The 144179-nt window shown below is 37.8% G+C and overlaps 1 protein-coding gene across 10 annotated transcripts; it reads right to left on the bottom strand.

Annotated features, from left to right (window-relative positions):
- Window positions 1-33407: 33407 nt before the first annotated feature.
- Window positions 33408-117074, bottom strand: LOC104603204 (putative homogentisate phytyltransferase 1, chloroplastic). 10 transcript variants are annotated; one of them, XM_088893114.1, is made up of 13 exons: window positions 116667-117074; window positions 115575-115619; window positions 104176-104432; window positions 103925-104008; window positions 103762-103836; window positions 102781-102864; window positions 68041-68130; window positions 43316-43417; window positions 43105-43200; window positions 41818-41889; window positions 41596-41691; window positions 34057-34161; window positions 33408-33691 (listed from the first exon to the last, which is right to left on the bottom strand). In XM_088893114.1, exons 1-13 carry the CDS (start codon window positions 116749-116751, stop codon window positions 33650-33652), a joined length of 1233 nt encoding a protein of 410 aa, XP_088749240.1. In that variant the 5' UTR covers window positions 116752-117074; the 3' UTR covers window positions 33408-33649. The 10 variants fall into 10 exon arrangements, with proteins under 10 accessions (XP_088749240.1, XP_010265487.1, XP_010265485.1 ...); XM_010267185.3 differs by having other exon boundaries at window positions 34046-34161; window positions 116667-117072; XM_010267183.3 differs by having other exon boundaries at window positions 34046-34161; window positions 104176-104453; window positions 116667-116893.
- Window positions 117075-144179: the final 27105 nt, after the last annotated feature.

The following is a 144179-nucleotide window of genomic DNA, read 5'->3' as shown; positions in this document are numbered from 1 at the left end:
ATCTTTTAACATGAACGATGTTCCTTCATTGATTATGGAGGACTTCATTAAATGATGATATGTAAATTGGTTTGGAAAATCATAAGACAAATACTCAACTCAATATATTCTTGAATGATTGAATCATATTGCCTACCCCAATTTCTACTTCATTATTTCTCTCTTTCGACCTTCTATTATAAATATTGCTTTTCCTATTATCCCAACTTCCCTAGTTTGGTTTTCCTTGGTTGCCTCCTTCATTGAAGCTTTCCAATTTTAATGATTTTTCTTAGTCATCTTCCATACTAAATTGTCTCACTTTCTTCATTGCTCCATTCTTTTCCTCTTAATTTTTTTCCTTTTTTTTATTTTCTTTTTCTTTTCTTTAGTTTTCTTTTTTCTCTTTTTCTTTGGCCCTCTAAAGTGCATCCCAGGAATTTAGCTAGTTCACCAAAGAAAATGTATCTATGGAACAACTCAACTAGGTTGATTAGTGGATTATCAGAGATAATAAGGTTACTTGTAAGGTGGCTGAAGATGGCCTCTAGTCCTTTCTTTTATCTATTAGTAGAGTACTAGGTTCTGATAATGCCTACACTCTGTGCTAGCTCAAGGGGGAGTCCTCGATAACACATGCTTAAATGGTCAATGCTACCCCAATTTAGGATATTTGGGTGCTCCTACAAAAAAGATAAAGATTCATGCTTAGGGTTGTTTGAAATTTTCAATGTGGTGGGTAGGGGTGGGCATCAATGCTTTTATTCATTGGATTATCCTCTTTTTTCAACTTTGACTCATTATAAATTCATAATTGCCTTAGGTTTTAATTATTCAACTTTCTTAAAAAATGGAATTATCATCTTCTTCTTCTAAAGGTAACAGTACCCAATATGACTTTTTGTTCAATCATGAATTTTAGGCAAAAGGAGATAGCAGAAAAAAAGATTGAAAAAACTGGTATTTTATTGATGGAAGAGATCAAACCCATGAGATTGACTGCTCTACATACCCCTTTGGAAGGGATTAGGCCAAACATACTTCAAAGTGTCATGGAATGATACATTACTAGGAAATGAATAATAACTATATACACTAACAAAAGGGTGCTCTCGATTAATGTGGAAGTAGGATAAAGAGCACAATGAGATTGACTGCTCTACATACCCCTTTGGAAGGGATTAGGCCAAACATACTTCAAAGTGTCATGGAATGATACATTACTAGGAAATGAATAATGACTATATACACCGACAAAAGGGTGCTCTCCATTAATGTGGAAGTAGGATAAAGAGCACTGTCCCCTACTTCAGAACGCATCTATGTGCAAGAGTTTGGGGAAGAAGATGAGCAATAAAACCTAAGCGGTTTCCTAAAACTACCAATCTTGAAATAAAAAGTAGGGAACCTACATTTGCTGACACATGGCACAATGGGGTTAACCCTACATTTAGGAAAAATGACTCAATAGGGTTTCCAATTTTCAATATTTTCCCTTTAATTCGTATGAAACCTATCATTATCTTCATGCAATTTATAAGCATATGATTGATGCATGCCACTAGGACAATTAATCGTATACTTTACAGCAATGGTGGTCAATTCAATGCGTCAATCACACCCCCACACGTGTAACAACATTAAACAAAACATCAGATCCAAATACATAGACAATATAAACACATGTATACAAAAACTTAACAATTTAGATTGAAAATTGAAACATTCCTACTATAGCATAATTTAATATAGTGACCCAACACTAACTCTTTCACCACATATGCTTATTGACAAAGTACGATTGCTAATAAGCAGGGGACTACCTTACATTGGATAAATCGCAAAATAACTAAATCCATTTAGTGTAGAAACACACTTTACTTATAAATGAGCTTTCATCAATAAGTAGGGAGATAATATAAGTACATGGAGTTAGACCCTATTAGATACTATGATGAAAATAGGCACACTTGCGATGAAAATAGACCCACAATGCACTCACATCATACTCGTAAGCCCTAAGCCTTAAACCATATAAAATAGGAACACATGCAATGAAACACAATGTACTATTGTCTCAACGCAAAAACTAGGCCTAATTTAGAGACATTATTGTTATTTTGTGATTCAACACTTCATCGTGATATTTCTCTGCACTATGATGACATATTACCTAGGCACAATAATGCAACAATGTATGCGCATAGATCAACAATAACACATTACTCGAGTGCAATAGTGTAGTTTTGTAACATACAAAAGAAACTATGACCATGAACCAGTGCATTGACAATTCAATCAAAACAGCCAAGGCATGAAAGGTTTCTAGAAGAATGGTTGTAGCTAAGCTTGTTCTCATGTGCAGACCCCGAGGAGAGACGAGAACCAAAATCTTGGCATCCTCACAGTCACACATGTCAAAACCCTATTCATGGACCTTCTATCCCAAATCTAACTGAATAACAAACTTTTCCACTTTTGGAAAAGTTCCCTTTTCAACTATGTGACTCCTTATTTTGTTAGGAGACTTTCTCTATAAATAGAGGAGGTCCAAAGCCATCTCACCTCAGACTTGCTCAACCCTTATGTAAGCCTTGCTAGATTGAGACCTCAAGCTTCTCTTATAACTTCTTTCCTTTCTCCTCCTTCCTAGGAGCCATCCACTGTCTTTCGAGTAGGCCCCTATTGTTTCCTTATCTCTCCCCCACCTACACACCAATGAAATGGGGAGAGAGGCAATCATTAACTAGAAAACAACTTCAACTATTATCAAGGCATGAGTACCTTCAAATTTTTATCTCAATTTAAGATCTAGAAATCATAACGATTGCTATGAATGAAGGACTTGATGGAATGAGGGAGGTGTATCCAGATGACAAGGAACTTGTTGCGATAAAGATAGATATGTTTGATGAACTATGAAGACTTTCTTTTCTCCCCACTATGCTTGGGATTCAAAGACTTAAGGTTAATCAATAGTGAGCAAAAAGAAATGGATAGATGTTCAATATCAGTTATGGTAAACTTGTTTCAATTGAGCAATTCACAAGTATACCCTTAGTTCAATGGAGCTTTAATGAAACAAGGGGTGATGAAGATAAGGGAAAGGAAGGAAGTAGAAGAAAAAAAGTGAGGGAAGGAGGAAGAGAAGGAGAAGAATAAATAGGAGAGAAAGAGGAGAACGAGAGAGAGAGAGAGAAATCTAGGGGAGAATGGAAGGAAGAGGGGCACCATTGCTAGTTCTCAATCAATGGAAAACAGGGGATGGCAATGAACACTATTTAATTAGTTTGAATGAGAGACTTAAGCCCAATTTATATTAGGGTTTATAGGGGCATTTTGGTAAATTTATGGGGGTATTTCAATCATTTTGGAGATAAATAGGGGTCAAATTGAGATTTCCATTAAAAGGGGAGGAATTTTAGGATAATAAGTGAAGGGTGGAGATAGGCCTAAGGGTGGAAAGAGGTCTCAAGGATTCAGACCAATAAAATTACTTGATATAGAATTTTTCAGTTAAGGGGCACATAGGGGTATTTTTGGGTAAAAGTTGATAGGATGGGGTTTTTGAGTGTTTGGGTCCAATAAAGATTCTAATGGGTCCAATAGTGCTTGAACTAGGGGAATCTAAGGTATGAATAATCCAATCCATGAAAAACCTTAAAACAAAATCTTAGCCTAATGGATGAGCATATAAGAGAATTTTGAGCTAAAATTTAACTGGGAAAGGTTTCTGATCGTCTTGGACAATTTGTCGGGGTTTGATTGATTTAAATGTGTTTAGGTTATGGGAATCTAAGGCACGAGTGTTCTTACTTACAGAAAAGTCCAAAATGAAATCTTTGTCTAATGGAATGGTAGATGAGGGAAATTTGAGCTAAACCTAGATGAGTTGGTAGGGTTTGATTGGTTCAAACATGTTTAGATTAGGAAAATCTGAGGTATAAGCATTCTGACCTACAAGAAAGCACAAAATGGACCCTTTGTCTAATAGGGGCAGATAAGAAAAATCAAAGCTAAAATTTAACTAGGTAAGGTTTCTATGGGTCCTAGATTATTTGGTCAGTTTGATTGGTCCAAATGTATTTGGATTAAGGAAATCTGATGTACGAGTATTTTGACCTATAAGAAAGCTCGTAATAGAGTCTTTATTTAATGAAGGGGTAAATGAGGGAAATTTGAGTTAAAATTTAATTGGGTAGGGTTTTTGAGGATCTTGGACAAGTTGGTAGGGTTTGATTAATTCAAATGTATTTGGATTAAGGTAATTTGAGGTACGGACATTTTGACCTATAAGAAAGTCCATAGTAGAATATATGTTTGATGAATAGGCAAATGAAGGAATTTTTAGCTGAATTTTAACTAGATAGGGTTTCTGATGGTCATGGATGAATTGGAATGGTTTGATTGGTCCAAATATGCTCGAATTAGGGGAATTTGAGGAATGAGCATTTCAACCTACGAAAAAGATTGGAATAGAATCTTTATCTAATGAAGGAATAACGTATGAAAAAGATTGGAATGGTTTGATTGGTTCAACTAATTAGGATCGCCGAAACATAACCTTTGGAGATGAAACTCTATTTGAATTGGTATTTTAAGGTTCTAGGTCATATGGTTATATTTGATTTGATGGTCATGGTACGGGTGGGATCCTATCAGGGCTATTGGATTGGGATCAGCAAGTTCAATGGTAGATCTGGTGACTTCTAGGCTAAGATGTGGTCTCCTTGGGTTTTTTGGTGTTCCAAAGAGATTGGAATAGTCTGATTGAGTGTTTGTGGTTGAGTTGGGGTTCAAGTAAAACACCAAGAAAAAATCATATGCTAACACCGTGTAAATACATTTACCTAGATAAATAACTTACCGCCAAATAAATGAGGCATTAGTGTCATATCACTTCAAAACTTGACATTGTTTTATGTTATGTACAATTACTTTATCATGTTTTATATTTAGATTATTCTAAAACTTGGCTATTTAATCCACAATACATAATCCAAAAATAATGATTTGGTTGGAATCAGTTTGGCTTGGCCTTCAGCCCTTATATCATCATGTTGGATATCGGATACAAGGCCCCTTCTAGCTATAATTAATTTGTCCTTTTTCATGGTCACATAAGACCTTATATTGATTCCATTTTATAGATCTCCATGACATGTATGCATGTGGACATTTCCAATGGGTTTTCAGGACTGGTCCCTCCAAAACTGGCAATACAAGACCTGTGCTTATATACTTATCTCTTCTCAAAAGAAGAGAAGATGATAATTTGTTCTCAAATGGTCAGTGTAATCTTTTAATTTTATATATTTCAGAAATGCCTAATAGGCATGAGGACATGTCGGATATACTTGCTGGTTTTGCCCTCCAATCTCACCTTTTAGACCACACAATTAATGGTCCCATAGCTAATTCCAAGAGAAAACTTCCAAATTTATAAGAGATCTTCGCTGTAATGTTCACAAAAAGATGATTCAATTTGTCAATTTTATCTGTCATGATAATCCAATATTGGTGGCCTCTATTCACTGGTTATTGAATAGTGTATCCCACCAACTGTACAATTGCACGATGAAATCGACCCAAAGACAGTCCATATGAGGTAGGCCTTCTTGTAGTAACGGAAGAGAAACAAAGTACTGTGAATAAGATTTTAGGATCTCTGGTTCTATTCAAAGTATTCTGAACTCTGTTTTCATAGTCATGATGGTGTTCCGGAAGGCTAAATTTTTGCACAATTTATTTAATTTTGTGAAATAGATATGACATATAACAATTCATCCATTGTATCTTTTCACTTGAAATTGTTGATGGGGGATTGAGTTCATTCTCTTCTGATTACAGTAAAACATACAAATAACGATGAGATCAGAATTGACAATAAAAACTACTAAAGGCTCAGTTTGGGAGGAGTATAAATACAAATATATAGAGTGCAAAACCTTGTATTTTGTATCTATTTACATTTTACAAATTTATATTTGTACTCTTTCCAAAAAGAGTGCAAATGCAAATTTATATTTATACTCCTCAAACTCAGTTTGTTTTTCAAACTGAGCTAAGAAACCAGTTTTGGATCGAAACTAAGGAGCCAAAAAGAGGTAAAAATTTATCAATTTTCTCATGTTTAGTGTGGATATATTTTTTGTACATATAGGTACTATTTCAGGCTTTTTTACAGTTTTAATCGCAACTTGTTTAGATTAGTGTGAGTTGATCACTTGATATCCCTTAGTTTGAGGAGGAATGGATTCAAACTAGGAATGCCAAGAGGGAAGGTTCAGGGTGGGACATTCACTCTCCATTGGGGATAAGGAATCCCCGAATTTTCTCCATCCCAATGCAATCAGCTAAAAATATATCCAATTTAGATGTATTTTAGAAATAAGATTATGGGAATTTGGGGTATTGTAGGAGTTGGATTATGGAAATTTGGGAGTATTATAAAAATGGAATTATGGGATACTAGGGTTTTAAGAATTTAGGGGAAACTTATTGGTATTTTATAAATTAATATTAAACCTAGGGATATTTTACTAGCTTACTATTGCGTTCGAGGCGGGTTTAAGGAAACTATATGCAAACCCCATCACAGCCTCATCCCCAGTTTGGGGCAAAAATATTTTCTCCATTCCCATCCCATCACCATTGAAGTTCTTGAAAAACCAACCCCATTTGGGGTGGGGCAACTCGGGCCCCAGTTTTATAGTGAAAATTGCTATCCCTAGTTCAAACTCATGAAAGTGCAGGCTCTCCATGTATGAATGCCCAATAGGTTTTCATGTGTACTCTAAAAGCTGCATCAACCTTTTTATCAAATGTTTATACACTACTAGCGGGGACCTGTGCGATGCACAAGCTTTGTTTAGCGAAAGCTAAACAATAGAAACACATAAAGTGTGTACAATTGTTTTATATTTTAACTTTTTAATATTTAATAGTCATTTATATTTTATATGCTACTTCTAATAATTTTTTATAATACAAAAATAACAATAATTAATTTCAGCTATGGTTGTTCATCAAATTGATGAAAGTGACCAACCCGACCCAACTTGTCCAGAGTTGGTCAATTTTCTACTATCTCCAATTGGCTTTGGATCAACAATTTCCCAACCCAACTAGGTTGGATCAGTTTCAGTTTGTTCATTTGTAAACCAACTAAAACCGAATTGACCTAACCATAAATACGTATTTAATATTTTATATTTTAATATAATTTTTTAATATGGGAAAGTTGGAAATTTCCCATCTTATTTAGTCTAAAATATTTTATATCGAAAATTTATTATTTTAACAATACCACTATAATTTTTACTATGTTTAATGTTGTACATTTAAATCTTTTGTATTGGTTGACCAAACCGAAAATCACTCAAAACTAGTACAACGCGACAACATCAATTTGGTTGGCCATACAACGTACAAATGAACCAAACGAACCTATGAAAACTCCTAATTTTAGCTAAATTAATACTGTAATCTCAAATAAATAACAATAGCTTAACCTCTAATAATTATTGAAAATAATTTTTAATCAAAATAAAATAAAAAACTAATAAAAATACAATAATTACAATAATTACAAGAATACAATAAATATTGAAATTAGTCAATAAATAATCTAATCTCAAATAATAGTTTAATCATTAATAAATATCAATCAATAAATTATAACAAAAGTACATAATTACTAAAAATAAATTTATAACAAACATAATAAATACAAAAAGTACAATAAATTAAATTTAAAAAGTTAAATAACAGTAGTTTAATCTCCATAATTTTCTGTTAAATAAAAACAAAAGTAGTTTTATACAAAATTATTGAAAATATATTTATCGCAAGAAACAATAAATAACAATTAAAAATACAATAAATATGAATTTTAATATATATAAATATAAAAAAAATATTGATTAATTTTGAAAATTATTATTAATAATTATTAATTTTTTAAAGATATTTTCTAGAATTATGAATTGATATAAGTGAATTTAGTTATTTACAATGTTATTTAGTTATTTAAATAATATCACTATCTAAATTATAAATTATAAATTATGTATTTAATTTAATAAACCATAAAATTATAATTTAAACTATTATTACATAATTTCGTTATTTTTTTCGCAAAATATTCAATTGTTATTAATTTGAATATTATAAATCTATTGTAGTTTTTATACTTTTAATAATTTTTTAATTTTATTACACAATTTATTTATTTTAGCTATTTAAAATTTAGTTATGTTAAATATTTCGTTATTTAAAATATTTAGTTATTTAAATATTTATAATATTTTGTTATTTAAATATGTAAAGATTTTTTATATAAATTTTATTTAAAATATTTAATTATGTTAAATTTTTCCTACTTAAATTATATTTAAATATTTATATAATATTAAATATTATGTTATGTAATTATTTATCTATTTGTAATGTTTTTATTTAAGATATTTAGTTACTGAAGTATTTAAAAAATGTTTTATTTTTAATGTTACATTTTTATTATTTGAATAGCTTTTAAATTGAATAATCTATTAAATTATAATTTATATACATAATTTCGTGATGAATTTTTAAAAAAAAAATAAAATTACTAATAATAAGAATATTATTAAATCTATTAAATTATTTTTCTGCTTTTAATAAATATTTTAAAATTAATATGTAATTTCATTATAATATTTAAGTAATTCTTAATTTTTTTAATTTAATCTTTCTTTATCTGTTGGTTGTTAGATATAATTTATCCTATATTGTTTCCTTATTGGTTAATGGGAAATTACATGAAATTAAAAAAATAAAAAATTTAGAGCAAGTAGAGGCATGGTGGCGTGGACAACCTTGCTTTATATTATTATATATATATATAGAATAGATATGGTATCATGAAAGAGACTATAATAATAAGCATCCTCTACCAATTGATGAAACTATGATAGTTCATAGCACAAAATCTAATTATTTGTTCAAATCACTTTCAGTATTTCAAGCCTACATTTTTCATGAGTCCGGATCTCCTACCCACATATCATCACAGCTACACATGGAGAGCATCTCATTTTGGGAGGGCATGGAGCACTTGATCTTGATTTTTCTCTGGGTTTCATAATTTCAGATCAAGATGGTGGTTGGTTGAGATGGGCGTGCTAGATCCAACTCTTTTAGTCTAGTAAATTACAACTTGCTTCAACTATGAAAATCCAAACACTTATTACTTATTCCAAAATTTTCTTTTGAATAAAATAAAAATAGGTCATTTACTAGAAGTTACCTTATAGTTTCATGGATTTATTTAAACCTATCTTATGGTTTTCATTTTACTAAAAGATCCCCTATAGTTTGCAGCATATTTATTAACCTTTCACTAAGAATTGTTTGTTTTGCCATCTGAAAATAGTAACATCATGGAAGCTGAATGGAAAATGTTCAAGGGCATGGGCCCATGATTGCTTATTCCAAAATTACCCTCAACGCCTCTTGGTATTGATAACAAATTTGACTAAAGAGAACCAAATAGAGTGGTTCTCATGTCTTAATAGGGGCAAAAATGATATTTTCATGTTTATTCTCTTTTAATTAAATTTATTCAAATAACATTAGGGTCACAACTGTCATTTTTCACTATAATCTAAAGAAAAGTCAATTAAATAAATTGATTGCAAATTATAGGTATTTTAATAAAAAGCAAACTATGGTGTATGTTTTAGTAAATCCCTGAAACTATAGGGATGTTTTAGGCTTATTAACTCGAAGAAGAAAAATAAAAGGAATATGTAAATAGGTAGTTTATGTAAAATGAAGTTGCACAAGATATTATAGCAGATGTATGGTATAAATGCATCCACAAAATTCATAGGTAATTTGATCACTTAGGCAGGTAGCTTCAACGCTATATCTCTGGCTAGCAAGGAGATCCCTCTTGTGAGCTCTATTTTCACCACTAGCTTAAAATATAGGCTATTGATTTTTGTTTTCTTTTTTGTTGTGGGCGTTGTACTAGTGCAACTTATCTTATATACGTACAGTTTGGTTGAAAAGATATCAATAAAATATTAAAACTTAATGTTAGAAATTAATTTTCTAAAATTTATAAAAGGGTCCTTTATTAAAGCATCCCTTATAGTTTTAGAGATTTACTTAAACCTATCTTATAGTTTCAATTTTATTAAAACACCCCTTATAATTTATAATCTATTTACTTAATCGACCTTTCATTATAAAAACTATTTATTTTACCATTAGAAAATAGTAATATGATTACCTAAACTAAGTGGAAAATGCTCCAGGTCATGGACTGATCGTTGTTTATTCTGAAAGTACCCTTAAACTGAGTGAAAAATGTTCAAGGGTATGGATTTATGGTTGTTTATTCCAAAAGTATCCCTAACACTTTCTTCTGCGTATAGAAATTGATCAAATAGAGAAAAATATAGTGACTGTCCATGTTTTATTAGGGGCAAAAATGGTATTTTGTTTTTGTTTTCTTTTGATTAAAATTATTTGAATGGATGTTAAGATCAAAACCCTAATTTTCCATTTCCTCTAATAGAAAGTCGACTAAATAAATTGATTGCAATAGGGGATATTTTAATAAAACGCAAACTATAAGATAAGTTTTAGTAAATGCTCCTTTATAAAATTTTACTTTAATTATATTAAACAAAAAGAAGCATAAATGCTTCTTGATGATAATTGAATCCTCACATAAAGTTCAAGGCAATAACAACAATGCTATCTCTGGAATTCAACCAATTAAACAATACAACACTATCTCGGTTTCACAATCTGAACCGAAAGAGATGAGTTAGGATCAATCAATGAAGACTTAAATCCTTGCTCTCATTTTATGCGGAGAATGCTTAGAAAACCAGTTCAATATTGAGAATTTGTGGTTAATACAGAAGTACTGGTTATTGAGTTATATTTTTTAAAAATAGTAAGGTAAAAGTTTTTAAAATATGTATACAAGCTGCATACGAAAACCACCATAGAAAACTAAACAACAACAGATCCAGGCCCACAACAAGTCAAACATAGGGTCTAGGCCCAATCAGAAACAAGGAAACCCCAACATATGTTCATTTTTTTACCCTAAAGCCCCATTCATTTTCGGGAAGTTACTTATCCGGATAAATACACTTACCCTGGTAGCACATAAATGAATAAGTGTATTTACCTATGTTTTTTTATTTCCTAGGTAAATAAGATAATCTCTGTTTTAGTCATTATCAAAAGGGGCAATTTTTCCCTATCCAAGTGTTGGCAACTTTCTCTCTACATAGGGAAAATGAATTTCTTGTGGAAGTCACATAAATCTGCAAAAAGAATATAGGTATCTTTATCAATAGAAATCAAAATCCTATGACTAAATTAAAACCCCTCTCAAAATGGCTCCCAAAAGTTATTTCCAGTGGAGGGGCTGCCACTGAAATATTTATTGATGCACGCAAAGAAGGCCTTGGGGGGAGGCTCGGAATGCTCTCTGAGATTTCTTTCCAAAAAACAATTAGCTTAGGCTATGTTTGGTTTGAGGGAAAAAATAGGGAAAGGAAGGGAAAGGTAGGTTTCTTTCCCTACTTTATCCTTTAAATCAAACACAGCCTTATTGTAAGGAGAGAGAAACCATTGCATCATTCTTGATACACCTTTGAATACTCTATAGCTGGGATTTGCAGCATCCAGCCCAATTGAAAGTTTAACCATCTAATGGCAGTGCAAATTGCAACAAAATAATGTGCATGGATTTCAAAATTGGTAAGATAAAAATCACTGTTAAGCTGGAATTTCTTATAGGAGAAACACTGCTTTTTCTAAGGAATCGATTTCTAAAATTTGATCACAATGGTGAAGACTCAAACCACTAGAAAACCAAACCTCATACCAGATGTAAAAGCCTCCAACTATAAAATCAAACCTCAACCCTAGTAGCTGAAAATGGCGCAACCACTAATCGACCAACTGTCTGCAAATTCTATCAACTATTATTGTGAATTGAAACTCGGTTTGGTTGTTCCTCAATCCAAAATAGCATCAAAAGATGGATCCTGACTAGTCATAGTCGTGCAGAAAAGTGGAAGACAACAACCCCAATTCAAATCTAGTAGAATTGTCTAGTCCTTAGAATACTAAATTAGTATCTCAAAAGTCCAATGGAAGTACCATGTCTAGGGTTGGACAATCCCAAAACTTTATTACCTTTAGAGAGTCCTAACGAAAGCAGCAGTCCAATTGGTTTTCTAATCCAACTAAGGCCTCATTTGATTTGCAAGAATAGGGGTCTAGAATAGGATTCAGAATGGGCTATTCCGATTCCAACTGTTTGGTTGGGCAGAATCGGAATTCCATTCCCCTGATCAAATGGCACTCCCCCATTTGAGGGAATGGCCATTCCCTGCCCCTCTCTTGGGAATTAAATTCCATTCCTGCTGATTCCTTTTCCTATTCTCATTCTTATCTGAATCAAATAGACAATGGAAATAGTATGATTCTAAGGATTTTGATTCCAATTCCAACCATGAACCAAACGGACCCTTGATCTAATCATACGAGAGTTTCTAAATTCAGTTAGGATGTTAACTAGTAAAACTAGTCATGTTCTAATCCGATTAGAACCGTTTCTCCTCTAGAGTTTGACCAATCCTAGCCTATTTTCTTTTTCCAATTTGTCTAAAGAGAGGAAACTAGTTATGGCATGGGATCCACATAAAATCAGACCAACCAATAAAGATTCTCACCCTTCATGGAGGAAATGTGGGACCCACCATGGTCAATTTGTTCTTACACTTAAAAGACCACATCATTCTAAACCCATTGGTTCCAACTGAATTATGTCCACCACGTTTGGGCCTAATCATACATTTCAATGTAATCTCTCAACCATTAATATCTAACATTAGGAGTTGGGATAGGATTTGTTCTCCTCATTTTGAAATTCTCAGTATCACACTCTCTCTGCCATGACAGATCCTTGGAAAACAATTTGCAAAAAAGTTCTCAAAAACAAAATAGTTATTAACATAATATTTGTTTTACAAAATCGATTCTGAAACTATTTGAAATCCATTATTGCCAGATTATAGTTTTTGTCAATGAGAGTATGCAAGCAGATATCGAGAAAGTGACTAATCCCATGACATCTCTATAAATACATATTTCTATTAAATTCACACATTCACATTTGTTAACATTCCTACATTATACATTATTTCCATTTAGTAGAGTGTTGTCTATATAAAATACTAGAAAACTTACATTTTCTCTCATTGCTTCTTGTACACACAAGTTTTATTTGGGTTTTCTCTCAAATAAAGTGAATGATCGGGGAATTGCACTCTTTCTGATGGAAACCTAAACGGTTGGCAGTGGATTTCAAATGTGTTTGAAATTTGATTTTGCAAAATATATTTATATAGAGATATACTTATATATATTATGGTTTCAAAATGTTTGCAAAATGTTTTAATTTCCGGGATCCATGAGAGTAGAGAGCGCAATACTATACCTTGCAGCCGAGAGAGAGGTCATCTCTTCTCGGGCAGTGTATGATCATTAAGGGCTGAGAGGTTAAGTGTAAGACCATTAAAGGTAATACCTGATGGGCTAATTTTGCATCTGCCCACAGTCCTTGGGCCCTTCATAAGATGGTTGGACCCAATGACCATTTGGTGTAAATGTTGGGCCCGTTAAGAGCCCATAGTGATACTCAGGGGTTCACTCTATTTAGCAGTGAATTCAGCCAGGCCTTGTAATAGAGACTAGGCTGAACCTATCTGGCTGATGTGTAGATCAATGTTAGGGTCCCACGCGATATAAAGAGAACTAAGCTAGTTAGCATTAAAAGGAAGTGAGCTTGAAAGCTTAATAGGCCTAAAGCCCATTTCGAATTAGGTTAATTATGTTATATAAATAGGGGCGGATTTGGGTTTGGATCAACAGATAAGGATAAGAGGATAACTCTTATCCACTTAAAGAGTCCAGATCCAAAAAAGATTTAGATCAGGGAACTCCTAATTTGATTAGGAATAAGTTGATCTTGAACTGTAGATAAGATAAGGGATTATCCCTATCACTTAAAGAGTCCAGATCCAAATAAAGATTTGGATCAGGAGACTCCTGATCAGATTAGGAGGTTGTCTCTTTTTGTTTATAAATAGAGAGCAGGGTGGATCTGAAAAAGACATGGACATTACAGAAGACAACTCAGTTTGACTGATTTTTGCCTTCAGTTCTTTTTCTCCCTGCTCTTGCCGCTCTACCCTGTTTGATCTCCAATTCTTGGATTTGATCAAGATTTGATCTTGATATTGTTTCTTGCTAGAAGAAACAATTTTGAAGCTGTGCTCACTACCCCATTCGATTCTTGCTAAAGAATGACAAGTTCTTGGTGAAGAACTACCTATTGATCCTACCTCATCCTAAGTTGTGTCATCTTCAGTGGAGGGAGGATTTCGTACACTCTTTGGGCGTGAACACCTGCGCTGGGATGAGCTTTTTGCATGGATTTCGTATCAGGTATATTCCTCCTTATTCCTAGTTTCAGATTTGGTCCGGTTTGGTTACAAGAACGAACCTTGAAAATGCAATTTTTTAAATTGGGAATACGATTCCTGGATGGGAGGGAAGAAATTTTAAAATTTTGCCCAACCTTCCTACAAGGTTCGGCCATCCATATGATGGATCACCCATCCCTTCAGTGGTATCAGAGCCAGGTTCGAGTCTTGAACGAAATTATATCATATCTGGATCTGCGTAAATGGGCAGAAGGCGTTCTACTCGATTTGCACAGTTAGCATTTTTTCTGGAAATTGGCTCCCAGATTATGGGCAGATGATCTAGAATATCAATCTTTATTTTTCTGTTATATTTATAGAATTGTTCTATGAATGTTTCTTGAATTCTTGGGTTGCACGTGTGATGGAGATCGAATCTTTTTGAGGCCATGATTGGCGCACCCTGCTATTTCTTTTCTATTTAATTTGGTATGTAAATAACTTTTTTTTTTATTTTTAGACAAATTGTATAGGAATTCGATGTGTTGTAATAATAGAAAAATTAGGTTCTTCTATTTTATTTCCATCTGGAGATTGCTGGAGTTTGCAACATAGGAGAAGAAGATTTCGTAGAAAGAAGTTCTGCAATCTATAATTTTGTAGATATCGATTCTGCAATCTGCAATTAATTGTTCTTTGCAGGTTTGCAGGATGTCCAAGAAAATCACAATGCAACCCTTTGATTTTGTTTTCTTGATAATTTGATTATCTTGAATTAATTTATTTTTCAAGTCATTATTCTTGAATTAAATCTTGCACTGGGCACCAAAACTTGGGCCGATTTGTACCAGATTTGGTCCAAACTGGTTGGACCAAATTGTTAGTTCGATGGGGTTGGTTTTTCTTACCCAAATTCGATTTAGGCCAGAGGGTTGATGGCCCACTTCAAGTTTTAATTCGGCCCACCTCTATAAAAACCTAGTTTTAATATGATAAAACTGAATCAGCCCTAATTTAGCTACATGGGCCGAACTGCTTTTTGCAGTACAACCCATGTACATGGATAATGTTATATGATAACATTATGGGCTCCATTGGGCTGATACTGATTTAATCTAATTAATTTAGGATTTTACAGATATTTTAATTGATTGGATCAATTTGTTTCATGCATGTGAGGTACGGATGTGTGATGTGCTACGTACATGGGCCATAAGCACTTGGCCCATGCTAATTCGATAGTGGCTCTTTCCCACACCATGGCTAAATGCACATCATTGTCGTGGTGTCTATAAGATCATTGGATGATCTCCCCATTTGATGGGCCCCACATCAGCTTCCTCTCCAAGAAGAACCGTGTGGAACCCTAGCCATTTAGGGCCCATTTAAGTCTGGCTTTGAAAAAGCTAGTGGGAGCCACTTTGGTTTGACCTAAATAAAACTAAGGCGTAATATTCCATTCCCTCCACTAAAATATAAGTGCATGTAATAGGGAGATTCATATAATGAACTCTCTAAAGGCCTTCATCATTAGCATGAAGATAGGTCATATAGTAATGAGGAGATGCACCCTAAAATTGGGCTATCCATTTGCTGTTGGATCTGTTGGATTATTTCATAAGATGATAGGGGCATCATAGACTGATGTGGGAGAGGCCTATCCTAAAATGGAAGACTCTCTCACGGTATCTTGGTGTTCACGAACATGATGGGTAAGCACTTACTGGACAAAAATGTTTAACCTAAAATGGCAATGAACCTTGTCCTGCTCCGGATCATCCGAGTGATAGGGCTTCTGAGGCCCGCAAGAGAGAATATCAAGATCAAGAAGAGAAAAACTCTCTTGCCCAGTGCTACATCATTGCTCCTTAGATAATCAGATACAACGACAATTCGATCAGATTGAAGTGTCTAAGGATATCTTGGATAGTTTAAAGGCAATGTATGAAGAGTAGAATCGTTCTACCCGTCAGAAGGTCCTAAAACAGTTTATGACTGCCCAAATGTCCAAGAAACAGCTAGTTCATTACCATTGTCTTAAGATGATGGGATACATCAATGAACTGGAGGCTCTTCGATCTGGGCTAGATCATGTCACCAAAGTTGATGCCATCCTGAACTCTTTGCCTCTTTCCTTCAATCAGTTCATAATGAATTACAATATGAACAAGCTAAATGTTAGCCTTTAGGAACTCAACAATATGTTGGAGAGGGATGAAGAACTGATAAAGAAGGATGAGCCCATAGCCATACTTATTAAAGTTGGAAAATCGGGTAAGAAGAAGAGGAACGCAAAGAAGAAACCTCAAAAGAAAATTATCAAGCCTAAAAAGCAGAAGAAGAACAAGGCATCAGATGCCTGTCACTTCTACAAACAGACCAGCCACTAGAAGAGGAATTGTCCTCAGTACCTGGAGACCAAGAAACAAGGTAATTTCGAATCCTTTGTCATAGAGACCAATATGTTGGTCACTTCTACTTCCTGGTGTATTGACTCTGGGGCTTCTACTCATGCATGTAATACATTGCAGGGGTTCAGGACAAGCAGAAGACTGAGTGATGGAGAAGTGATTCTTTACTTGAGGACTTCTACAAGTGTTGTATCTACAACCATAGGAACTGTAGAATTATATCTCAAAAAAGGAATTATTACATTAAAACAGTGTCTTTATGTACCCAATTTGAGAAGAAATTTGATTTCTATTTAAAAACTGTGTATGGATGGTTATTCTATTCTTTTTAGTAATGTGATTACTATCAAAAGGAATAACAAATTCCTCACATATGGAGAACTTGAGAATGGTCTCTATGTTCTCCATCCTTCTCTGGAAACAAATATAACCGAAACTACATCAGATAATAACCCCAAGAAAAGAACATGTGATACAGTTAATCCCACGTGCCTGTGGCATTACCGACTTGGCCACATTAACATAGATTGTATCACAAAGTTGATAAATAATGGTCCTTTGGATTTTCTAACTGTAGAAGATCCTTCAACTTGTGAACCTTGCCTTCAAAGTAAGATGATGAAACGACCATTTAACGGTAAGCTTGAAAGATCAACATGCACGCTTGACCTTATATATACTGATATATGTGGTCTAATGAATGTTAGGACACGTAACTAAAACGTTTATTTCATAACATTTACTAATGATCATTCTCAGTATGGTTACGTATGCCTAATGAGACACAAGTCTGAATCTTTTAAAAAGTTCAAAGAGTTCAGGCAAGAGGTCGAGAAACAGTTAGAGAGACACATTAAGGCTCTTCGATCAGATCAAGGAGGCGAATATCTCTCTGATGAATTCAGGGACTACTTAAATGAAAATGGGATAGTATCACAACTAGCTCCTCCTACTACACCACAGTTAAATGGTGTATTAGAAAGGAGGAACCGAACTTTATTGGATATGGTCTAATCACTTCTCGTACACTCGGAATTACCTACATCCTTTCGGGGTTACGCATTAGAGATTGTGACATACGTGCTGAATCGAGTTCCAACCAAATCCGTTCCGAAGACTCCTACGAGCTTTGGACCGGTAAGAAACCAAGTGTAAGACACTTGAAGATTTAGGGTTATTTGACACATGTTAAAAGAACAAGTGCTAACAAACTAGAATCTAAGATCAATCGTTGCCTATTTATAGGTTACCCAAAAGGCTTTGTAGGATATTTATTCTATGAACCAGGAAGCAGAAGGTGTTCTGTAGTCGAAATGCCCATTTCTTGAAGGAAGATTACATCCTAAACAATCATCATCAGAAAGTTATTCTTGATGAAGAGAGCTCAGGGGTAGTGAGAGATGTCCCATAAGCTCTAGTTAATAGCCAACCTAGGAGATCTACCCATGCATCCAGGCCTCCAATTTTTTACGGCTATGACCAAGAAAGTTATTTGGTAGAAGTCACGAATAGTGACGAGGATCTCGTGACTTATACGGAAGGTATGTTGCACATAGATTCCTTGAAGTGGGTAGATGCCATGAGAGTTGAGATGGACTCAATGGAGACCAATGGAGTCTGGACTCTAGTAGATCCGCCCCCTAGGGTAAAAACAATTGGTTGCAAATGGAACTATAAGAGGAAGAAGGGTCCCGATGGTAAGGTTGAAACCTACAAAGCTCATCTTGTGGCAAAATGGTACACTCAGAAAGAGGGAATCGATTATGAGGAAACATTTTCACTCGCGGCCATGCTAAAATCCATTAGGATCCTGCTAGTTGTAGTAGCATACCATGACTATGAGATTTGGCAAATGGATGTCAAAATCGCATTCCTAAATAGAGATCATAGTGAAGATATCTATATGCAGCAACCACAAAGTTTCATAGATGCAGGTCAGGAACACATGGTACGTAAACTCAGCCGATCCATATATGGACTTAAGCAAGCTTTTAGGAGCTAGAACATCCGATTTGACTACTTTCAAACAGTTTGATTTTGAGCAGAATCCAGATGAGCACTGTGTTTACAAGAAGACCAGTGGAGATAAGGTTATGTTCTTGGTTTTGTATGTAGACGACATTCTACTCATTGGGAATGATGTAGGAATGTTGACTACAGTGAAAGTATGGCTTTCACAGCAATTCTTCATGAAATATCTTGGAGAAGCCTCTTATATCTTGGGACTTCAACTATATAGAGATAGATCGAAAAGGATAATAGGATTATCTGAGTTTACTTACATTGACAAGATAGTCAAGAGATATAGTATGGAGAACTCCAAGAAAGGAAATGTTCTTGTCAGGCATGGAGTCACTCTCTCCAAGGGTATGTCTCCCAAGACACTTGAGGAGATTGAAGGCATGAAGGAAGTTCCCTATGCCTCTATCGTAGGGAGCACCCTGTATGCTATGTTGTGCACTCGGCCAAACATTGCTCAGGCCATAAGTGTGGTATGTAGATACCAGTCTAACCCAGGACAAGAGCATTGGACTATTGTGAAAAGCATACTGAAATACCTTTGAAGGACAAAAGAGTTTTGTCTGGTATTCGATGGTAGTTCACTATAGATCTTTGGGTATACTGATGTTGATTTCCTATCAAACCCAGATGATAGAAAGTCTACATCTGGATACATCTTTGCGATGGGGTCTTGCGTAGTTAGCTGGAAAAAGCAACAAACAAGGGTCCACTACAGATTCCACAACTGAGGCCGAGTACATTGCCGCAAGTGAAACTGCCAAGGAAGCCGTATGGATGAAGAAGTTCATTCAGGATTTAGGAGTAGTTCCATCTAGCACATCACCCATTCCATTGTTGTCTGAAAACACTAGAGCCATTACTTAGGCTAACGAGCCATGAGTCCACTCGAAGTCAAAGCACATCGAGAAGAAGTATCACGTACTACGGGAGATAGTTGGAAGAGGGGATGTACTAATTCAGAAGGTAGCATCAGCGGAAAATGTAGCATACCCGTTAACTAAGCCACTAACACAGAAAGTGTTTGAGAAACACGTGGAAAGTATGGGACTCTGGCTTGTACCCAATTGGACCTAAGTGTAAGTGGGAGTTGTTAGACAGTGTATGCCCTTAGCTCCATTCAGCATGATGTACATTACGACATTTATTGTAAATGAATAAAGTACATATTTGATTCATGTTATTGTGGTGTGTTTTTGTATAATACCCTTAAACTTGACACATATGAGACTCGTGTTAGTTTAGAATCTTCACAGCCATTGGATAGATCTGGGGAGATTTATCCTGCCAAGGCTGACACTAATGTACTGCCAAGTTGGTTGGGGTGGCTTATCTCAGCTGCCAGGGTGAGACTTGAGGTACATGAAGTGTGGGTTTTGTTGAAAACCCTAAACTGGACCAAAATTGCAGTATTGCCCTGCACCTTGGAGATAGATGGGCAAAACTGGAATGTTACACTTGACCCCTAGATTCGATTATGATTTTGCACTACTTGTCAGATTTGGCTGTCTTTGATATGTCAATCAGTGAGATCCTTAGAGGGGGTCAAAACTTGGGTATGTTGGGACAATCTGAGAATTCACCTGAGTGGGTGATCATAGTAACAGGATTAGCTCCTTTATCAGACAAAGTGAATGATCGGGGAATTGCACTCTCTTTGATGGCAACCTAAACTACCGGCAGTGGATTTCAAATGTGTTTGAAATTTGGTTTTGCAAAATATATTTATATATAGATATACTTGTATATATTATGGTTTCAAAATATTTGCAAAAGGTTTTAATTCCAGGGATCCATGTGAGTAGAGAGTGCAACACTATACCATGTAGCCGAGAGAGGTTCTCTTTTGTTGGGTAGTGTTTGATCATTAAGGGCTAAGACGTCAAGTGTAAGACCATTGAGGGTTATACTTGATGGGCTAATCTTGCATCTGCCCACAGTCCTTGGGCCTTCATAAGATGGCTGGACCCAATGACCATTTAGTGTAAATGTTGGGCCCATTAAGAAACCATAGTGATGGACTTAGGGGTTCACTGTATTCAGCAGTGAATTCGGCCAGGCCTTGTAACAGAGGCTAGGTTGAACCCATCTGGCTGATGTGTAGATCAATGTTATGGTCCCACGCCATACAAAGAGAGCCAACCTAGCCAGCATTAAAAGGAAGTGAGCTTGAAAGCTTAATGGGCCTAAAGCCCATTTCGAACTAGGTTAATTGTGTTAATTAAATAGGGGCAGATCTGGGTTTGGATCAACGATAAGGATAAGAGGATAACTCTTATCCACTTAAAGAGTCCAGATCTAAAAAGGATTTGGATCAGGGAACTCCTAATTTGATTAGGAATAAGCTGATATTGAACTGCAAATAAGATAAGGGATTATCCTTATCACTTAAAGAATTCAGATCCAAATAAAGATTTGGATCAGGAGACTCGTATTTAGATTAGGTGGTTGTCTCTTTAAGGCTATAAATAGAAAGCAGGGCGGATCTTAAAAAGACACAGACATTACAGAAGACAACTCAATTTGATTGATTTTTGCCTTCAGTTATTTTTCTCCTTGCTCTTGCCGCCCTACCCTGTTCGACCTCCAAATCTTGGATCTGTTTAAGATTTGATCTTGATATTTTTTCTTGCTAGAAGAAACAATTTTGAAGCTGTGTTCACTACCCCATTCGATTCTTGCTAGAAGAAACAAGTTTTTGGTGAAGAACTGCTTGCTGATCTTGCCTCATCCTAAGCTGTGTCATTTTCAGTGGAGGGAGGATTTGGTACACTCTTTGGGCATGAACACCTGCGTTGGGAGGAGCTTTTTGTGTGGATTCCGTATTAGGTATATCCCTTCCTATTTCTAGTTTCAGATTTGGCCGATTTAATTACAATAATGAATCTTGAAAATGCAGTTTTCTAAATTGGGAATACGATTCCCAGATGGGAAGGAAGAAATTTTAAAATTTCGCCCAACCTTCTTGCAGGATTCAGCCATCCACCATTCTTTTATAAAACTATATATTTTATATTATTTTCATATATTTATATTATACATATTTGTATTTTGTATTCCTTCCAAACTGAGCCAAAATGATAAAATCTTGGGAGGACGAACACTTACACTAATTATTTGATGTCGTTGCAAAAAAAAAAAAACATAATAATTATTTGATGGAGTATTAATGCTATATATTTCAAATGTGCCCAAGCATGCAGACATCTCGGACGTACTTCTGAGACCGCTTCTCCCACTTATTATAGTCAAAACAAACAATAATAAATGCAAAGCTCCCGAAGCTAACCTCCAAAAGAAAATTTGGAGTATGAAATCTTCTCATAAAGCATTAATTAACACAAGAAGATGATCAATTCGGTCAGTTCTGTGTGTAATGGTACTCCAACATTAATTGGTTGTCTCAATTCACTGGTTGTGCGTTGCGTCTACTCAACGGTGCCTTTATTCGAATAATTGACCGAAATGCATTGCAGTTGAGAAAAAGATATTTTGAATTAACTGTATTGAGTTGAGAAAAAAAAAAAAAAAACAAAACAAAAAAGTGGCTGAATTGAATTATTTATACATTTCTTTGTCATTTAATGTATAAAATAATATTCTTATTAATAAAATATTTGAAGTATAATAATATATCCCAACATTACCAATACAAAAAATCGCTGTAGACACATAATAGATATTAAAGTTTACAAAAGAAAAAAAAACCCACATGAAACAAGCTTTAAACAGTGGTTTTGACAGAAATTAATAAGGAGAAATAGATATCGTAAAATGGACAAATAGTTTTGGTTAATTAGCTCTAAGTTTAATGCAATTTATGATCATCAGTTTTTCATCATATACGTTAGAGGTCTGCTGGCTGAGTTGAAACAAGAATTTTAACCCCTACAGAAACTTGTTTCATAGTCTAAATTTCAGCCAAAATATAAGAATGGCTATTTTATTTATTTTTGTTTGCATTTTTTTTTTCTTTTTACATCCAGTGATATAATCTCTCACCTGAAGATCTTTAATACAATCTTAATACAATCAGATAGGAGCCCATCTTTTCTTGAAGCTTGGGCTAGCTAGATATTAGTTTACTTATAAACAATTATTTCTATGTAACATGGTCATAAGCATCAAATTCAATTTTGACAAGTTAGATGGTCCCTGAAAACTCCCCAAATCTTATAAGTTTCATGATTTCAATGCTGAGCCATCGGTATTTAATTTAATGCACCCTTATTGGAAGGTAATTGTAAACCACCAAGAATTTCAGCGAAAGATGATTGATTTTGTTTTTGAAAACAAAAACAATTATCACATCACAAAAAATTATTTTCGATTTTTATAGTCAAGTGCAAAGTTTGAATATGTAAGTGGGATAAGCTAGAAAATTGAATCATGCTGTGCATACGGGAATTCAAAAAGAAGTTTAAGTACATGTAGCTTGGTATCGCAAAGATTGTGATAAGAATTCAAGCATAGAGTGATGTCAAGTCGCGATGAGAACTGTAATGGCACAAAACACTGCGACAGAGCATCTGCCATAAATAGCCCACCAGCAATATGATAATATTGAGTCATCATGTATCAAGGTTTTTAAAACCGACCCGAATAACAAACTGGTTAGGGGTCCGGTTCCCGAATCAGACGATCCGACCATTTGATCGAACAATCAGTTCGTTCTAACAAAAACTAAAAAATGGTCAAAACCGTTAAACAGTTCGAACAGTTTAAGTGGTTTAACCATCCGAATTAACGGTTTATTAACTAAATCAATGTTTTTTTAACAAAATCCAATTTTAAGGAAAAACAGAACTAATCACCTAACCAAATCCCAATTTTTCCGATATAACCTCCGATCCAATCCAATTTTAAAAACCATGCCATAAACCGTCTAAATGACCAATGAACGATCTAGGAAGCAAATGCAAGTCACCCGCACGGCTATGAGTTGAATACGTCACCCAACAACCAAAGCTAGGGGAATGAAGCATGTACCTCTTGGGATGAGCTATAAATGATTCACTCCGTCATGACTACCATGTCACCTAGACAGGTCAATACTTCTAAAAAACTTCGTTCTTATCACATGGCCACCGAAAAATCTATAAAGGATTGTAGCCAAAACGTATCATGTGAGAATTCTAAGGGAAGAGGAAATCTTAATCCTAGAAGATTACCACTGGATATGTGGTGAAACTCCAATATGATTTTCCTAATTAAAATCAGAATTTTGATCCTTTTTTTATCGATGAAAGGTCCCTATTTGGATGTTTATCTTTATGGCTTCGAGAACTCCTCTATAAAAGGGAGAGACCTGAGAGCCACACACGAGATTTGTCTCAAGATCCTCAGCCTCTATAAAAGGGGTAAACAGTGTCGGACTTATGTGATATTGGTGTCATTAGATTTAGATTTTTGGACTTTATGTACCTATAATCTCAGATTTCTGATTTGATGTGAAATGAAGTTCAAGATCAAAATTAGGGATCAACAAAAAAATTAAAAAAACAAACCGACCGAAACCAAACCGAAAAATCAGTTAACCGAACTGGTCGGTTCGGTTTCGATTAATCATTTAAAAAAATCGACAGTTAACCAAACCGGCCGATATATATATATATATATATATATGTATATTTTTATATAATATTTCATATATATTATATATTTTTTAAATCTAATAAACACATTTAAAGTTTTAAACTGTCGAACTAACTACTGATAGTCAGACTTTCTGGATGCCAGATTGGCGAACAACCTATTTGACAGTCAGAGTCGTCTAACTCTGACCCCCGCCGTGTACTACCGAACTGTCTCTCTCAAGTCTCGCCTCTCCAAACTCTCTCTCTCTCTCTCTCTCTCTCTCTCTCTCTCTCTCTCTCTCTCTCTCTCTCTCTCTCTCTCAGACTCTCTCTTTGAGCTCTCTCTCTCTTGCCTCTTTGGCGACACCGGAGGCTTGGATGCATGTTATAGAGGCTCTATCTCGGCGACACCGATGAAGTGGCATCCCAGTTCTCTTCGACTGTTTTTCCTTTGTTTTTTTTTTTAATTTTAAGGGCATGAAAAAATCAAAAAATCGAACCGTAGTTAACCGGTTGACCAGTTAATCGATTGCATAGATTCATTTTCGGTTCGGTTAAATGTAAAAACCAAACATACCGGTTCAGTCCAAAAATTTACCCCATGGTTCGGTTAACCGAACTATGACCACCCCTAATCAAAATGACTCCGATCGGATGATCGGAATCAGTTTCGGCTCTTAGGATGAAGGGATAAACGGTGTTGAATTTGGGTGATCTTGGTGTCATTGGATTTGGATTTTTTGACTCTACGCACCTATGGTTTTGAATTTCTGATTTGGTGTGAAATGAGGTTTAGGATCAAAATGATTTCGATCAAATGATCGAAATCGATTCCAACTTCGAATCTTAATAAAGGAGTAAACAATATCGGATTTGAGTTTAGTGCTGTTGAGTTTGATTTTCTTGGCTCTACGTACCTGTGGTCTTAGATTCTTGAAGCCTCTATTTTTTGTAAAATTCCAAAAATACCTAAGTTGACTAAAAACTTAACTAAAACATCAAAATACTGCAAAAAAAACAGAATGACACAAAAATAGTGTATACATGTACGACCATTCTATCGCATACAAAATACGTCCTCACCCTCAACTTGCAAAAACTGAGGACCAAGACCGTCATAACTGTTGTTGCATGAAGTGATATGATCGGTGGACAGAGGACTGAACGCACCCAACCTTGTCCAAATATGCAATTAAGCCGAGCTAGAGAATGATCCACGCAGTCATAAATCAAATCTATTTTTTAGGTGGTAAGTTGGCAATTCAATTATATTTTGCTTAAAAAAGTAAATCCATGATGTCATATAATTAAATAAAAAAATTTTAAAAATAGAAAATGGAATACAAGTGAAAATAATTATGATAAATAAGAAAAATTTTTATTAATGATAGAAATAGAATACAAAATTTACTGCTCACTCAACAATGAAATGACCTTACTATTTGAGTGGTAATTTAGTGGTTCACCATTTAGGTCAAATGCTTCAATCCATGATGCTATATACAGTTTAATGATAAATTTTTAAAAATAAAAAATATAAGGAATAATACAAAATACAATAAATAGAAAAAATTTAGAAACATCTTTAATATTGTATAGATTTATCATATTAAACAAAAACAAGTGTGATAAACAAGAATTGTGTTTATCAATGGTGTAAAAGAAATACAAATTAAAATATAAATTAAACCAATCTAAGAATAAAGTCATTGTCTTGGTGGCAGGTCTGTCCTATCTTCTATATCAAATGCATCAACCCATGATGTCATATTTAAATAATATTTATTTAAAATAATAGCAATAAAAACTACAAAAAAACTATAGTGATTTTGTAGAAAAAATATTTTGACACAGTTAATATTATATATTCACCATGTTAAACAAAAATAAGTGTAAAAAGGTAAGAACTACTTTTACTAATGATGGAAATAGAATACCAAATTTAAACTCAACCCAAAAGTAATAGAAATTTTCTGTCTAGGTGGAGGCAGATGAATAGTTCAACCATCTAAGTCAAATGGGTTAACCCATGATGTCATATTTAAATAATAAAAATTAAAAAAAATGATAAAAATATAATAAGTTATAAAAAAATATAGGCATATCCCTAACATTTTATATTCATCATATTAAAAAATAAACGTGATGTATATAAGCAAAAATTAGGAAAATAGAGAATTAATGTCTATTCCATAACCCCACTAACTAGATCAAATGGTTCAATGGTTTAATTAACTAGGTTATCACTATGTTGTTGATTGAGCCAATGATTTTTTTATCTACAAACAATTCGTGGTCAGAAAACAATTCAACCAGTGCAAGCAATAGTTCAACTACCACCACAAGTTTGAAAACATTGATATAAACTACAAAGTAAGAAGATTTGGAACAAAGTGTTTAGGTTGAAAGGCAATAAAAGGCAATAATTAAATTACTAGTATACAATAATCAAAAAAACAAATTTTACATCAGGTAGGAGAGAGTGCGTTACAGTCAAAAAAAAAAAAAAACTAATACAAAATTTGTATCTGGTTCCGGTTTGCATTACGAAAGGACAAAATCTTGAGAGGATGAACAATTATTTGATGGGGAAATTGTCCTTGAGAAATAAAGTTACAACTGATTGTCTCTGGCTGTTTGTTGTACAAGATGTTTACACATTCATTTACTGTCTAAAGGTCAGAATTAATGCTATATATTTCAAAGATGCCCAAGCATGCAAATTAACATCTCACCGTACTTCTGAGACCGCTTCTCCAAATTAACTTATTATTGTCAAAACAAACAATAAATGCAATGGTCCCGAAGCCAACCTCCAAGAGAAAATTCGAAGTTTGAAATCTTTTCACAAAGCATTAACACAATAAGATGGCTGTCAGTTCCATCTGTAATGATAATCCAACATTGGTGGGTCTCTATTCACTGGTTCTACGTTGCGTCTTCTCAACGGTGCCTTTATTCGAGAAATTGACCGAGAAAATTGCACATGATGAGACTATCTGGTGGAGTTGATGGGAAGGAATTGCCGAGGACTTGGGATCTCTCCAAAACATATTTTAAAATATCTGGTGGAGTTCATTTCTGAATTAATTGAATTGAATTGAAAAAAGGGTCATTTATTAAAATATCTCTTATATGTTTTATTAAAATACCCTTTATAGTTTACAATCAATTTAATTAATCAACCTTCTATTATATTACAGTAGAAAATGATAGTTTTGACTCTAATGTCCAATTGAATAAATTTAATAAAAAAGAAAATAAGAATAAAAATATCATTTTTGTCTCTAGTAAGTCACAAGAAACCATTGTATCTATATTTGGCACTCTATGGTCTTTTTTCTTTTCTGTGTTATGGGTACGTTTGGAATAAACAATCATGGGCCCATGTCCACGAACATTTTTCCTAAGTGATAATGTTACTATTTTTATATGGAAAAATAAACGCCTCTTAATTAAGGTCAACTAAGTAAATAGATTGCAAAGTATAGGAGGTGTTTTAGTAAAATGAAAACCATAAATCAGGTTTAAATAAATCCGTGAAATTTTAGTGGGTGTTCTAATAAATGACCCCATAAAAAAAATAAAAGAAAAAACTGGCTGAATTGAATTATTTATACATTGCTTTGTCATTAGTGGTAAAATAATCTTATTAATAAAATATTTGAAGATACAATAATCCCAACATAGTTTTTCTCTTTTTCGGTAAAAATCCCAATATACCATTGAGTCATAAGGAACTCATAACCCATATAATGACTTATTCACTTGAAAGCAAAGTAATAAGTCATTCAGAATTGCTGGAGCATATACCACACAAAAGTAGTTCCATATATTTCGTGCCTTTCGACTTGAAAAATCGCTGTGGACACTGAAATTGATTCATCTAGAGTTTACAGCCAAACTCATAATAGATATTCAAGTTTACAAAAGAAAAAAAAACTTACATGATCCAAGATTTAAAAAGTAGTTTTGACAGAAATAAGAGGAAATTGATATAGTAAAATATAGACAAATAGTTTTGGTTAATCAGCTCTAAGTTTAACGCAATTTATGATCATCTGTTTTTCATCATATACGTTAGAGGTCTGCTGGCTGAGTTGAAACAAGAATTTTAACCCCTACAGAAATTTGTTTCATAGTCTAAATTTCAGCCAAAATATAAGAAAATCTTGAATGGCTATTTATTTAGTTTTGTTTGCATTTTTTTTTCTTTTTAATACATCCAGTGACATAATCTCTCAGCAGGAGATCTTTAATAGAATCAGATAGGAGATCTTTTCTTGAAGTTTGGGCTAGATATTAGGGTTCGTTTGGTTTGTAATTGGAATTAGAATCGGAATTGAAATTGAAATCCTCCAAAATTGCAAATAATCGCAATGGTTCATTCCCATAGTCTATTTGGTTTAAACAGAAATGGGAATAGAAATTAAAATCAGCAGGAATGGGATCTCATTCCCAAGCGAAAAACAGAGAATGGCTATTCCAACTCCAAATTCAGACTCCTATTCCTGCAAACCAAATGGGGCCTTAGTTTCCTTATAAACAATTATTTCTATATAACATGGTCATAAGTATCAAACTCAAGTTTGACAAGTTAGATGGTCCCTGAAAACACCCCATATCTGTTAAAAGGGTGATGATTTAAATACCGGGCCATCGGTATTTAATATAGGCTGCATTTGTCATTCCTTATTTTAAATAAGGACTTGTCTTTTTTATTTGTTTTAGTTAAAATGCCCCGAGTTTTTAATAACAAAAAGAAAATAAATCCTTAAAATAAAGAATTTTTTAAAGAATGCCAAATGCAACCTTAATGCACCCATATTGGAAGGTAATTATAAACCAGCAAGAATTTCAGCGGCAGATGATTCGATTTGAGTTGGGTTTATTAGACCAATTCATTAATTCATGTGATGTATTTATTATTTAGAGGGTGTTCTGAATATGGTTGATTTTGTTTTTGAAAATAAAAACAATTACCACCTCAGTAAAAATTATTTTTGCTTTTTTATAGCCAAGTAAAATGTTTGAATCTGTAAGTAGGATAGGCTTAAAAACTGAATCATGTGATATTCAATCAGATATATCTTGTGTATATGGGAATTCAAAGATTAAAAGTGTACTAGTTTATGAATTATGAAGCTATTCAAACGTCTGAAAGAAATGTTAAGGAGGTCGGGTCGTTAATCAACAGGTAAAAGGCACTGGACCATGGTTCAACCGGTCTAACTAGAAATGACCATGTGACCTTTGAGTCTGTGACATCATAAATAAATTATTTAATAAAGAAGACATAAAACTCAACAATAGTTTCTCAAGCATAAAAGAAATAAAATAACTAGTGACTGTTTTTTTTGGCAAAATCTTATAACATATTAGATATTTAATGTAGGGCAACAATTTAAAAGAATCACTGAATCAGAATTACAAAGTATTGGAAAGTCGATTTTAAGAGTCATAAATAAATGCTTTTCACATGCATAGATACATTGAGGAGGCTTAAATAAATCCAAAAATACATGCTTTCGACCTGTTCAATGGTTTTTGGTTGTTTTTTATTTTTAATTATTATATTTTTTAATTTTTATTTTTAGAACAGACTATCTGTTCGAACCAGACAATTGAACCATCAACCCAAAACCGGTGACCAGAATGATTTCATTTTCAGATCATTTTTTAAAACCATGTGTACACACAAAATATACACATGTATTTTTGGGCTTTTGACCTATTTTAGTGGATAGACTAGCCTAAGACCTACCCTGACCAAAGTTTAAAATTTTGGTATACCTCAATACAGCGCAAGGGGGGTGTATCAGTATTTTGAACCTTGGACCACATTGTTTTTTTAGTTTTCCGTATTGATGACATATTTTTGAAAAAAAAGAAAAGAAAAAATTGGTTGCTGCAAGGTTCAAAGATACACCCCTTGCACCATACCGGGGTGTATGAAAAATTTAAACCTTGCTTTATGTCAATTTTGAATTACTGGGATGTATAAAGGAAACATTGCAAAATTGTATTTATGAATTAATTATTTTGCATCTTTTTTATTTTTTTCTTGATATAACATTAATAAGAAAAACGTTGATAAAATGGTTTAAAAAAACTAAAACAATAGAAAAGAGATTATTTTCAAGTATGGGTCTGCAACACTTTTACGGGTATTAACTGTAATGTACATTTTCAATATGCATGGATATGGCGGAAAGGCGTTGACATACCACCACGGTTTTAAAAAATGACCCAGAAACGGAATCATTCTGACCACCGGTTTTTGGGTCGACGGTTCGAATGGATGGCCCATTCTGATAAAAATTAAAAAAATAATTAAAAATAAAAATGGCTGGCCAGGGACCGGGTTTGAGGTAAGACGGAACCGGTTGCCTAATGGTTCCCAGGCCGAACGGTCTGACCATCTGGGTTAACGGCGGTTCGAAAACCATGCATACCACACATTAAGGAATCTCTAATAAATCTCATAAATTAATAATTAAGGGTTCAAGTGTTGGACATTTTTGAATGTTGATAAATAAAGTATACGTCTTATGCCATGTTTGGGAGTGCTTATGCTAAAAATAAGTGCTTTATTCGAATAAGCACTTATTTGCATTTGGCACCCAACCTTTTTAAGTGTTTATTTTAAAAAATAAGAATCTATTTCATAGTAGGCATTTGGTAGTCTTTTTCTCTAATAAGCATTTCAAATAAGCACTTGTGACTATTGTCTTTCATTTTCTTTTATGAAAATAAACAATTAATTTTATGGAAATCACTTTTATAAAAGGACTTACGAAAATACTTTTATAAAAGTATTTTTACAAAAGTACTTTTATGAAAGCAATTTAATAAAAGCATTTTTACGAAGGGTTCAACTATGATATGGAAAATATATGATATCCAAAAACAACTGACCAATAAACTTGAATCATAAACATGGTAACGAATCAGGTGTTATTTATCAAAATTCATGGGTGGGTTTTGATTGGTCAAAACTCTTTCCATATCATATATTTTCCGTATCATAGATTTTCCCTTTTACGAAAATGCTTTTACGAAATAACTTTTACAAAAGCACCAAAGACATGTTTCAAATGGACTGGGCTAGGAATTTGAAACTACCCAACACATGCCTCAAAAAATACCCAGTCCAATCAGCCTAAAGTTACCAAAGACATGTTTCATAAATCTCTAGTCCAATCCAACTAAAACTGCTCAATAGATGCATCAAAAAATCCATAGTCCAACACTCCAACTCACCTAAATCTTCTCAAGGATGGCTTAAGAAGGTCCTTGTCCAATCAACCTAAACCCACTTGGGTAGGGAAGTCTGGAAGGCCTGTTGCTGCAGGACTTCGCCTATTGGCATGTCGTGGCCCGTCTAGCCTTGTGCAAGCCAAGGCATTGCTTAGTAACCTAGTGGCTAGTGCGTGCCAAGGGAAACCTTGCCGTATAGAACTAAAGCTTTGCCTAGAGCTCGTACAAGAACTTTGATACGCCATGCAGTTATGCTTGGGCGCTCTGCCATTGGCCTACGGCTGCCTTGCCTTTTAGTGGGAAAGAGTGAACCAATTTCGATTCTTACAATGTGACCAAACCGGCTAAGGCCCCAAGTAACTGTTCAACCGATCCGACTAACCAGTCCCATCCAGTTTCCTAAAACACTAGTTTTAAGATCAGCCTGGACAAGATGATCGAATTGTGAAGACAAGAACTGGTGGCCTTTCCAGGTCTTGATTACATAATGGTTTTCACAATATTTCATGGGCTGAATGGGCCAACTGCCCAGTTAACCATTAAAACCAAGACCAATTGGGCACACCAGTTTTTAGTCCCGTCTGCGTCTTAACCTCCCACTCAAGACCTATAATATGCTTGAAAATCTCTAATCACCCTTCCCACTTAAGAGAGAATCCTAACAAATTAATTTGGAGACAGGTAATAGGGACATGTTGCTTCTTGGGGTATACAAGCAGGACAAGTGGTAGATTCCAAGGTGTATAAGGGTTCTTTAATTAGGAGTGCAAATGGATCGGATCGTGATCCGATCTGATTCTATTTGGTCGAATTCAGATCACCCCTGGTTGGATCTTCGGATCTTCCAATCTGATGTGTTATATATATATTATTTATATTGTAATTTTATAAATTTGTTATATTATTTATTTTTTATAAAAAACATGTATATATATGATGAAAATAATTAAAAAAATAATTGTGTTTTTTGTTTTTCCTTATTTAAATTGGTATATTTTATTTTTCTTTTAATAATTTATTATTTTTTAAAGAAAACAAGTCAAATCAAATCAGATCTAAAGATCCGATAGGATATCGGATCGGATCCAACATGAACAGTGTCAGATCGGATTCGAATATACCCTGATTCGAATGCAATCCGATCTGTTTGCATCCCTATCTTCAATTCATTATCACATTCACATGATTAATGATGTTGTGTGAACCTAACAAATACTTTGTTTCATTCTAAATGGCTAAAACAACCTATTACATGAAATATGGTCTGTCCTTTCTCCCACATATTAAAACACACCTAACTTCCATCCCAAAAAACAAAGAAAGACCGAACCGCTTTTTAAAAGTCAAATGGTGAATTTCTTCAAGCAAACAAATAGGTAATGATTTGCCAAAGTAGTTCTCTATACCCCACTAGCCATGGTAACAAAAAGTATAACTAATGTTCTGCGAAGATGAAGAGGCTAAAAGTATAACGGTGGAATGTTATTTTGCTTTTCCTTGTTTTCTATTTTGTTTAACATTTTATCAATCATAATGATGTAGACTAGCCACGTAGCCTGGTCCAGAGTGCACTGGACCTGGCTAAAAGCCAAGCCGGCCTACATAGTATTCTCCACTCAGGCTGATTGCTGCATCCTGTAATTATGAAAGTCATCTGGTAAGAAATACTTGCTTATCATTAAACCCACTATGTGCTACAAACAAGACTACAACCAACAAGCAAGCAACAAGTGAGAGAGGTTCCTATTGTTATCTCATTGTTGATATAGATATTCAACTTTTCAAAATGCATAATAGATAATAAGAACTCCTAACATCATCTAGAAGGAATTATAACCTCCTGGCAAGAACCATTCGAATCAGTTCATTATTTTCATGCACTTTCTCCATTTCCCCTTCACCTCACCAGTGGAACGAGCAGATACTCTGCATAAAACAGCTGGAAAACAGAAAGCAAAAAGTTATAAGACAGAAAAGGAAGCGACTAGCTTTAAAAACCAGAATAGTGCCATCTTCTGATTGTTGATTACTCCAAGCTAAGCAAACCCCGTTTTATGAAAATTTGATGCAGGAATCTTTTCCTCAACCATCTAAACATGAGAGATGGAATGAATAAATTCCTCCAAATTTGTCCATAATTTGCATGGGGCATCTCCTCTGTGAGACGGGGATAATACCGTATTTATTTATATTTTATATATAGGCTGGGTCTAAAGACGATGAAAATGAGCTATTTAAATAAAATGCAGCTGAACACCATGCTCCTATAATAGCAAATAGAAATACAGCTTACTTTGGGTTTACCTTCCAAATAAACATATAAAAGGACGTTATTGAAACTTTATTCTTAAGATCAAGAGATTTAGCCTGGTTCCACAGAATTAAAGCTAAGATGCCATGGCCCAAAACCTGCAGCAAGACAAAGAAAGGATTACATCATATTTGTCAAATTATTGTTTCAAAGGCTAGAAATTTTAGACACTTCAAAGTCTGCCAAACAGCTTTATTGAGTCTTGAAAAATTCCAGAAAGTTGGTAAGGACTAACTACATGAAATAAATAATTATAGAAACATTTTAAGGACAACCAATGCTGTTTGATTTTTGCCAGACATCTGAGTCTGCTCTACTAATACTTGACCATTCCTATTTGATTTCTCTTGGTTAATTTTATAGGAGATCCTTGTAGAAAGGAGTTGATCTGAAATTGCAGAAAATGAATGAAAATGACTCGTTAGAAATCCACTGGAACAACAGAATCTGTGATCTCCATTCAGAAACATATAATGCGATTAGATAGCCATCTAATCCTATTGGAGGCTGAAATGACAGAATCTTCTGCACCAATAGAAAGGCATAGTTTTCAAGGTGTCAAGGCGAGGCTAGGTGACAGGGGAGCGCCTTGTCGCCTAGGTGACTGGATTTTTTTAAGTAAAAAACATATATCCTAGGGTAGTTTTCTAGGTTCCATAATCATATTTCCTTAACAATTATCTATAATTTTTAAAGGTATAAACTTCATGTTTTAAGTATAAAAAGAAACATATTTCAATACCCTGATTTTCTCTAAACTAGATACATTTCTGTTCTCCATAGACCAGGAGGAATTGTGTGGGACTTTAACTTCAACAGCCTTGCCTAGAGTGACTTCTGATCATTGTCGTATCAGTATTTAGAGGGAAGTCCTGTCTGGAGGTCCTTATCTTTCCAATTTGAAAATATGTAGTTTGAGGATCCCTTCTTTAAAGAGAGGGTAAAGATCTAGTGGGGAGAACCGGGGGAAGAAAGAAAATTGGGAGATTCTGTTTGAAACTAAAGAATTTAAAGGAGAAAAATGAAGGCTTGGAACATTGAGTACTTTGGAAGAATTGAACAAATCAAAGAATCAATGACTTGTGGAACCACTGTGAATAATGGTCAACCATTCACAATCAAGGATGAATTAAAGGAGTTTTAATTTAATTCAGTGGAGTTTGACATCATTTGCCACTGCTTAATAGTATTTAACCTAAAAGTCGACACATATTGGAAGTCTCAAGAGGTATTATGTTTAGCTCTCATGTTACTATTTAATAATAAGGGATAGAGTTTGTACACTTGTATTTCTCATTAATAGAATTCTAACTAAAGTTCTAGGTTTTTAAACACCTTTCAGCTTATTATATTCCAATGGTGACTTCTTTATTATACCCTTACAAGTGTTTGGATGTACATGCTTTGTTCATTTTCTTGGTCCCCTCAAGTTGAAATTTGATCTGAAGGCTATGAATTGCATCTTCTTAGGATATGCACAAAATCAAAAGGGATATTGTTGTTATAACATTGTTACCAAGACGAAGAATGTTTCCATGGAAGTCACTTTCTTTGAGTCTACTCATTATTTTAGGGGGAGAAGGGGAGAGAATGGTTTTGAGTGTCATGATGAACCTCTTCCTATTCCTGTTCCCAAGAGCATTTTGTGTTTCTAAGAGTAATGCCCTACTCAGGATTCTAGGGAGGTTTCTAAAACTTCACAGAGTTTGGAAAAGCAACTACAGGTATGCCAGAGAAGGGAAGAAGTTATGTCACCACCCATCTCATCATAGCCACTCCTGATTACCTCTAAGAATGACTATCCAGGTGCTGATACTGCTCCCTTATCTGATCTTGCTCTCATTATAGCACTTTGAAAGGGAAAAAGCATGTGTATTGTTCCACTAATCATAATATCTCATCTCACTTCTCATATAGTTGTTTATCTCCTGCATATGTTTCCATTTTGGCATCTATTTCTTCAATTTATATTCCCAGATTTGTGACAAAAGCTATGGCTTTTATTTCTTCAATTTATATTCCAAGGTTTTCACAGCTTAAGGACTTCCTAGAAGCTGAATTTGACATTAAAGATCCAGGGGAATCAGACATTTTCTTGGAATAAAGACAACATGGTATCTATATTTCATAAAAAAAGTATATTATGGATCTTCTCAAAGAGACTGGAAAGCCAGAGGTTAAGCCTGTTCGTATCTCTATTGTATCTGAGGCTGGTGGTTAAGCTACCCTACCTCTGCATGACTAAGCTTGATATTGCTTATGTTGTCAGCTACAAAGAGGATTCTTGCATATCTGAAAGAATCTTGGAAAGGGGATACTATATTCATAGCATTCTGCTATAAGCGTTAAGGTCTTTACAGATGCAAACTGGGCTGGTTCTCTAGATGACAGCAGATCAACATCAGGATACCATGCCTTTGTATGACGTAACCTGGTGACCTAGAAGAGTAAGAAGCCAACTGTTGATGCTTTGATGCACATTTTAGTGCATAAGACAAGTATAAAGCTATGGGCCATGGGGTTTTCAAAGGCTATGTGGCTGTGTTCTGTACCTAATGAGTTACAGATAGTCGGATACATATATAGAGACCTTTTCTCCTATATTCTAACAAAAAGCAGCAATTACGCATAAAACATAGAAGTGGATCAACATATCATGAGAGAGAAGGTTCCTGGTGGTGATGCATGTTTTCTATTTGTGAAGACAGACCAACAGCTGGCAAATATATTTACAGAAATGATTCCAAAGTCCACTCTATTCAACACTTGGAAAGTTGGGAATGATTGGCATCCGTCCATAGCTTGAGGGGGATTTTTGAAATATAGGCCTTGTCCTATTGATTTCTTATTTGGGTTGATTCGTAATGGCATGTTGGGCCACATATATTATTTGCTTTTGTCTTTATTGTGCTGTCCCGTCACCTACTAAGAAATCAATAGGATTGAAAACTTTAAATAGAGTGGGGCAGCAGTAAAGCCCGATGAGTGATCTTCTTTCTAAATGCTTCTCTTCACTTTTTCCCCGTTAATCGTCTCTTGGTACAGACCAGTTTTTCTTTATTTATTTTCATAAATATTCTAGATTTAATGCTGGTTCAATCTACAAGTCACCATATCATCCACGTCCATGATAAAAATGGTCAAAAAAGCACCACTCCTTTTCAGGAAAAGAGTGTGATCCGACTGACTAAATATATCCAAATCTCTAAAGGACACATGAATTTGTCAAACCAAGCCCTAGGTGACTACTTCAGTCCATACAATAATCTCCTAACCTGCAGGCTTTAATTTCCAGCTTCCTTCTTATAGAAGCCTAGAGGTAACTTGATCTAGATTTCTTCCATAAATATCCATTTAGAAAAGCATTCTTCATACCAAACTTAGAAAGGAAGCAAGAATAAGATGTAACAAGCAATAATAATGTTCTAATAGAACTCAATTGGAGCAAAGGTCTCCAAGTAATTAATGTGTTATTTGAGGGATCTTTAGTACAAGATAATTCCTCATGCCACCCATGGCTATCTCATTGTTGAAGGCTTCAAAAGTGCAAATTAAGCTAGATCTATTGCTAATAGAAAATCTGTAGAGACAGAGATAGTGAGGGCTGAATTGTAACTTTGCTTTCTTGTTGTACCATTCTTCTTCTACTCTTTTTACCTTGTACATTACTTATTCTATTATAGGACAGAAGTGTCCTTTTACATTCAATGATATAAATAGCTTCTTCTTGGTGTGGTCGACACACTAGGCACACCCCAAATCTGCTGTGTTCTATCTTGTACGAACTGCACTGACATGGTATCAAAGCAGGTTCATTTTCCCGGCTTTGATCTCAGACTTTGTTCACTCATATTCAGCATCAAGTTGGGTCTATTTCTCAACCTATTCGGACTGGCATATCCTTCTTTCTTGGACTGTCCTGATCAAGACAAGAAATCTGGATTCTGGACTGGGACACAACTCAGGTCAGTTTTTCAGGGTTTTCTTTCAAGTAACTGATCTGTTTGCTCTAAAAATTTAGATCCGGTGTTGCCCTAGGCTGTTCCTACAGCCCTGGAAATTTGGTGAAGTTTGGAGTTTGTTTGCTAGGGTTTTGATCCCTCCCTTTGCTAGATTCATCTGTGAACCTTCGTTTTTTGGACTGCGAACATATTTCTTTGCTGTTTTCGGCCAGCTAGAGACTACTTTCTTCATCCTTTCCCTTGCTATGGTATCTGAAAGATGTGATGTCCTTCCTATTAAGTTCGATGGAACCCACTATGCCTTATGGCGGTTCCATTTTCAGTTTTATGTTGAAGGTAAGGGGTTATTGGGCTATATTGATGGATCCACCATTATGCCTAAAGTGACTGATGCAAAAGGACTGCAGACTTGGAAGATTAATAATGCCTAGATTGCATCCTGGATTCTGAGTTCAGTCACTACTGATGTTGCTATTCCTATGAGGGGTCTCTAGACAGCCAAGGAGATATATGAAACTGAGATATTTTCCTCCATCTCACTATTGATGATTCTTTTCCTATCACTAGTCCAACATCTCATGGCAGTACCAGATTGAAACTGAGATATTTTCCCACAGCCATCTTGAAAAAAAATCGGGAATACTATGCAGGGTTTATCAATTTTTGGAAAGAGTATGAGCTTATTCACACGGGTGAAGTGTCCTCAACTTGCTGTATCAAAACTTTGAAGGAACATTTTGACAGAAGGAAAGTAATGCTCTTTTTGATACATCTCCGACCTGAGTATGAGGTAATAAGATCAAACATATTATGTAGAACCATTGTACCATCTCTTGATAGTATTTTGGGTGAATTACTCTGAGAAGAAACCAGGATAATCACTCAATCAGCCATGAATGCCAAGAATGATACAATAGAGGCTACATTTCTAGCAACAGATAAGTTCAAACCAAAGGCTTATCGAGGGTGTAGTGTTACGAGTGTAAGGAATTTGGTCATGTGGTATCCCATTGTAGGAAGAAAATACTTGTACTTACTGCAAGAAATTTGGTCATATTATTACTGAATACCGCACAAAACCACCTAAGGAAATTGATCTAGTGGGAAAAGAGTCATCACAAGGCATATCAAACTTTGGTTGAAGGATCAGATGATGCATCATCCTCCGCATCTCAGATCAAGAATGACACTACAAATGTTATGAGTGAAGAAAAGATTTGGCAGTTGATGTCCTTGACAATCTCCTCATGCATTTTCTGCTATTGTGCTTCTCGTAGTCATCTTGGATAATAAACTCTGATACTTCCAATCATATGACAGGAGCTACATGCAGTCAGTCATCCTATCCTCTCCCTTCTCCAAAAACATTGTTATAGCCAGTGGTGAGAAACTTGATATTGTAGGCTGTAATGATCTCACCTAATCTACCTCTTGATCTTCCCCTTTCAAGTTATCACAAGCATTACTTGTTCCTAGACTTACAACAAGCTTAATATCAGTTGGTCAACTTGTTGAGCATGCTCATACTGTCACCTTCTCACTTGATGGTTCTTTGATATAGGACCAACACACTAGGGAGGTTAAGGGGAAGGGGCGTAGATTGGTACGACTATTCGCTCTAGAATTTGAGAAGAGACTTACTTCTCTAGAAACTAGTTCTTCTTGTTTATTTTCTACTACTTTATCTTGTAATAATGGCCGGAATATTTGGCATCATTGATTAGGTCATCCTTTTGCAAAGAAACTTGATTTACTTATTTCATCTGGATGTTTACCATTATCTTCTTTTGTTTCCAAGAATATGGATAAAACTTGCATGACTTGTTTAAGTAAAAGCAATGTTTTACCATTTCCTGCATTATCTTAATATTGTTCAGTCCTACATTATCTTAATATTGTTCAGTCCTACATTATCTTAATATTGTTCAGTCCTCTCCCGTTCCTTTATTGGATGACAATCTAAGTGCAATCAAGATTGGCATCATTGATTAGGTCATCCTTTTGCAAAGAAACTTGATTTACTTATTTCATCTGGATGTTTACCATTATCTTCTTTTGTTTCCAAGAATATGGATAAAACTTGCATGACTTGTTTAAGTAAAAGCAATGTTTTACCATTTCCTGCATTATCTTAATATTGTTCAGTCCTACATTATCTTAATATTGTTCAGTCCTCTCCCGTTCCTTTATTGGATGACAATCTAAGTGCAATCAAGATTGCTTCTAATCCTGTCTTCAATGAAAGGACGAAGCACATTGAAGTAGATTGTCATTTTATAAGAGTTACTGTTGGCAGTATTTCATCGCCACATATATCCTCTACTCTTCAACTGGCAGATATTTTCACAAAGGCTATGATTGGGGCCCAACATTCCCTTCTAATGGACAAACTGATGGTAGTGCCCCTACATCGGTTTGAGGGAGAGTGCAGAGACAAAGATAGTGAGGGCTGAATTGTAATTTTTCTTTCTTGTTGTACCATTCATTTTCTATTATTTTACCTTGTACATTACTTATTGTATTATAAAAACAGAAGTGTCCTTTTACATTCATTATATAAATAGCTTCTTCTTGGTGTGGTCGACACATTGGACACACCCTAAATCTGCTGTGTTCTCTCTTGTATGAACTGCACTAACAATATCCACCTTTGTATCTAGGAGAAACAAGAAATTGTTTGTGGTTGCAACTTGCAAGTTCAAATTTTGAAGTTGAACAAAAAGCAATGTCTCATGGCATTTCAGATACATAATGGATGAAGACTCTTGTGAGATAAGAATCTGGTGGTTGAATAATGTGATAAACAGCAGCAATTAATATCCCTCACAATCTATTTCAGAATGTTAAGACCAAATACATCAAGGCTGATTATCATTTTATCAGAAAGAGAGTAGCTATTGGGGAAGTTTGTCTACCATTTGTAGTTAGAAAATCTTGGAAGCACTTTCTGTATGTGCAGGGGTAAGGCTGTATACTTCTGTTCCCCCCAGGCCCCGCATTGGCAAGAGCCTCATGCACTGGGTTGTCCTCTTTTTGTAGTTAGAAAATCATATAGGTAATGTATTCACAACGGAGATAGTTAAATCCAAAATATCGGGCACGCAATCTTGGCATGATTAATACTATGCTGAACTTGAGGGGGGATTTTCAGAATCCCAACTTTACCATTCAGGGGCATTTCTGAAATTCCATTCGTTACTATATAATGCAATCAGATGGTTAATTAGGCCTATTGAAGGCCATTCTTTCACACACCTATTCTCTGTTCTTTTTCTTCTCTTTTATTCCTCTCACTTTCTCTCTCAATCTTCTTTCTCATTTGATTCCTAAAATCACAAAGTAAAACTTTTACAATTGGAAGAAAGACAACAATTTGGGTGTTTCTGCAAGAGGAACATTCTGCCACCACAAGCAGTGCATGTGCATACAAGTGCGGATTTTGACTAGAACATTACTTAACATATTTTTTTCTTGCTGAACAATTACTCAACTTAGTTAACATTAAGAAGCAGGCTTCATGTTAGTAATATTTCTCAAGTTGAAGAACTCAAACAAAAATGCAAGTACTACCGTTATAAACTTGCTCCAAAGGCAGGAAGAGGCTGCTCCAACCAACATAGCCACAGCATAAGCAATCTCAAGAAGGTAAATACAAATCCAGAATACCTGTTTGCAGAAAAGCTTATATAGGTAAAGGAAAAATGGAGAATCTACCATCACAGAACTATTTTGTAGGTTTCACTGTAAAAAATAAATAAATGAACAAAAAGTGCTTTGTTTATAGAGACTGACCCGCTTTTGACCTAGGCGTACACTAAAAGACCTGATGCCAAATATTCTGTCGCCATCAATGTCAGGTATATCCTACAGAAGAAGAAAGAAAAAGCTTGGTAACAAGATCGTATGATAAATAGGTGTAATAATATTGAACTTCTTTTTTTCTTTTCTTCTATTTTTTTCTAATAGCGGAGAAGAGAGGGGAGGGGAGGGGAGGGGAGGTTAATATTGTGAATCTACACTCTTAATGAACACCTAAGAGATATATTGGCAGTAAATAGCAAATCTCTTAATTTCCCCTTTTCTCCCCTGAGAAGTAACCTGGTACATAGATTTGCTTAACATATTTTGGCATGTTGGCAAGAACAACAAATCTAGTTCAAGGAAATGTATTATGCAAAATAATTGTACATTCCAAGACCAGCATAGTTGTACAATTTCCCATTCTTCCAACACAGCTACAATTTTCCTTGTGTCTATGGAACCACGAAGGGGTGGAGTTAGAAAAACGTATATTAGTAGCCCACCCCATACAAGTCTCTACAATTGACTACTACCCAATGGATATCTCAAATTTCAACTTATTTATATTGCAATTTGGAAAGTTCATTATGAGAAGTTTAGAGATAAAGTTATTACAGCTCAATTATTGAAACGACATACAGATCATCATTGTCATCTAAGCCTTGTGCCAACTGTAAGGGTTTGGCAACACAAATCATGTCTCACCGTTCCATTCTATTCAGTTTCATATTCATTATTAAACAATGGGCCCTTATATAATTCCTCACTACTTCAACCAATGTCCTTTTTGTTCTTCCCCTAGCTCTCTAGCCCATCAATTTCTGACAGTTCACTTCTTACTGGTATTGTATATGGTCTTCTCTGGCTATTCCTAGGTTCCTTTGAATAAGTTCACTTTTTATCATATCCTTCTAATTTTTCCACTCATCCATCTCAACATAATCTCTGCCACAGTTGTGAACATTTGTTTCTTGACTGTGCAACATTCTACTCTATATGACATTGCAATCCTTAAGTTGTGGCACATTTTTTCAAGCATGGTTTATTATATATGATATTATGTTCACTCACAAACTCTTTACATGTCCAAGGAAATTTAAATCCCATTTCTTAAGTGTTCCAGAATGCAGCCTTCTTGAATTAATAAATTTCACCATTAGGACGTTTTAAGAATTTGACGAGTCAGAAATATTAGGAAAACAGTACCAGAGATTTGACAAGTTTCAGGCACCCATATAAACAATTACATAGTAAATATAAAGGTTTTAAGAGATTTACCTTGAATAATGCTATAACAATTGAGAAGAAGCTCATAAATGCAGTTGTGAACACCAAAGGCCATGTAAGAATGGGAGGCCTTCTGTAAACAAAGGTCTGGAAAAAATTATATGCAAAGGAAATATCATAAATACAAACTAACAAGAATGAAAGGTTAAAAATATGAATATTGGTTCATACATAAAGAAAGTGAGACCTCTTGGAAACAAACCTGAATGTGTAGAAAAAACGCAAGCTGGACAACCACAGCTCGTACAGCCAGAATGCACATTGCCGCAATCAAAGCAAATCTTTTCCACCTCAATAATGGCAACTAAAACAAGATCCCAATGACCAACAGATTACTATATTGGCATTTCTCTTAGATTATCAACTTGTATAACAAATGTTTATCATGATCTACTTTGACGTCAATGTTAGACAGTATAAGCCCTTAGCTCCAATCAGATTGATGTACAGATGCATTTATTGTAAATGAATAAAAGTACATTATTGTTTTAGATGTAAATCAGTCCTTTAATATCAAGATTAAACTTGGTGATTAGCAAAATAAAACAGGTCTGAATAACTGTACAAGAGAAGAAGATGGCGAAGAGAAGAGGTAAGAGAAGGAGTCGAATAATTCTCCATTCTCTTGTAACCCTATTTTATTAAGATCTAAAAATTTGATGATGACAAGAATGCCCTTAAGTGGGCGGCCAACTTGGCAGTTACATAAAGAAAATAAAACAAGAATAAATAACAGGCCCATTAAGTGTGGCCCATCAACATAAAATAAAAGATATTGCAAGAGATGTTGTTAGGGCCCATTCGGCCCAGTCTCTTTACACTCCCCCTCAAGCTGAGCATAGATGTCAATCATGCCTAGCTTGCTTATATAGTGTGTCAATTTCCCCCTTGGAACTCCCTTGGTCAAGATATTAGCCAGTTGCTCTTCTGATGTGATGAATGGTAAACAAACTTCTCCTGAAGAGACTCTTTCCCTTATGAAATGCCTATCAATCTCAATGTGCTTAGTTCTGTCATGTTGAACAAGATTATGTGCAATGTTGATAGCAGCTTGGTTGTCACAATAGAGGATCATTGGTTTCTCGTAGTCCACCCCCAATTCCTCTAGAAGGGATCGTAGCCATAGTAATTTTGACACACCATGAGCCATTGCCCTGTATTCTGCTTCAGCTGAGGATCTAGCAACTACTGATTGTTTTTTACTCCTCCAAGACACAATATTCCCAGCAACTAGAGCACAATAACCAGAGGTGGACCTTCTGTCATCAATACATCCTGCCCAATCTGCATCAGTAAAGGCTTCCAGCTTCATGTGACCATGCTTAGCAAATAGAATACCTTTCCCTGGAGTACCTTTCAAGTAGCACAGAACCCTTTCTGTAGCAGCAAGATGAGTATCTCTGGGAGAATGCATAAACTGACTAATAACACTTACTGCATAGGAAATATCTGGCCGAGTCATGCAAAGGTATAACAACTTCCCAACAATCTCTGAAGCACTCCCTTATCAGACAAAGGTTCACCATCTGTGGCAGAAAGCTTATGATTAGGATCAAGTGGAGATAGGTTTAGCTCCAAGTTTACCAGTTTCAGCAAGAAGATCAAGGACATATTTGCGCTGAGATATGAAGATACCATCCTTGGACCGAGCAACTTCAATGCCCAAGAAATACCGAAGATCTCCCAAGTCTTTGATTTCAAATTCATAGTTCAGAAATCCTTTTAGTTTACTAGCCTCTTCAATGTCATTACCCGTGACCACAATGTCATCAACATAAACAATCAAGAAGGTCACCAAAGAATTATTTCTCTTCAAGAACAGTGTATGATCAGATTGTGTTTGAATGTAGCCAAAGGAGACAAGAGCAGCCCGAAATCTCTCAAACCAAGCCCGAGGAGATTGTTTGAGACCATAAATAGATTTGTGTAGTTTATACACCTTGCCTTTCATTTCTTTCCCATACACTCCCGAAGGTAGAGACATATAGACCTCTTCATGCAGGTCTCCATTCAAGAAGGCATTTTTAACGTCAAACTGGTGTAGGGGCTAGTCAAAAGTAGCTGCTAGAGAAAGTAAAACCCTAATTGAAGTCATCTTAGCCACAAGAGCAAATGTCTCAAGATAGCCAATGCCATACATTTGGGTGTAACCCTTAGCAACCAACCGAGCCTTGAACCTCTCAACAGAGCCATCGGAGTGATACTTAATGGTAAATACCCATTTACAACCCACTGGTTTCTTCCCTTCTGGCAAGTCCACAATATCCCAGGTATGGTTCTTATGCAATGCATCAAGTTCAGTCATCATAGCATCCCTCCATTCAGCTTGAGATAATGCTTCCGGTACAGACCTGGGTATCACATGGGAAGAAACAAATGCAAGAAAGGAGTAGTAGGAAGGGGAGAGAAGGCTGTAAGATAAATGTTTGGAGATACAGTGGGCTGTACACTTCCGCTTGCCCTTGCGAAGAGCAATAAGAAGGTCAAGGTCTGGGACAGTCAGAGATGAGTCAGTAGAGGGCTGACCTGTTTCCTCAGGAATGATGGGAGTGGCAAGATGCTCTTCTGAAGGAGTAGAAACAACATGCACATGTCTGAATCCCTGCCTTTGGTAACACCTTTGGAGAGCAGGAGCAAATGGAGGAGGAGGAGCAGGGATATCAGAGGTAGGTCCAGTGGAAGAGGTGGACACCCCATGATCGGACTCACAAGGAATGGGAAGAGGAACAGCTGGAGACATAGCAAAGGGCTCCAGATTTCTCCCTCTCAGGAGGAATACTAAAGAAGGGAGTCAACTCGGCAAAGGTGACATCCTGAGATACAAAGTGGGTGCCACGAACTGAATCAAAACAATAATAACCCTTTTGTGTGGAAGCATATCCCAGAAACACACTTATGAGCCTTAGGTTCAAACTTGTGCCTTTGGTGACTATGAATATGCACATAGCAAGTACATCCACACACGGAGAGGAAGAGAAAGGAGATCCTCATCCGGGAAGAGAAGACTAAAAGGAGTTTTAAAGCCAAGGACCCGGGAGGGCATACGGTTGATCAGAAAGGTAGCAGTAAGAACAACATCTCCCCAAAACTTTACAGGAACATGGGATGCAAACAAGAGGGATCTACCATCCTATAACAATATAGTTCTCTTGCATCCATTTTTCAAATTCAAGGTCTGTCTCTTTGGGTTTCACCTTACTGTCTGTGAGATACCCGAGTTTTCCTCTGCTACAAACATAGATTTTTATAGACTGTGCCCAAGCAAGATAGTTCGTCCCATCTAGCTTAATTGTGGTAACACCAGTCAAAACGAAATCTACTGAGGCAGGTCCAGAAACCGGCACTTGCTTGAACTCACTTTCGTATTGTCTCCATTAATCAAACGGAAATCAAAGAACAGAAATTTTGACTATGTAAACTTACTTTAAGTCAAACCAGAACTCGGGTGCTTAAAAAACTAGGGTTTTGCTCCGTCCAGCAGATGGGAGGAAGAGAGAAGATGTTTCCGCACCTACCAGACTAACCCAAACTGTTCCAAACTTGAACCGCCCTCCTTTAGCAGTCACAAGACACCTTCCAAGCACAAAGCACCACACCCGAGCTTCACCATTCCTGGTAATCTCAAAAATCTCTAGTCGGCTAGGGTTTCGGGCAACAGCAGAACAGCAACATTTCTTGGCAAAATCTAGCAAGAACTAAACTCTCCAAACCCTTCAACCAACTAGGCAAGTGATTCTCTATACTATAGAGAATCTATCTCTCCATACACTCTTGATTTTAGAGTGTACAGGAACGAAGAAAAAGAAGAGGAACTAAACCCGCTCTGATACCAAGATGTAAATCAGCCCTTTAATATCAAGATTAAACTTAGTGATTAGCAGAATAAAACAAGTCTGAATAACTGTACAAGAGAAGAAGATGGCGAAGAGAAGAGGTAAGAGAAGGAGTCGAATAATTCTCCATTCTCCTCTAACCCTATTTTATTAAGATCTAAAAATTTGATGATGACAAGAATGCCCTTAAGTGGGCGGCCAGCTTGGCAGTTACATAAAGAAAATAAAACAAGAATAAATAACAGGCCCATTAAGTGTGGCCCATCAACATAAAATAAAAGATATTACAAGAGATGCTGTTAGGGCCCATTCGGCCCAGTCTCTTTACAACTTCATGTTGATATTGGTATTTTTCTGTGAAATTACCCCTTAAACTAGACACTTATGAGACTTGTGTTAGTTTAGAATTGTTAGAGTTCACAGAACAGGGGTATTTTGGTCATTTGGGTGTATCTGTTTGAGAGTGAAAGGTCTGTTTTATTCAGGTTTACGTTGTGTGTCCCATCATTATGAGGGGCAATATGGTCTTTCTTGTAACCAAGTTTATTTTGAGATAAATACAAGTGGGTCGACTAGAGAGGACAGATTTTCCTCATTTGGCTGAACCCTTCTTCTCCTTCTTCTCTTCTTCTTCTTCCTCTTCTTCTCTACTTTAACCTAGAACTGAATAGGGATTTTACATGGTATGAGACCGATAAATCCTAGTTCTCTTTTCTTCTTTTTTCTTCTTTCCTCATCGTCTTTCTTCTTCCTGGGTTCGCTGCCAGCCATTTCATCTTTCTTTGGTTTCCTTGTAGCCTGAGTGGAAGCTAGAACTGAATAAAGAGGGTCGTTTGTGGTTTTGGAGGTTTTGGAGGTGAGTATGCCTCCAGTTACTGTGGTGGTGGTCGTTGAAGTGGTGTACTAGATGCCCTCTATTTTGTGGAACAAAGAGGGCTGTTTGTGGACAGGTATGAACAGTTTTTTTTTCGCCCAAGTAGTGGACTGAAAATGCTGTGTTTTGGTTTGAAATATTTTTCTGTGGTGGTGTGAAGTGATTAGTATGCATATCAGCCTTGTTTTCCTCTGTTTATACCTCGTATGTGCATTGAAAGTAGGGTTTTTCGGCTGCTGAAGTTCACAACAGCAGTGGTGTGTTGGCGTTTGTACTGTGTTGAATGGTGTATGGATGATTCTGAATAGTTGAAAGTAAACCCTTGTGTCGTGCGGTGGTGTTCATACTGATTTCTGTGGTGGTGTTCATACTTCCTTGTGAGGTGAGCAGATTTAGTGGAAAATGTCATCAACAGGAGATGGTAGTGACAACAAAACTGGGGTTATGATTTCTCCAGATTACCTTGTTCAAATGACATCCATTAAGCTGAATGGTGAGAACTATGTGCCTTGGGCCAAGTCGGTGGAGGTGTTCTTAAAGGCTAAGAAGAAGAAGCATGTGAGAGAGGAAAAACCTTCCTCTGACTCTCTAGGGTTTAGTGACTGGGAGCAGAAGGATGCTCAAATTATGACATGGTTGTGGAATAGCATGGAACCAAAAATCAGTATGAACCAAGGTTCAAAGTATCGATACGCCCGATACGCCGATAGGGGCGTATTGGGCGTTTCGGTACTTGTTTTTTACTAGTTTTTATAATTTTCTTTCAAAACTGGTTCAGGGGAGCCAGTCTAGGACCTCTCCATCCCCTGAACCGATCAGACCCCCATACACCCACTTTAGGGGCGTATCAAAAGGGTCCCGGAATGATACGTATCAGCCGATACGGGCCAATATGTAACGATACTTTGAACCTTGGTATGAACTTTATGTTCCTAGTTACAGCTAAAGAGATCTGGGGTCATGCTAAGAAACTATGTTCCAGGCAAGACAATACAACTAGGGTGTATCAGTTGTACCAAGAGTACTTTAATCTGAAGCAAGGTAGACAGAGCTTGGAAGAATACTATGCAAGTTTGAGGAATATCCGAAATGAGCTTAATGTGTATCATCCTCTAACACCGGATGTTCAGGTTCAGCAACAATAACGTGAACAACTTGATGTGACGAGATTTCTGGTGGGTTTGAAGGTTGAATATGAACCTATCCGTACACAAATACTGGGGTGTCTACCCTTCCCTCACTTGAAGTGTTTGCCCGTCTTAGGAGGACATCTATTGAGTCTACAGAGCATTCTTCACTCTCAGACAGATCTGGTTTGGTGGTGACTAGAGGTGGAGGCCGTGGAAATAGAGGTGGTGGTGGTGGTGGCCGTGGACTCCCAAGTAACCATGGTGGTCCCATGTTTAACCATGCTGGTGGCTGTTGTGGAGGTTGGGACTCAGGGGGAGGTCGTGGTAAAGGAAGAAGTAATGCCCCTAGGAAGTGCACATACTGTGGATTAGAGGGGCACACGGTTAATTTCTGTTGTGATTTACATGGTCCACCCAACACTTGGGCTAACCATGCTGTGACTAAGGGCAGTGGTACAGCTAGTGAATGTCAGCAAACTGACCCGATCCCTTCCACCTCTGCTAGTTCTTCTGAAAAAGAGATGGAGAGTGTATCCCGAGCAGTGTATGAGCAGTTCCTTCAGACATCTTCTCAGCAAAACACAGCTACCCTCGCCCATTCAGGTATGGCTTAGCTTGCTTGGCTTCCAAACCTTCACACTAGATCATTGATTTTGGAGCCTCGGACCATATGTCTAGGACTCCAAATGTATTTTCTTCTCTTTCTCTGTCCTCCACATCTCAAACAGTTACTCTTGCTAATGGTTCTACATCTCCCATTTGTGGTGTTGGTGATGTTGATCTCTCCTTATCTCTATCATCTGTTTTATGTCCCTAAATTCCCTTTTAACCTTATGTCTGTTAGTAGATTAACCAAGTCACTTAATTGTTCCATAACCTTTTATCGCTCTTCTTGTGTATTTCAGGATCCCAAGACGGGGATGAAGATTGGTGGAGGGCATGAGGCAGGTGGATTGTATTACCTTGATGGTGGTGGCCCTCCAGTAGCTTTTCAATCATCTCTTACTCCTCTTCAATGGCATTGCAGACTTGGTCATCCTTCTCTCAAAGCTCTGAATTTGCTGGTTCCTTCTTTGAGTCATCTTTCATCATTGGATTGTGAATCGTGTCAGCTTGGGAAACATCATAGAGTCTCTTTCAGTCTAGGAGTGATAGTCGTGTTTTGGTCCAATCAAAGTGATGTCATGCAATGGCTATAACTATTTTGCAACTTTTGTTGATGACTTTTCAAGGATGACATGGATTTATCTTATAAAAGATCGCAGTGAATTATTCTGTATTTTTCAAAAATTTTATGCTGAAATACGTACACAGTTTGGTGTTCATATTAAAATTCTTCGCTCTGATAATGCAAAAGAGTACACCTCAACATCATTTCAGCAATACTTAGAGCACCATGGGATAATTCATCAAACCTCTTGTTCCTACACCCCACAACAGAACAGTGTAGCTGAACGGAAAAACTGACATCTCCTTGAAACTGTTCGGTCTATGATGCTTAATATGAATGTCCCAAAGCGTTTTTGGAGTTATGCTGTCCTTACATCATGTTTTCTCATCAATCGGACGCCCATGTCCATCCTTGGAAGTCAATCCCCCTTCTTAGTGTTGTTTCCCACCTTGTCTCCGTTTCCTCTCACCCCTAGAGTCTTTGGGTGTGTTTGCTTTGTTCAAAATTTGGGGCCTAGTTTAGACAAGTTAGATGCACGAGCTACTAAGTGTTGTTTCCCACCTTGTCCATCCTTGGAAGTCAATCCCCCTTCTTAGTGTTGTTTCCCACCTTGTCTCCGTTTCCTCTCACCCCTAGAGTCTTTGAGTGTGTTTGCTTTGTTCAAAATTTGGGGCCTAGTTTAGACAAGTTAGATGCACGAGCTACTAAGTGTATCTTCCTTGGATACTCCAGGACTTAGAAAGGGTATAAGTGTTATAACCCTAACTCCCATAAGTCATTCGTGTGCTCCAATGTCACCTTCTTTGAATCGGTTCCTTTTTTCCCGAACATTGTGGTTCCTTCTCCCTCCCCTGTAATTCCCCTTCCTGTCCCTGTTGAGGATCCTCTTCCCGTGGTTCCCATTCCAGTTGTAGATTCCCCTCTAGTTCCTCCTCCTATGCGAGTTACTACTGAGAGGCTACCAATCAGACAAGTGTATACTCACAGAAGCGCACCGGCCCCTCCTCCAATTCAGCCCTCGTCGACAGATCCTATGGTTGCTTCTTCTCCCTCGGACCTTGATCTTCTTATTGCCCTACGGAAAGGTAAACGCACTTGTACTTCTCATCCTATTTCACACTATGCTTCAGTTGCTCACCTTTCTGCTTCTCATCGCAACTTTATATCATTGCTATCATCTGTTTCCATTTCCAAGACTGTCTAGGAAACCCTTACCTCCCTAGGGTGGCAGCAAGCAATGGAAAATGAACTATCTACTCTACAACACAACCACACATGGGAACCCACTGCTCTTCCTCCTAGTAAGCATGTTGTTGGGCGTAAGTGGGTCTACACAGTGAAGTATCTTCCAGATGGCAGTGTGGAACGATTGAAAGCCAGATTAGTGGCCAAGGGCTATTCTCAGTTGTATGGTGTGGATTATATGGAGACATTTTCTCCTGTGGCTAAAATTGGTTCAGTTCGGTTATTGATTTCATTAACTGCTATATATGATTGGCCTCTTTTGCAATTTGACATTAAAAATTCCTTCCTGCATGGTGATCTCATTGAGGAGGTGTATATGGAGCAACCACCAAGGTTTGTTGCTCAGGGGGAGGATGGTAAGGTTTGTAGACTCAAAAAGGCAATTTATGGACTGAAACAATCTCCACAAGCATGGTTTGGCAGGTTCAGTGAAGTAGTGAAAAACTTTGGGATGAAACAGTGTCAGGTAGACCATTGTTTAGCCATGACTCAAAAGATGGGAAAATCTTGCTAGTGGTGTATGTGGATGATATTGTCATAATTGGGAGTGACAGGTTGAAGAAATCTCTACAAGACCACTTCAATACGAAAGATTTGGATAAGCTGAAGTACTTCCTAGGAATAGATGTTGCAAGATCAAGACATGGAATTAACTTATGTCAAAGAAAATATGTTCTTGATCTATTTGAAGAAACAGGATTGTTAGGTGCTAAACCAGTAGAGACTCCTATGGAACTGAATGTCAAGTTGAGCGTTAATGCAGGTGAGGAGTTTGATGATCTTGGAAGATACAGGAGGTTGGTGGGAAAATTGAATTATCTGACTATTACTCGACCAGATATATCATTTGCTATGAGTATGGTGAGTCAGTTTATGCAACATCCTCGGATTCCTCATTGGGAAGCAGTTCTAAGGATTGTTAGGTACCTGAAGGGTGTTCCAGGCCGTGGTTTGCTATACAAAAGTGGAGGGCCTCTTGAGATAGTGGGCACAAATTACTTCACTAAGTAGGCAGAAGCAATGCCACGCAAAAAGGTAACAACAAGCAACATGGCTAATTTCATAAGGAAAAACATCATACACAAGTTCGGAGTAACCATGAGAGTATTAGCAAATAATGCACTATCTTTTAACAATTCTGAAGCCATAGAACTCTAAGGGAAGCCTGGAGCAAGGCTAAGCAACAACTCAACGGTGTATTGTCCTAAAGGAAACAGACAAGTGGAAATGACAAACAAAATACTCCTTAAAACGCTAAAAAAAGTAGTCAATGAGAACCAAACCAACTGGGCGAAAAACTTTCAAAAACACTTTGGGCCTACAAAAATGAGTTGGCTCCCTCTTTTCCAATTATTTCTCATGAAAATTGTATCTCATGAAAAGTCATCAATGAAATGAATATTCACTCTCTTGCAATATTTGCGTGTTATACTTAAGAAATCCCTACCCCAAAAACCCTAGCATTGCACAAGGCCAAACGTTGCACAAAGGCCCATCACCTCAACAAGCTTCGTTAACAAAAAGGCTCCTATGCCAAACCCAGTAACTCTAGGGAGCATAGGCTTGACAATAACTTTGGAAAAACTGGCAACTCTAAGGGATTCTGGCTCAACAGTAACTCTAGAAGAAATTCATGCCCCAGTGGCCCGATAGGAAAAGCTCTAATTCCAACCAATAAACTTTGAGGGACTCCAGCTCAATGGTAACTCTAGAAGAAATTCGCACCCCATTGACCCAATAATAAATGCTCCAACGCCAAACCAATAACTCCAAGGGGCTTCGATTCTAATGATAATTCTTGAAAAACTGGTAACACTAGGGGGCTCTGGCTTAACAATAACTCTAGAATAAATCTGTGCCCTAGTGGACCAACAAGAAAGGATCCAATGCCTAACCAGTAACTCCAAGGCGCTCCAATGCCCCAATGGACCAACAATGCCTCAAATGGCCTAAGCATATTTTATAGTAAGGCACTATGCCTCGTAGTTCAAAAAGGCCTTGTGCCTCACAAACACAAAGGCTATATGCCATGTAGTTGAAAAAGGTCCCGTGTCTCACAAATACAAAGGTTATATGCTTCAGAGTTGAAAAAGGTCCCATGCATCACAAATACAAAGGTTATATGCCTCGCATTTGAAAAAGGCCCCATGCCGCGTGCCTTGCAAATACAAAGGTCCAATGTCTCACAAAAAAAAATGGTCCTAGGCCTTGTAGACACAAAAACTCTATATATATTGTAGAGAACACTGATGTGGGCCCCACAGCAATGGTCCCCACTATGCTCGTAGGACAGTATGTGTAATTATTTGTTTCAATCATAGTAGTGTCAGTTGGGGTCAGTTTGTTATTTCAGTTGTTATTTATTTCAGTATTTTATTTACTTTATTTGTCATGTAAGTACTAAGGGCAGATCTGTCCTTTTCTCTATGTACTGAACATAACCTATAAATACTAAGAGAGTGGCGGCGGCAGATGTGTTAGAATCTGTCCCTTCTTTCAAACCCTTGTGTTCTCCAATTTCTCTTCTCTTCTCCCTCCTTCCTCTCACTTTTCTTCTACTTTTCTTAACCTAAAATCTATTAGGGTTCAAGGCTGATTGCAGTCTTGATCTTCTACTTGGTATCAGAGCCTATCTAGGGCTTCTCATGTGGTCGGCTCATGTGTGTCTAGTCCAGCCGACCACATGAGAACCAGCTAGGGCTGGAAGCTTATGAAGCAGTATTCGTCGACTGATTCTTGGAGATTACCAGGAGAGTTTTGCAGCTGTTGAGGACTGGCCACGGCTTGTAGAGTGTTGGTAATCAGGAAGAAGCAGCGAAGGCTAGGGTTCAGGTAACCCTGGAAGGCAGCGAACAACATTCTTTGAGTAAGTTTTATTTAGTTTCTAGAGACAGCTATCAGTCGAGATAGGTTGGACCTATCTAGAAGGAGAGGTCGAACTGCTTTAAGGTTTTCTCTCTAATCTAGGGTTTGATTGTTGGGCCGAACCCTCTTTATCTTCTAGGAAAGTGATTGTTTTAGGGTTTTCTCTCAGAGGTGATAAGTTTTAGGGTCTCACATTGATCCTACAACAGGTCCTAACTGTACGGACTGCTTGGAAAGTGCGGCTGAGCACTTATTTAAGACCTACGATTAAAACCCTAATTCTGCTCCAGCATCTCAGATTGCTCTCTAAGCTGGTTTCAGACCTATTTTTGGCTTCGAGCTCTTCTAGGGGAATAAAAAACTTGACAAACTGCTTGGTACTGTGATTGCCAATTGATTTCAGATCAGATTTGTATTGGTTTCATGCATATACTGTGATTGTCAATTGGTTTCAGATCAGACCTAAACTAGTTCATGCATATACTGTGATTACAGATTGGTTTCAGATCAGACCTGCATTGATTCCATACTGTTTTCTTATTGTGATCGACTGTCCAAGTGTTGTTTTCTGGTGTAGTGACTCAGTTTGTAGCTACTGATTCTTGACCAAAAATGGAGTTTAAAAATCAGGGAGAAAGTAGTTTTGGGAACAACAGTTATGGTAGTGTATCTGAAACTGGGTTTCAGATTACAACTGTGAGATTTGATGGGTCAAATTAATTGGAATGGGCTCAATCAGCCATGATGGCTATTGGAGGAAGGGGAAAACTGGGTTACCTCTTGGGAGATGTGAAAGAACCTTCCAAGGATGACCCAACGTACACCATATGGGTTCAAGAGAACTATTTGGTTATGGCATGGCTGTGTAATTCTATGCAGTCACATATCAACCAAAATTACTTGTGGGCAAAGACAGCCAAGGAGATATGGGATGTTGTGAAAGAAACCTATTCCCAACCACTTAATGTTGCCAGAGCCTATGAACTGAAGTGTGAGGTGAACAGTCTTAGACAAGGAGAGAAGCCAGTTTCTGTCTACTTCTCTACCTTGAAATCCTTGTGGCATGAGATTGACCATCTAGAGACCCTTGAGTGGGAGAGTCCCAAAGATGCACAGACTCACAGAAAGCAAGTCGAGACAAATAGGGTGTTTGAGTTTCTGGCTGGCCTGAATTCAGAATATGACATTGTGCGGCAACAAATACTGACCAGAGATAGTGTGACCCTCTCTCAAGCATACTCCCTGGTGCATAGTGAAGAGACCAGGAGGAAAGTCATGATGCAACCTCAGCCCCCTTCCCCAGCCCTGACAGCTGTTAAACCTAAGTCAGGGGGTGATCTAGAAAGGGACAGGAAGAAGGAAGATAAACGGGACCTGGTCTGTGAACATTGCAAGAAACCCAAGCACATAAAAGATACTTGTTGGAAGCTACATCCTCATTTGGTCCCAGCAAAACTAAGAAATAAGAAGGGTAATGCTCATGTGGTTGTGAACACTGATTCAGCATCCTCATCAGGCACAAAAGGCACATCCCTAGAGACCTTAGCCGCGATTCGGGTTGCTCTCATACAGTTGGAAAGGGAAGTTGGGAGTTCAGCTCAGCCATCTTAGTCACCATCAGCTCCTGCCACATCTGCATTTGCACATTCAGGTACTCGAGCCTCAGCTTACCATGCTTCAGCTCCAGGTAATAATGACCACTGTTGGGTAATAGATTCAGGTGCATCTGACCATATGACTAGCTTGCCATCATTGTTCACTACTTATCACTTGTCCTCTGACAGAGATAAAGTATCCATTGCTGATGGCTCTCTTGTTCCCATTTCGAGCAAGGGTGACATCAAGTTATCGGATACTATCTCTTTATCTTCTGTCTTGCATGTTCCTAAGCTTGATACTAACCTGCTTTCAGTCAGTAGTATTACCAAACATATGAACTGTTCAGTAACCTTTTTCCCTGACCGATGTGTTTTTCAGGACTTGGAGACGAGGAAAGTGATTGGGACTGGCTGTGAGACGAATGGGATCTATCTGCTTGGAGAGAGTTCTCATCGGGAAGAGCCAGTGGATAAGAAGTCCTTTGTTTCTCAGTTTGTGAGTCCGATTATGCTTTGGTATAATCGATTAGGTCATTTGTCTTTCCGGTCCTTAAAGAGTTTGTTTCCTGCTTTATTTAAGTCTGTTGAGTTGTCAAAGTTGAGGTGTGAGAGTTGTGAGTTTGCCAAACATTGTAGAACTTCTTATTCTTTGAGTAATAAAAGAAGTAATTCTTTTTTTGATATTGTGCATACTGATGTTTGGGGGCCATATCACATCTCTTCTATGGGTGGGTACAGATATTTTCTATTGTTTGTTGATGACCATACCCGATTTCCTTGGGTACCTTATGCGTTCTCAGGATGAGGTTCCTACTATGACCCAAAACTTCCATCAGATGATTCTCACTCAGTTTGGAGCCAAAATCAAAGTTCTTAGATCTGATAATGCAAAGGAATACTTTGCTAAGCCATTGACCTCCTACCTACTTAGCCATGGAGTTATTCACCAAAGCACTTGCCCTCATACACCACAGCAGAATGGAGTTGCCAAAAGGAAGAATAAGCACATCTTGGAGGTGGCTAGAAGCATTATGTTTACATCCAATGTACCTATTCGCTTCTGGGGTGATGCTATCCTCACGGCAATATATCTCATTAATCGGGTTCCTTCTCGAGTTCTTGATATGAAAACCCCTTTTTCCCTTCTATATCCAGACGAGGAGTTGTTCATCGTTCCCCTTAAAACCTTTGGTTGTACCTGTTTCGTTCAGCTTCTCGGGCCTCATCATTCCAAATTTGAACCTAAGGCCTCCAAATGCATTTTCCTCGGTTGTGCACAAACTCAAAAGGGTTATTGCTGCTATGATCCTGTTTCAAGGAAAAGGTTTGTCTCCATGGATGTCACCTTCTTTGAGGAGACACCCTATTATCCTAGGGTTTCTCCTCAGGGGGAGAGCAATAAGAGTGGGATTTTGAGTCTCTTTCCTCAGGGGGAGCGCAGTGGAATCTTTCCTCAGGGGGAGCGCAGTGTGAGTGGGGTTGTTCCTTTACCTATTCCACTAGGTGATGAAGGCTGTAGTGGTGAGGGTGGTCAGAGGGATCAGGAGTTGAGAGTCTATCACAAGCGATGCAGGCAGGTTGACCCTAGTCATCGGCAATCCAGGCCAGCTCCAGTTCCTTCTGCGGCTCCAAACCAAATATTACAGTCCCAGAGCTCACTGAGACACCTTCCACTGTTGCCATTTCCCTTCCTATGGATGACCTTGATCTCCCTATTGCCGTCCGCAAAGGGAAACGGCATTGCACCACATCTACAGCTCACTGCATCTCACAGTTTTTATCCTATGATCGCCTATCTCCCTCTTACCGGTCCTATCTCACTTCCATTGCCAATGTCCCTATTCAAAGAACAATGCAAGAAGCCTTATCAGTTCCAGAATGAAAAGATGCAATGCAAGTCGAAATGGATGCCCTGTTGAAGAATAATACTTGGGCACTGGTTGACCTACCCAAAGGAAAGAAACCGGTTGGATGTAGATGGGTATTCACTGTGAAGCATAATGCTGATGGCTCCGATGAAAGGTATAAGGCCCGGCTGGTCGCAAAGGGGTTCACTCAGACTTATGGTATAAACTACTTGGAGACCTTTGCCCCAATAGCCAAGATGACCACCATCCTGGATTCTATGATACAGGAAGAGGTCTACATGCAGTTGCCTCCTAGATTCTATGATACAGAGACAAGTAAGAAGGTTTGCCGACTGAACAAGGCATTGTATGGTTTGAAGCAGTCACCTAGAGCCTGGTTTGATAGGTTCAGATTAGCCCTTGGAAAGTTCGGTTATGTACAGGCCCAGTCAGATCATACACTATTCATTAAAAGGGTGGACTCCTCTCTGACCCTACTTGCTGTATATGTGGATGATATTGTAGTGACAGGAAATGATAGTGGTGAGATTGAGTCCCTCAAACAGCTCCTTCATCAAGAGTTTGAGGTGAAAGACCTTGGTACACTACGGTATTTTTTGGGTATTGAGGTTGCTAGATCTAAACAGTGGATCTTTATCTCTCAGAGAAAATATGTTCTAGATCTGTTGGCGGAAACTGGAAAGTTAGCTGTTAAGCCTGCTGATACACCCATTGAACAGAATCACAAGATTAGTGCAAAGAGCGGGGAGCCTCTTGAAGACAAAGTTATGTTCCAACGGTTGGTTGGAAAGCTCCTATATCTCTGCCTCACTCGGCCAGATATCAGTTATGCAGTTAGTGTTGTCAGCTAGTACATGCATTCCCCTAGAACTTCTCATCTCTTTGCAGCAGAGAGAATATTAGCATACTTAAAGAGATGCCCGGGTAGAGGTATACTGCTCAAGAACAATAATCACATGAAGGTGGAGGTCTATACAGATGCCGATTGGGCTGGGAGTGTTGATGACAGGAGGTCTACCTCTGGATATTGTGCCCTTGTGGGAGGTAACCTTGTCTCTTGGAGGAATAAGAAGCAGAGTGTTGTTTCCCGCTCTAGTGCTGAAGTGGAATACCTCAATGGCTAACGGAGTGGCTGAAATCTTATGGCTGAGATCACTACTTGAAGAGTTGGGTATTGACTATGAAAAGCCCTTGATGCTGTATTGTGATAACCAGGCAGCTATTAATATAGCCCACAACCCAGTGCAGCATGACAGAACTAAACATATTGAAGTTGATCGACATTTTGTGCGAGAGAGGGTCGCATCACAAAAAGTGTCTCCCGTATATCACATCAAATATGCAGCTCGCGGATATCCTCACCAAGGTTGTACCAAGGAAGAAGTTAGAGGCAGACCTATCCAAGTTGAGAACGATAAATATCTACTCCCAACTTGAGGGGGAATGTAGAGAACACTGATGTGGGCCCCACAGCAGTGGTCCCCACTGTGTTCGTAGGACAATATGTGTAATTATTTGTTTCAGTCATAGTAGTGTTAGTTGGGGTCAGTTTGTTATTTCAGTTGTTATTTATTTCAGTTTTTTATTTACTTTATTTGTCATGTAAGTACTAAGGGCAGATCTGTCCTTTTCTCTATGTACTGAACATAACCTATAAATACTAAGAGAGTGGCGGCGGCAGATGTGTTAGAATCTATCCCTTCTTTCAAACCCTTGTGTTCTCTAGTTTCTCTTCTCTTCTCCCTCCTTCCTCTCACTTTTCTTCTACTTTTCTTCACCTAAAATCTATTAGGGTTCAAGGCTGATTGCAGTCTTGATCTTTCTACTTATATATCAATCATTACAAGGTACATAGTGATAATACTGTTGAGTTGGGCCGATTTCTAGTTATTAGGCCCAGTTATTTGTCTTTTATTTTTAAGTTGTTAAGTTAGGAAGTTATTGGGCTTTAGGCCCATTAGTTTATGTTTTTTTAAGTTGTGACTGTTCAGCTACTTAAGTAGCCACCCTACTAAGGGCATTCCTATAATCTCTTATTCTTTTAATTTGAGTATATAATACAAAGAGGGGTTGGCAGCCAGAACTAATTCAATTCTGGTTGACATCCCACTCCTTTTCTTCTCCTCTCTTCTCTCTACTGAAACTCTTCATCTTCTTCTTCTTTCTCTTCACAAGGAATTCATCTAAAACTGCAATCAGTGATTTCTACTTGGTACCAAAGCAGGTTGAAGGTTCCTTGAGTTGTTCTATCATCCAGCCCTAGATCGGCCAACTGCATGGTGATTTGAGAAGCTGATCAAAGATCTCAGGTAAGCCCAGTTTTTGGATTTTTTGGTGGATCCATTTTTCCTTATAGCTGGTCTAGGGCTTCCCATCAAATTCAGGAAAAATTAGAGAAAGGGGGAGAGTCTTGTTTCTATTGGACTCTTCGATTTTGACCTTGAAAGTGGCACCCTAATTTTTTAGGGTTCCTTAAGAGTTTTCTGAAGGGGACGGTTCAAGTCTTACCTGTTTTGGAGGTCTCTGGAGAGAGCGGCTGCCTCTTCTCTCTTTTCTCCCGTCCCACATAAAAGGAATCTTTTGTGAGAAGATCATCTAGGGCACCAGAAGGGTGTCGGTGGTACCAGAAGTGATTTATTTGATATTTTTTCATCTTACAGTAACCTTTTAACCCCTTTTTGAGAATTATGGAGGGTAACGGAGTTGAAAACAAACCCCGGAGTGAATTGGGACCAGTGAGAGGTGTCAGAGACATTTTCGGGGCTAGGACCATTACTACAGTTAAGTTGGATGGTTCAAATTACTTAAAATGGCCACAATCTGCAAAGATGGCCATTGGTGCTCACGGGAATTCGAGCACTAACAGCTCCCGGTGAGGAAGTGAAACCCGAAACTAACAGCTCCCGGTGGGTACAGGAAAATTATATGGTGATGACTTGGTTGTGTAATTCGATGTTGCCCCATATAAGTAAGAATTTTTGTGGGCAAATACAGCTAAGGAAATATGGGATGGGGTTGCAGAAACCTACTCACAGAATGAGAAAGTTGCTAGCACCTATTAGTTGAGGAATCAGATTATTGCTACAAGGCAGGGAGATAAACCTATTGCTGTTTACTTTTCAGCCCTTAAAACTCTATGGCGAGAGATTGACCATCTGGAGAAAGTTGTTTGGGAAACCACTAAGGATGCAACTGCCTACCAGAAGCTCCTAGAGAAGTATAGGGTTTTTGAATTTCTTGCTGGCCTTAATCCCAAGTATGATATTGCAAAAAAGCATATTCTTTCCAAGGACAGTGTTACTCTCTCCCAGGCATATGCCTTTGCATCAGGGGAAGAGAGCAGGAGAAATGTGATGATGAGAAATTCTGTTTTTGATCAATCAGCCATGGTTAGCACTATGAAACCTAAACAAGGTGGAGACCGGGGTGGCAGTGAAATTAGGAAGGAAGACAAAAAGGATTTGATTTGTGACTATTGTAAGAAGCCTAAACACACAAAAGATACCTGCTGGAAGCTTCATCCTCATCTTGTGCCGAATAGACTCAAAAACAAGAAGGGAAATGCTCACATGGCAATCACTGGTGACATACTGGCCCCTCCTACTACAGCTACTCTGGAGTCTGTTGCAGCTGCCACAGTGAGGGCCAAACTTGAGAGATATGGGTAGTTCCTGAATCAATGGGATACAGTCAGTCCTAATTCAATAACAGGTGAACAGCTAGGCATAGGTGGTTCTGGTGAAGCACACTCTACTTCCTTTGCTCACACAGGTAATTCACATGCCAATGCAAATTATGTTTATATTACAAGTAAGGAGGGACCTCCTTCGATTATAGATTCTGGAGCCTCAAAGCACATGACCCATAGTTCCACTATTTTTTCTTTTTAGCAACTCTGTTCTAGCAAAGACCGAGTCTCCACAGCTAATGGATCTCATGTTCCCATTGCTGGGAAAGGGTCCGTCAAGATTAATGATTTCATTTCCCTTCCCTCTGTCCTTTATGCTTCCAGATTAAGTACTAACTTGTTATTCGTTAGTAGTTTGACTAAGAACCTGAATTGCTCAGTAATTTTTTCTCCTGGTCATTGTGTCTTGCAGGATCTAGATTCAAAGAAAACGATTGGGAGTGGTCGTGAAATGAATGGAATCTACCTCCTAGATGTGTTTCCTCGTCATCGGGGTCATCATGTCAGCAAGGATAGTGAGTCGGGGTCTGTGAGTTAGATTATGCTTTGGCATAATCATTTGGGTCATTCGTCTTTATCTTCTTTGAGTTTCTTATTTCCAAAAATTTTTTATTTTGCTAATTTGCCCAGTCTAGAGTGTGAAGGTTGTCAACTTGGAAAACATTGTAGACATTCTTTTAAAACTAGTAATAAAAGATGTTCATTTCCTTTTGATGTTATTCATTTTGATGTGTGGGGACCATATCATGTTCCTTCTATTGGTGGTTATCGATATTTTCTCTTATTTGTGGATGATTTTTCTCAATATTCTTGGATTTACTTAATGAGATCTTGAGATGAGGTACCACCCTTGGTTCAGCAATTTCATCAGATGGTGCTAACACAGTTTGGGGTACGAATTAAGGTGTTTAAATCAGGCAATGCCAGGGAATATTTTGAAAAGCACCTTGCTTCGTATCTGTTAGAATATGGTGTTGTCCACCAGAGCAGTTGTTCCTACAGTTCACAACAAAATGGTATTGCAAAGAGGAAGAACAGACACATTGTTGAGACTGCAAGAAGCATGATGATCACAACTACTGTTTTAGTTCGGTTTTGAGGTGATGCAGTTCTAACAACAGTCTTTTTGATAAATAGGGTGCCCTCCCGAATACTTGGTTTCAGCACACCATTCACTCTCCTTTTTCCTGAGGGGGAGATGTTCCATATTCCTCTTAGGGTGTTTGAGTGTGTTTACTTTGCACATATTCTTGGTCCTCACCGCTCGAAGCTTGATCCAAAGGCAAAGAAGTGTGTCTTCCTTGGATATGCAAAAAATCAGAAAGGGGACTGTTGCTATGATCCAGTTTCTAGGAGTCGGTATGTTACTATGGATGTCACCTTTTTTGAGTCCACATCCTTCTTCTCGAAGAATCCTTCTCAAGGGGAGTGTTTTGAGGAAGTGAGTGAACAGTCTATTCCTCTTCTAGTTCCAATTCCTGTTTCCACTCCTTACCACCTCCTTTGCGTCCTGCTTCTCAGTGTTACTCACGACAGAGACTTCACAGGGAGGTTGATTCCAACGCAGAAGAACAACTCACATCACTTCCTGTCAGTTCCTTAGAGGCTCCAGATTCTACTGACACGGATTCAAGTATTCCTCCTGATCCTCTACTGTTTCGGTTCCCATTGATTCTACTAATCCCATTACAGATAACCTGGACCTTCCTATTGCTCTCAGAAAAAGGAAGAGAAAGTGTACTGCTCATTGTATTTCACAATATCTATCCTACAATGGACTTTCTCCTTCCTACCGTGCTTTCCTTTCCTCTCTTGACTCTGTGTCTATACCCAAGGGTGTCAGTGAGGCTCTCTCCAAACCTGAGTGGAAGACAGCTATGCAAGAAGAGATGAAAGCCTTAATTAAGAATCAAACATGCGAGATTGTGGATCTACCAGAGAGCAAGGAGACTGTTGGATGCAGATGGGTTTGCAAAGTTAAATATAAGGAAAATAGAAGTATAGAAAGGTATAAGGCCGGACTTGTTGCAAAAGGGTACACACAAACCTATGGCATTGATTACTTAGAGACCTTTGCACCAGTTGTAAAGATGACTTCTGTTCGAATACTTCTTTCTCTTGCTACCACATACTCTTGGCCCCTATTTAAACTTGATGTGAAAAATGCTTTTCTAAATGGAGATCTGCAAGAGGAAGTGTATATGGATCTTCCTACTGGTTTCTATAGTGATGCTAAAAAGGGGAAGGTATGCAGACTTAAGAAGTCACTTTATGGTCTAAAGCAGTCTCCCAGAGCATGGTTTGACAGGTTTAGGAAGGCCTTGGTTGCTTTTGGCTGTTAGACAGTCTTTGTATGCCCTTAGCTTCAATCAGAATGATGTACTTTTGACATTTATTGTAAATGAATAAAGTGCATGTTTGATTCATGTTCTTGTGGTTTGTTTCTGTGTTATACCCTTAAACTGGACACTTAATGAGACTCGTGTTAGTTTAGAATGTTCACAGTCGGTGGGTCAGTCTGGGGAGACCTATCATGATAAGGCTGACACTGATGTGCCACCAAGTCAGCTAGGGTGGCCTGTCTCAGCCGCCAGGGTGAGACCCAAGGCACATAAAGTGTAAGATTAATTAAATCTTTGAACCGGACCAGATTTCCAGTATTGCCCTGGACCTTGGAGATTGATGGGCACAACTGGAAAGTTACACCTAATCCCTAGACTCGATTATGATACTGCAAGGTGTCGGATTGGGCTGTCTTTGATATGCCATTCAGTGAGATCCTTAGCGGGGGTCAAAACCTGGGTATGTTGGGACAGTCTGAGAATTCATCTGAGTGGGTGATCGTAGTGACAGGATCAGCCCCTTTGTCGGACAAAGGTAATGATCGAGGATGCACTCTTTCTGATGGAAACCAAGACTGCCGGCAGCCGATTTCAATCGTTGAGATTTGTTTTGCAAAATATATTTTTATATGAGATATAAAAGTATATATATTACGGTTTCTAAAATGTTTGCAAAAGGTTTTAATTCCCGAGATCCACATAAGCAGAGAGTGCAACACTGTTCCTTGCAGCCGAGGGAGAGGTCCTCTCTTGTCGGGCAGTGTTTGATCATTATGGGCTGAGAGGTTAAGTGTAAGGCCACTGAGGGTAATACTTGATGGGCTAATCTTGCATCTGCCCACAGTCCCTGGGTTTTTATAAGGTGGCTTGGCCCAGGGACCACTTAATGTAAGTGTTGGGCCCAATAGAGGCCCATGTGATGGGTTTCAGGGGGTGCACTGCCCACAACAGTGTAATCGGCCAGGCCTTGTAACAAAGGCTGCGCCGAACCCATGTGGCTGATGTGTAGATCAATGCTTGGGTCCCACGCCATACAAAGAAGCCCAACTGGGCAGCAATTTGGAAACAGACTGAGCACATAAACTTATTGGGCTTAAAGCCCACTTCGAACTGGCCTGTTTTAATTAGTTAAATAGAGGGGGCGGATCTGGGATTAAATCAGCTGATAGGATAGAGTCCTACTCTATCCACTCAGAGAAACCAGATCTGAATTCAGATCTGGAAACCTCCTGATAAGATCAGGAGAAGGTTGATCTAATCTGCAGATAAGATAAGGGTCTTATCCTTATCACTTAAAGAGAGTCCAAATTCAGATAATGATCTGAATTAGGAAACTCCTGATAGGATCAGGAGCTGATCTCTTTAAGCTTGTAAAGACTGGAGGGGGCAAACCATCCACATCATCCATGCATCTAGAGATCAAATCTCAGACAACCAAGAGAGAAGATATTTGCGCCATCTCCTGCTCTTGCGTTCTCCTCCAGTTGTCGCCTCACTGCTAGTTCGATCTCCTTGGTAGGAGAAGATCAAGAAGTGTTCTTGATATCAGTCTTTGGAGAAAGGCTGATAGGAAGTTGTGCTCACTGCCTCCATTGGATTATTCCTGAAGAGTTTGGCTCGTGGGACGGACCCTGCTGATTCTGCTCCTCCATCCACTGTGTCATCTTCAGTGGGAGCAGTCTTTGGTAATCTTCTTTGGGCGTGAACACCTCCATTGAGAGATACTATTTCTCTGTATCAGGTATATCCCTCTCCTACTGTTTCGTTTCAAATCTGGTTCGGTTTATGGTTCAAGATTGATCCTTGAAAAATATGATTTTTCTAAAATAGGGAATACGATTCCCAGTTGAAGGGAGAAAATTTTTGAAATTCGCCCACCCTATTCCGCAAGTTTTGGGCGTCCATCTGATGGATCTCTCACTCCCTTCATTGGCTACACTCAGACTCAATCTGACCATACCTTGTTTGTGAAGCAAAAGGGATCCTTGGTGTCAATCCTAATTGTTTATGTGGATGATATTGTTGTCACAGGAAATGACCTAAGTGAGATTGACAGTTTGATGAAGAATCTACACAGGGAATTTGAAATTAAAGATCTTGGAGAGCTTAAGTACTTCTTGGGCGTTGAAGTTGCAAGATCAAAACATGGAATATTTATTTCTCAAAGGAAGTATGTTCTAGATCTTCTACAAGAAACAGGAAAGCTTGGAACAAAGGCAATTAGTACTCCTATTTACCAAAATCACAGAATTAATGCATCAGAAGGTGAGCTGGTAAAGGACATTGGAAAATATTAGACTTGTGAGGCAGTTGTTGTATTTGTGTATGACAAGACTAGACATCTCCTATGCAGTGGGTATGGTGAGTCAATACATGCATGCCCCACGAGTCCAGCATTGGGAGGCTGTTGGCAAGATTCTTGCATATCTGAAGGGACACCTAGGCAGAGGCATACTATTTGCTGATCATGGATAGTTGAAGCTAGAGGTTTATACAGATGCTGATTGGGTAGGATGCCTTGACGACAGATCTACTTCAGGAGTCTACACCCTTGTTGGGGGTAACCTAGTCTCGTGGAAAAGTAAGAAACAGACAGTGGTGGCAAGATCAAGTGTAAAAGCTGAATACAGGGCCATGTCACATGGAGTATCAAAACTTCTCTGGATCCGTTCCTTGTTAGAGAGATTGGTGTAAAGGCAGAAGAACCTATGATGTTGTACTGTGATAATTAGGCAGCAATTAACATTGCCCATAACCCAGTTCAGCATGACCGGACAAAGCACATTGAAGTGGATAGACATTTAATCAGAGAAAGGGTGAATTCTAGGGACGTTTGTCTCCCATTCATTGCTTCTAATTTGCAACTTGCCGATGTTCTCACAAAAGGTGTTGCAAGGAACAAGCTGGAGCATGACCTATGCAAGTTGACAATGTGTGACATTTACTCCAAACTTGAAGGGGTGTGTTGAGTTGGGCCGATTTCTAGTTATTGGGCCCAGTTATTTGTCTTTTATTTTTAAGTTGTTAAGTTAGGAAGTTATTGGGCTTTAGGCCCATTAGTTTATGTTTTTTTAAGTTGTGACTGTTTAGCTACTTAAGTAGCCGCCCTACTAAGGGCATTCTTTTAATCTCTTATTCTTTTAATTTGAGTATATAATACAAAGAGGGGTTGGCGGCCAGAACTAATTCAATTCTGGTTGACATCCCACTCTTTTTCTTCTCCTCTCTTCTCTCTACTGCTGAAACTCTTCATCTTCTTCTTCTTTCTCTTCACAAGGAATTCAACTAAAACTGCAATCAGTCATTTCTACTAATACAAAGAAGACTAGGACAGAATACAACATAAACAAACACAAAACATGAAATAACAAACTACTTCAGACTTCTATATTGCTTCTCTATAGTTTCTCTTTAATTGGTAGGCCAATGGCTAGCATCAAGAACATCCACCTTTGCTTCAACTTCAGTTTTCGTCTTGAACAACTCTCGGATTACCTCCTAATTCAGCAAGACAAAGACTAGTAAGATCCAATGTTTAGAAAACCGGACCAAACTGGCTAGTCGGACCGGTTGAATCGTAACCTAGGCCCTAGCCAATTCAGTCATACCCCAAAACCAAATTGGGTAAAACTGGCCAAAACTCTCCCTTTCCAAGTCGATACCCGGTCTGGTTCTCTGAACATTGGTAAGATCAGCATGCTCAATTTCAAATTTCTTGCCAGATTCAAGAACAGCAAAGTGTTCCCCATTAATAGTTTTTAAAACAAATACATATCCAATCCTTTCAAACAAACCCTTAACAGAGAAACTTGCTTCAAGCAAGCCATCACAACTCACTAACCACCTCATACAGTCTTCCTCGGATGTTGAATACCTGGGACAAGAGAAAATAGCCTTACACACTGCGGTAGATGTAATAAGCATATTAGTGATGGCGACCCTACCAAAGGATGGACGTTCATAGATGTACTCTTCCATTCTTATAGATTGAATTTATCGAGGCAAATGGATCTTTTGCTGCCTAGAAGTGTTCTAGTCCTAATGAAAACATCCCTAGAATAGGGGAACAATTGATATTGAGAAGAATAAATTCTTTTCTCCTTGGAGAAGATTTTGAACAGCAGTTTTTACCCGTTTCTCCCGGAATTCTTTTAGTTGAATAATCATATTGTTGTTTATTGCAAACAAAAATCCATAATTGGAGTCATCTCACCAACAAAACTTTAAAATAAATAAAAATGTAATTGAGAGTAATAAGTGAATGAAATGTATACATATAACAACTTTTACCCAAGGAAAGAAAATAATCTTACATTGATTGAATATGCAGTGCCAAGTATAAAGCTGACAAAGAGGGCGGAAAATAATGGCCACGAACCCACAATCCATCCAAGGAAAAAACTCTACAAGAGAACATTAATTAGCCCTACATCAGCCCTGTTGTGACTATTTCAAAATATTATAAACTAAACACTCCTCATTCCTTGTAATTAATTAGCCCTACACACTCTAAAACGTGTATGACATGCAATATAATGTCAATGCATATTCAATCCAGAACCAATTTGCTAGATTCCCTTTAACAGACTAAACTTCAAAACCATAGTTGTTGTCAAGGTGTGTAGGTGAATGATTCTGGGTGAAACTTGGCTGCCAAGTCTCCTAGTCACACACCTACATGATAAGAATATTATAATATAAGTAGATTTTTGCTAGTTCCCTAGTTTTATATATCACAGCTGCATATTAATTGAAAAAATAGGAATTTTCTTTATAGACATTTCCTCTAAACATGTGGCAAACATCTATATATCTAAAAGATAAAAAATATTTTAAATATATTAATTTCATTATTTTCAGAAAAACACTACTATAATGAGTATTTAATAGAATAATTTCATATGAATTAGCAACTAAAGAAGGTTATTAAGTTTATATGATAAAAATTAAAGATAGAAAGTAAAATAGAAAAAGAAAAAGATGCAGTTGTTTTATTTAATTGAAGATAAAGAGAGGGAGAATAGAAAAAATTTCTATACTTATATTATTGCTTTCTTTTTTTTTCTTTCTTTCTTCTTCTCTCCTCGAAACCTTTTGATAATTTAAACTTCCATGGTAAAACATTAAAACAAAAGTATAAATCATTAGTATATAATAAAATGTATTCACACACATTACTAAGATTTATCAATACAAATGATATTATAATAAGGAGCCCACCTAGTCATTTTTGTCACCTATGCAGGCGCTTAGTTGCCTAGACCAGCCAAGAGTGCATAGTCACCTAGGCAACACCTTGACAACTATATTCACATCTTATTGTGAGAAAAAAAAACAAAAAAAAAAAACAGAGGAAAGGAAAAAAGCAAATATAACATTGTAAATAATAACATTCAATCTATACTCAGAAGAACAAGCTATAATCTCACCAATAATAACATTCAATCACCTAGCATTAATAACAGTATATTGTTGTTTTGTTCTTCTTTCCAATAGTAGACCAACTCTTTACTTTATGTGAAGTGTCACAGATTTAAACCCATCACATAGGTAGACTACCTTCTTTCCAACTTTTTCTTCTACAGTTCCTCCTGCCCTCTCAATTCAGACTATCCCTCCCAATAGTAGACCAACTCTTTACTTTATGGGTGTGTGTGTGTGTTGCACATAACAATTTTAAAACAAAAATAATAACAGATAATAATATGAAGACTGGAAAAATGTGGCATCTTGAAGCCATCAAGAATCTAATTCAGCTTGCTTGTCACACTAAGACACTATTAAAATTAAAACCAATTTCTTTCTTCCTATGGTAGCTTTTTCATTAATTTGTTTGTAGTCCTTGCTTAATTTGCTTCTAACCAAAATGATTTATATGACAAAGATAAAATTGGAACCGTTATTTATTTATAGAATTTATTAAATCCAAATACTCCTATGGTCATTATAAAGACAGTACAACAAGTGCCATCCATTTGTCCAAATATGGTGGATCCATATTCAATCCAAGTCAAATTTGGACAAATGGCTACCAATTCAATTTTTATTAGTCTTAGGCTCAAGCTTCATATAAAAGTCATTTTCAATTCAATTTTTTCATGGTATACAATCTCAGTCATTTTCAGTTCATTTCATTAACATATAAATATTTTGATCTTTTTAGTTTCATTTATTACCATGATTTTTCTAGGACAAAAACAGGGGTTCAGCCCCTATATTTTCTGAATTTTCTCCTCGACGAATTTGTTGATTTTCCATGTTTTAATATGAAAACTATACTTTTTTATGAGATTGCTAATAATTATGTTAAAAGACTGTTTTATGTTCAGTTTAGCAATGCAGGAGTTCTATTGTAATTTCAGTTTATTTAATGGTCGCCCTAATATAAATACAAAATCTGGCACCACCAGCTCAACCTTTTGGCTCTCAAATCTCTTCTCATCTCTTCCTCTCTTCTCTCTTCTCTTCCTCTCTTCTCTCTTCTCTTCTCCTCTCTTCATCCTTCTCAGTTTAATATGGTACCAGAGCATGTCTATTATATCTAAAAGAAAGATTTTGATGGTTTCTTTTCTTCACCAGTTGCTGTCTTTTTCTTGGAGAAGCCAGAAAATAGTATCAGACTGATCTCAGAAGGGTTTTTCACCTTTTTTTTTTTCTCTTGGTTGTGTGCCAAGACAGAACAGAACCTCTAAGAGGTTGTTGTGACTGATGTGAGGTGATCAACACTTGTTTTCTCCCTTTTTTGTGGATCATGTGATCCTTGTGTGCTTGTAGGTGTTGGACAGTTTTGTATGCCCTTAGCTTCAATCATAATGATGTACTTTATGAGTTTATTGCAAATGAATAAAAGTGCATATTTGATTCATGTTCCCCCGGTATGTTTCTATGTAATACCCTTAAACTGGACACTTCATGAGATTCGTGTTAGTTTAGAATGTTCACAGCCAGTGGGTCGGTCTGGGGAGACCTATCCTGATAAGGCTGACACTGTTGTGCCACCAAGTCGGTTGGGGTGGCATGTCTCAGCTGCCAGGGTGAGACCCTAGGCACATACAGTGTAGGATTAACTGAATCTTTGAACTGGACCAGATTTCCAGTATTGCCCTGGACCTTGGAGATTGATGGGCAAAACTGGAAAGTTACACCCGACCCCTAGACTTGATTATGATACTGCACTAGGTGTCGGATGGGCTGTCTTTGATGTACCAATCAGTGAGATCCTTAGCGGGGGTCAAAACCTAGGTATGTTGGGACAGTTTGAGAATTCATCTGAGTGGGTGATCGTAGTGACAGGATCAGCCCCTTTGTCGGACAAAGGTAATGATCGGGGATGCACTCTCTCTGATGGAAACCAAGACTGCCGGCAGCCAATTTCAATCGTTGAGATTTGTTTTGCAAAATATATTTTTATATGAGATATAAAAGTATATATATTATGGTTTCTAAAATGTTTGCAAAAGGTTTTAATTCCCGGGATCCACATAAGCAGAGAGTGCAACACTATTCCTTGTAGCCGAGGGAGAGGTCCTCTCTTGTCGGGCAGTGTTTGATCATTATGGGCTGAGAGGTTAAGTGTAAGGCCACTGAGGGTAATACCTAATGGGCTAATCTGCATCTGCCCACAGTCCCTGGGATTTTATAAGGTGGCTTGGCCCAGGGACCACTTAATGTAAGTGTTGGGCCCAATAGAGGCCCATGTGATGGGTTTCAGAGGGTGCACTGCCCACAACAGTGTATTCGGCCAGGCCTTGTAACAAAGGCTGCGCCGAACCCATGTGGCTGATGTGTAGATCAATGCTTGGGTCCCACGCCATACAAAGAAGCCCAACTGGGCAGCAGTTTGAAAGGTTAAGTGAGCACATAAGCTTAATGGGCCTAAAGCCCATTTCGAACTGGGCTATTTAATTAGTTAAATATGGGGCGAATTCTGAGATGGATTAGCAAATAGGATAGGGTCTTAACCCTATCCACTCATAGAGTCCAGATTTGAATGTGATTCAGATCTAGAAACCTCCTAATGAGATTAGGAGAAGGCTAATCTAATCTGCAGATAAGATAAGGGTTTATCCCTATCACCTAAAGGGATGTCTGATCCAAATCAGATTTGGATCAGCAAGTCCTAATTGGATTAGGAGCGGATCCTTTAGGATTACAAAAGAAAGGGGCGGCAGCCTTTTGTAGAGATTATTCACATCCTCTTGAGTGCTGAAAACACAGAAGAGAGAATTAAGCAACCCTGCAGAATTCTTTCTTGCCGCCTCCTTGTTCTTGCCGCCCAGTTTGCCAGTTCGACCTCCAGTTGTGGGAGAAGTCAAGATTCGATCTTGACATCAGTTCTTTGAGAAAGAATTGATAGGAAGTTGTGCTCACGTGCCATCCTGCTGTTTCTTGCGAAGGACAAAATTCTTGGAGAATAATACTACTGATTCTGCTCCATCCTGCACTGCGCCATCTTCAGTGCGAGTAGTCTTTGGATCCTTCCTTGGGCGTGAACACCTTCGTTGGGGGATATTGTTTCTCCGTATCAGGTATAATCTTCTCCTACTACTTTTGGTTCAGATCTGGTTCAGTTTATGATTCAAGATTGATCCTTGAAAATATAATTTTCTAAATAGGGAATGCGATTCCCAGTTGAAAGGGAGAAAAAAATTTTTGAAATTCGCCCCTTTATTCTACAAGATTTGGGCATCCATACGATGGATCTCTCATCCCTTCAGTAGGTTGGTGATTACTTGTATGTTCCGTAACAGCAGTAAAATGAAAAGTTCAGTGACTGTAGGGGTTTGCTAGGTCCAAGAGGTGGTTGTTCCACAGTTCCTTGGTGCAGTACTATAATTTCCAGCAGTAGTACATTGTGTGAAAGGGAGAAATCAACCTTTTTGTGTATGTGTGTGAACTGAGAAAAATCAATCTTTTGTGGTGTTGGATTGTATTGCCCTTGATTTTTCGTGGCTGTTTAGGTGTGACCTGAATGCAGAATGGTTGTCATACCTTTGGCTGTCATACCTCTAGATGGACTCAATTAACTAGAGTGGTCAAGGGGGACTAGATTGTACATTAGTGCAAGAGGAAATATAGGGTATATAAATGGGAAAATTAAAGAACCTAATTTTGGGAGTGCAGAACATGACAGGTGGAACCGGGAAAACAGCATGGAAATGTCATGGCTTTTGGTGTTCATAGTTTTCAAGGCACCAAGGTGAGGCTAGGTGACAGGGGGGCGCCTTGTCACCTCGTCGCCTAGGCGATGGATTTTTTTGAGTAAAACCATATATCCCAGGTAGTTCCCTAGGTTCCATAACCATCTTTCCTTAATAATTATCCATAATTTTCATAGGGAAGTATAAATTTCATGTTCAAGTCTAGAAAAATCAACATTTTATGAGAAGAAAAAGAATAAAGGAAAGAAAATTCAAAAAATATAGGGGCTGAACCCCTATATTTTTTCCCTTGCTTATTGGTTCAGGTTTTGAAATCTTCAAGGGTTCAATCAAGGATCAAAATTTTGATACGATATGCCCCGTATCGGGCGTATTGTATTATTATCTTTGGGGGTCCTGATACACCTCTTTATAGGTGTTTTTCAGGAACCCATATTTTAAATAATATATATTATATTTAAAAATGAAATTGAAAACCATAAATTAAAAAAAAGGAGTATCATTATAAGTACCAATACACCTCTGCCGATACACAGAGGTGTATCGATACTTTGAACCATGGATTCAATACAACAGGTAGCAATGTTTGTGTTCATTAAACTCTAACAAATAAGAAAATAATAAAAAGAAATTAGTATATAAACATATAAAATGAATATTCTAGTTTAATAATGTCTTTTTTATAATTATAATGTCAAAAAATATAAAAAATATAAAAGTATTTTATAACACAGTACACAAAACTGCTAGGCAATTGGGCGAGGCGAGTATCCAAGGGCAACTTGTCGCCTAAGCGTCGCCTTGACAACTATGATGTCTATGCAACCTTGTAGGAAACTGTGGACCCCACATTAAGTGTATTCATGTGACACCCAAAGATGTACTGAGATTTAAATTGATTAGGATCAGCTTTCCTAATAGGATTAGTTTTATTCTATCTTATCTAGGATTAGTTTTATTTTAATCTTATCTTTTATTGCCATGTAAGCATTAAAGTTCTTTTGTAATTAGGAAACTATGTATATAAATTAAGGAGTGGGGCGGCTGTTTTATACACACCATCCACTCTCTTCTTTCTAATACCTCTCCACGAGTTCTCCCTCTTCATCTCTCTTCTTTTTCTTCTCATCTTCTCTCTTCCTTTCTTTATTTTCTGTTCAAAACCTAAGAGATATTTGTAGTCTTGTACAACTACTTGGTATCAGAGCAAGATCTAAGGCTTCTCATGTGGTTTTGATCCAGCCGGCCACATGATAATTGCCTACGGCTGGAAAAATAGAAAGATCAGTTCTTCAGCTGATTCTTGGAGGTTATCTACAACAGCAGTCCAAAGATTGGATCGATCCTTAATAACCAAGAAGAATCAGAGAAGGATAAGAGAATCAAGACCAGTTCTTGATCAAGACTGGAGGTGGCTATCAGAATTTCAGAGGAATTTTGGTTCGAGATCAGCCTTCAAGACTGGAAGAGACAATCAAAATTTCAGAAGTTCTTTCCCTGGTGAGATTTCAATCTCTCTTAAAATCGGCGACAAGAATAACTTGATCTACAGTCAGAAATTTTTCTCCTTTCTATATTTTCTTTTGGGGTTTAAGAGAAAAACCCTCGAGATTCAGGACTGTTATTATTTCAGGGAGGTAATCAAATTTGTCTCCCTCGTTTTAAAGTTATTCTTTACTCTCTGGAAGACCCAGTATAGCTGTTTCAGCAAGAATATTACAGCTGAATCAGTTTTTTTTTTCTGTTATCAGTCTCAAGACCCAGTAGGCCAACTGTCACAGTAATTAGAGAGGTTTCTTTTACTGAATCAGAATTCTTCATCTAGTCCTACTACTAGTTACAGACCCAGTAGGCCAACTAGTACAGTAAGTGCCCTTTAATTAACTTCTAAGAATGGAGTTTAAGGGCCAAGGAGAGGGTGTTTTTGGGACTGATTCAGGTGGCATGACTGAAAACACCTTCCAAATTACAAGTGAAAAGTTTGATGGTTCAAACTACTTAGAGTGGGCCCAATCAGCCATGATGGCCATTGGGGGAAGAGGAAAGCTGAACTATTTGTTAGGAGATGTGAAGGAACCAATTAAGGAGGATTCCACTTATGCTAAGTGGATTCAGGAAAATTATTTGGTGATGACATGGCTGTGCAACTCCATGCAGCCACACATCAGCCGAAATTACTTATGGGCAAAAACAGCTAAAGATTTATGGGATGTTGTGAAAGAAACCTACTCTCAGCCCCTTAATGTTGCTAGGGCTTATGAGTTGAAATGTGAGGTTAAAAATCTCAGACAAGGAGAGAAGCAAGTCTCTGTTAATTTTTCAACCCTAAAATCACTATGGCATGAGATTGACCACCATGAGACAATTGAATGGGAGAGTCGGAAATATGCACAGACTTGCAGAAAGCAAGTTGAAACTAACAGAGTATTTGTGTTCTTGGCTGGCCTAAATTCTGATTATGATATTGTAAGACAACAGCTATTGACAAGAGAAAGTGAGACTTTATCTCAAGCTTATTCCCTAGTGCATAGTGAAAAAACTAGGAGAGAGGTTATGTTACAGTAGCAACCTTTCGAATCTACCCTGGCAGCAGTTAAACCCAAGCCCGGGGGAGAAAAGGTAAAGGATATGAAGAAAGAGGCTAAAAAGGACCTAATTTGTGAACATTGCAAGAAACCTAAACACACTAAAGACACTTGTTGGAAGCTGCATCCACATCGAGAGGCACTCCTCTAGACACCCTAGCTGCTGTCCGAGCTGCTCTGACACAATTGCAAAGCGAAGTCAGTAACTCAGTATCATCTCCTCAGCCATCATCAGCTCCTTCAACCTCATCCTTTGCTCAATCAGGTAATCGGGCCTCAGGTTATCATGCTTTAGCTCCAGATAATACAGAACATTCTTGGATAATAGATTCAGGAGCATCTGACCATATGACTGGCTTGCCATCACTTTTCTCTACCTATCATTTATCTTCTAGTAAAGACAAAGTATCAATCGCTAATGGATCCCTTGTTCCTATTTCTAGCAAAGGGGACATCAAGTTGCCTGATGCAGTTTCCCTGTCTTTCATCATGCATGTTCCTAAGCTTAATACTAACTTGCTCTCAGTTAGTAGCATTAAAAAAAACAGAATTGTTCAGTAACTTTTTTTCCTGATCGATGTATTTTTCAAGATCTGGAAACAAGGTGATTGAGACTGGCCATGAGACTAAAAAATCCTTTGTTTCTCAGTCCGTTGATCAGGTGATGCTTTGGCATAATAGGATAGGCCATTTATCCCTTCAGGTTTTGAAAAGTTTGTTTCCTAGTATATTTGAATCTGTTCAAGTGACAAGTTTGAAAGGTGAAAGTTGTGAGCTTGCAAAACATTGCAAGACTACCTATCCACTAAGTAATAACAGAAGCAATATTCCTTTCAAAATTGTGCATACAGATGTTTGGGGACCCTATCATACCACTGCCATGGGGGGGTACAGATATTTCCTATTATTTGTTGATGATTATACTCAGTTCTCTTGGGTTTACATTATGCGTTCTCGAGACAAGGTTTCAACATTAACTCGATCTTTCATCAAATGATTTTAATCCAATTTGGCGTCAAAATAAAAATTTTTAGATCCGACAATACAAAAGAATATTTTTCAAACCCATTAGACTCCAACATACTTGATCATGGGATTATCCATCAGAGTACATGCCCACATACACCACAGCAGAATGGGATTGCTGAAAGAAAGAATAGACACATATTGCAGGTAGCCAAAGATACTATGTTTACCTCAAATGTGCTAGTACGTTTCTGGGGGGATGTCATTCTTACAGTAGTTTATCTTATCAATCGAATTCCCTCACGGGTTCTTGACATGAAAACCCCATTTTTATACCTTGATAAAAAATTGTTTACCATTCCCCTCAAAACCTTTGGGTGCACTTGCTTCTTTCAAATCCTTGGCCCTCATCGTTCCAAACTTAATCCTAAGGCCTCCAAATGTATTTTCCTTGGTTATGCCCAAACTCAAAAGGGATATTGCTGTTATGAACCGGCTTCTGGAAAAGATTTGTCTCAATGGATGTCACCTTCTTTGAGGATAAACCCTATTATCCAAGGGTTTCTCCTCAGGGGGAGAATAGTGAAGCTGGGAGTAATTCATCAAAAGTTCCTTTCCCAATCCCATTAAGTGAAGAGGATGTAATGGGGAAGGATGTCAAAGGTGCAAGGATGTGAGAGTCTATCACAGACAATGGAGACAGGTCGATTTTGGACATCAGCAATGCAAGCCAATCCCAATCCCCTCTACAGATCCAGATCCCGATACCACAGTAGACCTAGTTCCTTCTGCAAATTCAGAGCCAAGTACCACAGTAGCCCCAACTCCATCTGCAAATCCAGATCCAGGTACCACAGATACTACAGATGAGAGACATCCAACCATGGAGCCTTCACCTTCATTCAGTGACCTTGATCTCCCCATAGCAGTTCCTAAAGGCAAATGCCATTGCACTATAGCTCACTGCATTTCTTAGTTCCTTTCCTATGATCATTTGTATCCCTCCTACAAGTCTTTTCTCGCATCCACTACTGATATTCCCATTTCCAGAACAATATAGGAAGCATTGGAAGTACCAGAATGGAAAGATGCGATAAAAGTATAAATGGATGCCCTCATCAGAAACAATACCTAGGAGATAGTTGGTCAACCTAAAGGAAAGAAACCGGTTGGATGTAGATGGGTATCCACTGTGAACCATAATGTTGATGGTTCTATTGAAAGGTATAAGGCCCAATTAGTTGCAAAAGGATTTACTCAGACATATGGTATTGACTACATAGAAACTTTTGCACTAGTAGCAAAGATGACCACTATCAAAGTACTATTATCTCTTGCAGCTAGTTACTCTTGGCCATTGTATCAGATGGATGTTAAAAACGCATTTCTCAATGGAGACTTGCAGGAAGAAATTTACATGCAGTTGCCTCCAAGATTTTATGGTACGAAGACAAGAAAGGTTTGTCGGTTGTCTATATGGACTAAAACATTCCCCGGAGCATGGTTTGACAGATTCAGACGAGCCCTTGATAGGTTCGGATATATGCAGGTTTAGTCAGACCACGCCTTATTTATTAAGAGAGTGGGTTCCTCCGTAACCTTGCTTGCCGTGTATGTGGATGACATTGTAATAACCGAGAGTAATACTAGTGAGATTGAGTCTCTTAAGCAACTCCTTCATCAAGAGTTTGAGGTAAAAGATCTGGGGGAACTACGATACTTCTTGGGCATTGAGGTAGCTAGATCCAAGCATGGGATTTTTGTCTCTCAACGAAAGTATGTTCTTGATCTACTAGAAGAAATAGGAAAGTTGGGAGTTAAGCCTGCAGACACACCTATTGAACAAGACCACAGGATTAGTGCAAAGGGTGGAGAGCCTATTGAAGATAAAGCTATGTCTCAACGGTTAGTTGGAAAGCTTCTCTATCTTTGCCTCACACGACTTGACATCAGTTATGCACTCAGTGTAGTTAGTCAGTATATGCACTATCCTAGAACTACTCACCTCCTTGCGGTTGAAAGGATATTAGCATATTTGAAGAGGTCCTCAGGCAGAGGCATTTTGTTCAAGAAAAATGACCACATGAAGATAAAAGTCTACACAGATGCTGATTGGACTGGGTGTGTTGATGACCGAAGATCTACCTCTAGATATTGTGCCTTTGTAGGAAGTAATTTGGTCTCCTGGAAGAGTAAGAAACAAAGTGTTGTTTCTCGTTCAAGTGCTGAAGCTAAATATAGGTCCATGGCAAATTGTGTGGCTGAGATTCTATGGTTGAGACCATTACTTGAGGAATTGGGTATTGTTTATGGGAAACCCCTAATGTTGTACTGTGATAATCAGGCTGCCATCCATATAGCCCATAATCCAGTGCAGCACGACAGAACTAAGCATATCGAAGTGGACCGGCATTTTATCAGAGAAAGGGTTACATCTCAAGAAGTGTGCCTTCCCTACATCACCTCCGACATGCAGCTTGCAGACCTACTAACCAAGGCTGTTTCAAGAAAGAAGTTAGAAGAAGATCTATGCAAGTTGGGAATGACAAATATCTACTACCCAACTTGAGGGGGAGTGTAGGAAACTATGGACCCCACATTAATTGTATTTATGTGACACCCAGAGATGTATTTAGATTTAAATTGATTAAGATCAGCTTTCCTAGTAGGATTAGTTTTATTCTATCTTATCTAGGATTAGTTTTATTTTAATCTTATCTTTTATTGCCATGTAAGAATTAAAGTTCTTTTATAATTAGGAAACTATGTATATAAATTAAGGAGTGGGGCGGCCGTTTTATACACACCAACCACTCTCCTCTTTCTAATACCTCTCCACGAGTTCTCCCTCTTCATCTCTCTTCTTTTTCTTCTCATCTTGTCTCTTCCTTTCTTTATTTTCTGTTCAAAACCTAAGAGGTATTTGTAGTCTTGTACGACTACTAACCTCAAGTGAGAAGAAATTTTATGTGGGCTGAAATAGCTTATGAAATCTAGGAACAAGCTAAATCAACTTATTCTAAAGTCACTATGCAAAGATTTATCAGTTACAGGCAGTCATGTACTAGTAAACAGGGGGAGAGTAGCCTTTCTATGTACTACTCAGACCTAACTTCCATTTGGAAGGAGTTAAACCATTATCAGAGTGTGAGCAGGACGTGTGATGAGGATGCTAAGGCTTACAAGTCTCTTGTTTCACAACAGCGAATATTTTCCTTCCTCCTAGGCCTGAATCCTGTGTATGAATCCATTAGGGTGCAGATCCTAGGAAGCAAGTGTTAGACAGTGTATGCTCTTAGCTCCAATCAGATTGATGTACTTTTGACATTTATTGTAAATGAATAAAGTACATAATTGATTCATGTTATATATGGTGTGTTTCTGTGTAATGAATAAAGTACATAATTGATTCATGTTATATATGGTGTGTTTCTGTGTAATGAATAAAGTACATAATTGATTCATGTTATATATGGTGTGTTTCTATGCAATACCCTTAAACTGGACAGTTATGAGACTCGTGTAAGTTTAGAATCTTCACAGCCGTTGGATAGACCTAAGAGATTTATCCTGCCAAGGCTGACACTAATGTGCTACTAAGTTGATTGGGATGGCTTGTCTCAACTGCTAGGGTGAGACCTGAAGCACATGTAGTGTGGGTTTGATTGAAACTCTGAACCGGACCATTTTTCAGTTATGCCCTAGACCTTGGAGACAGATGGGCAAAACTGGAAAGTTACAACTAACCCCTAGACTCGATTATGGTACTACACTAGGTGTTGGATTGGGCTATCTTTGATATGCCAATCAGTGAGATCCTTAGCGGGGGTCAAAACCTAGGTATGTTGGGACAGTCTGAGAACTCACCTGAGTGGGTGATCATAGTGACAGAATCAGTCCCTTTGTCGGACAAAGTGAATGATCAAGGACTATACTCCCTTTGCTAGAAACCAAAACTGTCGACAGTCAATTTCAACCGTGTTGAGACTTGTTTTGCAACATATATTTATATATAGATATGCATATATTATGTTTTATGAAAAAGGTTTGCAAAGGTTTTAATTCTCGAGATCCATCTTGAGTAGAGAGTGCGACATTGTACCTTGCAGCCAAGGGAGAGGCCCTCTCTTGTCGGGCAGTGTTTGATCATTATGGGCTGAGAGGTCAAGTGTAAGACCATTTAGCGATTTTACCTGATAGGCTAATCTCACTTAAGACCATAGTCCTTGGGCCATCATAAGGTGGCTAGACCCAGGGACCATTTAATGTAAATGTTGTGCCTACTAAGAGCCCATACTAATGGGCTCAGGGGTTCACTGTCTTCAACAATGAATTCGGCCAATCCTTGTAACAGAGGCTAGGTTGAACCCATATGGCTTTTGTGGAGATCAATGTTAGGGTCCCATGCCATACAAAGAGAGCCAAGCTAGCCAACAAATTAAAGGGGAAGTGAGCCTAATAACTTAATGGGCCTAAAGCTCAATTCGAACTGGGCTTATTAGATTAGTTAATAGTAGGGTTTTGTGGAGATCAATGTTAGGGTCCCATGCCATACAAAGAGAGCCAAGCTAGCCAGCAAATTAAGGGGGAAGTGAGCCTGATAACTTAATGGGCCAAAAGCCCGATTCGAACTGGGCTGATTAGAGATCATTGTCAGGGGTTCACTGTCTTCAACAGTGAATTTGGCAAGGCCTTGTAACAGAGGCTAGGCTGAACCCATATGACTTTTGTGGAGATCAATGTTAGGGTCCCATGCCATACAAAGAGAGCCAAGCTATCCAGCAAATTAAAGGGGAAGTGAGCCTGATAACTTAATGGGCTTAAAGCCCGATTCGAACTGGGCTGATTAGATTAGTTAATAGTGGGCGAATTTGAGATTAGATCTGCTTCTAGATCAGCAAGAGGATAAAATATGTCTTATCCACTTAAGAGTTCAGATCCAAATAAAGATTTGGATCAATGAACCCTTTCCATTATAGGATTAGGAAGCTGATCAAGAGAAGTTATAAATAGAGGGAAAAATCCTTCTGTTAAACACTTTTGCAAATCTCAGATCTTCTCTCTGCTCTTGTTGCCCTACCCAGTTCGATCTCCATTCTTGGAATGATCAAGAAAGGTTCTTGATTCTAATTCTTGCTAGAAGAATCAGATCTGAAGTTGTGCTCACATCCTCTGCGTGCTCCTTGCTGAAGGATTGCAATTCTTGCTGAAGAATTGCTTTGTTGATCCTGCTTCATCCTAAACTGTGTCATCTTCAGTGGAGGTGGGATTTGGTATCCTCTTTGGGCGTGAACACCTACGTTGGGAGCTACTTGCGTGGATTCCGTATCAGGTATAACCCACCCTTATTCTTGGTTTCAGATTTGGTCCGATTTGTTTCAAGAACAAACCTTGAAAAATGCGGTTTTTTCTAAATCAGGGAATAGGATTCTCGAAAGGGAGAAAGAAATTTTTGAAATTTTGCCCAACCACCCTATATGATTCGGCCATCCATATGATGGATCTCCCTTCCCTTCAACAAGGATCTCCATCTCTCCAAGAAGTGTATGCCCTAATAGTCAGAGGAAAGTAGAAGAAATTTGATGAACAATTCTGAGGAAGAGTCAATTTCTTTGGTTGTAAAAGGGATAGTTGTAGGTGGGTGAAATTCATTTAAGAAGGGAGACTTCTAGAAAAAAGTGGATGACAATGACAAAATATGGTCCAAGGAAGTGGGACTTGTTGATCTTCATGGGAAGCCGAAGTGGGCTCAAGAGTTGAGTAAGAAAAAGTGTTCAAATCAGAATAAGAAACCAAGACAGCAAGGTCCAAGGAAGTTGAAGGCAACAAACATGGCTTCTTAGGAGACTCAACCCAATATTACTATTGTGACTCAGGAGTGCCCCACTAGCTTTGATCCTAGGGAGGATATCCTTAATTCCTTCAATGACCATTTAGAGATATATGGTAAGGCAATTCATTAAATGGATATTGCCCCTCCTCCCTCAATTTCATTTGTGTCTACATCAGGTAACTCTACCACAGCTTTCCATGTGTCTTCTAATTCCTCTGACTCTTAGTGGATAATTGATTTTGGAGCGTCAAACCATATAACTGGTAAGTCAAATTACTTTAATTCCTGTCATCTTCTCTCTCGCAAGGACAAGTAATGAATTCCCTTCCCTTTGGCCTTACCCATTCTAATGTTTTGCATGTTCCAAAATTACCTATCAACTTGTTTTTTGTTAGTAGTATCACCAATTCATTAAAATGTTAATTACATTTCTTCCTTCTTGTGTAATATAGGATTTGGCCTCGAAGAGAATGATTGGTAGAGGAAGTATGATGGATGGGCTCTACATGCTAGAGAATAAGGCTGGTCTTGCAGTCACAAAGTCCAAAAGTCAATCTAGTAAGAGTCAAGCATATTTATGGAGCATCCTCTGGAGCAACATGCTTTTACTCTTGTTCTGGATCTAAATGAGAATTTAATACACTTTGATTGGAAGATGGCAAGACAAATTTGATCATATTGTTCTGGATCTAATATTTGCTGTTGATAAAAAGAAAAATATTGTGTAACAGTGGGGCAGAGCCCCTGTTTTAGTGTGAAATAGACAACGAAAGAAGAAGAAGAAGAAGAAGAAGGGGGCAGAGCCCCTATTTTACTATAAAAATATTTCAGAAGAAGAAAGACAATGAAAAAAAACAAGAGTGGGTGGAGCCCCTATTTTTTTGTGAACATGAAGAAGAACTGAAGAAGGAGAAGGAGAAGAACCCCTATTTTCAATGTAAAAAGAGAAAGAAGAAGAAGAAGAAGAAGGGGGCGGAGCCCCTGTTTTACTGTAAAAATTGTAGAGAAGATGGGCCGAATGGCCCATAGGCTGTTACTTTATATTATCTTTATGTTCTTCTCTGTAATGGGCCTTATTCTGGGCCCATACTCTTCTATGTTCCTTTTTTGTAATTTCTTGTCCAACTAAGGACCTCTCTTGTAATTACTCAAAGATTAACTTAATAAAAGAGTATTACAGTGTTAGAGGGAGGATTAGTTCGAACTCCTCATCCTCTAACTCTCCTTGCCGCAGCTCTCTCTCTCTCTCTCCTTCTCTAATCTTCTCTTGTTAGTTTTTATGGTTTTCTTGCACAGTCCCATACTCCTAGGACTGTTTTTCAACTTGGTATCAGAGTGGGACTGAGCCTGGCGTGGCTCTCATGTGGTTGTAGTCCAGCCGACTGCATGAGGGTGTTTTAGGGCTGGAAGTTTAGATTCACTTGCCTGACTCTTGGAGATCATTGAAGGGTGCCCAAGACTATATTCGCTTGGAGATTAGTTCGGTGACCAGGAAGAATCAGAGAGAGAGATTGTTCGGCCTGATTTGAAGCTCAAATCAGAGATTCATACAACTATAAGTTGCTTCAGTTATTGCTGAGTTGTTGCTGGGTTATTTTTCTGATTTGGGGAGCTATTAAAGTACTCGAAACTCCTCTATATCTGCTCTACTGTTCGGCTGTTGCTGGACTGTTTTTACTCAAAGATTTCTAGGTTGTTTTCTTATCTTATTGGACTGCCAAGTGGCCAAAACCTGTTTGGGGTCAGTGGTACGAGTCTCTACTTTAGTTCAGCTACTTCTTGGACCTATACGAAGTGTTCTTGAAGTGACTCCTGCTAGTTAATAGTGAAGTGTTGACTGCTGCATACATAGTGTTTGTAAAAAGGCCTCTTAAGTACTGTGGATTATATTTTTTGTTCTCTTTGGGAAAATATTGTTGGGAACCAAGAATACATAGTGTTTGGAGGTCGGCTGATTGTTCCTTGAAGGCTGATTGTTCCTTGAAGGCTGAATCAGGCCTTCTTCTTCTTGAAAGTGCTGCCACCGAACTTGGTTATCACGGCTGTCAGGCCTGAACTGAGTTTGTGAGTTGTTGTGTTTGTTGTTGATTCAACTCAATCTGAGTTCTTTAAAATCAGTATACTATTGGTGGCTTGCCGAAACCCTAATTGAAGTTGTTACAGAATGGACTTCTCAGAAATTGAGAACAAGAGTACTGCTGAATATGAACATACTTTGGGAACTACAACTGATTCCTTGTTGGCTGTAACTACAGTTAAACTGGATGGAACCAATTATTTGGCCTGGTCACAATCCGTAAAAATTCATATTTGCAGTAGAGAAAAGTGGGGGTTTATCTCTGGGAGCAAGAAAGCTCCCCCAGTGGATGATCCCTCTTATGAGAAATGGGTGCAAGAGAATTAAACAGTGATTGGGTGGCTTGTGAATTCAATGCAGCCACAGATTAGTCAGCATTATCTCTGGATGAATTCGACTAAGGAAATCTGGGGTAGTGTTGCAGAAACGTACTCCCAGAAACCGAATGTAGCCAGAGCCTATAAACTAAGGAGTGATGTGAAGAATTTGAGACAGGGGGAGAAATCCCTTGCAGCATATTTCTCCACCTTGAAATCTCTGTGGCAAGAAATTGATCTAATAGAGGCAGTGACATGGGATACTCCCAATGATGCAGAGACCTACCGGAAATTAGTTGAAAGGAACAGGGTTTTTGAGTTCCTAACTGGGCTAAACCCTGAATATGACATCAGAAAACAAAATATTCTGTCCAAAGAAAGTGTCTCACTATCACAAGCATATGCTTTAGTCAGTAGTGAATAAAGCAGAAGACAAGTACAGGTAAAAGGAGTTGGCACTAATGCATTTGCAAATATGGGGGTTAAACCCAAAGGAGTTATAGGGGCTCCCAGTGGCACTGGAAAGAAAGAGGTTGTCTGTGAATATTGCAAGAAGCCAAAGCACACCAAGGACAAGTGCTGGAAATTACATCCCAGACTTGTTCCTGCTCGATTTCAGAAGAAAAATGATGGTAGGAAGACAGGGAGTGCAAATGCAGCCACGGGTACAGATGCTGAAATTGAGTCTGCCTGTGCACAATTGGCAGACATGAAGGCTGAGTATGAAAAGTTTGGAAAGATGATCAGCCATCTTGAAGGAGTGACCTCATCATCCAACCCTTCAGAAAACTCAGGCACCACTGCATTTGCTCACTCAGGTACAAGGGCTTTTGCTAACCATGCAACCACCTCAGGTAATCCTGAGATCCCTTGGATCATAGACTCAGGTGCTTCTGATCACATGACCAATCTTTCCACTTTGTTTGTTTCATATGATTTGCTTCCTGGTCGTGACAAAAAAACCTTAGCTGATGGCTCTCTTGCCTCTATTTCTGGCAAGGGAACTGTCAAGGCTACGAACTCCTTACTCCTATCCTCCACCCTTCATGTACCTAGATTGAATACTAATTTGTTATCTGTGAGTAGCTTAACCAAATCATTGAATTGTTGTGTAACCTTTTTTCCTTCTCATTGTGTTTTTCAGAACCTGGAGTCTCGGAAGGTGATTGGGAGTGGCCATGAAGCGAATGGAATATACCTGCTTGACACTCATGGACAATGCATTGATTATCCTAAGAATGCTGCCTTTGGATCTACCTTGTCAGAGTCTGTCAGTCAAATCATGTTGAGTCATTGTCGTTTGGGTCATTTGTCTTTTTCTGCTTTAAGTCATCTATTTCCTGAACTGTTTAAGGGAGTCAGTGTGTCCAGTCTTAATTGTGAGTCTTGTCAGTTATCAAAGCATTGTAAAAACAGTTACCATTTGGGCAATAAAAGATCCTCTTCTCTTTTTAATATTGTGCACTCTGATGTGTGGGGGCCTTACCACTTATCTTTTATGGGGGGCTACAGATATTTCATCCTGTTTATTGATGACTTTTCAAGATTCACTTGGATATACGTAATGAAATCTCGTGAAGAAGTTCCAAGACTTGTGAGGCAATTTCATGAATTTGTTTTAACTCAGTTTGATACCAGAATCAAGATTTTCAGATCTGATAATGCTAAAGAGTATTTTGAGAAGAGTTTATCCTTGTATCTCTCTGACATGGGAGTTGTTCATCAAAGTTCCTGTGTTAGAACCCCTGAACAGAATGGAGTTGCTGAAAGAAAAAATAGGCATATTGTTGAAGTTGCAAGGAGCCTTTTGTTTGCCTCACATGTTCCCACAAGATTTTGGGGTGATGCTGTTCTCACTGCTACCTATCTCATAAACCGTATGCCATCCAGGGTTCTAGGGTTTAAATCCCCCTTCAGTCTTCTTCATCCAAACAAGGATCTCTTCCCGATTCCTCTCCGTGTGTTTGGCTGCACCTGTTATGTTCACATTTTAAGTGTCCAGAGACATAAGTTTGAACCAAAAGCCCACAAATGCATCTTCCTTGGTTATTCCCCCACACAAAAGGGTTACTGTTGTTTTGATCCAAAGACTGGCACTCGATATGTCTCCATGGATGTTACCTTTGATGAACTTTCTCCTTTTTATGGGTCCTCTCAGGAAGGACATTGTCCACAGGGGGAGAGTTTATCACAAGTGTTTGCTCTTCCTCTCCCTGTCCCAGTTGAGTCTCTTGATAGGCCTGTGTCCTCACAAAATGAATCAATGGAGGACCAGTCACTTCCTTCTTCTTGTCCTAGTACTCCTATCTCTTTACCTCCTCGTCCTACCCACAATCCCAAGGTGTATCAAAGGCAAAGGTCCAGGAATGAGCAGGTTGTTTCTCTTACAGCAGATGAGCCTCATACACTTCCAATCGTAGATGAGACAACAGGTGCTGTTTTAACCTCTTTGGAACCATCTTTCCCGGATCTTGATGTTCCTATTGCTGTTAGGAAAGGAAAACGGAAGTGCACTGCACACTGCATTTCCAAACACCTTTCTTATGACCTACTTTCTCCTTCATACTTTGCCTATCTTTCTTCAATTGCTTCTAACCCTATTCCTAGATCTGTGTCAGAAGCTCTTGAGATTCCAGAGTGGAGAGATGCCATGCAATCTGAGATGGATGCCCTACACAAAAATGATACTTGGGAAGTGGTGGATTTGCCTGAAGGGAAGGATCCGATTGCTTGCAAGTGGGTCTTTACCATTAAATACCGGGCTGATGGGACTATTGAGAGGTATAAGGCCAGACTGGTGGCCAAGGGGTACACACAGACGTATGGGATTGATTACTTTGAGACATTTGCTCCTGTTGCGAAGATGACATCTGTGAGAGTTCTCTTATCTCTGGCAGCTCACTTTGATTGGCCCCTGTATCAGTTGGATGCAAAGAATGCATTTCTGAATGGTGACTTACATGAGGAAGTCTATATGTCTCTCCGTCTAGGAATGTATGGAAATGAGATGCAAGGAAAGGTATGCAAATTGAAGAAATCTCTTTATGGCCTCAAACAGTCTCCTAGAGCATGGTTTGAGAAATTTAGAACAGCACTTGTTAAATTTGGCTACACTCAAACACAATCAGATCATACTCTTTTTGTGAAGAGAAGTGAATCCCTGGCAGTCTATCTCATTGTGTATGTTGATGACATTATTGTGACTGGTAATGATGCCTCAGGAATTCGTGCTCTTAAGTCTTTCCTTCGTATAGAATTTGAGATTAAGGATCTGGGGGAATTGAGATACTTCCTTGGCATAGAAGTTGCTAGATCCAAGAATGGGATTCTTATCTCCCAAAGGAAGTATGTCCTTGACTTGCTCTCTGAAACTGGGAAGATGGCTGCTACCAGCTGCAACTCCTATTGATATGAGTCACAAACTGTCTGCTTCAGATGGGACATTGTTGGAAGACAAAGGGGTTTTTCAGAGACTTCTTGGGAAGCTTTTGTACCTGTGCATGACTCGGCCAGATATTGCATATGCTGTTAGCTGTATTAGCCAGTACATGCATGCACCTAGAGATACTCATATGGCAGCTGCAGAACGAGTTCTGTGTTATTTGAAAGGCTCTCCGGGAAAAGGGATTCTGTTTACCAAGCATGGACATCTAAAACTCGAAGCCTACACTGATGCTGACTAGGCTGGAAATATTGTAGTCTGGTGGCTGGTAATGTTGTCTCTTGGAGGAGCAAGAAACAATCAGTTGTGGCCCGATCCTCAGCAGAAGCAGAATACAGGGCCATGGCACATGGAGTCTCTGAACTATTGTGGCTAAGGTCATTGATGGAAGAACTCGGAATTGATTATGACAAGCCAATGATGTTGTACTGTGATAATCAGGCAGCCATCAACATTGCCCACAACCCCGTACAACATGATAGAACTAAACATATTGAGGTTGACAGACACTTTATTCGAGAAAGAGTCTCTTCAGGTGAAATGTGCCTTTCATTCATTACCTCTGAAGGACAATTGGTAGATTTCCTCACCAAAGGTCTTCCCAAGGCAAGGCTTCAGCATGACACTGGCAAGCTGGGCATGATTAACATCTATGTTCAACTTGAGGGGGAGTGTAGAGAAGATGGGCTGAATGGCCCATAGGCTGTTACTTTATATTATCTTTATGTTCTTCTCTGTAATGGGCCTTATTCTGGGCCCATACTCTTCTATGTTCCTTTTTTGTAATTTCTTGTCCAACTAAGGACCTCTCTTGTAATTACTCAAAGATTAACTTAATAAAAGTGTATTAGAGTGTTAGAGGGAGGATTAGTTCGAACTCCTCATCCTCTAACTCTCCTTGCCGCAGCTCTCTCTCTCCTTCTCTAATCTTCTTTAATCTTCTCTTGTTAGTTTTTCTGGTTTTCTTGCACAGTCCCATACTCCTAGGACTGTTTTTCAACTAAAATATTTCAAAAGAAAGACAATGAAAAAAAAACAAGAGTGGGCGGAGCCCCTGTTTTTCTATGAACAAGAAGAACTGAAGGAGGAGGAGAAGAAGAAGAAGAAGAAGAAGAAGAAGAAGAAGAAGAAGAAAGGAAGAAGAAGAAGGGGGCAGGCGTAACCCCTATTTTCGGTGTAAAAGAAAGAAGAAACAAATACCTGATGCTGATTGCCGAAAGCCTGAACGTTGTAGTTGGTCGTCCAACTGAGAGATGGCCTCTGATAGAACTTCGAAGGTGGCTGTTCGATTGAGAGATGGCCTGAACTTGTTGATCCAAGAAGAACATGGGGGCTGAGGGCTTGAGACTTCGATTGATACTGGGAGTGAGAAGCCTTGCATGGCAAGTTTTTTTCTCTCAAGAGGGTCGTGACTTTCTTTCGTATTTGCTATACCATATCCCAACCATTTTGGCACATAAAAGGAAATAATCTATACATATACGATTATAATATATCTATAAAAGTCAATTTAAAAACAAATAAAAAAACAAAGGGCAATCAAACATAGGCACGCGCCTGGACCGTTTGGCGCCTGGTCTAAGGCGCATGCCTTAGGCATAGAGGCAAGCGCCTTACTAAAGTGTAGCTGCCTTGACCCATGCGAGGCGCCAGCTCTCAAAAATGCCTTGCCTTTCGCCTTAGGCACGCCTTTTAAAACACTGATTTAGAACAGCATGACATCATTCATCAAACTTCATGTGCATCCATCCCTCAACAAAATGGGGTAAAGAACCATCATCTCCTTGAAATTGCTCGGTCTATTCCTCATCATACGAGTGTTCCTAAACGATTTTAGAGTGATGTTGTGCTTACTGCTCGTTTCCTTATTAATTGGATGCCCTCCCTCGTCCTTCATGGTTGGTCTCCCTTTTCTATTATATTCCCCACCTTGTCTCCATTTCCATTAACACCCCAGGTCTTTAGCTGTGTGTGCTTTGTTCACAATCTGAGTCCTGGGTTAGACAAGTTGGATGCATGCTCTCTTAAGTGTATCTTTCTTGGCTTCTCTCGGACCCAAAAAGGGTATAAGTGTTACAATCCCATTACTCGAAAGTTCTATGTTTGTCCTTATGTCACTTTTTTTTAGTCCGTCCCGTTCTTTTCAGGACCCGAAGTATCGGTATCTCCACCTTTGCTTCCTCTCCCTCTTCTAGTCCATGATCCCATTCCGGTTGTTCCAGTTGGGGTTGAACCTTCAACTCCTCCAATGCAGATTCCTATTGAACGACCACCGATCTGGCACATGTATACTCATCGACAGACATCGGCTCCTCCTCCAGCTTCTACCTTGTCTACAGATCCTGTTGTTGCTCCTATCCCAGAACCTTCAGAACTTGATCTTCACATTGCTTTACGGAAAGGAAAACGTAGTTGTATGCTCCATCCCATTTCCAATTTTGTTTCAATCTCACCTTTCTGCTTCACATCGCTAGTTTGTTTCTCTATTGTCATCTATCTTTATACCAAAGAATGTCAAGGAGGCCCTTACTTCACCCGAGTGGCGTCAAGCAATGGAGGAGGAACTCTCTGCTCTTCGGCATACTCAAACGTGGGAGCTCACTACTCTTCCTCCCGGTAAGCATGTTGTGGGTTGTAAATGGGTGTATACTATTAAATACTTGTTGGATGGCAGTGTAAAGCGTTTGAAGGCTCGACTTGTTGCTAAAGGTTATTCATAGTTGTATGGGGTGGACTACATGAAGACCTTCTCTCCAGTGGCAAAGATTGGCTCCATCTATGTCTTAATTTCCCTGGCAGTTGTTATGTACGATTGGCCCTTGTTTCAACTTGACATTAAAAATGCTTTCCTTCATGGTGACCTTATAGAGGAAGTATATATGGAGCAACCACATGGGTTTGTTGCTCAGGGGGAGGATGGTAAGGTTTGTAGACTTAAAAAGGCAATTTAAGGGTTGAAACAATCTCCTCGTGCTTGGGTTGGGAAGTTTAGTGAAGTGGTGAAGAATTTTGGAATGAAACAATGTCAGGTTGACCACTCAGTGTTCATCTATGTTTCAGAAACCAGAAAGATTTTATTAGTAGTCTATGTGGATGATATTGTCATAACTAGCAGTGACAGATTGGGGATTGATAAACTAAAGGTCTTTCTGCAAGATCATTTTCAAACAAAAGACCTTGGGAAGTTGAAGTATTTCTTGGGTATAGAAGTTGCCAAATCAAAACATGGTGTAAACCTGTGCCAAAGAATATATGTCCTTGATCTGTTGGATGAAACGGGACTGTTGGGTGCAAATCCAGCTGAAACTCCCATGGAACCAAATGCTAACTTGAGTAGTGATACAAGTGAAATATTTAATGATCCTAGAAGATACAAACAGTTAGTGGAGAAGCTAAACTATCTAACTATCACAAGACCATACATCTCCTTTGCAATCAATGTGGTGAGCCAATTTATGCAAAATCCTCGGATACCATGCTGGGATGTAGTTCTTAGAATTGTAAAGTACCTTAAGGGAGCTCCAGGCCGTGGGTTATTGTACAAACCAGGAGGAAGACTTGAGGTAATTGGGTATATAGATGCAGATTGAGCAGGCTTAGTGTTGGATAGAAGATCTACTATAGGTTACTACACATTTCTTGGATGAAATCTTGTGACATGGAAGAGTAAGAAACAGACCGTTGTGGCAAATGAAAACAGAAACAAATGTTTGAAGATTTCTATTCTAATTTCATTGAGAAGATCTCTACAAATATATACAACTTCTAAGAATCAATCTAGGAGCTATTCTAGGAAACTAACCCACTAATTTAGCCTAAAGAAAAAAAGGAAACTAAATCACAGCCTAAAAAAGGAAAATAATCACAGCCTAAATAAGAAAATAAATAACTAAAAAACAGGAAAGATTCTAACTCGGATTCCATAAGGAATAATCCTCGTCATCCCTTTCCAACACTCCCCCTCAAGCTAGTGAATGTATATAAATCATTCCCAGTTTGGATACATATGTCTCAAACCAGACCCTAAGTAATGGTTTAGTGAGGATGTTTGCTTCTTGTGATCCAGATGGCACATAGGATAGACAAATTTTTCCACTTTCGATCTCTGATTTTATGAAATTTCTGTCAATGCGAACATGCTTCATTCGATCATGTTGAATAGGGTTGTGTACAATTGTTATTGCTGACTTACTGCCACTATACAGTTTCATTGGACTATCAAGTGGAACATTTAAATCTGACAGTAGTCGTTCAAGCCATATTAACTCACAAATCCCTTGTGCAATTGCCCTGTATTCTGCTTCTGCACTACTTCTGGACACAACAGTTTGCTTCTTACTTCGCCATGTAACAACATTCCCCCAAACCTTTGTACAATATCTTGTAGTAGACTTACTGTCCTCAACCGAACTAGCCCAATCAGCATCTGCAAATCCCTCAACTAACCGGTTATCACTTTTCTTGAGCAATATACCCTTGCCAGGAGTTCCTTTCAAATATCTAAGGATCTGATCAACAGCACACTGATGTCTCTCGGTTGGAGCATGCATAAACTGACTAACTATGCTAACACTATAGGCAATATCGGGCCTAGTATGCTCCCACAAGATGTTGATATCTCTCTTTGTTAGCTGGAGGATCATTCTCAGAGATCTTATGCTTCCAATTCTTCTCTAGTGGAGTGCTAGCTGGACGACAACCAAGCTTCCCAGTTTCCTTCAACAGATCTAGGATGTATTTTCTTTGAGAAATGAAAATACCAGTTTTGCTTCTAACAATTTCCATCCCAAGGAAATAGTGAAGCTTTCCAAGATCCTTAACTTTGAACTCAGATTGTAGTAAGCCCTTGAGATTCGTAATCCCATCATTGTCATCACCCGTGATTACCATATCATCAATATACACAATCAAGATTGATTTTTTTCCATCCCTTGACTGTTTTACGAATAGGGTGTGATCTGCCTGTCCTTGTGTGTATCCAAATCTTTTCATAACTGTGCTGAATCGAGTGAACTATGCCCTAGGAGATTGTTTTAACCCATACAGAGACTTCTTCAATTTACACATTGATCCTGGTTTTCTTTGTCTTCGAAGCCAGGAGACAGCTTCATGTAGACTTCTTCATCAAGAGTTCCATTCAAGAAAGCATTTGAAACATCCATTTGGTGCAATTCTCAGTCCAAGTTGGCTGCCATAGACAAGAGAACCCATATAGAGTTCAATTTTGCAATTGATGCAAAAGTTTCTTCGTAGTCAAGCCCGTATGTTTGCGTATACCCTTGAGCAACTAAACGCGCCTTGTATCTCTCTATTTTCCCTTCCAAGCCTACTTTCGCCGTAAAAATCCACTTATAGCCCACTAACTTCTTCCCTTCAGGCATGTTTACAACTTCCCATGTATTATTGTCATTTAGTGCCTTCATCTCTTCCAAAACAGTAGCCTTCCATTTTGAATCTCTCAAGCCATCATATATATTTGCAGGAATTGTTACATTATCAAGTTAAGATACAAACGCCCTGAGTGTTAGATAAACGGCAATATGACAAATGATTTGAAATCGGATGTTGAGTACAAAGATCTTACCCCCTTTCTTATAGCAATGGGAACATCCAGATCATCAATTGTAACAGCACCTGTTTGTGAATCTTGTGGTGAATCCGCCATAGGTCCCGATGACTGGTTTTGCTGAGTAACACAGGGCCTCCTTGAGTAAACAATTAGTTCACTTTGTCGTTGGACTGATTCTCCCCCTTGACCGAACCCTGTGGTTGTATCTGGTAGAGGTAATGGTGGAGACTCAGAGTATGGTAAAGTGGACACTGATGGAGACAGAGGCAAAGACACAGGAAGAGATATCGAAGGATCCCAATGATTATCTTCAATTAAGTTCTCCCCTTGAAGAGAATCATGGGAATAGAAGGATTGATCTTCCAGGAATGTAACATCATAGGATACATAGAATTTTTTTGTGACAGGTTTGTAACATTTATATCCTTTTTTAGTGGGAGAGTATCCTATGAAGATACATTTGATGGCCTTTGAATCAAGTTTTCCCCAAGTAGGACTGGTATTATGAACAAACACAGAACACCCGAATATTTTTGGTGGGAGAGAGTTGAGTAAACGAATATGAGGGAATTCTTTTTGGAGACAACTGACTGGTGTACGGAATTTGAGGGGTTTTGATGGAAGTCTATTGATTAAATAGGCAGCAGTTAATACAGATTCTCCCCAAAAATGATGTGGAACAGCACTAGCAAACATGAGTGATCGAGCTACCTCCAACAAATGACGATTTTTTCGTTCTGCAACCCCATTTTGTTGTGGGGTAGATGTACATGAGCTTTGATGAAATATGCCATTCTAAATGAGGTAATCTCCAAGAATCTGTGCAAAGTACTCTCCTCCATTATCTGTGCGGAGTATGTGAATGTTGCATTGGAACACATTCTTTATCATTTTATGGAACTGTTGAAACACATACCCGGCATCAGATTTGTTCTTCAAGAGATAGACCCAGCAAGCACGAGTATGGTCATCTATGAAGGTGATGAACCATCTCTTGCCTGTTAAATCCACAACCCATGATGCTCCCCAAATATCACTGTGAACAAGATGGAACGGTTTGGAAGGTTTGTAATTGTGAATAGGATAATTTTTTTTTGGACTGTTTCGCAAGAATACATGACTCACAATGGAAAGAAGAAGGATTTTATTGAGAAATAAGTTTGGATACAAATGTTTCAAATATTGAAAACTAGGATGTCCTAAGTGTTGGTGCCATAGAAATACATCTGATTTCAACGAACTTGACGCAGAAAGAGATAGATGTGGTTTTGGCCTTGGAGAAGAATCAGTGAGATAGTAGAGACCATGTCGTTCTTCAGCATTGCCAATCATCTTCCCCGAAGACGAATCCTGAAAAATATAACGATCACAAAGAAATGTTACTTTACAATTTTGATCCTTAGTTAACTTACTAACAGAAAGGAGATTATATCTTAAACTCGGAACATGAAGAACAGATTTCAAATAAAGTCCTTGGTAAAAAACATCTCCAACTCCAGCCACAATTATTGTATTCCCATTTTCCACTGAGACTTTTATCTCACCATCACATTTTTTATAATTCAGAAAAGTTGTATGATGTCCTGTCATATGATCTGATGCACCGGTGTCAACAATCCAGTCATTGAGATCATCTTTTCGTGATAATAGAGATGATGAGATATTACCTCGTTGTGCAATTGCTGTTGTAGGTGTAGAACCTGATGCCTCATAAATCTGTTGGTGGTGAAGAAGAGACCTTAAAATCTCCATTTGTTCCGATGTGAAAGTTGTTGTGTTAGGCTTCTTTATCTCAGCAGATTCGGCTACATGAGCTGAAGGGTTGCCTTTCCTCTAATTCTGGGGTTTCCAATCTGGAGGTTTTCCATGAATGTCCCAGCAAGTCTCCTTTGTGTGATACGGCTTTTTGCAGTGTTCACACCATTGGTGGTTTTCTTTTTTCTTCTGAGGTTGAGACCGAGTAGATGCAAGTGCAGATCCTTGAGATTGTTCCTCTAGGATTCCGTGTGAGGATGGGTTCAGCATGACTTTCCTCCTGCTTTCTTCTCGTCGAACCTCAAAGAACACCTCACGAAGTGAAGGAAGGGGTTTGATACCAAGAATACGACCTCGTACTTCATCTAGGTCTTTATTGAGTCCTTGAAGAAAATCAAATACTCAATCTTTCTCAAGGACTTGATTGTACGGTACTCCATCATCAGTACACTTCCATGGAATTGTATAAAACAAATCCATTTCTTGCCATAGATCAATCAACCTGTTGTAGTACTCTGTTATTGACATTGATCCCTGCCTTATGTTCCGCAGGAGAGAACGAATTTCAAAACACTGAGACGTGTTTCCAAGATCTAAGTACATCTCCTGAACAGCTTTCCATATTTTGTGAGCATTCTTGTAAAACAGATATGTGTGTCCTATTTGCGGCTCCATGGAATTGATTAACCATGCCATGACAATGGAATTTTCAGCTTCCCATGTCTTGTAACTCGCATCACTGCTCGCTGGAGGGATTTCACCAGTAAGGTAACCCACTTTTCCTTTTCCTCGAATCACAAACAAAACGGATTGAAACCATTCACAAAAATTGGACCCATTTAATTTGTGTCGGGTAATCTGCAGAGAATGGCTTATGTCAGAGGTGGTGAAGGAGGTTCCAAGGGATCTCGATGCATTCATGGTTGAATCTACTGTTGTCGAGTCCACTGTTGATGAAGAATGGCTCGTTCCAAACATCATCGCAAGCTCTGATACCATGAAAACAGAAACAAATGTTTGAATATTTCTGTTCTAATTTCATTGAGAAGATCTGTACAAATATATACAACTTCTAAGAATCAATCTAGGAGCTATTCTAGGAAACTAACCCACTAATTTAGCCTAAAGAAAAAAAGGAAACTAAATCACAACCTAAAAAAGGAAAATAATCACAGCCTAAATAAGAAAATAAATAACTAAAAAACAGGAAAGATTCTGACTCAGATTCCACAAGGAATAATCCTCGTCATCCCTTTCCAACAGCAAGGAGTAGTGCTGAAGCCAAATACAGAGCCATGGCACACACTACATGTGAATTAGTATGGCTGAGGAACCTCCTACAAGAAATCGGGTTCTCAATGGACAGACCTATGAGATTGTACTGTGACAATCAAGATGCAATTCACATCTCACCTTATCCTGTTTTTCATGAGAGAACAAAGTACATAGAGATTGATTGCCACTTTGTGAGGAAGAAAGTCCTTACTAGAAAGTGAACTATATATATGTAACAAGCTAGGATTATATGACATATTCTCCAGCTTGAGGGGGAGCATTAGAGTTAGCCAAATAAAGGTAGATTAGTCATTTCATTCAGTTTAAGTTATGTGCTTATGTGGCAGTTCTAATATCACTCTTGTAGACATCTTGTCCCATACTTAAGTGGGGGCAGTTTAGTCATTGTACAATAATTAGAACCCCTAATCCATACTTAAGTGGGGGCAGTTCTTCTTCTTCTTCTTCTCTTTCTCCTTCACTCTCTACTGGTTCAAACTACTGAAGCTACTGAAATAACATGCCTCTTTCTTCAGCTTGTTCACTCACTCTAATCCTTTGGGGGTGAACTTCCTAGTGAGAGAAATCTGTTGTAAAGCGATCCCTCCTAAAGTACAAGCCTTCTGTTGGGAAGTGTTCCTAGGGAAGGTAAACACTTGTGATGTGCTATAGAAAAGAAGGCCAAACAATGTCTCTCATGTGTCCTTTGTAAGGATTGTGGTGAAACCCTTGAGAAATTGTTTGTTCTCTCCTTGGATGCAGATGGGCTCCCCCACAAGATGTGGTAAGCCTATTCCACCCCTCCTTCCTAAGGCAACAGAAGAAAAGAGGAAAGTGTTTATGGAAGGCAGCAAGAGTTGTTCTGGTGTGGACTATATGGGAGGAAAGAAACCAAAGACTCTTCTATGAAAAAAGTAAATCAAAGGAGGAAGTCACTAAAGCCATAAAAATCAAAACTGCACATTGGGTGATGACCATCGAACTATTCAAAAACCTCTCCACAAATGACATTCTAAGAAACTAGACGGAAGTAGCACAAATAGATGTACCCAAAGAAGTGAGAGCGGAATGGAAGCCACATGCACTGAACAAACTAAAACTAAACTTTGATGGGAGTTCCTTTGGTAACCCGGGAAGGGCAAGCATAGGAGGTGTGATTAGAAATCACCTAGGAGAAGTTGCGGCACTCTTCTCAGGACCAATAGGTATTGGTGACTCAATATATGCTGAATCCCTAGCTCTATTTCAAGGTTTAAAGCATAGTTTTCAAGGCGCCAAGGCGAGGTTGGGCATTAGGGGGCACCTTATAGATCCTAGGGTAGTTCCCTAGGTACCATAACCATATTTCCTTATTAATTATAAATAATTTCATAATAAAAGTATAGAGTTCATGTTAAAGTATAGAAAACCAACATATTCATGAGAAGAAAAAAAAAAGAAGGAAAAGAAAATTCAAAAAATATAGGGTCTGAACTCTTATTTTTGTTATAGAAAAAGAAAAAAAGAAAAATGTGTTGATTAGACAAAATTTGTTGATTAGTAGTAGTAGTAGTGTAGTAGAAAATGTGTTGATTAGACAATTTTAAGTTCTTCCTTACTTATTGGTTCAGGTTTTAAAGTCTTTGAGGGTTCAATACATCATTTAGCAATGTTTGTATTGATTAAATCCTAACAAATAAGAAATTAATAAAAACAAATTAGTGTATAAACACACAAAATGAGTATTTTAGTTTAATAGTACCTATTTTATAATTATAATGTCAAAAAATAAAGAATAAAAAAGTATTTTACAATACATAGTACAAAACTGCTAGGCGGTTAGTTGAGGCAAGCCTCAAAGGGCGCCTTGTCGCCTAGACAACTATGGTTTAAAGCTAGCTGAGCAGATTGGAAGTTTGGAACAACAGATTTGGAAATAGAAGGAGACTCACTACTGGTCATTTCTTGGGCTAAACACATCACATCAGCAATAAAAGTTGGGTCAAAAGGACAACAAATGGGTTGGCGGATACCCTAGCGAAACAGGGGGCAAATAGATCTACCTTGTACTGGGCAAAACTGTAATTGTTTTTATGTGTCTGTAGATTGGGTTAATGCAGTGATGCAACCTATATCTATTCTAATTCAATATTTCTCTGTTAACAATAAAAGTCCTATTTGTTGATAAAAAAAAGCCTATTTATGGCACAATCGTCTTGGTCGTTTATCTTTTGAGTAATTAAAAATTTTGTTTCCTAAGTTTTTTAAGTCGATGTTAGTATCAGAGTTTATATGTCAAACTTATCAATTGAGTAAACATTGTATAATTCATTTTTCTTCAAGGAATAATAAATCTGAATTTCCCTTTCGTATTGTTCATTTTGATGTTTAGGGCCCTGTTACATCACCCTCTGAGACTAGCTACAAGTATTTCATTATACTTATTGATGATTATACCAAATACATATGGATGTGAATCATAGATGAAGTGCCAAAAATTGTAGAAGATTTCCAAAGCAGGATTTTCACTCAATTTCAAACTAAAATCCAAGTCTTCCAATCCGGTAATGCCAAAGAATATTTTCATAATGACCTCACAGAGTTCTTTGCTTCATGTAGATATCTTCATCGTAGCTCATGTGCCTGAACACCCTAGTTGCTGAAAGAAAGAATTGTCATCTTTTTTTGAAGTGCCTCGGGGATTAGTAATTTATATGAATGTCCCAAAACGTTTACGGCTAGAGGTTGTCTTATGTGCTACATATCTTATCAACTGCATGTCATCTCGATGACTAGAGTGCAAGGCCCCACATCGGCTCTTGTTTCCTGATGCTCCCTTATTTCCTATTCTCATGCATGTGTTTGGTTGCCACTATTTTGTTGAAAACTTGTCTCCAACTCGTGGTAAACTATATCCTCAATGCTTTACATAAAAATGGCATGTGGGAATTGGTGGATCTTCCTAAAGGGAAGGAACTAGTTGGATGTAACTGTGTTTTTACAGTAAAACATAGAGTAGACAGCACAGTGGAACGGTATAAAGCTTGATTAGTGGCAAAAGGGTTTACTCAAGTGTATGGAGTAGATTATGTAGAGACTTTTGCACCAGTTGCTAAGATGAACCCTATCAAAGTCCTTTATTCTTTAGTTGCTAATCTTGACCGTGATCTTCATCAACTAGATATCAAGAATGTCTTCTTAAATGATGATTTTGAAAAAAAAGTGTACATGATACAACATCCTAGTTTTCGTGCTCAAGGCAATGAATAAAAAGTGTGTAGGTTGAAGAAGTCCTTATATGGCCTAAAACAATCACCAATGTCCTATTTTAGTAGGGTTCGTGTAGTTGTACAGTAGAGGAGCTATAAGTAGTGTCAATATGACCATACCTTATTTGTGAAAAGAGGGGAAGTAAAATTGCAACCCTAATAATATATGTTGAGGATGTAGTTATCACTAGTGACTGGAAAGATGAAATTCAAAAGCTGAAGGAGTTCTTTGCTACTCAGTTTGAGGCGAAAGATCTATGCCCGCTCACAAAAGTGAATCTTCATTTCAAAGAAAATATATCCTAGATCTGTTACAAGATGCAGGAAAATTAGGAGTGAAACCAGCCAATTCCCTTATTGATCCAAATCACAAATTACGCGATTGTCAAAGTGAGTTTGTTAAGGATGTGAAGCAGTTTCAAAGGCTTGTAGGAAGGCTATTATATCTGTCTATGACACAGCCAAACATTGCTTATGCTACGAGTGTTCTTAGTCAATTCATGCATGCCCCTAAGACCACCCACCTTGAAGTGTAGCTAAAAGAATTCTCATATATGTTAAGAAATTTCTAGGTGCTGATTTGTTGTTTCAAAAGCATGGGCATTTGATGGTTGAAGTGTATATGGATGTAGACTGGGCAAGATCACTAGATGACAGGAAATCTACTAGTGGCTATTGTACCTTTTTGGGAGGGAATCTAATCACATGGAAGAGATTATAAGTCTAGTGCTGAAGCTGAATATAGGGCAATGTCTCATGAAGTGGCTGAGGTTATGTAGTTAAAAAATTTGTTGAGTAAATTGGGATTTACTGTTGATGGACCTATGAATCTATGTTGTGATAACTAGGCTGCCATCAACATTACTACCAACCCAATTCTACATGATAGAACCGAGCACATTGAGGTACACAAGCACTTTATCAAAGACAAAGTTTTCAATGGGGAAGTATGTACACCCTATGTCAGTTCCAAAGATCTATTTGCAGACATATTCAAAGAGCTTACATCACTTGCGACATAATGATTTATGTGATAGGTTGGGCATGATTGACATCTATGTCCCAACTTGAGGGGGAGTGTTAAAAGACTGTTTTATGTTCAACTTAATACCATAAGGGTACTATTGTATTTTTTGTTTATTTTATGGCCACCCAAATATAAATACAAAAGCTTGTGCCGCCAGCACAACCTTTTGGCTCTCAAATCTCTTCTCTTCCTCTCTTCTCTCTTCTCTTCTCTTCCTCTCTTCTCTCTTCTCTCTTCTCTTCTCTGACTTCTCTTAGTTTTTTTTCTGTTTCATAAATTACTAGTAAAAGATGATTCCTAGTTCCTAAAAACATTGCCTAGGAAGCAAGGCACCCCCCTGTCACCTACCCTTACCTTGGAGCCTTGAAAACTACGCTTACTGCTTACACTGCTCCACTCTCTAAGAAATGTAGAGACTGAAGATTTCAGTCTTATATATTCTTTCCCTTTTCGGCTTTTGGGAGTACCTTTTTATGCTGTAACATATTTACACTGAATTCTTTTTATTCTTTCTTGTAAGAGAGGGACATCATGGTCCTTTCTCAGCCTTGTAGAGAAAACATATATAAGATATCTCTCTTTGGGTGTGTGGGCTACTGAACACACCCTTTCACAATTTGTCTTTCTCTGGTTCAAACTCAGTTGACATGGTATTAGAGCGGGCCTTTCCAATCTGTTCTTGATTGAGAACTAATTCTTGAGTTTGAGGGAGATTGAAGGACTTTTGAACCAACCTATCTACATCAGATTTGGATCTTTCTGAAGGCTTCTTTGATCAGCACAACTTTTCACCTTTTTTCTGGGAAATCGCATTCGGTCCCAAGGTTTCTCTTCGTTCTCTTGATTGACTGAATCAATCAGCTTGAAACTTTAGATCTGAAGTCACCCAGGTCAGATCTTATCACTCATATCTTTTTTTATTCTGATTTGGATTGGATTTGAGGGGTGTTCTCCTCCCTTCTTTGTTCGACAATCCAGTAAACTTAACTTTTATGGACTGTCACCTGTCATCACCTTTGATCTAGCTGCTTTCGTGTTTGGGTATTGATCCCTTCAGTGTTAAGTGATCTTGTTTATACCTGTTTGATAGAGTGGCTGCCTTGTTCCCTCATATTTCTTTGGCTTATCTTGAACCTATCTGATGAAATGGCCTTGGAGAAAGAGACAATTTTTCCTGTGAAGTTTGATGGAACTAATTATGCATTCTGGAAGTTACACTTCCAGTTCTTTGAAAGGAATGGTCTTCAGGGGTATGTTGATGGCACAACAGAGCATCCATATGAATATGATTCTAAGGGCTTGAAACAATGGAAGATTGTATCTTGGCTTCTTGGTTCCATTGAAACTTCAGACTCTTTCAACTTTCCAATTGGTGTAAACACCCAAATAACTAACCCATAAATTATTGTATCTTCTGTATGCTGCATGCCAACAGGAATTGGTTTCTAATAGTGTAGTTTGATGTACTTTTATCAAGAAAGCTTATAGAAAATGGTAAGAAAACACTGAGAAAGTTCACTTCAATAGTTCACTTATTCACATTTGGTTTTTAATTTTTGTTTTTTCTTTTTCTGCCTACAACTTTTATTACAATTTTCTTTTGGGGGTTTTGTGTGGTTAGGTGCATTCAAATTCAAATGCTTTCTAGGAAAGTATTCAGTGCTTATTTTGTACTCTTGGATACTCTGCATGCTCTACCATGTAATACAAGGTTAAAGGACTATATCACCAATTGTGTATTTCAGGCATTAATTTTCAGCTCAAATTTCTCAATAAAACAACTTTGAATCCAAAATACCATAAGAGCAAAAGATGCAACTATTCCAACACCCATTCCAACAGAATATTCCCCAGATGCAAGCGGAAGATATGGCTTGTTAACCTGAAAGAAAGAATGAATTATTTATTTAATACCAAATTAGCAAAGTAAACAGTGAATATTATAAAACAAACAGGTAGGAATTATGAGAATTGAATGCATGAAAATAGCTAGCCTAAAAGAATAACCTATAAAACAAAGACACGTATGATAAAATCTAATGGATTCATTAGGCGGCTCCAAAAGAAAATTTCCCAAAGACAAGCCACATAGAGAGTTGGGTGAGTTAACAAAAACCAACCATGATTTTGGGAAGCTTTAGTTTTAGGGACCACAACATGGTGGATCCAATCCATGTATCAATGTCATTCATGTGTACAATGCACCCTACCCTCAATTTATTGGCTCACCATCCTAACAGTAGAATTCCATGTCTCATTCACTGTGTGCTCAAAATTAGGGCTGTGACCAGATCAGATCGAATCCAGCTACGTCCACATCCAATCTGCTTATCAATTTTATGGATCCGAAAAATCCAATATGTTGAACTCAGATCAGATTCAGATTCAATCTGCATTCACCTTATTATGCTTAAAATGACAAAAAAATTAAAAAGAGTTCAAAAAAACTAATTACTTTTAACTAATACATATATAATAAATGCATATAAATATAAAATATTAAATTTATTAGTTATGAACTTCATAAAATTATATATACATAATTATACTACATATATATAATAATAATTTTTAATCAGACTCAGATTTTAATCGGTTCCAATCCATTTATTAATCAAATGCAAGTTTTAACATCCAAAATCCAGGATAATTGGATCAGATATTGAACCAGGTATTGGACTTTCGAAGTCCATTGACAGCCCTAGTCAAAACGTAGCAAATAGGATTTGTAAATGAAAGAATAAATAAATGAGTAGAACAAAGGAACAACTTTAGCTACCTTGTCTATCTCTATGTCAAACAATTGATTTAAACCAACAATATAAATATTCATACAAACTGCAGCAATGATTGCCTGTAAAAACAGAAAGCACAAAAAAGGATATTAAAATAAATCTCTGGTGAATAAATAAGTTAAGTTGATCATTACATTTTAAGCATACCTCCAATAACCCCATGAAAAACAATGGAGAAAAATCTGACAACCTCTGGATAGCTAGTAGAGAAACTGAGATAATGCCAATTACCTGCTAATCAACAAGTTCTATAAGCCTGTTTTTCTTTTCCATGGAAATAAAGACTAATGATATTATGATAATTCCAATGAGTCTAGCTTGTATATAAAATCCACAGTTAGAGAGTGGTAGAAGAGTAGATACAATAAATATATCATGTAATTTAATTTGTACTTAACTGTACCAATAACTGTGTGGGGTCGAGAAAACCTGTAAAAAGCATCTAAGGATGTTTGTATGGACTTCCAAGTGCCCTTGGCTTCAGGCTTGGATTCTAAAGGATGTTCAGAGGAAGCATTCACAGAAAACTGCTTGTCAAGTATCCAACTAAATGTTGATTGTTGCCTTAAGCTTCCAGCAAAACGGTTCACATGATATGCTTGTGACCTTACAATGCTGTATTTCTTTATGATGTTCAATGACCTGCAATTTGAATCTTCAACAGATACAAGATAATCTATCAAAGCCCAAGAAAGAAATGGTATTAGATGCAACAATGAAAACTTACGAAAATACTCAATAAGTTCCCCAATAAAAGTATATTGGAAAAAATATAGGATATAGAACAAAAGGACTTAGGGGCTACTTGATAATGGTTTAAGTGGCTAAACTGAATGATTTATTGCTTTGTCTTTAAGTGGATAAAATAGTCACATAATAAATTATCTAGAGGTATAGAGATTAATCCAAGGTCCCATCCAGTCATTATAGAGCTAAAAACCTACTTAATGACTTGTTCACAAAAAGCAATAACTCATTTAGTTCATCCACCTTATCCATCATCAAACAGCCCCTTGATAACAAATAAGAAAAGGAAATACAGAGAGCCACAATTTGTTTGGTCCACTTGCAGTTTTTAACATGCTAAAAGCCAAAACAACAATGTGAACCATCGATTTTATTCCACTCCATCCTTTTCCATAATTTTTTTGATGACCAAGAAATGTGAATGGATTAGAATACTGGATAATAAGAACCCATTTTTAGTTATGCATGATCTCATATACAGGGCTCATTGAAAGGTGGCTCCATTACAAGGACTCGTATCTACTAGAAGTGTAAGGCATAAGTTGTAACTTGTAAGAGCAATATTGTCTTCTCTCAAAACTCATAACCCACCTATTTAATAAACAGAGTTGAGCATAATTAGCCAACTCATTCATTCCCAAGAAACATTTCTCTCTTCTATCCTTTTCTCTTCTCCCTGTCTCTTGCTCTATCTCTTCTCTCTACTATACAAATTAACCCAATATGACGAAACACTACATCCATCAAAGAACTAAAGAGCACCACTGGCCAAGCAAATGCTCTGCAAACATCATCATCCATACAAGTGATTTTTAGCATCCATACAAACAATGTGAATAGAAGTGAACCCTATATCCTAGTAGAGGAAGAACTTAATCACATTTGGAACCATTGTCAATTTATTCAAGATCTTCCATAAAACAAGTAGGACTAAAATAGAATACATGTAATGTAAACTTAATGATATTAGGAGTGTGAACCAGGATACACTTAACATTGGAGACCAAGAGATAAAATGACATCTTCCGTTACCTTGGATCAATAATTTATAACAAATGAAAGATTGAGGAGGATGCCACCCATAGAATTGCAGCAAGATCAGCAAAACCAAGGAGTGCACCCAAAGTCTTATAATGATAGGCAAATACCAATTTGGCTAAAAGGAAAACTCTATACAACAGTTGTTAGGCCAGCAGTGTTGTATGGAGCAAAGTGTTAAGCAGTTAAGAAACATGTCCAAAAAATGAGTGTAGCAGAAATGTGAATGCTTAGATGGATGAGTGGTAAAAATAGAAAGGACAAGGTTAAAAATGAAGTTGTACGAAGGAACCTAGGAGTAACTCCAATAGGTGATAAAATGTGAGAAAATAGATTATGATGGTTTGGTCATGCATAGAAGACCACAGCACCTATTAGAAAAAAGTGATCAGTTACGAGTTGAAGGGGCTAGAAGAGATAGGGGCACACCAAAAAATATGTTGGAAGTAATAAGAAATGGTATAAGCACCCATAATTTAACGATGGATATGGCATTAAATAGAACAGAATGGTGAAACAAGATTCATGTAGCCAACCTAGTTCGAACAAGGCTTATGATCATGAGGAGTGCTAGTGAGGACATGCTTAGGATTGGAGACCAAGAGGTAACTCAACCTTGACTCTTCCATTACCTTGGTTCAATAATCCATGAAAGGAAGATTAAGGAGGATGTCACCTATAGAAATAGAGTAGGATGGGTAAAATGGAGGGGTGCATCTGAAGTGATAGGTGAAAACCACTTAGAACAAAAGGAAAGTATTGTAAAACAGTTGTAAGGCCAACAATGTTGAATGAAGCAAGGCATTGGGCTGTCAGGAAACAACATGTCCAAATAATAATGTGGCAGAAATGCAAATATTGAGATGGATAAGTAGAAAAACTAGAAAGGATGAGAAATGAAATCATTCAAAGGAACCTAGAAAGTCCAATATCAATTTCTTTCAGTTAGAGAGACTTGAGGCCAGTTTTGTCTTTTTCTTGTTTCTTCAATATAAGGGTATTTTGAAGAGTCTAGCTGATAAAGTTTGATCAACAAATGTTAGAACACCTGTGGGAGAGTAGAGGGACATCACATTTCACAGTTCTGATGGGTCTTCACCAAGGTTCAGCACCCAATCCTTATTTATTTGCACTAGTCATAGATGAATTGACTAAACATATTCAGGAGGTCTCGTGGTGCATGTTGTTTTCTGATGGCATTGTTTTTATTGATGAAACCAATGAAGGATTAAATGCAAAATTAAGTTTATGGACATATACCTTAGAAACAAGAGGTTTAAGATAAGTAGAATTAAAACATAATATATAATATGTAATTTTAATAGTAATAGGATCTAAATCATGGTACACTTAGGACTGGAGACCAAGAGATAACTCAATGTGACCTTTTCCAGTACCTTTTTCTTATCAATAACTGAAAATTCATTAAAAATTGAAACAGGTTACAAGAGTATAATGAAGAAACAAATGCAGAGAGAGATAAACCCTCTCATCTCTCCCCAACCCAACAAAACTTTTTACAACTGATCTCTTCCCACCCCTTAGGAAGAGCTTCAGCAAAAGAATTTGCACTTCTTTTGACCCATTGAACTCTCACTTCCATACTTTTGTGTTAACCATTTGAATTTCTTCCTTTCATTGTTAAAAGTCCACAGGTTTGCCTCCTCACTTAACAGCCATCCCACAACCAATTTAGAATCCCTTCTAATAATTAATTTTCCAATGTTTAAAGACCTTGCCCTCTTTACCCATTTAATTAGTGCCAAAATTTCAGCTCTCAAGGAATCACCTACTCCAATTGGGCTAGAACAAAAAGCCTATATTTTGCCCTCTTCATCCATAAACACTCCTCCAATTTCTAACAATCCTAGGTTAGCCAAGCTACTACCATCAAAGCTAAGTTTAACAAATCCTCTTACTAGAGGAGACCAATTAGGAACAGGGATATTCTTCACTGGGGCAGAATTTGCCGCTTCCTTCCAATTTGAAATGATATCATTCATTAAGAAAGAAGAAAAGGAATCCAAATGTTGCAGCCAATGGGCCACCCTAATTGCAACAGTTTCAATGATGCCTTCTTCAATTCTCTCCTTATCCATGAAAATTCTTGCATTCCTTTCTCCCCTGAGAGGAAGCCCCCGAGAAAAAAGGTGTGGACTCAAAAAAGGTGACACCCATAGTAACATACCAGCTCCCAAAGAATGGATCATAACAACAATATCCCTTTTGATTTCTTGCATTAAGGCTGCAACTTGGGCCGAGTTGGCCTAAACCCAACCCGAAAAAGTCAGGTTGGGTTGGGTTGGGTCGGTTTGATGCTCAAGTTAGGGTTAGGGGTGAAATTTATGAACCCGACTTTACTTCAGGTTGGGTTAGGGTTAACCCCTCGGGCAACCCAACCCAACCCGAACCCGACTCTATAGTACATATTATATAGAAATATATGTTATATATATGATATCATACATTGATTTGTCTATATGCATATAGTTGTATAGCCCCTACTACATACTATCATTTATTTCTTTTAAGATAATCACTTCACTTAATCCTAATTGGAAATACCAAAACCTTAATAACATTTTTTATGTTTTTTGAATATTTTATTATTTATCTCCTCTTTGTTGTTTGCCACCCAGTAGGTATCTTTGGTATGTTTAGGTTTCTTAAAGTAGTCACAGATCAGATCCTTCTTGTCCTTCTTCTTTGGTTCATTTCCACCCTTGTCCCCACTCAGCTTAGGCTTTACTATATTAACCATAGTTGATACTACTCAAGGCCTGGGTTCCTCATCATCATATTCCTCCTACTCTCCTCTCCAAACACAAAAGCATATGCCCGAGAGAGAGTTACACCATCTCGGGAAAGAATATGCTACTACGCAATGTCATACTCAGGGTTAAGTCCTGCTAGAAACTCAAAAACCTTATTCTTCTCTACCAATTTCTTATAAGTTGTTGCATCTTTGCTACTTTCCCAAACCACAATCTCCAAATGATCCATCTCCTACTACAAGGTTTTGAGGGCTAAAAAATAAATAGCAACAGACTTATCTCCCTGCCTAGTAGCAATCACCTAGTTTCTCAACTGGAAGGCTCTAGCAACATTCTCATCTTGTGAATAAGTTTATGCTACACTATCCCAAATCTCCTTAGCTATGTTAGCCCATAAAAATTCTTATATGGTCAAGTCTAAGTAGTACACAGATAGACACCTCTCCCCCTATTTACACGTGGACGATTCTGCCTGTAACTGGTAGATTTTTGCATAGTGACGCAGTTCAGAATAGGTTGATTTTGCTTGTTCCCAGATCTCATTTGTCGTTTCAGCCCACATAAAATTCCTTCTTATTTGAGGTTGCATAGACACTAAAAGCCAAGACATGACCATACTGTTTTCCTTCTTTCCCCTTGCAGTGATGTACAAATTGATCCCTCTTGACCACTCTAAATAATCTAAGCCATCGACAAGAATAACAGCCATGGGAAAAGATAGGTCCACACCCCCACTCATTCCATTCGGCATTGAGGAAACAGTGGATGTAGCAGAATCTTCACCACTCATGATTACAGATTCAAAAACACTCTTAAAGTGGGTACAAAACCTTAAAAAAAAGGTCTAACACTGAGGGAGAGAGGAAACCCCTTTTTTCTTTGGAAACACAACTCTTTTCTATAAAACACAGATGTTGTTACAGCACTAACAGGTCATCCCTTGACCTACAGAATCAACACCGGTGCTGTCACAGTGCATACAGGTCATCTCTTGACCTATGCATCAACAGGAAAGCTGTTACAGCAAGTACAAGTCACTTTCTGACCTTCAGTTCACCATAAAAGCTACTATTGCAGCACACAAAAGGTCTTCACAACCTACAGTTTTTTACAGGGATCAGTCGACCCCACAAAAAAGGAAAGAAAGAAGTGCTTATCACCTTATATCCAACCAGCAGACCTAGTACAGGTTCTGCCCTGGCACACGACCTGAAAAAAAAAAGAAAAAAAAAAAGAAAAAGGAGGAGAAGGAGAAAAGTTAGTTCAGTGCATGAGATCTTCAATCAGCCCAACAGTAGATGAGGGCGGCAGATCTAGAAATCTGATGCGAAGAAAACTGTTCACTCGACTTCTCCTTTCAGATCTGATAGTCCTGCTCTAATACCATGTTATGCAGGAGAGAAGAATGGAGGAAGAGAGAAGAGAGGACTGAGAGCAAAAAGTACTGCTGGCTGCGCCAGCTTTTGGTATATATACTAGGGTGATAGAACATAAAAAATAAAAGGAGGAAAGTACAAGAGTACCCCTGCGGTACTATACTTAGATAAATAACAGTCTTTTAACAAAAACTAAAAGCCATGGCATCACCATACTATTCTCCTGGTTCAACTTATCATGTTTTGCACTCCTAGACTTCCAACTCCCTAATTTTTCCAATTATGTAGCCTATTTTCCCCTTGCAGTTAGAGTTTAATTCCCTTTGACCGCTCTAGGTAGTTGAGCCCATCAAAGGGAAAGACAGCCATAGGAAAGTTCACATCAAACCCCCCACTCACTCCACCATGGCTAGCAGACACATCGGAAGTGGTTGAATCCTCAAACGACATGGTAACAAGGACTTTCTACAGTTCATCCACACATCCAGCAAAAAAACAGGAGAAGAAACAATCACCAAACCACTCAGCCTTGTATAAACAGCCTAAAAAAATTCATCACTGTTCACACTCAACACAGGTACTAAAACACCTCTGGAACTGATTCGGAAACTAAACAATGACAGAAAACAGATCAAGAAACAGGTCATCCAGGGACAATGGGCACATAGTTGCTACTATCATCAAGGACAATGCCCAAATATGTTGTTACTGCAGATACAGAAACAGGTCATCCACTTACACAACCCACCAACCTGGGTACAAAAAGGATCACACGATCCACATGGAACTGAAAGAAACTTCACAGCATCTGTTCACCCTTCTTACAGGTGATTTCTTCGCACACGACCAAGAAAAAAGAAGACAAAGAAACTACTTACAGATCAGCCAATGCACTACTTTCATGGTTTGATGCCAAAAAAAAAGGAAATTTAAAGAAATAACTTTGATCGGGCTGTCTACAACGCCAAAACCAATGCTCTGATACCATGTAATCTTGGAAGAAAAACAGTAAAAGAGAAGAAGAGAGACAGAGAGACAGAGAGAGAGAGAGAGAGAGAGAGAGAAAGAGAAGAGAGAAGACAAGTTTGGAGGTCAAAAAGTTGGGCTGGTGGCGCCAGCTATTGTATTTATACTAGGGCGACCTAAACATTATAAAAAAAAGATAGAAAGTTACAACAGTGCCCCTACAGTACCAAATAACAAAACTAATAACAATTCTAACAGCCCAAAAAAAAAGCACAAGAGAAGGAACCAGAGGAAAAAAGGGTCCAAATTCTTGTATCATGTTTAGCATGGTCCAAACACATCCATCCAGGATTTCAAGCAAGGATAAAACACTATTAAGTTCACTATCCCTAATACCTCTTTTGAAACTCAAATTCCAATCAACCCCAAAACTTGAATTGGAACGAGCAATGAAAGAGGAGTTCCCAACCAACATATGTTCTCAAAAATTAATGTGTTCCCCAGAACAATGGTCATACCAGACATGATTGACAAAGGATAGCAAAATATCATGAATGGCATTCAAAGGAGAAGCTCGGTTTGCTCTTGTTGATAGACTTGCATCCCAACCATTTGTCAACAGCCCATGTATGCTCAAAACAAATTTTGCCCACAACTTATACAGTTATCCCTATCTAAGGCATTCTCCATAACCATTTTCCTTAAAGAGCCCCCATTCCTATTCTGAATATTCCTGATGCCAAGCCCACCAAATCTTTTACACACACCAAATCCCATTTAATCCTACGATCCCTCTTCCCTTCCCCTAGATCCCACAAAAAATCCCTCATCATCTTCTCCAACCTCTTATTCACACTACCAGGGGCCTTAAACACTGACAAAAAGTAAACTAGGAGATTCCCTAGCATAGATTTGATTAGCGTAGTCCTGCCACCTAACAAGAGATATCCTTTTTTTCCAACAAGCAAGCCATTTAGAGAATCTCTACAGCATTGGGTTCCAAAAACTCAGATTTTTTGGGTTGTCTCCAAGGGGTAATTCTAAATATTTCATGGGCAAATGAGAAACAACACACCCCAAAATAGTTGGACTCCAATAGTTTACCTTCCAATAAGTTGATCCCTGCTACACAACTCTTATCAAAGTTCACTTTGAGATTGGAATATTTGATATTTGTTCAAAGAGCTGTATAGATAGTTTCAGATTCCTTATCCACCTCAAATCTCCTCCCTTATAGAACAGAATCGTATCATCAGCAAATTGCAGGTGAGTAATTGGCACATCATCCCTATCAATTCTCCAAACTCTCACTAATTGTCTAGAATTTGCCTTAGAAATTAATATACTAAGAGCATCGGCGATGAGAATAAAAAGAAAGGGAGAGAGTGGGTTACCTTATCTGATCCCTCAAATAGCAAGGAGGAAATCCACCATGGTTCCATTCACCAACACAAAGTACTATTGACAAGTACTTAGACATCCCATCATCCACTTACACCACCTGTCCCCAAACCCACAACATTTCAAAACCTCTATCAAAAAGGACCAGTCTACCAAGTCATAAGCCTTCTCCAAATCCAATTTGCAAACCAGTTCTTTTCATCTCCTTAATGAATTTATTGAAGACCAATATCAAATTTCCTCCCAATATAGTCTTTAAGATTATCTAACAAACAAGGCCAAGCCAGGCCATTAAGCCATACCCTACTATTTATGGGCCTTCTAAAAATATATTTAAAATGATCCACAAAGGCCTTAGCAACCTCATCATGTCGAGTAATAGTCACTCCATCCACCTACAGTTTAGAGACAAAGTTCTTCCTCCTTCCATTAGCCAAAACATGGAAAAACTTAGGGATCCTATCTCCCTCTTTGACCCATTTATGTCTAGACTTTTGCCTCCACCTAATCTCCTCTTTAAACAAAATATCTTCTAGTTGTTTCCTCGGGAATCATCTTTCCGATTATCTCTTTCCTCAAAAGTGACTTGGCCCTCTTTCAAATCCAAATCTTCAATTTGGTTTATCACTTCTTGCTTCCTTACTTCAAGTCTCCCAAACTGTTCAATGTTCCACTCTTTAATTTTTTTTAACAATTGCAACTTTTTTATGAAATTTCATACCCTTCCACCTAACTCTAGACCTGCTTTCTTGCCACCAATCCCCTTCAACTTCTAAACAAAACTAGGATGACAAAGGCAAATTTTCTCAAACATAAAGGAGGCAGGACCCTTACCTCCATCTCATCCTTATAAAGAGCAAGTGTCCAATGGTCAAAGGTTACTCTAGGTAAAGCTCTCGACAGTAACACTCTCAGTTGTCCTCCCAATCCAAGGAAAAAAGGAATCTATCCATCTTGGAGAAAATTGGGTTACTCTAAAGATTGGACCAAGTAAAATTACCATGGAGAAGAGGAATATCTTTAAGCTCAAAAGAGCTGATGAAATGATTAAGCTTCCTCATATTAGTGGTTAACCTTTGTCTAGGATTGTCGGAATCTTCTATAAACCTCATGACATTAAAATCACCAACAAGGCACCAAGGCCCTCCCCATAAACCTCTAATATCATTCAATTTTTCCCACATTTCATTTCTCTCCTTGTATCCATTAGGGCCATAAATGTTTGTTAAGACCCATACAAAACCATCCTCCACTTTCCAGAATTTAATGGACACTGTAAACTTACCAATAAGCTACTCTACTCCTTCCATCACATCATTCCTCCAAAGAGTCACAATACCACCCAATGATCCCCAAGAAGGTGTTAGGGCCCAACTGATCCCCCTAGATCTCCACAAACTCCTAGCCCATCTATTGTAAGTTTGCCAACTTAGACTCTTGGATTATAACTACATTAGGTTTTTCTTTCCCAATCACCTCCTTTATTAAGGATCTCTTCCTAGCACTACCCAACCCCCTTACATTCCACCTAATAATCCTCATTCTCAACAAATTTCCAGCCCACTAAAAGTTAAACCCCTTACTTGCTCTTCCAAGAAATCACCTCCTTTCCCTTCTTGCACTAAAGTCCCTATCACCCTCCACATCAATCCTCAGCCTTTCCACTTCACTTTTTTCCTCTTCCTCACCTTGCCTTCTACTTCAACTTTTTTTTATCAGCAACGCATAAATGATTTCATTAATAAAAGGAAAGCATGGTTAAAACAAGAGGTTGTGAAAATCTACTTCGACTTTCCCACTATAGATCTTAATATTTGTTGGACTCTTCACCTTGCACCCCAGCTTTTCAGCGAATTCTATAACTGGATCTGATTTTCCAGTACCTTGGTTCAACGACAATTCACAACAAGGGAGAGACTGAGGAGGCTGTTGCCCAAAGAATTAGAGCAAGATGGGTAAAATGGGGGGGTGGGGGGTGCATCTAGAATCTTATCTATGGGCGAACACCACTTAGGTTGCTCACCTTTTTGCAGTTAAAATGCCCCTATGACACTGAGTTTTTTACTGCAAAAAGAGATAAGTCCTTAAAATAAGGAATGCCAAATGCAGCCTTAGAATGGAGAAATAGGATTCATGGGTTGAAGTAGCAAGAAATAATTTAAGCACTAATTATTTAACAACGAACAAGGAATAAAATAGAACATAATGGTGAAATAGGATTCATGTAGTCAACCCCATATAGTTGGGATAAGGCTTGGATGATGATGATGAATTGGTGTATTTTAGTTCCTTAGTTGTACCCAACAACCAAGTTGAGTAGTTTAGGTAATTAATATTTATGTTTTGTAGAGCTTTAAGACTTCTACGGCTCTTGCTAGGAAGTATTCCATGGGAAAATTAATACTTAGGACAATTTGCAGAAGAAAATACTTTTCTGTGCTTATCTCTAAATTGGTGCATTCTTTGAAAGTCTAATGGTGAGGATTGCTATCACTTGCTAATATCCTGCCCTTTTGTTGTTGCTAGTTGGAATTGGATTTTTGTTTTGTTTAGGTACAAGTGGAATCTACCAATAGAAGTAAGTTTGTTGTTTGAGTCATTAGCATTTATATGGCCTACAAAAATGGAGATTAGAGTAGCTTCACTATGGACAATCTGGGAGGAAAGGAATTCCAGGATATTCCAAGAAAGGTAAACAAGCCTATAAGAAGTCAAGGGCTATATCTTGACAAGGGTAATACACTGGTTGAAAATTCATTCCAGTCCTGTTTCTTTAACGACACTTCGAAGTTTTGGTCAGCAATGGCTAGTAGATCATCTCATAAGGAGTGTTATTGTAGCTTGGGTTCATCCTCCTAAAGGTTTTGTTAAACTGAACTTTGATGGTAGTAGTCAAGGTAACCCTGGCTTGTCTAGCATATGAGAGGTTTTGAGAGATAAGGGCAGCAACATTATAGCCTTATTCTCGGGCCCAGTGGGAATAGGAGATTCTAATAGGGTTGAATTACTAGCAGTTATACAAGGGATTCAGCTAGCAAATCAACTTGGTTTTGAGAGATGGCTTGGGATTCGGTTGTTTGGTGCTTTAGGGACCTCCTAAAGAAAGTTAAATGGTTTACAAGAAACATGACTGTAAGGTTCCAATGGTTAACAAGAAACTGAACTTTGAGGACTGATTTATCTCTTCTCCATATTCTTTTTTTTTTTTTTTGATAAATTCTCTTCTCCATATTCTTCTACTGATTACTAAAGTGATTTTCTCTTTTTTCTTCAAATTGCATATTGGTTTGCAATTTCTGATTATGTTAAAACATCCCATTGTAATCCATCAAGAATTGAGTCAGAAGAAATATTCCAAATAAACCAGTTCTTCCATGGAAAACAGAAAATTCTTATACCAGAATTAGATGGTTAAACCATTTTCAGGACATAAATTACAAAACGGGAAAAGAATAAGTAAATATACAAAATGCAAACAATAAAAATATATCTTACATTTAGGATTTCCTTTTAATATATCGTGTCTCCATCTTTTTCTACCTATGAATAACAAAAAAAAGAAAAAATGAGAAATAAAGCCATGATTGTAAAGAGAAAGATAACTAGATAAAAGTAAATATTCAATTTTATTGTCTAAATACCAAAAACATTAATTTGTGAGTAAGTAATAATATTGAATCTGCATCACAATTACAGGTGGTATTTGGTTAGGCTTTGTAGAAACTAGAAAGGTTTTCATAGCACAAAAACTCAAAAGATCTGTAAGGCTTCCAAAGATAAGAAAAAGCTTGAAAAGCCTGTTTGATGACCTTGCTCTCCAAACCACCGCCTTTGGTCTTGCAATAAAGGAAAATGACCAAAGGGTGTCTTCTAGTTGACTTTAAATACAATTCACAAAGTCAGAATGATTTTCAGGTTTTAGAGTGGAACTCAAATCTAGAAATTGGAATGAAGCTTCAATTTAAGCTTTCTGTTTTTCGCCTTTCTTGTGCTACAATTTCTACTGGCTTTTGGTTTTCAAAAAACACCTTACCAAACAATAAAAGATCTTTCTTAGACTCAATGTCTTTCAAAAGCCCAGACAGCCTAACCAGACAGAGCCACAACTTCCCTAGCTTAAACATCCATTTTCTTGAGATTGGTATGAAGTGCAAAAACTGAGATTAGTTTAACGCCCAAATCTATAAACAAGGCATCAAAAAGCATGCAGACAGTTCAAGGTTGATATTGGCTTCATGCTAGTTTAAGCATCCCAAAAAGCTCGTGCTTGGAAAGAAGAAGAAGATGAAATGGGATAAAGTAGCAGATATTCGATTTTACAAGGTTCAAGAAGACCAATTTGAAAATGACCAAAAGTACACCTAAATTGTAAAACTGTTGCAGATATTTATTTCAATGAGATTAAACAATTAAAATTTAATTTTTGAAATTTGAAAGAACTGAAGGACAGCTCACTAAACAAATTTGCTCGGATAAGTTCCACTTCATCCAAACATCCAAACCATAGAATTTGACAGAAGTAAGAGATGCCCAGATGAAATAGAGTAGTTGAAATTGAAACTCGGCTTAGATTTTCAAAAACCATACCCTGTGGAAATGCTGACAACTCGACAGGCGTAGTACATTTAAGGCAAGGCGGTCTCACAATAGCCCCACGAAGCAGAGAGTCCATGGATACAAGACACAACAACTAAGAAGTCCGGGGGGTTCAAATCCACGGCTCCATTGCCGAGAACCGACTTGCAGAGAGCAAGGTATAAAATCCCTGCAAAGGCGACAATGGATTTTTCGACACTTTGCGGTTTGCACTGCTTCTAAAAAAGACTTTATACGAAATGAGCGGTAAATTACTGATATCTTCACTGTAGTTTCTGACAATTTCTGTTAAGTTACTCACATGATATCTGACACCATCGCACACCCTTAGATGTTGACATTACAGACTTAAATGAAAGGAGAAGTACCAATTAGCCCAGATCAGAATTTTCTAGGTCCAAAGTACAGGGATGCATCCTTACTGTGAATTAATACCAAATTCTGCATCGTGTGTTTTAATACTTTTCCGTAAATGAAAATACTGAAAATTTTGAAATTCTAAATTTGCCCTTAATTGAAGTAATTCGGAAGAAGGATCCATGTTATGGTGGGTCTGAATTAGTTCAGGACTAAGTGGAACTCTTAACCGATAATAATCAAGACACTATATCAGGACCTAGAATTGATTCCAATTCTTGAAACCAGAATTGACCCAATTGGTTTGGATCCATCGGGTTGGACCCAACCCATTGACAACCCTACGTGACTCCCTAATTGGTCTAGATGATGCAGACCTGACAAGTGACAACTTTGTAACAAGCTTGAGAAAGGAACCTTAATATATATAAATATATTATATTATATCTTATATATTATATGTTATATAGAAACTCAATTAATTTAGTTTTTGAGTTAACTGAATTTCTAATTTTGAACACCGAAAATGAAATTGAAATTTTCAAAAACTGAAGTAACCAAATTGAATTAACAAAGACCAAAATAAGCAAACCAAAATCAAAATTTTTGGTTAATTTTTTTTGGTTTTAATAGAATAAGGGTCACTTTTAACCATACCCCTTGACTATTGGAGAAAGGTTTACAAGATTGAAATGTTAGCTTCCTTTTATTATGGTTCTATTTCTACAATGTTTAGGAGCACTAGTGATGTTACAAACTTGGTTTTATACAATGAGATCAAGAAGAAGACGATTGATTGTTTATCCATGTAAGCAGCTATATTTGGTTTCGTCGGGGTCTATTGAAAAAACATCGCCACATTAGCATCACATAGGAATTAGTGTTTACTGTGCATGAAACTATTGTTTGATTTCAATCGTTATCAAATAAACACTAAAAAACAGAAATATTTGGATTTTTGTACATGAGGTGTTGATGGAAACTTTAAATTCTCATTTCCCCCAATGCCCCAACATTTGTTGAACTAAAATGGTTATATGGCATACTTTTATGAGGTGTGCAAAGTAACTTTTATGACATATTACTTGAAACATTGATGAAATGCCCAACAAAAAAATAATAAATATTTAAAATAACATTTTTTAAATAAATATTTTAGTCAATAAAGCACCCCACCTATATGGCATCCAAACACACACACACACACATACACACATAAATTGGATTGGGGCGCTCTCTCCGTGCAGGAAATAGAATCTAATTATATAAATATATAATAACTAGATATCAAACCGGTATTGGGATAAAACGGAACTGGTTGTCTAGATGGTTCCCAATTAAAAAATAAATAAATAAATGGACGACCCGTTCTAACAACAAAAATCACAGGCAAAAAATTGAGTGTGTGAGGTCCATTAAGAAGTAAAATACATGTTATGTTATTCGAGCGTGTGACTCATACGACCTGAAAATAGAATCATTATGGCCACTGGTTTTTGGGTCAATGGTTCGACTATTCAGTTTGAACAGATGGCCTGTTCTGACAACAAAAATTAAAAAAATAAAAAAAATGACCAAAAACACTCAACAGGTCAATGGTTTGACTACCTAGGTCAATGGGTTGTTGACCGATTCAACGATTTTTGGCCAAGGACCGAGATTAGGATAAAACGGAACCGGTTGCCTGGATGGTTCCCAATTAAAAAAAATAAAAAATGGCCAAAAACCATTTTACGGGTTAACGGGTCGATGGTTCGACCGCTCGGGTCCCATTTCCTATTAATTATATAAATATTGTTAGATAATTAGATATATATAATTATACAAATATATAATATTTGTTATAAATATTGTTAATAACTAGATATCAAACCGTTCAAACGACTTGGACCAATTTTTTAATTTTTTTTGTCAAAACGGGTTGATCGTTCAGTTCGAATGGTCCAATGTTCAACCTGGTAACCGGACCCTGACCGGTTTGGTCTTTAGGTCATTTTTAAAAACCATGATGTTATGTCATTCGAGCGTGTGACTCATACGACCCAAAAATGGACCCGTTCTGGACACTGGTTTTTGGGTTGTTGGTTCGACAGTCCAGTTCGAATAGACGGCCCGTTCTGACAACAAAAATTAAAAAAAACAGCAAAAAACCATTGAACAAGTCAATGGGTTGACGGTTCGACCACTTGGGTCAATGGGTCATTGACCGATTCAACGGTTTTTGGCCAAGGACCGGAATTGGGGTAAATCGGAACTGGTTGCTTGGGCGGTTCCCAATTAAAAAATAAAAAAACAGATGACCCGTTCTGACAACAAAAATTATAGGCAAAAAAATGAGTGTGTGAGGTCCATTAAGCAATACCATACGTGTTATGTCATTCGAGCGTGTGACTCATACGACCTGAAAACGGAATCGTTCTGGCCATTGGATTTTGGGTCGACTGTTTGACTATTCGGTTTGAACGGATGGCCCGTTCTGACAACAAAAATTAAAAAAAAAATAAAAAATGATAAAAAACCATTGAATGGGTCAATGGTTCGACCACCCGAGTCAATGGGCCATTGACCGATTCAAAGATTTTTTGCTAGGGACCGAGATTAGGATAAAATGAAACCAATTGCCTAGATAATTATCAATTTAAAAAATAAAAAATAGCCAAAACCATTTTACTGGTCAATGGGTCAATGATTTGATCGTTCGAGTCAATGAATCGTTGAACGGTTTTTGGCCAAGCACCGAATCATCATATCAACACGTTGATGGTTGCATTCCAACCCCTGAGAAGCAAGGCCCCTCCGCTAGTACACTATGGTTAGATAAATAGAGAGTACATATATATAACCCGATGGATCCTGTGACACTTTCTGCTCGGATAATGGTCTCATCCTTGACTACAAAATGCAGTGTCAAACTCTCTACTCAGATGGATCATGGGATTAAAACCTTTTGCAAACATTTTTCATAAAATAATAATATAGCATATAAATACATTTTGTAAATCAAATTTCATATGTAGTTGAAATCCGCTACTAGTAATTTAGGTTTACATCAGAGAGATTGTAAACCCTAATATTCACTTTGTTTGACAAAGGAGCCAATCCTATCACTATGATCACCCACTCCAATAACTTCCCAAACTAACCCATCATGCCTTGATATTTAACCCTTAATGGATCTCACTACTTGGTCCATCAAAGGTATCACAGTCCTTTATCCAATTTAGTATCATAATCAAGTTTGGGATTGAGTGCAACTTTTCAAATTTCCCATCTATCTCCAATGTCCAAGGCATAAGTAGAAAATGGTCTAGGTTCAGTGTTTCTTCTAAATAACCATTGGTTGTGCTTAGGGTCTAACCCTAGCAACTAAGACAAGCTGTTGCACCAGTTCAGCAGCACACTAGTATTTGCCTTGTCAAGATAAACTCCCCAAGTCTATCCAATGATTGCGAACATGATAAACTAATACAAGTCTCACAAGTGTCCAATTTAAGGAGTAATTCATAGAAAACACCCCGATAAGAGCATGAAATAATAATGTACTTTATTCATTTTACTGATAAATATTTATGTACATCAATCTGATTAGAGGTAAGGGCATATACTGTCTAACAATAGGTATTTGGAATCTATATCTAAGCTTGGAATTGGGTTTAGATTTAGATATGGATCTAGGTTTGAATTTGGATCTATATAGGCATTCGGGATATGGATCTATGTTTGGATATGGGTTTGGGTTTAAACCTAGATATGGGTTTTGATTTGGATTTGTATAGGTATCTGGGATATGGATCTAGGTTTAGGTGTGAATCTAGATGTGGATCTAAGTTTTGGTCATGGGCCAGGATCTAAATCTAAGTTTGCATCTAGGATCTAGGTTTAAGTCTGACTCTAGGTGTTGCATATGGGTCTAGGCTTGTATCTGAGTTTCAATGTGCATCTTGGTCTTGAATTGATTATGGTTCCTAAGGCCAACTAGGGTTGGGTTGGAATTTGTTTTTACTTTATTTTCTACTTTTTTATTAAATTTTTATTTTAATTTAGGCCCCTCTAAAGAAAATAAAAACAAAGGAACAACTGAAAAAACAAAGATGGATGACATGAACTAATATACACTATGCAATGCATCAGGGTTGGGTTTGACTCCTATATTGAAGGTTGCAAAATAGTCACCAATCTTAAAACCTCCACCCATTGGATCAATAGGCTTCTTATGTTAGTAATTGGTTAGAAGCTATCGATGCTCGGATTGGCCTAGGACAGCATAGTAAATTTGCTTAGCTTCCGGGACAGGCTGGCTAGTGGATGGATCCGAGGGCGTGCCGAGGCCGCAGGCTAGAGGAGCTCGAAGTACACTACGGTCGAGGGCTGGTGGAGTCTGCCCGAGGTCGGTTGAGGCCGAGTACCTGTGAAGAAGGGAACGTTAGAGGCCCCAAGTGATAACCCAAGGTGGGGACTCTGACGATCAAGTTAGTGAGGGCGTAGCAGATAAGGCGAACAAGGTCCGAAGAGTTCGGACGAGGTCGCCAAAAAGCTAGAGAGCAGGAGAGATGGGGAGAATGGGAGTGTGGGCTCAAGTTTCGGATCCTTTACCTTGGGGGAGTTATACCCTAATACTTGAGGTTGCCTAATAGCAGATGCATGCGAATAGTTAGGATGCGATCCGGCCCTGATAGGGTGGTCATCCTAGCTCGCCGCATGTGGTTGCGCCATTGGTCCCGCGCTGGGTGCCGACCTCCGCCCTACCAGATGCATTGATTGGCTCTGTGCTATGCCACGTGTCAACATGCTATAAGCTTGCCAAAAGCGCCTACATCATAAGCTTTTCACAAGAACCATTAGGTGTTAAGTCCAAATGGCCTTCGTGTATCAGCCCCCGCTTATAGGACAATAGGTTCTTAGCATTCTAAGATGATTTGCAATGAATGTAGATGTATAACAAACAAATATCAAACACATTAATGTTTATTATGATGGCTTTAACAATAATTCTCAATGAAAGATCTTAGAGAACCTTCTTACATCTTGGGGCTTTGACTATGTAGAGATAGATCAAAGAGATTAATTGGATTATTCCACTCTACTTATGTTGACAAGATTATCAAAAGATTCAATATGTAGGACTCCAAGAAGGAATTCATTCAACATGCAACATTAGAGCCATTGCTCAAGCTAAAGAGCCAAGAGACCACTCGAAGCCAAAGCACATCAAAAGGAAGTATCATATTCTATGGGATATTGTTGGTAAAGGAGATATCTAGATTCAAAAGGTTGCATCAGTGGAAAATGATGTAGATTCATTAGTTAAGCCACTAACACATAAAGTGTTTGAATGACACGTGGGTAGTATGAGACTGAGGTTAATGCCTGATTGGACCTAAGTGCAAGTGGGAGCTGTTAAGCAGTTTATGCCCTTAGCTCAAATAAGATTGATGTAAATAAAACATTATTAGTGAATGAATAAAGTACATTATTGTTCTATGTTCGGTATGTTTTCTGTGAATTACCCCTTAAATTGGACACTTACGATACTTGTGTTAGTTTAGAATGTTCTCACCCATTAAATAGACTTAGAGAGTTTATCCTGACAAGCTTGACACTTGTGTGTTGCCAAACTGGTGCAACAGTTTGTCTCAACTGCTAGAGTTATACCCCAAACACAACTAGTGGTTGAATAACATGCTTTACACTCTCTCATTCCTAAGGGCCTGTTTGGCAACATTCCGCAAGAATTTTTCTCTCATTCCTAGTGCTTCCATCAAATAGAAACATGTTTGGCAAAAAAAACGTGAGAAACAAGTCATACCCAAGTGAGGACAATGCCTAAAAAACATATTCTTTGGGAGTGACAAATCGACATTCCTAGTTTATTTACGAACACATATTCGCCCTTCCCACGTGAGAGAAGGGGCAACACTATCATTTTGCATTGATGTCATAAACTCTCCACCCTTGCAAGCCCTTGTCCTCGAGCAATCTTCTTCATTTGTTCTCGGTGTTCTCGCTACAAACTCACTATGTGTCAAGGACCAATGGCAAACGACTAGTTTATCATCTTTGATGACCATTTTCTAGTCAAAATCTCATACACAGGTAAAGTTTTTTTCTTTGTTTGCATTTCTAACTTTGTATGATCTATTTTTTCACCCTAAAACTTTTTCCATGTGATGTTTTTTCTTTCTAAATGCATCTCCTCCTTTGTTGTTATCTTCATGAACTCAGACTACTATATGTCGATTTGGTGAAACATCTCCTACTCAGCACAGATCTTGTCTCAAGAAGTGATTAGAGTGCTAATTTAGATCCCCTAACCTCCAATCCCCCCACCTCCATCTCCAAAATCCACTCCCATCTTCAAAATAATAAGAAAAAATTAAACAAATGTTACATCATAGCATGTTGGGCTTTTGTTTTTTTTTCGTTGTATGTTTTGTTTTGATCCTCAAGTAATTAAGGATTAGGTGGTGACAACCTGGAGACATCGTAATGACATGACACATGTTTTATATGGTTAATTTTATGCATAATGTGGATGGATTTGTAAAACTGATGTTAAGGAATAATTTTGTTATCCAAACGCTATTTCTATTTTTGTAGAAGAAAAATCCATTCTCAAAAGTAATTTACCAAATGCTTTTGTTGTTCCCGAGAAACAAGAAATAAAATTCTTGTTCTAGCACAGGAATTTCTAAAAGAACAGGAACAAATGAGAACATTGCCAAACAAGACTTAAATTGCTGGTAGTAGATTTCAACTCTATTTGAAATCTAATTTGCAAATTATATCTATATGTTATATTATTACTTTATGAAAAAGGTTTGTAAAAAGTTTAGATCTCAGGATCCATCCGAATAGAGTGTGACACTCTGTTTTGTAGTCAGGGAAGAGGTCCTTCCCTGTGGGTAGTGTTATCATGATTATGGGCTGAGAGGTTAGGTTTAAGAGACCATTATAGAGATGATTACCTGATGGGACTTATCTTACATAAGTCTATTGTCCTTTGGTCTTCATAAGGTGGTTGAATCCAATGATTATTTAGATATAAATGTTGGGCCCAAACTGAGCCCAAGTTGATTGGGTCCAGGGTTCACTATCTTGAACAATGAATTCAACCTAACCTCTTTTAGAGGTAGGGCTGAACCCTTATGGACTTCTGTGAGACCTTTTGAGTCCCACACCATACAATATTTAGGTCCAAATTGTCCATACAACACCTTGGGACGTGAACCATTAGATAAAATGGAACTAAGGCCCATTACTTATATAATTAGTAAAATGATCACATGACAACTTAAATTGCCATGTGACTTGGGTTGGAAATGGGCATGGATCTGGGTATGGAGCACTTATCCTCTTTAGAGGATAATGCTTTTCAGTTAAAAATAGAGTTCTAATCCAAATTTGGTTTGGATCAATTCCTAATTAGGTTAGGAGAGTGCTTTATATAAAGGAGAAAGAGGGGAGAGTTCAATTAAGCTAATTCTTTCCACTCTCTTGTTCTCTCCTCTCCCTTGCCTGCCAGAAACCTTAATTTGATCTAGCATGGAGACTGATTTTTACTAGCCCTCCATTGTGTTTTTGTAAGAAAAACATCATGCTACATCATGTTCACATGCCCACTTCAATCCAAGCAAGTTGGAGACCAGTTTTTGCTAAAATTGTATTGTTGAATCGACTTCACACACACCACGCCATCTTCAATAGGATGCTAATTTTTGAACTGATATTGGGCGTGAACTACCACTCTGGGAGCTGCATTTTGTGGTCTCTGTATCAAGTATGATCAGTTTTAATGTGGGTTTTAAATCTTGTTTGGTTATTGAGAAATCAGTTCCTGGGTTAGGTTAGAAAATTTTTGTAAATTTAATTTGCCACCAAATTTAGTTCATCAATGTTATACCTGATTTCTCAATAACTAGACTCCTATTAGTCGGTCAGTCTCTGAAGTTTGGAGGTGGTGGTAGGAAAGAAAGAGAAGTGGAAAAGAGAGGAGAAGAGAAGAGAGAAGGGAGAATCCCATTGTAAGAAACCCTAGCTCAAAGTTGCATATTGTGTTGTCTCTCTGGGGAGGATTGCTCTCCCTCTTATAGAGAGAAAGTTAAGGTTATAAAGGAAGAAATTCTTTCTTGTTAGGAAAGGGAATCCTTTTTGTTAGGGAAGGAGATATTTCCTTTAGTTTGACTATTAAGGGATCATTATTAGAGAATCCTATCCCTTCCGGATTCTCTCTGTATGTGACCCTGTTATATTGACGTGGCGTGGGTGGCGTCATCATTTGGTGGGTGTATTTTATTGAACCCATATGCGTAACTTAAAGACATAGTGTAATCGATGCATGTCTATTCCCGTTCTACCATAATTCCGTGGTTCTATAATGGTATCGGGTTCATTGCAACTTTATGCATGTTCGGGTTCATCACAAACCCATGCGTGTCTTAGCTTTATCACAGATTCGTGCTATCCGAAGTTCATTGTGACCTGTCCCAAGTGTGAGATCATCGCAATCGCAGATTTGTGATGAACTCATCGCAATTGTGCGATGGGTTCTGGATTCATTGTAGGCATCCATGTAGTGTTGGTTTGACACTTTTTGTACTCTGAGGCTCTTAGTGACTACTATGTACTTACATTAGCCCCCTTGCTTGTCGGTAAGTGGGAGCTTATTGATAAGCATTTGCCTTCATATTTGTTTTTAGATCTTGGGGTGAGTTGGTTTACATGCGTTGGGTCTTGGAATTTTCCCTATTTTGTGATTTTGTGTAAGTGGGATGCATCTTGTGTCTGCGATGGGGACTCCCTACATTCCATAGTTTAGCCCCCCTGTCTTTTGGTAATTTTCTTCTTGTCATTGGTCAATGCTATGCTTTATTTGTGTATTTCAGCCCCCTGACCATTAACATGAAGGAAATTAGTAAAAGACATTGGGAATTACTGTGCGAGATGTTCATTCCAAGCAACGGGCAAGCTAGTGCTGAGTTTTCGTGTTTCAGCCCCCCATGGCTATTGACAGGGGAGGGGGATAGCAAGGGAGCATATGGGATTGTAATATGTATTGCCTTTTTTGTGGCTATGGCCGGGTGGTGTTTTTGGATTTTTGGTCCCCTTGACTATTGGTAGGAAGGGAGGGAGTGACTACGGTTGATCTCATTGCTGCTTTGGTGGGCGCAGCCCCCTTGTATCTTGATAGAATGTCTTCTATCGAGAAAGTTGTGTGGTCTGTGAATTTTTGTCGTGATTTGCAAATGTCGAGTGGTAATCAAATCATTTAAAGTTGGTCGCTTTGTGCACTCTGTCGCAATTACTTTTCGCAAGTATTATAAGAGTTAATCGTAATCAAACATCACTACGAGTGTAATCAATAATTAATTGCAAACTAAAAAAGAAATCGTGCGTGCTCCTTAGTTTGGAGGCTCAACGCAAGTGTTAAACGTTGTTGAGAAAGAAAGTTGCGGGCGTTCGCTAATGTTGGAAAGTGCTTCACGGGTTTGTAGAAAATGTCAATGTGGTATGATTAAGTATTTCTGGGTTAAGAGCCCATTAGACTCTATCGTAATTAAGTATTGGCATAGACATAGTGAACTTTATCATGGATCGAGCAATGTTATTCCAACATACGAGATACCATTATGTGTGATAAAGTTTCATAAAACGAGTAGATATTTAATGTGTTCATAGAGAGGAGTTATCTCGATATCACAACATTGTCAACGGGGGCTCTCCATGGGGGATACAGTTGGAGTTCGGTCAATATAAATATAAATAGTTAGCAGAAGTTAGGGTTTCATCGCAACCCTATTTGGGAAGCGACTAACCCAAAGGTTGATTATGAGCATCAGGCCTTTGTTGCCTTTCGGGGTAAGATTTTGGTTAGCGTATGAGAGGGAAACCTGAACCTTCATGTGAGAGTGAGGTAGCGATGGTCGGAATTAGTGTTGTTCTTTAGTAAAGTATTGTTGTCAGTTGTGTCAGACAGGTGGAGTTTGTCTTCCCTTAGCTCATCGCAGTTAGACAGAGTATCTGTATTTATAAATTACATAGGAGTCATACCTGCTATGGACGAAGCCCCGCAATGATTATGTGGAGGTATGGTTATGCCTGGGGTTGCTAGGATTTTGTCTATGCCTAGGGTTGCCAGGTCTTTCTCTGTGCCTAGGGTTGCTAGGGCTTTATATATGCCTAGGGTTGCCAGGTCTTTCTCTGTGCCTGGGGTTGCTAGGGCTTTATCTGTGCCTAGGGTTGCTAGGTCTTTTTCTGTGCCTAGGGTTGCCAAGGCTTTATCTATGCCTGGGGTGCCGGGGTTTACTGAGATGCCCGAGGTGTCTAGGGCTTTGTATGTGTGCCTGGGGTAACAAATTGCTTGGGGTGTCCAGGGCTTTGTATGGATGCCTAGGGTGTCGGGGCTTATCGCTGAGGTGCCCAGGGTGCCAGATTGCCTGGGGTCTCCGGGGCTTTGTATGGATGCCTGGGGTGTCGGGGCTTATCGTTGAGGTGCCCAGGGTGTCCAGGGCTTTGTATGTGTGCCCGGGGTGCCAGATTGCCTGGGGTGTCCGGGGCTTTGTATGGATGCTTGGGGTGTCGGGGCTTATCGATGAGGTGCCTGGGGTGTCCAAGGCTTTCTTTGTGTACCCGGGGTGCCAGATTACCTGGGGTGTCCGGGTTTTTGTACAACTAGGGTGTCAGCCTGGAGGTAGTGCCAGGGCCTTGTAAACTAGGCTTGCAATGAATGGGCTATGTTGTTGATCAAGATTTTTATGCAACACTGCAAGAAGCTTGTTAGTGAATCGCAAGATATGGGTAATCGCTTGTTTAAAATTCATTTCAAAATTCATAAATCATTCGAAGTCATATCTTTACTACGGAGTAAAAAGGGTCTTATTTGAAAAATATTCTTGATAAATACGATAAGACATGTCATTGTGGTGTGTTTCTGTGTAATACACTTAAATTAGAAAACTTAATGAGACTCGTGTTAGTTTAGAATCTTCACAGCCGTTGGATAGATCTGGGGAGATTTATCCTGCCAAGGCTGACACTAATGTGCCGCCAAGTTGGTTGGGGTGGCTTGTCTCAGCTGCTAGGATGAGACCTGAGGTACATGCAGTGTATGTTTTCTTGAAACACTAAGCCGGACAAAAATTTCAGTATTTCCCTAGACCTTGGAGATAGATGGGCAAAACTGGAATGTTACACCTGACCCCTACACTCGATTATGATACTACACTAGGTGTCGGATTGGACTGTCTTTGATATGCCAATTACGGAGATCCTTAGAGGGGGTCAAAACCTGGGTATGTTGGGACAGTCCGAGAATTCATCTGAGTGGGTGATCATAGTGATAGGATCAGCCCCTTTGTCGGACAAAGATTTTGATCGGGGATGCACTCTCTCCAATGGAAACCTAAACTGCCGGCAGTTGATTTCAACCGTTGAAATTTGTTTTCCAAAATATATTTATATAAAGATATACATATATACTATGGTTTCAAAATGTTTGCAAAAGGTTTTAATTCCCGGGATCCATGTGAGTAGAGAGTGCAACACTGTACCTTGCAGCCGGGGGAGAGGTCCTCTCTTGTTAGGAAGTGTTTGATCATTATGGGCTGAGAGGTTAAGTGTAAGACCATTGAGGGTAATACGTAATGGACTAATCTTGCATCTGCCCACAGTCCTTGGGTTTTCATAAGGTGGTTGGACCCAATGACCATTTAGTGTAAATGTTGGGCCTATTAAGAGCCCATGGTGATGGACTTAGGGGTTCACTGTCTCCTACAGTGAATTCGGCCAGGCCTTGTAATAGAGGTTGGTCTGAACCCATGTGGTTGATGTGTAGATCAATGTTTGGGTCCCACACCATACAAGGATAGCCAACTAGGCAGCAGGTAAGAGGTTAAGTGAGCATATAGACTTAATGGGCCTAAAGCCCCCTTTCAAACTGTCTTAATAAGATTAATTAAATAGGGGCAGTTCTGGGATTTGGATCAGCAGATAAGATAAGGGATTATCCCTATTCACTTAAAGAATCTAGATCCAAATAAAGATTTGGATCAGGAAACTCCTAATTTGATTAGGAAGGTTGATCTTTATCTACAGAAAAGATAAGGGATTATCCTTATCTCTTAAAAAGACTCCAGATCCAAATATAAGATTCGGATTAGGAAACTCCTAATGATTAGGAGAACCTCACTTTATGGTTATAAATAGGAGAGCAGGGCTGACCTCCAATGACAACTCACAGTCTAGGGAATCAAGAGGGAAGACAACACGTAGTTTGACTTCTCCTATCTTCTGCTCTTTTCTTCCTATTCTTGCCGCCCCTACCCAATTCGATCTCCACCTGTGGGAGTGATCAAAAATAGTTCTTGATATTGCCTTTTGCTAGAAAGGTAATCTGAAGTCGTGCTTACCATCCCTCCATCATATTCTTGTTGAAGAATTCGGTTCTTGCTAAAGAACCGCTCTGCTGATTCTGCTTCATGTCACACCGTGTCATCTTCGGTGGAAGCAATCTTTGGTTTTCTCCTTGGGCGTGAACACCTTCGTTGGGAGTTACTATTATTCCATATCAGGTATATCCCTCTTCTCCCTTTTAGTTTCAGATCTGGTCCGGAGTGGTTTCAAGATTGATCATTGAAAATACAGTTTTCTAAAATAGGGAATGTGATTCCCACATGGGAGAGAGAGAAATTTTTGAAATTTCACCCAACCTTCCTATAGGGTTCGGCCATCCAAATGATGGATCCCTCATCCCTTCATGTAGGTACATAATGGTCATTAAGACCCTCACAGTATAAAGGGTGTCAAATCAACACTACACGGACACCTACAATGAATCCAGAACCCATCGCACGATTGCGATGAGTTCATCACAGATCCACGATTACGATGAACTCACTCGACATAGGTCGCGATAAACTTCGGCTAGCACAATTCTGCGATAAAGCTAAGACACACATGGGTTTGTGATGAACCCGGACACGCTAAAGCTGCGATGAACTAGGCACCATAACAAAACTGCGGAATCATGGTAGAACGGGAATATACACCGGTTACACTGTCTTTAAGTTACGCATACAAGTTCAATAAAATATGCCCACCAAACGTTGACGTCACCCACACCACGTCAATATAACAAGGTTATATGCGGAGAGAATCTGGAAGGGATAGGATTCTCTAATAATGACCCCTTAATAGTCAAACTAAAAGAAATATCTCCTTCCCTAACAGAAAGGATTCCCTTTCCTAATAGGAAAGAATTTCTTCCTTGATAACCTTAACTTTCTCTCTATAAAAGGGAGAGAACAATCATCCCCCAAAGAAACAACACAGTATGCAACTTTGACCTAGGGTTTCTCACAATGGGATTCCCCTTCTCTCTTTTCTTCTCCTCTCCATGTATCTTTCTTTCCCGTCGCCATCTCCGGACCTTCAGAGACTGATCGACTACCAAGAGTCTAGTGAAAACATTAGAATCTCCGGTTTTGGAACGGAAGATAATTTAGCATTGAAAACACTAATAGTTACTGGAAGGTACATAGAGGTTATGGGGTATACGAAGAAGGCCACCGGGTAGACGACACCATGTCTTTCAGTGGTGATCCGTTTTGCAAATAGGCTTTGGTGTTCAATTCACTGTTCTCATCCGATTGTTAAGCTTTGCATGAAGGTTATGAACTACATAACTCATCGATCGAGAGCCCCACAATCAAAGTCTCTTTGTGGGGCAATATTTGGCAGCCCTACCCTATTACCAACGCCAGGAAGGTGAACCCTAGATTCTTTATTTCAAACAATGAGCCTCTGAGGCCGAGCAACCCAACTCATTGGTTTTACCAATTTTATAATACTTGCATTTAATTTCCCCTGCTTGGATTTTGAGTCTATTCTACATTATGAGATTATACTTTTCATGCTTTGTGGTTGGTTCTCTCCCACAATTTTTTTTACACAGCATCTGAATCTCATGCCAATTTAACAACTAATCTCATGACATCGTTGCAAGGAATTCTTTCTCTTGTTCTCTATCTTGTTCAACAGCATTTTCAACACCGTTCGTCTCGAGGGAGAGATACCGTCTACAAATCTAGGAAATTGGTCTATTTGTTGGTGCCACCAATTACGATCTGATTTATTGGCATTGGAGAAGCTTGATCTTTACTCTGAAAGAAAGTTTGAGAGGGTATTACTGGTGCTCTATAAGATATGTAAGGAAAGTGCTTTGTTGCCATCGAACCTTTGCCATGACAGGTGCACTTGTATGGTAGAATTGGCCAATCAGCACTGCAATGATGTTTTACAATCACCAAGAGATGACGGAAGAGGCTGGTACATTTTCCTCGACTTATAGGGTAAATGACAGTTCTTCATTTCAATTTTTAGTATCCATTTTTTTAAAGAAGATCACTATAGATTCCCATCAAACCTGTTTTCAAGGGCCAACAGGGAGATATATCCTACCTATATATCTTTGTGTTCACTCTTTAATCCTAGCATTTGGGTTACACGTTATCAATTGAAGGTTATAAATTCCTCAGACACGGCCTTTGGCATATATGAGATATTGTCAATCAATTCTGTTTCACAACCAATATGTTGTTGTCACAACATGGTTTATATTATCAATTAATTTTGTTTGATCATTGCTATTGATTAAAAATATGATGGCATATTAGTTTATCACTAGGGAAAGAATGGTTCTTCAACAAGAATCGAGCAAGGGCTAGTAAGCACGACTTCAGATTGTTTTTTCTACCAAAAAACAATGTCAAGAACCTTTCTTGATCAGATCCACAAGTGGAGATCGAACTGAGTAGGGGCGGCAAGAACAGAGGAAGAATTCTGCAATTTGCTGTTGTGAAAATCTAAGGAATTTGACCCCTATTTATAGCCTTCTTGGATCAGCATCCTAATCTAATTAGGAGAGATTTTCCTAATCCAAATCTTATATTTGGATCAAGACTCTTAAATGGATAAGACTTATCTTAACCTTCAACTAATCCTAATCAGTTTAAAAATTGAATTCATCCCTTTTTAATTAACAAACTTAAGCCTAATTCGAATTAAGCCTGAGGCCCATTAAGCTTATGTGCTCACTTACACTTTAATCGGCTGCCAACTTGGCTCTCTTTGTATGACATGAGACCCTAACATTGATCTACATATCAGCCACATGGGTTTTGCCTAGCCTCTATAAAAAGGCCTAACTGAATTCACTATATGAAGCAGTAAAACCCTGAGTCCATCACCATGGGCTCTTAATGGGCCAAACATTTATACTAAATGCTTATTGGATCCAGCTACCATATGAAAACCCAAGAACTATTGGTAGATACAAGATTAGCCAATTAGGTATTACCCTCAATGGTCTTACACTTAACCTTTCATCCCTTAGTGATCAAACGCTGTCCAACAAGAGAGGACATCTCCCTTGACTGCAAGGTGTAGTGCTACACTCTCTACTCACATGGATCCCGGGAATTAAAACCTTTTGCAAATATTTTGAAACCATAATATATATATATATATGTGTGTGTGTGTGTGTGTGTGTATCTCTATATAAATATATTTTGCAAAACAAATTTCAACAAGTTTGAAATTAACTATCGGTAGTTTATGTTTCTATATAAATATAATCACCCACTCAGGTGAATTCTCAGACTGCCCCAACATACCCAGGTTTTGACTCCCTCTAAGGATTTCACCGATTGGCATATCAAAGATAGTTCAATCCGACACCTAGTGCGGTACCATAATCGAGTCTAGGGGTCAGGTGTAACTCTCCAATTTTTTTCATCTGTCTCTAAGGTCCAAGGCAATACTAGAAATTGGTTTGGTTTAGAGTTTCAAGAAAACCCACACTGCATGTACCTCAATTCCCGCCTTGGCAGGTAAGACAAGCCACCCCAACCAACTTAGTGGCACATTAGTGTTTTCCTTGGCAGGATAGACCTCCCTAGATCTATCTAACGTCTGTAAAGATTCTAAACTAACACAAGTCTCATAAGTTTCCAGCTAATGGGTCAATACATAGAAACACACCACAATGACATGAATCAGTTATGTACTTATAATAAATGTCAAAAGATACATCAATCTATTTGGAGCTAAGGGCATAATTGTCCAACAACTCCTACTTGCACTTAGGTCCAATCGGGTACAAGCTACAGTCTCATACTTTCCATGTGTTTGCCAAACACTTTCTGTGTAAATGGCTTAGTTAATGGGTCTGCAACATTCTCCGCTAACGCTACTTTCTGAATCAGGACGTCCCCTCTACCAATTATCTCCTACAGTACATGGTACTTTCTCTCGATGTGCTCTGACTTCGAGTAGGCTCGTGGCTCCTTAGCCTGAGCTATAGCTCCAGTGTTGTCACACAACAGTGGAATAGGTTATGTGCTGAATGGAGAGAGCGACTCTCTGCCTGAAAAGAACATTTCCTTTCTTAGAATTCTCTATAATGTATCTCTTGACAATCTTGTCAATGTAAGTAAACTAGGATAATCTTATTATCCTCTTCGATCTATTTCTACAGAGTCGAAGTCCCAAAACATAGGTGGCTTCTCCAAAATCTTTCATGGAAAATTGCTGTGAAAGTCACACTTTCACCGTAGTTAACATTCCTACATCATTCCCAATGCATAGAATGTCATCTACACACAAAACCAAGAATGTGACCTTATCCCCACTAGTCTTCCTGTAAATACAGGGTTCATCTGGATTTTGCTCAAAGTCAAACTGTTTGAAAGTAGAGTCAAACCGGATTTTCCAACTCCAAAAGGATTGTTTCAATGCATATATGGATCGGTTAAGTTTGCATACCATGTGTTGCTGACCTACAGCAATGAATCCTTGCGGTTATTGCGTATAGATATCTTCAGGAAGATCTTCATCAGGAATGTGGTTTTGACATCCATTTGCCAAATCTCGTAGTTATGGTATGTTGCTACAGCTAGCAAGATCCTAATAGACTTTAGCATAGCCACCGGCCAAAAGGTCTCCTCATAGTCAATTCCCTCTTTCTGAGTGTACCCTTTCGCCACAAGACAAGCTTTATTGGTCTCAATATTACCATATGGGCCCTTCTTCCTCTTGTAAATCCACTTGCAACCAATTGCTTTCACCCCTGAGGGTGGGCCTACAAGAATCCAGACCTTGTTGGACTCCATCGAGTCCATCTCGGCTTTCACGACATCTACCCACTTCAAAAAATCTATTTTCAACATAGCTTCCGCATAAGTCGTGGAATCCTCATCACTTCTTATGGCTTCCACCAAGTAACTTTCTTCGTCATAGCCGTAACAAACTAGAGGCCTGGACACCCGGGTAGACCTTCTAGGTTGAGTGTCTGGAGCTTATGGGGCATCATCTCCTGCTACTCCTGGATTCTCCTCATCAAGAATAACTTTTTGCTAAAGATTCTCTACGATGTAATCTTCTTCTAAGAAACAGGCATTTCGACTGCAAAACACCTTTTGCTCTTTCACACATTAACACAGGTAACCTATAGAGCCTTTTAGGTAACCTACAAATAGGCAATGACTGGTCTCAAAATTCTAATTTGTCTGCACATTATTTTAACGTGTGCAGGTTAAACCCAAATCTTCAAGTGTCTCACACTTGGTTTCTTACCGGTCCAAAGATCATAGGGAGTCTTTGGAACGGATTTGGTTGGAACCCGGTTCAGCACGTAAATCGCAGTCTCCAATGCGTATCCCCAAAAGGATGTAGGTAATTTTGAATGGATGAAAAGTCATTTGACCATATCCAATAGGTCCAGTTCCTCCTCTCCGACACACCGTTTAATTGTGGTGTAGAGGGAGGGGCTAATTGTGATGCTATCCCAATGTCCTTTAAGTAGTCCCTAAATTTTTCTGAGAGATATTCACCACCTTGATCTGATCGAAGGGCTTTAATTTGTCTCCCTAACTATTTATTAACTTCTTGTCTGAACTCTTTGAACTTTTCAAAGGATTCAAAATTATGTCTCATTAGGTACGTGTAGCCATACCAAGAATAATTATCGGTAAAGTTTTTGAAACAAATGTTCTGATTATGTGTCCTAACATTCAGGGGACCACATACATCAGTATGTATCAAGTCAAGTGTGCATGTAGATCTTTTAGTTTTATCGGTAAATGGTTTTTTTGTCATTTACCCTGAAGGCAAGGTTCACGGGTTGGAAGATCTTCTATAGTTAGAAAATCCAAAGGACCATCCTTTACCAACCTTGTGATACGATCTATGTTAATGTGGCTAAGTCGATAATGCCACAGGCACATGGGAATAACTGTATCACGGATTCTTTTCTTGGGGTTTATTAACGAGGTTGTTTTGGTTATGTTTGTTTCCAAAGAAGGATGGAGAACATAGAGACCATTCTCAACTTCCCCATATGCAAGGAATTTGTTATTTCATTTAATAGTAATCACATTACTAAACAAAACAGAATAACCATCCATGTACAATTTTGAGACAGAAATCAAATTTCTTCTTAAATTATGTATGAAAAGACAATCTTTTAGTACAATAATCTCTTCTTTAAAAACTAATTCTACAATTCCTATGGTTGTAGCTGCAACAATTTCAGAAGTCCCCAAGTAAAGAGTTACTTTTCCATCATTTCGTCTTCTGCTTATCTTGAATCCCTTCAATGACTTACACGCATGAGTAGAAGCCTTGGAATCAATACACTAGGAGGCAAAAGTGACCAACAAATTGGTATCTATGATAAAAGAATCAAACATACCTTGTTTCTAAGTCTCCAGGTACTGAGGACAATTCCTCTTCCAGTTGTCGGTCTACTTGTAGAAGTGACAGGCATCCGATGCCTTGTCTTTCTTCTGCTTTTTGGATTTGCTATCCTTCTTCTGAGCTTTCCTTTTAGCCTTCCGCTATTTCTTATCTGATTCCCACCTTCAACAAGCATGGCTATCAGCTTATCATTCTTAATCAGTTCTTTAGCCCTCTGCAACATATTGTTGAGTTCCTAAAGGCTAACATTTATCTTATTCATGTTGTAGTTCATGATAAACTGATTAAAGAATGAAGGCAAGGAATTGAGAATAGCATCAATTTTGGTGTCATCTTCTAGCCCTGACCCGAGAACCTCCAGTTCAATGATATAGCCCATCATCTTTAGACAATGGTCATGAACCTATTGGTTCTCAGGCATTTGTGCAGTCATAAACAATTTTAAGACCTTCTATCGAGTAGAACGATTCTGCTCTTTGTATATAGTCTTTAGACTATCCAATATATCCTTGGACACTTCGATCTTATCGAATTGTCATTATATCGGATTGTCTAAAGATGCTATAATATAACACCGGGCAAAAGAATTTTTCTCTTCCCATTCTTAATACTCTTTCCTTTGAGCCTCAGAAGCCCTGTCACCTAGACGATTCAGAGCAGGGTTTTTAGTAATTTTGTCTAATTTCTCGGACGCCAAAACCAGCATAAGGTTTCGGAACCAATCAGCATAATTAGGGCCCTTGAGCATATTATCATCCAACAACTTGGCGAAGTTTCCATTTGCCATTTCTGGTAAAGGCAAAGCAAATTTATAAGTCCACGGCCTAATTGATTCATGTCATCACATAGAAAATGCTTTGAATCTATGTTCCATTTCCATTTTGGGCATCTCTGAGATTCCTTCCAATCTCAATGATGGAGACAATTATGTCTCTGCAAATGTGGAAAACCACATGGGATGCATGGATCCAACTGTGAATGATCTCACCACCTTCTGTGAATGATCTCATCCACTCATCTTATGAGCTTTCCCTTTGGCCTCTGTCAAACAAGGTTCATAGTCATTCTAGGTTAAGTCTTTCTGTCCAGTAAGTGCTCACCCATCATGTTCGTGAACGCCAAGGTACCGTGAAAGAGTCTTCCATTTTAGGATAGGCCTCTTCCACATTGGTCTATGACGCCCCTATCATCTTATGAAGCAATCCAACCAACTACATTAGCAGATGGATAGCCCAATTTTATAGTGCATCTCCACCCACCAAAATAGCCAACCTTCATACTAATGTTGGAAGGCCTTTAGAGAATTCATCATATGAAATTCCCTATCACATGCACTTATATTTACTGGAGGGACCAAAAAAGACAACCCCTAGATCTGATTTAGGTCATACCAAAATGGCTCCCATTGACTTTCTTAAAGTTAGTTTCAAAGTGGGCCCAAAATGGCTAGGGTTCTGGGGTGTTCCTCTTGGGGAGAAACTGAAGTGGGCCCCATCGAGAAGGGAGATCATCCAATGATCTTAAGGGCACCATGGTAATGATGTGCATTTAACTATGATGTTCAAAAGATCCACTATTGAATTAACATGGGTTAAGTGCTTATGGCCCATGTACGTAGCACATCACATCACATACACACATGTATGAAAAACCACAATTGATCCAATCAATTAAATAACTATAAAACCCATAATTAAAATTTAAAACCTTTTCAACCCATTTAAAGCCCATAATATTATCAAATAATACTATCTAGGTATATGGGGTTGGCCCATATAGAATTTATGCTGAATTGGGGTAAAGCAGTTTTAACAAAGTAAAACTGGGTTTTTTCAGAGGTGGGCTGAATTGCATCTTGCAATTAACCATTAAACCCTCAGTCCATTAAGGGAATTTTAGGGCTGTGAACAGCCCCCATTGAACCAAAGATTTGGTCCAACCAGTTTGGACTAATCTGGGTAGAATGGATCAAGGGTTTGGTGTTTAATTCAAGATCCAATTCTAGATATGAAATTAAATATGGCTAATAATCAGAAAAATAAATAAAATAGTGGATTGTTCATGTGGATCCAAACCTGCAAGAAAAAGATTAGTTGTAGCTTGCAGATTTGATTTTTGCAAATCGCAAATTGCAGATTTCTCATCTGCGCAAGTGTCTTCTCCTCCATGTGAACCAACTTCTTCTTCCAACGAAATAAAATAGAAAAAGCCCGAGCCCGACCAACAGGCCTATAACTTGGGCCCGAGCCCGGCTCTGATAAAAAGCCCGAAGCCCGAGCCCGAGCCCGAAGCCTGACCTAATAAAAAAAATTACAAATTTTCCTATTCAAATTAGAATTAAAAATTCAAATGTTTTTTTTTTCCTATTTAAATGAACAATGGGCCTACAAGATGGTTTTTTTCCCTTTCTTTTACGTTTTAAAACACAGTTTTACATTCTTAAATCAAAAAATGTATTCAAATGGACATTAATCACATAACCCTTTTTAAGTCTAATTTTAGGTCGGGTCGGGCTATTTTGACAAAACCCGAGCCCGGCTTGAATTTATTACGGGCCGGGCTTTTTGGCCCGAGTTTAAGCCCACTGGCCTATAAACATGTTCAAACCCGTCCGGGGGCCCGGCCCATAAACAGGTTTAGTGAAGAGTCCATTTGATATTATTGTTTGATTAATAAATCCTATTGTGCAATCGAGCAAAAGGGGGATTAATTTGCTTTTATGATGATAATCTAGTGTTTCAAGAGAGCAGAGCACAGGTGCTTTTTGAAGCTAGATGTAAAATGTTTAAAATATTCAAATAGTAAAAGATTCAATTTAAATCAAGAAAAATGTTAAAATGAATTAATTAAAAAAAATGCAAACTTTACCTAGAGGAAAATGGTAAGATCCAATTGGACCTTGCTGTTCGGTTTCAAAACTTTGTTTTATCTATGTGATTCAGTGGAATTCCTATTTGCCAGATTCTGGAAATTTGCTTTACTTATTTTCTTGCTTATCTTGCTTATTGATATTGCAGTCTAGTATTGTTATTTTGCTGTTTCAATCTCTGTTGATAATACACCCGAAGTTAGTGCCATCACCCGCCTATGACTATAATATGAGTGGGTCTAACCCAAACCCGACTTTGACCAATCCAAAATTCAAATGATTAGTTCAATTAACCGGGTTAGTGTAGTTCATTGTTATTTAATATATATTCTTATTTGCTTTATTCTTTTTTAATAAACGGGAATTATCGTTATTTTCATTTATTGTGATCATTAATAGAAATTATTAATTTCGTTTTGTTAAATATCGAACATGTCCGCGCCTTAGCATTTTACACTAGGATCATTGTCACTTGGGAAGCTCAGTTCAGATGAATTGTTACATTAAAAAATTTCCCAGACCTTGTTTTCCAGATTTCCGATTTATTTTCCTTTCTCTTCCTCTTGGTTATGAAAATGGTTGGCAATGGGTCTTTTAGTTGATTTCACCAAACCATAAAAATCTGGTTTTAATCGGTTTTATCCTGCTTGAATTGAATGGTTGCTTATTCCAAATGAGCCATCAAAGCACACTATTTGAAAAATGGTATTAAAATCTGGGACATTTGCTATATTCATTTGTAATTTGTAAGCTCGTTTTGCACGCGATCATCATTTCTTGTTTTCTCTTAAAACATATTTTTCTTCGAATCGGTAAATATATGTATTCCGAGCACAACCTTTTCACCATTGATCATTTTCTCAATAAAAACTAGCCTCATATGAATTTTGTTCATCGTTTTGAACGGTAGCATATAAATTTCGCTCTTGTTGTCTATCCAAAACTTGTGATTTGAAAACATGCTTTGGCATTTTAACATTTCCTTTTTTTCTCTTCCTTCTTCCAAAATCATTCCTAAAACACATTATTTTAGCATGGTGTCTCTATCACATAGTTATTTTCAAAACGTACTTTCAATATATGGCTCTTAAAATATATTATTTGGTTTTAAAGTTATGTAATGTGATTGGAGCTAAAGGGCATAACTGTCTAACATTACACATACAAGATCTCTTTATTATGCCTTTGGTTTTCCACTCAAAGAAATCATCCAAAAGAAAATGATATAACCAAAACTATTGAATCTTTCATGCTAGATGGTTTAAGTATTTAGACCTGTCCTTCGTCATATTGTTTTCTTATTAACACACTCTAATGTTGTAGATTCCCATCACAACATTGTTGTGTGGTTCTTTTAGCTTCCTCTCTCTTAGAAATATATCCCTCGACCCTTGTAATGGTAAGAGAAAGGATAATCTTATATTCTAAAATTTTTAATGTTTGATGTCAATGTTAACTTGGAAAGAATGTTGCATTGTGTATTATACATTTAGATTTTAACGTAAATTGTACACACAAATGTGAAATCTAATTTATTTCTTTGTTATTTTCATTATAGGTAGAGTCTTTAGCTACAAAATGGATCAAATGTTTGAATGGAGACAAAAGCACTTTAAAATATGTAATATTTTTTGGACAAATGGATGCACAAAAAATATCTTTTATTAAAAATTTGTGAACAAGTTCCATGTGATATATGAGTGTGACAGGTACTAAATACAAGATAAAATGTATGCATTTATTTATAAACATTGTACAAATCATGCCTATATGCTAATTTTAGCTATGGTTTTCTTATAATACCATAACTATATGCTCCTTTTAGCTATTGTTTTCTCATCAACCCGTAGCTATAAATTGATCAACATTTAAGTCTTTAGCCGTGGACATTTTATAAACTATGGTTATATGCTACCTTTAGCTATGGTTTCCCCCCAAAACCCGTAAGTATAGGTTAATCAACAATGAACTCTTTAGCAACGGACATAGGTCAAACTTTTAACTATGGTTTTGTCCATATCTATAGGTACAATTCATAACCATTTTAGTTTTTAGCCACAAGCTAAACCTATAGCTAAAGGTAATTTTTCTTCTAGTGAGGATCAATTAGGTTTTGACACAATTGATCTTTTCAATTCTAGTCCTATCAATAGGAACTAAAGACATCTTTAAACCCTCTACACAATTGAAATCTCTATGTGCCCATTGTTGGACCTTTAATTGTATGAGTTTTATTTAAAAGGCAGAATTTTATTCTTTTTTTTTTTAATTTTTTTGTCCAAAATTTGGATAAATTTATTCATTCCTTCCAGTTGCTACCGTGAAGCGAACTAGAAGTATCAAATCCTTTGAGGACAACTAGAATGTTGATTCTTTGCCATGGCCTTTGTAAGGATTGATCGCAAATCACAAGCACACACACAAATACAATTAAAATCAACAAAAGAACAGAGATGAAGATTTTACGTGGTTCGCCCAATGTCCTACATCCATAGGCAAGGAGGAGAGGAGTTTTAGTGGAGAGATCACCGCCTCTTAGACTGTTTCCACTCTCTCCTGCCCGTGGGTTTGGAGCCACCACAACAATCTCCACCTTTGCAACAAGATCCACACTAACTTCAAGAACTAGCTTTGCATCATCCCTCCTTGCCATGTCCCGAAGGGCAACCATTCAACAACCAAAAAACCAACCAAGCTCAGGCAATGCCTGAACTTAGTTGCTACTACGACCTTTGTTAGCATGTCAGCCACATTATCATCAATATGGACTTTCTTGGGATAAATTTCCTTTTTGTTCATCCACTCCCATATCTAGTAATAGCATACATCAATATGCTTTCTTCGGGAATTAAATACTTGATTCTTGGCTAGATGTATAACACTTTGATTACCACATAGTAAAATCAAATTTTCCTACTTGAAACCAAGTTGACCAAATTAATCCTTTGAGCCAGAAGGCTTCTTTCCCTACTTTTGTCAGAGCCATGTACTCATCCTCTGTCATGGATAACGCAACTAGCACCCTGTAGCATTGATTTCCAATAGATAGGACCTCCTGCAAACCTAAATACAAAATTGTTAGACAATGCATGCCCTTATCTCTAATCCAATTGATGTACATAAACATTTATTTGTTACAAATAAAATACATTGTTGTTTCATGTTCATATTGGTATGTTTTTTGTGTATTACCCCTTAAACTGGACACTTAAGAGACTTTTGTTAGTTTAGAATGTTCTTAGCAATTAGATAGAGTTGGGAGTTTATCCTGATAAGGCTGACACTGGTGTGCTGCCAAACAGTTGGACCAACTTGTTTCAACTGCTAGGGTTAGACCCTAAGCACAACCATGTTTATCAGCAGCACTAAACCCAGACCTTTTTGTAATTATGCCCTGACCTTAGAGATAGATGGGTAAGATTGGGAAGCTACATTTTACCCCTGACTTAATAATTATGGTATTGCACTGGGTGCTGGACTGTGCTGTCTTTAATGTGCTAACTAGTGAGATCCATCAAGGGTCAAATACCTGGGCATGTTGGGGCAGTTTGGTAAATCACCTAAGTGGGCAATGTTGTGCTCATTATGCGCCGAGGGGATATGTGTAAGAGACCATTACATGGCTAATTACCTAATGGGATTTATCTCACATAAGTCCATTATCTTTGGATCTATCTTCATAGGGTGGCTGAATCCAATGATCATTTTGGTGTGAATGTTAGGCCCAAACTGAGTCCATGCTAATTAGCTCAGGGGTTCATTGCCCTAAGTAGTGTATTCTGCCTAACTTCTTTAAGGGTGGGGTTGAACCTTCATGGACCTGTGTAAGACCTTTTTGGAGTCCCACACCATACAATATTAGGCCCAAAGTGGACATGCAACACATATGGACATGATCCTTTGAAGAAAATGGGCCAAAGGCCCATTACTAATAAGATTAATTAATCTGTCACATAACAACTAAGTTGTCATATGATTTGGGTCAAAACTGGGCATGGTTCTAGGTATAGAGAACCTATCCTCTTATTAGGATGATGCTTTTCTCTTAAAAGAGTCTAGATCCAAATCAAGTTTGGATAATCTCCTAATTAGATTAGGAGAGGGCTTCATATAAGGGGGTTAAGAAGACATGTCCTCTTCACTCTCTTCCTCTCTCCTCTTATCTCTTCTCTTTAGAAAGCCTATCACAGACCTAACCATTGCAAGAACCGATTTTTATTAGTTTTTCCTTTGAGTTTTTGCAAGAAAAAATGTTGGGGAAATCAGGCTCATATATCCCATTTGATCCAAGCAAGTTGGATAGTAGTTTTGTTGAACCATATTTTCTTGTACATTACACCTTTTTCAGTTGGAGGCTGATTTTTGGACTGATAATGGGTGTGAACATTCACTTGGGGAGTTGTAATTTGTGGTCTCCATATCAGGTACAATCAACTTTAATTTTAGTTTCAAATCTGGTCCAGTTCAGTGCAAGATCGATCTAGAAATTTAGATTTTGAAATTACCAGGTGTGAGCATTAGGAAACAACCCACTTATATTACATTTATCTGTTATTTTCCCACTTTCCTTCATTCTATTTATACTTTTTTCTTGTTCTTTCTCTTTTTTTATTTTTCCTTTATTTTTGTTACTTTTCATTTTTCTTGTCCTTATCTTCATTTGTATTTGATTTTTTATTTTTTATTTTTGTTAAATTCTTGAAGCTTTATTTGAGATTCCCCATTAGTATCTATTCCAATTTATCTAAAATCGTTGTTCTTTATTATACTATGGAGAATCTCCTTTACTCTCTTATTCATTCCTTTTTCTCCACTTTGAATTTTATCCTTTTCCTTTCTTTCTCTCCCTTTTGGTTGATTACTTATTTTGTTTGATTTTTGTTTTATGACATTTTTTTTGAATCTTCATGTTTTTATTATTATGATTATAATTTATGTTATTCTATTTACTCACATATATATTAATTTTTATTTGGTTATTTATTTTTGTTTAGCATTGGAATTTTATTTTTGATTTATTATTTTTATTCGCCTTTTGCTTTTATTTAATATTATATTTTTTGAGATTTTAATTTTCCTATGCTATCACACTATGTGGGTCCTACACCTTTCTCTCTTTTTTTATCATTCATTTTTTTCTTTTATATATTTCATTTTTATTATTTTTATTTTTTCTCATTTTTATTATCATTTCTTTATCATCATTTTTTGATTTTAATTCTTGATTGATTTTATTTAATTTTTCTATTTTTGATGTTTTTTAATTATCCAAAAGAAACATAGTTAATTTTTCCATTTAAATAGTTTTCCTTTTTTTTTCTTTTTTAGTTATTCTTTGTTTTTATGTTTTAATTGCTTTACACTTTTTTCTGTTTAGATTTTAGACTTTTTTATTGATTATGAATTTATAGTTCATTTATTTATTTATTATTTATTGTATGGTTTATTTTCCTTAATTTTACCCAAAAGAAATATTGCAATTTTTCGTCATTTCTTTTTCTTCGTTCATCCTTCTTTTTTTTCTTTTT

This window comes from Nelumbo nucifera, chromosome 8 (assembly GCF_055504915.1).
Source record: "Nelumbo nucifera cultivar China Antique chromosome 8, China Antique-T2T, whole genome shotgun sequence".
NCBI classification, from domain to species: domain Eukaryota; kingdom Viridiplantae; phylum Streptophyta; class Magnoliopsida; order Proteales; family Nelumbonaceae; genus Nelumbo; species Nelumbo nucifera.
Note: the sequence above shows the minus strand (reverse complement) of the source record. Positions and strands in the feature narration are given on the sequence as shown.

What these genes read in the sequence shown, in the direction of transcription:
- LOC104603204 (XM_088893108.1), bottom strand. Translation starts at nt 116,664, where the DNA reads ATGGTTTTTGAAAATCTAAGCCGAGTTTCAATTTCAACTACTCTATTT. An exon ending in GCACTGCATATTCAATCAAT is followed by an intron (nt 43,418 to 68,040) that starts GTAAGATTATTT and finishes ATCTTGTTTTAG; the next exon opens with TTGCCATTATTGAGGTGGAA. An exon ending in ATTTGGAAGGTAAACCCAAA is followed by an intron (nt 33,692 to 34,045) that starts GTAAGCTGTATT and finishes TCTGTTTTCCAG; the next exon opens with CTGTTTTATGCAGAGTATCT.